The sequence below is a fragment of the Podarcis liolepis genome (genome assembly GCF_965112155.1).
Source record: "Podarcis liolepis genome assembly, chromosome: 4".
NCBI classification, from domain to species: domain Eukaryota; kingdom Metazoa; phylum Chordata; class Lepidosauria; order Squamata; family Lacertidae; genus Podarcis; species Podarcis liolepis.
Window position 1 is genome coordinate 15,071,755 of NC_139558.1, and position 144,179 is coordinate 15,215,933.

At 42.4% G+C, this 144,179-nt stretch overlaps 2 long non-coding RNA genes across 2 annotated transcripts; one reads left to right on the forward strand and one right to left on the reverse strand.

The window, feature by feature from the left end:
- The first annotated feature begins 59,257 nt into the window (after positions 1 to 59,257).
- Positions 59,258 to 60,976, forward strand: LOC310706141. The gene is made up of 2 exons (XR_014525721.1): positions 59,258 to 60,331; positions 60,705 to 60,976. It is a non-coding gene; the product is annotated as an uncharacterized lncRNA (long non-coding RNA).
- Positions 60,977 to 79,076: 18,100 nt separating this feature from the next.
- Positions 79,077 to 86,036, reverse strand: LOC310706054. Its single transcript, XR_014525599.1, has 3 exons — positions 85,798 to 86,036; positions 84,023 to 84,126; positions 79,077 to 81,281 (listed from the first exon to the last, which is right to left on the reverse strand). It is a non-coding gene; the product is annotated as an uncharacterized lncRNA (long non-coding RNA).
- Positions 86,037 to 144,179: the final 58,143 nt, after the last annotated feature.

A 144,179-nucleotide genomic window follows, 5' to 3' on the forward strand; every position in this document is an offset into this window, starting at 1 on the left:
GCACAGAAAGAAATGATTAAATGGCCCTAAGTGAAAGGCTAAAAAGTGAAGACCTCTTTCAAGTAATAAGACCTTCCCGAAGTTAAACCATCTGTTGTCTCAATTTAACCTAAATACAAGCTTGGAGTCACCCAAGAAGTCTATAAGGATTTCAGCTGTGATTGATGGTTACATGCATTGTTGAAAGAATTTTCAAAAGCAAATTGCAAGGATTTGTCAAAAGATATGACTCAGCTATTTGGATTGCAGCTGCAAGTGGTTCAGCAATATATAAAAGCTGTTCTTTTGTGTGCTTTAGCAAATAATGCCCAAGTAGGATTTGGCAACTATAGGCTGGAATCTACGCTTAGTTATGGCTGTCTTTGGTAACCTTGGGCAAGTCAACACACTCCCCTTTCACTCTGAATCATAGTGATCTACTTTAAAAGTACTACTGTTAGATCCATCTTACTCAGAAGTGAATTCTGTTAAGTTCAGTGGGTCTTCGAGCAAGATAAGTGAGTCTACGATCGCCGCCTTACTTAGAGCCCTAAAACCTATTTTCAGTTCCTCAGACCTGGAAACTGAAGCAGTTTGTGAATGTATTTGCTTCCTTTTGCTAAAGAATATCAATCTTCCAGTCCCAGCTTTCTCAGAAATCACTAGGAATATAGAATAAAATATGCTAGCCACTCCAATCCCATCTTGGTTTAAGTGATCGCATGAGGATTGTTAGCTTAACTCAAATATGCCTCACTTTTCAGCTACAGCATCAGCCAACAAGCAGTTGCCTATCTAACACCACAAATAGATAACTGCAGTTGTTACCAGGAAATTTAGAAGAATCTGGATTCAGTTCACCTTTGAGGGGTTTTGACAGCATTCATTCTTAAATCCTCTGCTAAGTGAGAGCCATTTCTGAATGTGGAAAGAAAGGTATGCATGGATCCCTATTAGTGCTGAAAGTGCAACAACAGGATCACCATTTGTGCAATTTAAGGGTTAATTGTGTTAGTTCTAAAGTCATCTAGCTGAGAGAGATAGGTGGAGGTGTTGCTTAGCAGCCAGGCAAAATAATATGTTCTTTGCTGACATAGCATGTGCCCTGATTGGCTGTGTAGCTAGGAGGAGTTTTCCTCTGTTTAATTGAATGTCTTCCACTTCTGTACAAGGCCTGGGCTAGGAAAATCATGGTTTCTCTGTACCTTTCTCCTCAAACATTCTGGTGTTGGTCTCCCCACCCCCACCCCCGTTTCCTTAGTAAGGTGTTACCAAGATTTCTTTCCTCTCTGGACTCAGCCTGCATTACTTAAGTGAATTTGCTAACAATTAGCTCATTTCTAATATGGGAACTCCAGGAATCAATACTCAGCAAAGATAATAAAAGTGTGTTGGTACTCAGTATTGAGTCATATTGTTCCTGTTAGCTAAAAAGAGTTACCAGAGCAGTTATGAGAATAGCAAATACAATTGTGTTTTCCAGAATTTTGTAATCGTGCAGGCATGCTTCAGCAATTTCTTTGTGGCCTCTTAAATGTGATTACATTTAGTGGTCACACTCTTTAGGGGAAACCAAAGCATTGTTTTTCCAGAGCTGTGATGAATCAGCATGTGGAGGAAGGCACAAGTCATATGACAACATTCCTCAATCTCATTAAACACCTTCTGGGAAAGAAACCATAGATCAATATGAAATCATCTTAGCTGACATCATAGAGCTACTTATAGAATAAGTAGCTGGTCCAGGAAGCAGATTACTCTCCAGGAAAGACTCCGTGAGTTCTTAACTTTCTCAAGAGCCAGCAGAAGAAGCTGGGAAAACTACCCCTAGAGAGAGGGGACTCCAGGGGCAGGATAATTTAGAGGGAAATCTTGCCATACCATGGAGGAGCAAGCTGAAATCCTGACCTTGCAGCCATTTGAGAGCTCCAGATTGCAAACCCAAGCTGTGTGTTCAATCACAGGGCCAGTTCACCATCACTACATGAGATATACACAACCGTGCATTTAGCAAAACCCTAAAAACTCATTGAATTTCAGCCTAGATGAAATCCAGTGGCAACTCTACCCAGGGTTCTCTCCTTCATATTGAGTTATTTTGGCTTAACTGACTGATAATAGTCCTCATCTTAACAGACAGTGCAGGAAGCCTTGGGCTCAGATTATAGGCTGGGTCTTGTTTTCAATGACCTCTGCATGAGATCGAATCTGATGAACCATTTTGTTCCCGCTGCTTAATTTGCTCGGATCACTTTCTCCTTCAGACATTCCGTAGTGACCTCCATGACTCCCAGAGGTTAATGTTTCTAAAAACACTATCAAGATGAAAAATGCTGTATGTGTTATTGTTGTTGTCAGCAATAAAAATAAGTAATGGCTGTTCCAAATTTTGCTTAGCTCAGGAAATCTTGCATAATCATAGCTCAAGGTTGTATAGCTGTGGGCAAGCTTTTGTTTCCAAGTCCATGGCACTCATCACAAATGGCTTCATAGAGTGGTTAACTATCGGAAAGGGTGTGGAATAACTTCTGTTGCAGGTAATTCATTGTCCAACTGTCACAGGAAATGGGACAATGCATTCGCTTTTCCAAATGTGGGGACAAAATGTCTTATGGCTAAATAACTTTTTCCCAAACAGTTCAGAAAGTATAGTTACCCAAACCTTGCTTAAATGCTTTTTTTTAAAGCATTGTTTTAGAAGCAAAATACTATTACACCAATGCTCTGATTTTTTAAAAAGCAGTGCTATTTTTGGCAATCTTTTAAATCTATATCTTTTTGTCATAGGCAGTGTGTCCTTTTTTTCTAGCTATAAAGGACTTGCTCTTTTTTCTTTCTGTTTTTTGGTAACAAGAGTTTATTCTGATTAGCTTTCAGCAGTCCCCACCCCCCATGTAACATCGTACAAGTGAGTTATTATTTTCAATATACTTAGCTGAGTTAAAAGCCTAATATAAATTAACAGTTTATTCCACCTTGCCATTAACGGCTTTGTTGAACTAATGTTGTGGAATCCTTGTTTTCTAACAAGGATTGTCCATTTCTCTTTTAAAACTGGGGCTCTTTATCAGAAATTTGAGGGGAACAATATCTTAAGGTAAACTTCTGATAGCTAAAACGGTCTGATTTCTATCTTACATTTTAAACATTTGTCATACACAGTCATATATTCAAACTAATCAATGATTGTTATTGTTTCAAGGCTTTGTTTACTTGTACAAAAGATTATTTCAAAAAGGACTAAGCTGAGAAGAGTTCATTGTCTTTTGTCAGTTTTACTTACTATGCTTTCAAGGAGAAGTCAGTAACTGCAGACAGTATTTTTAGCTTTCTGACATTTGTCTATGTGTAAAAAAATAAATGCATCATATGTAAGTATTGATACTTAATCTTTATTCTTGTGTTTTTAAAAATTGTATTTTTATGTTGTGAGCCGCCCTGAGATATACAGATAAAGGGTGGTATACAAATTTAATAAACAACAACAACAGAGCAATCTAAACCTAAGTTTGACATGCCAGAGGGGCTTTGAAGGAGGCTCCACCATCAAAGGACAAATCCTGCTGGTGAGAAGTGCCTAGATGTTTATTGTCAACTGCCCTGAGACCTCATGGTAAAGGGCAGTATATCAATTCAAGAAATGAAATGTCCCATCCAAATGGCAGGCAGAAACTAGCTGCATCTGCATCCCATCTGATGGTACCCAGTGAAAGGTCCAGAAGTGGGGCATTTCAGGAGTGTGGAATAACAAGGGCTGAGCTACTATGGATCTACTGTGAGGGCAACGGACTATTCTGGGTCATTTTCTAGTACAGTGGTACCTCGGGTTACATACGCTTCAGGTTACAGACTCTGCTAACCCAGAAATAGTACCTCGGGTTAAGAACTTTGCTTCAGGATGAGAACAGAAATTGTGCTCCGGTGGTGCGGTGGCAGCAGGAGGCCCCATTAGCTAAAGTGGTGCTTCAGGTTAAGAACAGTTTCAGGTTAAGAACGGACCTCCAAAATGAATTAAGTACTTAACCTGAGGTACCACTGTATTAGTCTTGGAGCTGGTACCTCAGTTTGTGAATCAAACCCTACCATCAGAAGTCAGGGGTTAGGACTTCACAAACGTTTTGAGCTTGGTCAATATACTGTATGATTTATTTCATTTCATTTTTAGAAGGCAGTGGTGTATGGCTAACATCTAAGAATATCAATTTATTTAAAGACAATTATATAAATACCTGGAAAGAAATAAAGAGGATTTTAGAGATTTGGAGTAGGGTGAATTTATCTTTTGGGGGAAGAATATCAGTGATAAAAATGAATGTATTGCCAAGAATGCTATTTTTATTTCAGTCAATACTGGTGATAGGCAGTGCAGGACACTTCAAGAAATGGAAAAAAAGATATTTCAAGATTTATCTGACAGGGGAAGAAACCCAGAATCAAATATAAATATTTATTTCAAAACTGATCTGTGAAATTTGTTGCTAATATTCTCCTTCTGGGATCTTGGAGAAATATTATAACCTTAATTCTTAAATAGATAAAGGTGTTCTTTTTCTTAAAATCCTGAAACAGAAAAGGCCATGTTAAATCAACTTACAGCATCCTGATGGTTCACATATTGGTTTTTGCACATAATAGCCAAACCTCAACTCTATATAACTATCCAGCAAGTGGCCAAAGTCATCCATCATTTATATCAACTCAGTGATGGGTTGTGGCTGCTGAATTTGACATCTCTGCTTCATATGAGGGGCTATTTATGTGAAATGGCACATACAGTGGTACCTTGGGTTACATATGCTTCAGGTTACATACGCTTCAGGTTACAGACTCTGCTAACCCAGAAATAGTACCTCAGGTTAAGAACTTTGCTTCAGGATGAGAACAGAAATTGTGTGGTGGCAGCAGCGGGAGTCCCCATTAGCTAAAGCTAAAGGGAATCAGGCACAGGGACTGCTTCACTGTGGCCCCACTACTGTGGCACATACAGTGGTACCTCAGGTTAGTCACTTCAGGTTATAGACTCAGCTAACCCAGAAATAGTACCTTGAGTTAAGAACTTTGCTTCAGGGTGAGAACAGAAATCGTGTTCCGGCAGTGCAGCAGCAGCGGGAGGCCCCATTAGCTAAAGTGGTGCTTCAGGTTAAGAACAGTTTCAGGTTAAGAATGGACCTCCGGAACGAATTAAGTACTTAACCTGAGATACCACTGTATGAATATATGCACTCACACACACACACACACACATATACATATACATATACATATACATATACATATACATATACATATACGTGACATAACCCAGCAAGGACTACCACTATGATGTCTGATTTGTTTGAATAAGAGAGTTGTTGTGCATGCCCTTAAATCTCTTCCATTGAAATGAATAAACTTTTGCTCACTTCTGGCTGTGACTGTACTGATTGTTACCACATTAGAGAAAATCAGAGAGGATTTCAAGGAGCAATCATGCAGATGTCAGATGCAAAATGTTAGCTGGTGCAAAATGCGGTGACCTGCCTGTTCACTAGGTTATGCATCATGCATGCAACACATGAGTTGCACTGGGGTCTGATAGAATTCAATTCCGTTTTTAAGACTGCATATTTGTATTCAGTACACGCTACAGGTTTGAGATAAGCACAGTACAGCAACGTCAACCATTGACACTAGAGAGTTAAACTATATCAAGTAGCATAGTAAGAATTGTGGGATATTGTTTTATTCATTTGTGGGCAGTCCCAAGGGAGTGAGCGGGGCCTTTAAGGTTTATAGATTTCACTAATAAAGCCAGGATCGTTATTGATTCTGGCAACGCATTACCCTCTGCAATTAAATTACCAATGACATCTTGGTTAAAATTGCTTGGAGAGGTTCAGGTACCATTACAATCATTTTAAAAATAGTTACCATTGATTTTGATTCTCACCCAGCTAATTATTATCTTGTTGATTTTCACCAAGCGCCACTTAAAAAATGTCAGCCTTTACTTTGATATTTACCAAAAGTTGTGTTGCTGGTTTGCTTTAAAAACAAAAAACACAAAAACACCTATTTTAAGCACTTTTCCCAATGCACTATTTTAAAAATATATTTTAAAAACATTGCTTGATGCCTAATAGACCAGGCTCCACTTATGCCCATCATATGACAAAAACATTGAAATATTGTGAGGTGAAGTTGCTTTCGTCTTCAGTTCTAGTTTGCAGAGTTGGAGTCTGAACTTTAGGTTATAGTGAGAAGATGAACTTTCACAAGATAGTACAATAAATGTGGCTTCTTGACTTCCCGAGGTTCGCCATCAACTTAAATATCACATTTTAGCCTGAGCATTCTCTACCTGCTGTTGCTACAGCTAACACCTAAGATTACTGAAACTGAAAGAGGTCAATAAAAGAAATGTACTTCATTTCCTTCACTTTGTACATAAGGCAACACTTTTTCTATAGACCGTTCCATACATAGACATTTACCCTTTTGGATTTGCTATCTTTCACACAATAACAGGTGAAAGAAAAATATAAAAAAAGGTCATAGATAAACCATTATCAAAGAGAGCCAGAAGAGGCTAGGGTATCTGAAATTGCTTTCATCTGTTCAGATGAAACTGAACAAATGTTCATTCCGTAGCGTCAATTTAGTTATCTACTAGAAAGCGAGGGCTGTGAATGGGATCCGTTTCTCCAAATATAATTTTGGTAACCAGCCCTCAGCCTTTGAGAAATGATGAAGCATACTCTCCCCCGCCCCCGCTTTTCCTTTCTTTTTACAATCCAAAGTGCTGTGATGATGTACAGGGTTGGTTTCAATATCTGGGAGGCTCTTTGGCAAGACATCCACTTGGGAAGAAAAGCGAACTAATGCCAGTATACTGGAAGAAGCAAAGATCACCAGTGTTGGACCGGTCATGTGGTGCAGATGCCTGATTGTCGTCTTCCAAAGCAACTACAGTCATACCTCTTGTTACGTTCGGTTCAGGTTATGTCTTTTCAGGTTGCGTCCCACGGCGACATGGAAGTAACGGAATGGTTACTTCCGGGTTTCACAGCTCGCGCATGCGCAGACACTCAGAATGACGTTATACGCATGTGCAGAAGTGGTGAATTGCAAAGACGCGGGTTGCGTTCTGCTCATGATGTGAATGGGGCTCTAGAATGGATCCCGTTCACAACCAGAGGTGCCACTGTACTCTATTCCAAAATTAAAAATGGAAAGCGTAATGCTGGTGGTCAACAAAAGAGGTTTAAAGACTGTCTCAAGGCAAATCTTTAAAAATGCAGTATAAACACTGACAACTGGGGAACACTGGCCTGCGAGTGCTCCAATTGGAGGACAGACTTTACCAAAAGTGTCATGGGCTTTGAAGACACTCAAACTCAGGACACAAGGGAGAAACGTGCTAGGAGGAAGGCACGCTTGGCAAATCCACACCGTGATCAACTCCCGCCCAGAAACCAATGTCTCCACTGTGGAAGGATGTGTGGATCCAGAATTGTCCTCCACAGTCACTTACAGACTCATTGTTAAAGCCGTGTTTATGGAAGACAATCTTACTCGGCTACGAGTGATCACCAAGATAGCTGTGCTTGCTCAGTCAAGAATATGTTTCATGAATTAGCCTCATTTATTTAACCACCAAACTAGCATGGTAGCAGCCAGTATTAGTTTGTTGCTGAAGACACTTAAGAAAATAAAGTTGCTTCCCTGTCACATAGCCGAGTAATATTTAGGAACAATTTTAATTATTTTTCCAGGACTGTAACAGTTCTATTTGTAGTAAATCATTTTGTACAAGTGATGCAATTATGATATGCTGCTTTTTTGTTTTTGAGCTGATACTGCTTAATGCTGCCTGTTTGATTACCACAGAGACAAGTCTATTAAAAACTGTCATTCTGTCACTTTGTGGGGAGAGAGAGAGAGGGAGAAAGGGAGGGAGGGAGAGAGAAAAGGATGGAGCAAGGAAGGAAGGAAGGAGGGAGGGAGGGAAGGAATTGACACTAGTGCCTAGCCAAGTGTGAAAAAATGTAAGGATAAAATGAGGCTGGTGCCCACAAACATTCATTAAAGCAGCTGACACAAATAACACTCCACCTGTGTTGTTTGGGGTGCCTAGGGATAGGAATTGCAGGTGGCGCTGTGGGTTAAACCACAGAGCCTAGGGCTTGCCGATCAGAACGTCGGCGGTTCGAATCCCCGGGACGGTGTGAGCTCCCATTGCTCAGTCCCTGCTCCTGCCAACCTAGCAGTTCGAAAGCACGTCAAAGTGCAAGTAGCTAAATAGGCATCGCTCCGGCGGGAAGGTAAACAGGACCGAGCAACGGGAGCTCACCCCGTTGCGGGGATTAGAACCGCCGACCTTCTGATCAGCAAGCCCTAGGCTCTGTGGTTTAGACCACAGCGCCACCCGCGCCCCCTGTCTCCAAATAAGTGACTGGCTAATCCCATGCTGTTAAAAGGAGAGTGGGATGCATACTGTGCTGGCTGATAGAGGCTAAAGATGGGGTTGTGCAGAGATTGACCGCATTGCAGCTGGGTAAAGACTCCCCTCCACAAAGAAAAAAGATCTCAGGGGGAAACCTCTTTTGTTTCTTCCATATGGTGCAAAGCAAACATACCCCACCCTGACCATATGGGAGTGCATTAAGAATGGCTCTAAAAAAGATGTGGTGACTATTTTACCGTGAAAATAACGATTCCAAATAGCGTACCCGGGTTATTTTCTTACAACAGACACAAGAAGAGTCTTGTGGCACCTTAAGAACCAACACATCAATTGTGATGGAAGCTTTCTTGGGATTCAGCCCAATTACGTTTTAAAAAATAAGTCAGACAAAGACAAGACATGGCGAAAGGGAACGTATTTTGGATATGAATTCTTTTCTAGAATTACACTTGATTATGCATACTCAATATTATTATTCACAAAAGAATATAGCCTTATCTTTTTCCGCGGGGAGAGGGCACAGAGAACAGCCCCCAGAATGTACTTCTTAATCAGTCTTTCAGTTTGCCTTCTGCTGATTCATGGGCAATTTTGATAACTGAAAACATAAATGGGGGGGGGGGAAAGCTGTTCACAATGTGACTGAGAAAGCAGAATCCTAATGGAACTGCATGATGGACAGTGGAGACTGTGAGTCTCTCTCTCTCCCTCTCTCTCTCTCCCTCTCCCTGTGTGTGTGTGTGTGTGTGTGTATGATAGCTGAGAAAGGGCTAGAGAGATATGTCATTTCTGTAAAGAAGCATCACATGGCAGAACCACAAAAGCAGAAATGTTGCAAAGAATTAAGGTCTCCTCCTTTAAATCACACTTTTTTATTCCACTCAAAAATAAGCCAGCATAGGGATAAACAACTAGATCTTTGTAAAAAGAAGCAGTGTAAAAATGAACAATACAACCATCATTTTAGGGTTGCAAAAACAAACAAACAAATAAACCCATGCCCATGCTAGTAATGTATTTTTTTTATATAAAACAAAAAGCAAAGGAAATTGCTCTTGTGAAAATATCTGTGTAAGATCGTCAGTCTACTGGCATATATGTTTTTTATGAAGAACTATAAAGGAGAGTGTTCCTTGATAGCAATTTGCCCCATAATGATCCTTTGTGTATCCGGGCAAGAAAGGGAAGCAATATGCTTGTTTTATAGGACAAAACTTTGCGCTGTTGTGGCAAGAGAAAAGAAGATGATCCAAAATGTTAAAATTGCAAACATAAGCATAAAAGGGGAATAAAAGTGAGAAAGTTCATAGGATGTTGCTGTCAGCTCACATTATTCAAACCCTGCCTAAGAGAGCACATTACTGCTCTTGGTCATAATATAATCTTACAAAAAAAGTACAATGATACTTTGAAATATCCTAATCAGTGTATTTTATTTTGAACTTGACATTGCCATGAAGATATGTGTTAAGTTGTGGGCGAACATAGCAGATGACACAGTGATTTCTCCAGAGGAGCTCTTTATTGTAAGCTGGATAGAACAGAACAGCAAACAGCTCAGCCGGCCTGCTTTTATAGGCAGCCGGCTATCAACATTGTAGCAACAACAACCCAGGGTTTCCCGCCTAAAATAACTGACGTGGACCTGAGTGAAAACTATCCACACTATCCCCCTGCTGGCCCAGGGTGAGAACTTTAGTACATAACAATATGTTTCTATTTTTTAAAAAAAATATGTAAACATGCTCCTTTTATGCACTACAAATTACAGTGAGATAACACTGGAATAGTCTTCATTATAAAGAAGGCGCCTTCATTGTACACCTTTAGGCACCAGGCAAAAGGGACGTGGGTGGCGCTGTGGTCTAAACCACTGAGCCTCTTGGGCTTGCCAATCAGAAGGTCTGCAGTTCAAATCCCCACGACGGAGTGATCTCCAGTTGCTCTGTCCCAGCTCCTGCCAACCTAGCAGTTTGAAAGCACGTCAAAGTGCAAGTAGCTAAATAGGTGGGAAGGTAAACGGCATTTCTGTGCTCTGGTTTCGCTAGAAGCAGCTTAGTCATGCTGGCCACATGACCCGGAAGCTGTCTGCGGACAAACGCCGGGTCCCTCGGCCTATAGAGTGAGATGAGTGCCGCAACCCCAGAGTCGTTGCTTTGGAAGACGATCATCAGGCATCCGCACAACATGACCAGTTCAATGAAGTTGATGTTGAAGAAGTATATAGGGGATGATTTAATCTGTAAAATTATATTTTGCAAACTAGGAAGATTCTGGTTCTTAACCATTTCAGTCCAGCAAAACAAACCCGGCACCAAAGGATGTATTGGAGCTACAATCTAAACATAATTACTTTTGTTTAACAACCCTCCAGTTCTCCTTTTTATTGTCCATGCTCGAGATGGTATCTGGATGGTTATATGCAATCCCCTTTTTTCAATACTCTTTGCAAAATTGTTTGGATGGGCTTACCATTTCACTTCCAATCAGTGCATCTCTCTTGGCCACCTTTAGAAATCTTGTAGCTGTTTCTACCTCAAATGTTCTGGTGCATTTATTATTTGGTTATAATTTATTAAATTGGTATCCTACCCTTCTCAAAGGAGCCCACTGTTTTTGTAAATAATTTTTATTAATTTTCCATTAAAAGCATTCCAACTGATCAGAAATCAAATCAAATTTTGTTGTGCAAATGTGCCCCTTCAGACAGAAATAATGAAATAACATTTGGGAATATCGTAGAACTGCTAATAAATAGAATGATGTGTGAAAATAAACATACTATTATTGTGGGGGCTATTGAGTTGTTTTTTATTTTTATTATGTATTTTGTAGTTTTATATCTTGATTTTATTCTAACACACACACACCGGGTATAGGACGGTATATAAATTCTTTTATTAATAATAAACACATCATTTACATTATTATTATTATTATTATTATTATTATTATTATTATTATTATTTGTGTTGCAGAAGATATCCACACAAAAAATCATCAGTGTTAGTCATCTCTATTATTAAAGATGGAGCTGAGAAACCGGCACTTCCTGTTTTGACAACCAAAATAATATTCTACATTACATTTCTACAAAATAGCTTCCAGATTCCTATGATTTTGGAAATCATACTTATTATCTTGCTCTCTGCTGCCTCCAAAAGTATTTTTTTCTATACGTACCGAAGGCAGAGCTGGTATAAATTGGCTCAATATGTTTCCAGAACAAACTCCATCAATCATAAGTTTATACTTGTTAAGTGGGGTCCAGAAATATGAATAGCATATGAAAATTATGAACAGGTGCCAGCCCCGAGGCCACAACACAGACCGGGGGCCTAACAGATGCTTCGGGCTCATGCAGTGACATTTTTACCTCGGCTGCCTCCTTCGAGAAAGTCTCCCTCAAGCATCTCACCCCGCAACTCATATCTCCAGTCCCATCCATGTCCTGCAATTCCCAACAAGGCAAGCAAGGTAAAGGAAAGAGTTAGCGCTCCTTGGATTCTCCCATTTGGCATTGCTTTTTCTCCACAAACCTTTAGCACATCATCCCTTATTTAATGCTCTACCTAAGAGACTAGAATTATTCCCTTGTCCTGCTGGCAAGCTTCTACATTGTAGGGCTGTTGTTGTTGTTGTTGTTGTTGCTGCTGCTACTTTTTGCATGTTCAGACCCAGAGACCTCCCCCCTAAATAAAGACACATTTGACTCAAATTTTAGTTTTGGTTTTTGGCAGAATTTAGGCCACAACTTTATTGATTACAGAAAAGTGAGTGGTTGCATAGACTCTGGTTCGATTAGCTCCCTACACCCTTGCAGGTAGCGCTGACCGAGAGCTCTGTCATAGGTCAGCCAAGGGTGAACACCTGAGGCAGGTGAAAAACCTGGGAACAGACTCTGTTCACTCCCCAGATGCTCCCCTGGACTCAGGCATGGGCACAACCCCCTTTTGGGGGTTGGCCAATCCAAGTTGAGTCCCTGGATTCCTTTAATGGAATACCCTTCACATTGGGATGGCAAGACCGTTCTCCCATCCCTATCACCTAAACCAGTGCCTATCCGCAACCTTACAAGCTGTGATGATTTGCTACATGGCAGGTGAAACCCAAATGGCTACAGCCCATCAGCCAAGTGGGGAAAATTCCTGCCGTGCCCCTGTCCCAATGACAGACGACACACAACGGCATAGCAAGGTCAATCGCAAAAATACCCTAAATATAGGGAGAGGTGAGCGGGTGTTCCATTGCACGAACCGAAAGAGAAAGTCTCTCAGCCCCACTCACCTCACAGAGTGTTTGTTCTGGGGGAGGAAGGGAAAGGAGAACATTAGCCGCTTTGAGACTCCTTCGGGTAGTGATAAAGCGGGATATCAAATCCAAACTCCTCCTCCTCCTCCTCCTCCTCCTCTTCCTCCTCCTCCTCCTCCTCCTCCTTCTTCTTAGCTGAAGGCCAGGCGGAACAACTCCATCTTGCAGGCCCTGCAGAAAGATGTCAAATCCCGCAGGGCCCTGGTCTCTTGTGACAGAGCATTCCACCATTTCGGGGCCAATGTTGAAAAGGCCCTGGCCCTAGTTGAGACCAATCTCATCTCCTTGAGGCTTGGGACCTCCAAAGTGTTGTTATTTATGGACCTTAAGGTCCTCCGCGGGGCATACCAGGAGAGGCGGTCCCATACATATGAGGGTCCTGTATGGGATACAATGCTTAGTGGCACCAGTCCTGCAAACAGACAGAAAATGTTATCATGTTTCCTGTGGCACAATTATCTGATAAAATGGGGCAAGATTTTCTAAAACGGCCCAGGAGTATTGATTTGTGCAGTTTTCTAAACTGGGCAATGATTTATGAGGCAGAAGCAAAAAGGGAAACAGGAAGGAAATCCAAGTTAAAGTATGCAGTGGTGTTATTTATAGTTACTAAATGGAAGCTGGTTGGTTAAAATAAACTATTTTGCAAATAAGGTTAGTATAGTGTAGATTGGCTAGCAAAGAAATTTGAAACTGCCCAAGTCAAATAGCCCTTGCTAGTGTTCATAGTTGCAAAGCAGAATGTATAAAGCATTTACACTGCCGTTGTTTTAACTGTTGTGGGTGAAGCATATGCCTGACTTGCCTCACTTTGGATCTGACCTGGTTTCCAACTAGAAAATTATCTCCATTTAAGTTCAGGCTTCCTGGTGCACATTCTCAGTCCTCAGCCCCCATTCTGTTTTAAAGATGATTTATTCCACCCAAATACATTATGAGCCAGAAAACAAATAGTGCATAGTATAATTGATTTGTGCTGGGAATAAGAGGCGAACTGTTTGTTTTTTCTTGAAATTTCCTTTTGAAGGTATCTGCTGAGAGACAGGCATGTACTTCCACTAAATCTTCAGCTAGTTTGATGCAAATGTCAGCAACTAATGTGGCAGGACATTTTGCCTAGTGAACTGTAAACTGCCTAAGATATCTCGATAAGATACTTTGATGCACCAGGCAGTGGGAAGCGCTTTGAAATGTAAGCCTTGGAATCTGTGCATGGGGTAGTAAGTAAAAGAGTATGTGAGAACTGGCCAATACTGGCCATGCATGCATGAAGAAATGGTAAAATCGCAATGCATCCGCACAAAAATGTGCAACTGAACTTAAACAAATTAGAGAAGCCAGTTACATTATTAATATCGGTCCAAAATGTAGATTAAGGTAAAGGTAAAGGGACCCCTGACCGTTAGGTCCAGTTGTGACCGACTCTGGGGTTGCGGTGCTCATCTCGCTTTACTGGCTGAGGGAGCCGGCGTACAGCTTCTGGATCATGACTAAGCCACTTCTGGCGAACCAGAGCAGCGCACGGAAACGCCGTTTACCTTCCCGCCTGAGCAGTACCTATTTATCTACTTGCACTTTGACGTGCTTTCGAACTGCTAGGTTGACAGGAGCAGGGACTGAGCTCACGCCATCGAGGGGATTCGAACTGCCGACCTTCTGATCGGCAAGTCCTAGGCTCAGTGGTTTAACCTACAACGCCACCCACGTTCCAATATGTATATTACAGTATGGTAAATGCGCAGGAAATAAAATGCATATTTCCCGCAAACACTCAGTACAGACGTACCTTAGAAGTCAAATGGAATGCATTCTGGAAGTCTGTTTGACTTCCAAAACATTCAGGAAGCTCCTGCAGCCAATCGAAAGCTCTGGAAGTCCCGGATGTTCAGCTTCCAAACGAAGGTTTGGAAGAACCGGAACATACACTTCCCGTTTTTGATCATTGGAAGTGAGGTGCTATTTTGAATCAAGATGGTGTACTAAAATATGACTTCGATATGATTTCACCTGATTTTTTAAAAATCACATTTTGTTGTTTCCAAAAATTCCTGAGTACTCATCGCTACTATCAGACAGTTGGCAAATATCAACAATGACAACACAGAAATACACTGGAATGCTTTTTATATACTTCAAGGACCGTCTCTTTCCATATGAACCTACCCAGACCCTGAGATAATCTTCTGTGGACCTCCTTCCTGTGCCTCCTCCTCGAGAGGTCTGGAGGGTGGCAACACGAGAACGGGGCCTTCTCTGCAGTGGCTCCCCGCCTGTGGAATGCTCTCCCCAGGGAAGTTTGCCTGGTGCCTTCATTACACACATTTAGGCATCAGGCAAAAACGTTCCTTTTTAACCAGACCTTTGGTTGATCTGATTGACATCATATACCCTTTTAAAATTTGGTTCTTGTTTTTTGGGGGGTGTTATTGGGTCGTTGTTTTTATTTTGATTGTATATATTGTGGTTTTTATGTTGATCATTTTGTGAACTGACCTTAGACCTCTGGGTATGGGGTGTAATAATAATAATAATAATAATAATAATAATAATAATAATAATAATATAGGGAAACATCAGACACTACGAGGAAAAGTGTCCTAGCACGCCTGCCCTGCCTCTATCATTCCTGTGGAGTTAGAATACCCAACTACAGCACATTTTGATATGAGTATATAATCTAACATGTTGTTGTTGTTGTTTAGTCGTGTCCGACTCTTCGTGACCCCATGAGCCCAAATCTTACTTTGATATGAAACTGCATGTGGTAAATGAGATGGATGGAGATAGCTGTATAGTGTCAGCATTGTGTGTGCTACACGGTTAACACCAATCATTCTGTGATTTAAATGCAGAGAGCAAACTCCATGGATTACCCTCCAGATTTTGGGGGCGCATGGTGGAGGTTATGGTGGGACAAGAAAGAGAAGAAGTCCCACTGCAGACTCCTGCTCATCCTATGTTGGATCTCACCCCATAGTTTAATTACATACATATCTTTTGCTTTACTAGTTTTAGTGCCGCCCACTATTGTGTGAGCAGGTCGATCCCTCCCCTTACCTGGCGGTCATCGTGCAAATATTTATTCTCATTAAAAATATTTAATTAATTTGTCTATTGAGACTTCTGCATGGTATACAACGTTTCCTCTTATTGGCTATCAGTTTCATCCAAAATATGAATACAATGTCTTGAACAATGTCTGGATTTCACCACCTATACAGGAGGCGGGGACTTCAGATTCCATGGAGGTATCTCTTAGCTTGAAAAAATACTGCTTAGATTTCACACCTAGGAAGGGGGAAAAAAGAGACAAATTTCCTCCTAAAGGAGGAGCAGATTCGCCATCTGTGTTCATTACCTCTGCTCAAGCAAGGTGATGTATCACATCATTTTAATAGCCTGCTTGGTCCCAAAGTACTATCCATTTTCATCAGCAATGGAGAAAAAATGGCAAGCATGGATATTCTATTTTAAAAAATGTTTTAAATTGATGATTAACCCATTTCTGGTTAAATACACGGAGATTCATTTCTATACAGCTGTTTGCATTGCATCATATTGTAGTTATAGGAGGCATTACTTAACTTTAATAATTAGAAATGTGAAACCCTATTAGCTGTCACTAGGGAAATATTCCAATAAGCTTTCCCCCAACTTTAAGGCAAGGTGTGGAAGAGGCCTATAGGTCTCTTTACACAGGTATTCCCTTGATATCCCTACCTGTTTTAGTTGCTGTGGCATTGTAATGGGATTATTTTATTGCACATTTCAATTATGAATGTTTATATTTTAATGTCGTGCAATTGGTTTTTATACAATGCCATTGATCGCTATATTGTGGATATTGGCTGATATTTAATTTTACGGTTTACTATTATATTCTAATGGATTGTTGAATATTGCTTTACGTGATTTAAATTGTTTTATTTTAAAGTTATTGTGACTTTTTGTATTGGATCAGAGCATTATTGTTACAGTGGTACCTCGGTTTACGAACTTAATCCGTTCCAAAAGTCCGTTCTTAAACCAAAACCGTTCTTAGACCAGAGACTCCCTTTCCCTAATGAGGCCTCCCGCTGCCAGTGCCCTTCCACCGTTCGGATTCCGTTCTTAGACCGAGGTAAAGTTCTCAAACCAATACATTATTTCCGGTTTTGCAGAGTTTGTAAACCAAATCATTCTTAAACTGGACTGTTCTTAAACAGAGATACCACTGTATATTGTTTGACGTTTTATGGTGTCATGGTTTGGAAGCCACCCAGAGTGGTTTGGGCAACCCAGCTGTTGTAAAAGGTGGTTATAAAGATATTGCTATGGGTGATTATGTTCTCTTCATCCAGCCACAACACAATAGAAATGGACTTGCCCATCTAGAATGGGAATCAGAGGCACCATGTTTTGATATTTTGAGACGTCTGCATGCAATTCCAGTTCTAGTGGGAAGATTCCAGAAAATGGTGCCCTTCTCTGTAGCATTAATGCTATGTGGTGTTGCAAGTGTCTTTCTGTCATGCTGTATAATGTTCATGCAAAATAACTGGGTGAGATCATTTGGAGATATGGGAAGAGGTGCTTGTTGCATGCTGACACCTCTATTTCCTTTTCCTTTTCATCTAATCTAGGTGTGGTAATGTATGACCAACACAGGTGCCAGGACACAATGATGGGCAGAATGAAGGTTCTTTAACTAAACTCAATACATGAAACACACAGTGATGGTATGTGGTTTAGTTCCAGAGCTGGTGTTGCTTGAGGAATTTGATTTCTGTCAAATCTGATGCAAATGGACCTGTTCCTCTACTCCCAGAATAATGTGTGACATAGAATATAGTCATCATTCAATCTTCAAAAGTCTCTGAATTTTGTGATACAGTTCTCGGCTATAAAACTGTATCGAAATGCATTTAAAATATGTATTTTAGAATATAGTTGGAAATGTGTCCGTTGAGGTGAAATCGTACTTAAATATATATATTTTATAATAAAATGAGTCAAAAAACCATAAATATGGATTTCTGCATGAATTTTCGCAGATAAATGTAGAAATGGACCAGAATGAATTTATGAAGACATGCAAAATTGATATGGACTAGAAATAAGCTGTTCTACCTATCCCTCAGAGCATTCAGTCTCTTCTTGATGTGGCTGGGTCCTCCCAGAGAAATCACCATCTGTAGCTTGGGAATTCTATTAGATCTAGCCCTGCATATGAAAGCGGCTCAGGAAACCATGAATGCATAGAATATAAATATGTAAATACATAAAGGATCATACAAATGCATTTACTAATTAACACCATCTCTGCCATATCCATCGGCAGACTACATTTACAAATGTTGAGTTGGAACCAGCCAGAGCTTTAATACATACATTCAAGTTGTTGTTGTCTTAAAAGGGAATCACAACAAGCGATATGTATATAATATAACCTTTATAGATTTTTTTCAGCAGAACTGTGGCAAAGCATCAGAGTGCAATAAAATTAAAATATCTACAGAACCTGAGTTGCACTTGTTAAGGGACCACAGGCACACAACTCTTTAACCTTGTCAACTGCATCAACAGGTAGATTAAAGATGACATTTGAGACTCTCTAGGTCTAAAATAAAACATCTCTTTGTTTATGAACATGATAAAGGAGAGCAAAACGCCTGTGAACTGAATGTATTTAGTCACTCCCCTTAAAAAAGGCCACAATGATGGGTTAATGTTTCTGACTAGTTATCATGGGAATTGGGGTTGCTTGTGTGTAAACCTCCAGCCGTTCCATTCCAAACTGCTTGGGGTGGTTGCGTCTTTCCCTGGCTGAGCAGCCCTTTTGCGCTGCTGCTCAGTTGCTGGCAGAGTCCGTCAGTGGGTGTCTCCTAAATTTCCTCCAGCATAAGAATTCCTTAACGGACAACCTTCGCCTCGCCTCTCTGCGCGGAAGCCTTCTGCGCAGAGTGGGCGTGCCAAGCGGTGGTCCTCCACTCTCCTCACTGACTTCACTGGAAGAGTCTCGGAGCCTCCCCTCCGAAGTGCTCTCTGCCTCTCCCTTCTTCCTGGTGTCACCTGGACTTCTTTCCCCAGAGGACGTTCTCTCTCTTCCCTTACTAGTTCCCTCTCCTGCAGAATCTGGGAGCCTAGCCTCTCCACTCTGCTCCGATGTCAGTTCCCTGACACTAGTCTATATGGAAGACTAGCTATGGGCTGTGAAACTTGCCACAGGTTTCCACTAGTGACCATCTCTATGGGGGATTGCCACATGAGGAAGCATAGCCGTATCATTAAAAAAAAGACTTGAATAATATTTTGAGAAAAATAGCTTGGTGCTGAAAATTAATTCTTTGCGGTTCTGTGACTAAATTATAAATATAAAGTACATTTGCTGCCATCCAATGGTAGCTTTATCTAACACCCATAGTTTGGATGAATTTCATAATTTGGTAATTGAAGGACTGGTATTAGTAATTGTATTATAATTTGGTATTGTTATAATGAGGCTATCATTGTGTTCTAACTGAAAATTATTTTTTTTAAAAAATATTGAATTTCATTAGTCCAGCTTAAAATGTATATATATTTTTGTAAAATGCATAGGAAGAAAATATATACATCTTCCATTGCAAAGAATTCCTAAATGTGACAAAGCTCATGAATTCAGAAAGGTGCTTAAAAGGCTTTTCACACTTCCGTCGACGTGTGAAAAACTTTCTCTCTATCACAGCAAGTTTAAACACAAGAGTGGCTTCAGATTCCGGCAAACATTACAAGCTTGAGCCTAAACACAAGATGAGAACTAAAGTATGGACTCAGTTGAACCCTGCGGACTTGTAAACAGGATTGATGTGAAGTGACAGTACAAGATAATACAGAGTCAGGGTCAAGGCAAACTTTCTGAAGGAGAGAAAAAAGATCAGATGATGCGCTGAGCCCACCAACAAACACAAACAAGTGTGTGTCCAGTTCATCACACTGCACATCGATTTTTTACTGCATTTTTGCTCTCAAGGTGGTCATTCAGCGCACTTTGTTAAAATGTGTGCCCTGTTAAAGGAACTGGAAATGACAATCTCCCTCTCTAAGCCGGCCAAGGATAAAACCAAGCACATATATTCTATTTCTTTATCTAACCAGCCATCGGCAGGCCTCGGTCTTGTGGTGGCGGCTGAAGAGGAGGTGCAGGCCTTGCCACCATCACCACAGAAGTGGGGCATCCGGGGTTTAAAATAGAAGCTCAATCCAGATAAGGCTTATTGGCTTAGTGGGTGGTTCCCTATAAATGGATGGGAAGTTACCTGCTCTCGATGGGGTTACACCAGGGTTAACAGAAGTCCCTGTTTCCCAGGGACAGTCCCCGGATTTGCAAATAAGTCCCCAAACAAATTCCATCCCCGGAATGTCCCTGGATTTCATCTAACGTCCCCGGGAAACACAGCAGTGGCAATCTCAGCAGCCCGAAGCAGTTGGCTCTGGCTGGCTTCAGGAGCTGCTAGGAAGTCCCCATATGATGGTGGTGCAGGGGCTCAAAGATGCAGCTTCCGGGCTGCCTCCACCTTCCCTGACCCCAGCAACTAAGCTGTGAAGGGAGGCTTCATGCTGCCTATCGGAGCAGCCTCCCAACTCCTACCTGCGTGCAAGCAGGAAGGGGCAGGGATCTCTCAGTTAGGCAACAGGAAGCCTCCCTTCCCAGCTGAGGGATCCCTGCCCCCTCCTGTTTGCACGCAAATAGGAATGGGATTTGGGCTGCTCTGATGAGAAGGGAGGCATCACCCTGCCTGAGCCTCACCGCCACCGCTCTCAGCCCTCCTTCTTCGCCTTCCTGACCCATGCCTGACCCACCGTGCACCGCTTCCCCACCACCACCACCGAAGAATGAACAACTCAGGGGCTGCCCAGGATGTCCAGGATGATGGAGAAAGGAGATAGAAGCCTCAGAGGAAGGGTAAACATGGCAGTTGAGGTCAAGGTGGCGGTTGCCCCTCTGCCACCACTATCGGTGCAGCATCAATGTCCTGAACATGTACTATTTACTTACTGACTTATTTACTTACTTAATGTGTCCCCAGATTCATTGAAGAAATCTGGTAACCTTAGTTGCACTCCCTCTGGAGGAACATCGATGCAGTTGGGGGATGCTTCGGGATCCTTTGCTGTCACTTGAGGCTCAAGTGGTCTCAGTGGCACAGAGCGCCTTCCAGAGTGCACCCCTATCTGGACAGGGATGGACTAACATCTGTCATCTATGCGCTGGTAACCTCTAGGTTAGATGACAGCAACATGTTATATGTTGGGCTGCCTCTGAAGATGGTTCAGAAACTTCAGGTGGTGCAGAATTCAGTGGCCAGGTTGCTCACTGGGTCAAGATGGTTTATGCATATTAAAGGTAAAGGTAAAGATAAAGGAGACCTGGATGGTTAAGTCCAGTCAAAGGTGACTATGGGGTTGCAGTGCTCATCTCACTTTCAGGCCAAGAGAGCTGGCGTTTGTCCATAGACAGCTTTCCGGGTCATGTGGCCAGCAGGACTAAGCTGCTTCTGGTACAACGGGACACTGTGATGGAAACCAGAGTGCACGGAAACGCCGTTTACCTTCCTGCCACAACGGCTCGCCCAGGATTCTTTGGGGGGCAGCCATGTGCTTGAAACATGTGGCATCAATGTGAACTGAGGACAAACTACAAATTGATTTGGGTGCTGGTCTGGCTGGGATAATTTATTTTTAGGTCATTGGCCACCTTTGGTTGGCTGGCTAATGGGATTACCAAGAACTTGATGTCATTGGAGGATTCCTCCCCAACTACTGTTTGCTATTCATATCTGGGCCAACGTTTGGAAAAATAAAACAGTAAGATTTCCATGCAGCAACCAGAAAACTGCATGAGCCATTCATTCTTTGTCATCCAAGTTATCTCATGTCTATGAAGCTGCCTGTGAATTTTTTTCTTTTTCAGCACCCTGTGAGTTTTGAAGGTGAAGCTCTGAAGCAGGAAGCCTCCTCTGTTCACGAGGGCTCCCCGTGTAACTTATTATGCGAGCTTCTAAATTGTGCAGGGAGCCTCCATGAGTTTCAGAACTTGGCCCTTGAACTCCTGGAGGGCTGGATCAAGGAAGGCGCATGATGCGCTGCTGGGCTCCCACCCTCTATCTTGCAACTGTTACTCTGCATGGAAAGTGAAACACCTGAGTAGGGGGGAAAGCATTTCGCTTCTTGGCTGAAGCCAAAAGAAATATAAGGAAAGCATCAGAATAAAAGGGAGCCTATATCACAGCTGAAAGAGACTGAGAATGAACAAAAACAACTGCCTGAATGCTTTAAAATTTCTAAACGGAAAAGAACATTTTGTACAAGTGGTGCATGGGTGGTTGGAACGATGAAAGAATGGAATACATATCGGAAACTGGAGAGATTGCTGAGAGAGAGAGAACATCCTGGTAATTCACTTACATCTGGGATAAAATGCATACCATCCCCAGCTCCCTGGAGCTGCTGGGATTTTTTTTAAGATATCGAAAACTAGGCTCAAAACATTAGTAAGCATTAAGCCCAGCCTGGCTAACCTGTGGACTTTCTTATATTGCTGCGCTTCCATTATTGCTGGCTACTGAACATGCTGGCTGGGACTGATGGGATTTGAAGTCCAACAACCTCTTGAGGACCATAAATTTCCCACCACTGCATTAAACAGTACATTTAAGATTGTCATATAAAAGGCACTATCTGTTTTTTCAGCTTTCTTGTGAATGCCTGTCCCATCCCACTAATTCCTCAGCCTCCTAAAGGATCAATTAGATTTCCTAGAGCCAAGGAGATGAGTGAAATGCCTTGATTTTTTAAAAAAGTAAAGTCTATTACATATACCACCTTCTATTAAATGATACCACTGCAGACAGTGTACAATAAAACAGTTCAGTACAAAAGAACAATTAAAAAGCAATTGGATGTGGAATAAAAAGAACCTAATAAAAACATTTCACAATGTTTTTATAACCAGGAATCGTGCAACTACTATCACAGGCCAGGGGAATTTTGAGTAAATAGATATATATTTCTTTTGTTGGCATCTGTCTGTCTCGATTAACAATGGAAGAGTGTGCCGTCAGGGGCAAAGCTAAACCATTGGAGAGTTACAGTGCTGGTGTGACTGCAGAGACCAATAAAGGAGAGACTTGTTTTATTGCAGCTGGAGCAGATGAAGGCATCTGTTTTTGCTGTTGCAGATGCACCATGGCATTTCTTCCCTCTGCACTCCTCCCGGTGCTCATTCTTCCTCTGGTCGCTGCTGTGGATACACGACGTGACCGTCTGTCTCCAGGCATTCTGGTTGTCTGCAAGGGATTCCCACAAGGCGGGGTTGATGTTACCAGCCTTCGTGTCACATTTGCAGACATCTTTGTGACACAGAGTTAGTCTGCCAATGGACCTGATGCCCGAAACCAGCTCCCCGTAGAGCACATCCATGGGGATCCTGCCATCTTCCATTCTGTGTACACGACCAAGCCAGCATTGACGTCACTGAGACAGGACTGTGAACATGCTGGGAATTTAAGGTTGGCCAAAGCTCAACAGGAGGGACACGGGTGGTGCTGTGGGTTAAACCACAGAGCTTAGGACTTGCCGATCAGAAGGTAGGCAGCTCGAATCCCCGCGACGAAGTGAGCTCCCATTGCTCGGTCCCTGCTCCTGCCAACCTAGCAGTTCAAAAGCATGTCAAAGTGCAAGTAGATAAATAGGTACCACTTCGGTGGGAAGGTAAACGGCGTTTCCGTGCACTGCTCTGGTTTGCCAGAAGCAGCTTAGTCATGCTGGACACATGACCCGGAAGTTGCACGCCAGCTCCCTCGGCCAATAAAGCGAGATGAACACCGCAACCCCAGAGTCAGTCACAACTTGACTTAATGGTCTGGGGTCCCCTTTACCTTTACCTTTAAAGCTCAACAGATCATGGGTGGGGGATCTTTATGAGCCTGACGGCTACATTCTCTGATGGGTAACATTTCAGGTGCCACATGCCAGCAGTGGGCAAGGCAAATGCAACTCTTATGTTGTGCCAGGCTTGGGGAATTCTCTCCTCCCCTAGTAGCATCAAGGAAGAAACAAGAAAGTTCTTATTTATGGTTTTATTCAGTCCTTGTGTTGCAAGACAAAGAATCCAGTCCTTAACTCCATAGTGACGTTGCTCACTCTGAGCTCCTCCTCTTCTTTCCCCAGCAACAGCCCTTGGCTCTAAGGGGGGGGGGGTCATAGGAGACAAATGTTGTCGAGCCCTTTGCTCTTGAATTCTAATTGAGCAGTGAGTCCATGGGGATGGTGGCACTTCAATGCTCTCCAAGACATCTCTGTTGGCAATTCTCCTCCTCCAACTCCTTCTCCTAACACCTCATAATTTGGCAGCTCTGGGTTCTGCTGTAATTCAATCCTGTCTCTCTCTTCTCTTGAAACTGCTGGAGAAGGAGGGGGTAATCCCCAGTTCTCCTCTTCAGTACAGTCCCTGACATGTTGGTACAGTAGTTGGCAAGCAAAAGCTGTAGGGTTTTTTAATAATAATAATAATAATAATAATAATAATAATAATAATAATAATAATAATAATAATAATAATATTTATTAGATTTCCATTTTAACAATCCAATCAAACCATATTATATATTCCAAATTATACAAATTATTCAATAATCAAACAATCCAAATATTATGGCCTAACTATAAATTTTTAACTGACTTCCCATGCTTCGAGAACTGTAGGTTTTTAACTTGTGTATAAAGGGACCCCTGACAATTAAATCCAGTCGTGAATGACTCTTGGGTTGCGGCTCTCATCTTACTTTACAAGCCGAGGGAGCCAACATTTGTCCGCTTCCACAGACAAATTTTCTGGGTCATGTGGTCAGCATGACTAAGCCGCTTCTGGCGAAACCAGAGCAGCACCCAGAAATGCTGTTTACCTTCCTTCCAGAGTGGTACCTATTTATCTGCTTGCACTTTGACGTGCTTTCGAACTGCTAGGTTGGCAGGAGCAGGGACCGAGCAATGGGAGCTCACCCCGCCACGGGGATTCGAACTGCCGTCCTTCTGATCGACCTTCTGATCGGCAAGTCCTAGGATCTGTGGTTTAACCTTTCAATCAGCAAGCCCAAGTGGCACAGTGGTTTAACCCACAGCGCCACCCATGTCCCTCTCAATTACCCCCTTTCAATCTCTCAATTCTCCATCGGACATATTCCATCCAGGCCAAGTCCTTAAGGAGGATGTGGAGGAGGTCTGGTGTGGCCTAGGGAGGGCATGTGTCATGGAGAGAACCCCAATGGCCTGAGGTTTTTTTATTCTCGGTATCTTCTTGGAAGCTCATTCCATAGGAGAGGATTTTCAAGAGATGAACCTCTGCAGGCTACAGGATAATGAACAGAGCTTCCTTTGATGATCAGAGTGGGCAGGTCTGAATATGAGAAAAGGCTTTTAAAAAAATCTCCAGTCCAAAGTTGTCCAGGAATGAGTTGTCCAGGGCTCAGGTCCTCCAGCTGCCAAGATCCAAAAGAGAAAGAACTGTATGGTTGACATGTGAGTCCCATACACTGCCACATTTAATTTTTCTTTCCACAAAATGACAGTGGAGAGGATAACACTCAGGGGCTGTGCTGGGTGGATGAGCACAAGATGGAAAAGTACCGGTTTCAGCAAAAAAAAAGAACCCACAAAAAATGTTATTGTTTTCTATTGAAATAGCTTAGAGAGGCAGAGTGACAGGGTTTAGTCAAAGGGGAACTGTGAATCTGTCTCGAAAGATTTAGTTCAAATCCATGGTCGTAAACAATGTAGCTGATGAAAAGGAAGCAAGCCTTCCTTTGTCCCTAATCAGGCTCACGGTATAGTATTTACTGAAATATTTATGGAGATTATAATGGACTTCAGCAAACCAAAGCCCTTAATAATAAAAGAAAGCTTTGGACTATAGCCTATGGGTACACAAAAGAAGGGGGGATCCATTGCCTCTTGTAATAGTGCCTTGAGTGGAGCTCTTTGTGAATGCTTAGTAAAAAAACCAAAATAGAATCTATCCGTAGGTACTATCCTTATAGTTTTCATTTGAACTGCCTTTGTAATATTATCCCTTATAACAAAGGAAGGGTTCTTTTCCCTCCAAGGAAGTCCCTCAGCATTAAAACCTTAGAAGGAAAGGTTACTTCTCATGAGGTTTCCTAGGGGTCACATCAACACCCTATACTCGTAAACAGTCTTGAAGCATCCTGGGAATGATGATGATGATGATGATGATAATATTTGTACCCTAGCCATCTGACAGGGCAGCTTCCAGCATATATAAAAACATAATAAAACATTACACATTAAACGCTTCAGATGTCTTCTAAAGGTTATACAGTGGTACCTTGGGTTAAGTACTTAATTCATTCTGGAGGTCCGTACTTAACCTGAAACTGTACTTAACCTGAAGCACCACTTTAGCTAATGGGGCCTTCTGCTGCTGCCACACCGCCGGAGCATGATTTCTGTTCTCATCCTGAAGCAAAGTTCTTAACCTGAAGCACTATTTCTGGATTAGAGGAGGCTGTAACCTGAAGCGTATGTAACCCGAGGTACCACTGTACAGTCGTACCTCGGGTTGAAGTAGCTTCAGGATGAATATTTTTGGGTTGCGCTCCACAGCGACTCGGAAGTAACGGAGCGCATTACTTCCGGATTTCGCTGCTCACGCATGGGCAGATGCTCAAAATGATGTCACACGCATGCGCGGAAGTGCCGAATCGCGACCCACTCATGTGCAGATGCGCGGATGCGGATTGCATTCACTTCTGGATGTGAACGGGGCTCCGGAACGGATTCCATTCACATCCAGAGGTACCACTGTATGGTTATTCCTCTGCCTGACATCTGCTGAGAGGGCATTCCACAGGGTAGGTGTCACTACCAAGAAGGCCCTCTGTCTGCTTCCCTGTAGCTTCACTTCTCACAGTGAGGGAACTGCCAGAAGGCTCCCAGCCCCTGGCCCTGAATGGGCACTGCCTGCCCACACCTGGTTGTCTGATGTGGCCGGAAGTGGCTGGCTCCAGGTGACCGGCTCCAGGTGACCATCCCCTCCCCCAACCGCACTGAAGATGGCAGCCTCCCCAGACCAACTACAGTCACGCCATTTGGCAGAGGCCACCCACTCGGAGCCCCAGGTGAGCAGATATTTTTCACAGCTTATGCACACTGGGTTGGCATCTTTGCGACCCCAAGGTCTCCTTCCTTATCAGTCACTTCCAGTTCTGACCCCATGATCATATATGTGGAATTTAGATAACTTGCTTGTGCCCCGATGAGCCTCATTTTACACTTGCTTACACGGAATTGCATTTGCTATTTTACTGCCCATTCACATAGTTTTGGGATAACATTTTGCGGGGCTTTTCCTTTTTGTTTTAACCACCCCTCGTATCTTCAGCCCACTTGGCTATCTCACTAGTCGCTCCTAACTCAAGTTCATCTGTGAGCAAGCTAAAAGCAAAGGTATTGATACTTTGAGACAACCTTGTTCCACAGAATTAGGGTTGATTCTTTCAATTAATTAATTTTGATAGCATATGGGGCAAATAGATCGGTAAAACGGGCTGACCTTGTTGCACAACAATACTTTGATGGGTTCCACTTTAAATATCTAAGCATCAATAAAGTGAAATGTCAAATTGTTATGGCTCTCAAAATGCACATATAAAAACCATAGAAGCTAACTGATGACAGTCTCTCTCTCTCTCTCCTCTGTTTTTATTACAACATTCCGAAGCAAGTAAATCGATGTCTTGGAATCCACTAAACTAAGCATAACCTCTAATGAAGACTTTTGGCTTTAAAGGTAATTCACTAAAACAGTTATGCAGGTATCATATTGCTTAGAACTGTCAAGATTTTGCGTTGGTTTGGATTTACACCAATTTTTTTATGATGAAAAGGATGGATCTGGATTAGGTCTGTCTCTCGAGTGTAATTCCACTGAAGCGGATGAGTCTACTCCAGTGCAAACATTCAGTGAACAGTGCCCACACCAGCTGCAGTCATCAGGAATGCTCAGCACCATATTATCCTTCATAAATGCTAACATGTCTCTCGTTAATAGCCATTTAACGAAACATGAAATTGATGAAGTAACAAGCAGCAAGCTTGTTTCTAATTTTAATAATTCATTATATGAATTAATTTACATAATATTGTCTACATAAACAGTTAGTCGGATATTTGTTATTTCAAGGAGAGTCTATTAACTACCACTTCTCTCATCATGACTAAATATTAAGGTGGTGGAATGTATAGATTCAGAGAGAGAGAGAGAGAGAGAGAGAGAGAGAGAGAGCTATTCCTGAGTTCCTAAGAATTCACACCCTGCAAAGTGTTTAGATGGAGAGGATGCACTCAACAATATGCTCAAACCATTTTATGGTTTGTTATAGTTTTACTTTCTTGGGCTCCATGATCACTGCAGATGGTGACAGCAGCCACAAAATTAAAAGTCGCCTGCTTCTTGGGAGAAAAGCAATGACAAACCTAGACAGTATCTTAAAAAGTAGAGACATCACCTTGCCGACAAAGGTCCGTATAGTAAAAGCTATGGTTTTCCCAGTAGTGATGTATGGAAGTGAGAGCTGGACCATAAAGAAGGCTGATCGCCAAAGAATTGATGGTTTGAATTATGGTGCTGGAGGAGACTCTTGAGAGCCCCATGGACTGCAAGAAGATCAAACCTCTCCATACTTAAGGAAATCAGCTCTGAGTGCTCACTGGAAGGACAGATCATGAAGCTGAGGCTCCAATGCTTTGGCCACCTCATGAGAAGAGAAGCCTCCCTGGAAAAGACCCTGATGTTGGGAAAGATTGAGGGCACAAGGAGAAGGGGACGACAGAGGACGAGATGGTTGGATAGTGTTCGCGAAGCTACCAGCATGAATTTGACCAAACTGCGGGAGGCAGTGGAAGACAGGAGTGCCTGGCGTGCTCTGGTCCATGGGGTCACGCAGAGTCGGACAAGACTAAACGACTAAACAACAACAGTTTTACGCTTGATGTGACCAAGTCACAGAATCATAGAATTGTAGAGTTGGATGGGACGCCACGGGTCATCAAGTCAAACCTGCTGCAATTCAGGAATCTGACCCAAAGCACCTATTACAGATGGCCATCCAGTCTCTACTTACAAACCTCCAAGGAAGGAGAGCCCACCACCTCTCAAAGGAGTCCGTTCCACTGCTGAGCAGCTCTTACTTTCAGAAAGTTCTTCCTTTCTTTTTTTAAAATCATTTTTATTGATTTTCCAATAAAAAAACATCAAATTAATATATCCAATCATAACACTCCAATTAAAATTAAAAAACTAAAATAAAAAAGACCAAATTATAATTATTATTTTTTCGGAGCTCCCCATGATCTAGATCTCTGAAGCATATCTCCACATCAGTCCGGCCTCTCCTCGTTGTTTCCATATTTTCCACATCTCGATTTTGACGCTTTATAATTCGCCGTCCCTGAGTCCACAATTCTCAATCATGTCAAACATCATGTACTTACATCTGTTGAATACAGCTTTGTTAGTGTGTGTGTGTGTGTGTGTGTGTATACACACACACACACAGTGGTACCTTGGGTTACATACGCTACAGGTTACATATGCTTCAGGTTACAGACTCTGCTAACCCAGAAATATTACCTCGGGTTAAGAACTTTGCTTCAGGATGAGAACAGAAATCTTTCGGTGGCAGCAGGAGGCCCCATTAGCTAAAGTGGTGCTTCAGGTTAAGAACAGTTTCAGGTTAATAATTTCAAAATGAAAAAATTTAAAGATGTTAATGCTTAAGTTAAATTTTATAAGAACTGTGATTTGGAAAACCATTAAATGGATATACATGGAAATTCAACCAAGGGGAAATGAGGAAGTCACTTAACAATGTTAATAAGTATAATTTTTAATAAGATTGTGATTTATGTTTGTTTGTTTTGTTTGTTTATAATTATGTGAAAATTAATTTTAAAAATTTGGGGGGAAAGAACAGTTTCAGTTTAAGAACAGGCCTCCAGAATGAATTAAGTTCTTAACCTGAGGTACCACTGTATAATTCTTCCTGATGTTCAGTCAGAATCTCCCTTCTTGTAACTTGAAGCCACGGGTTTGAGTCCTACCCTCCAGAGCAGGAGAAAACAAGCTCCCTCCCCAGTGGTGTAGCGTGGGTTGTCAGCACCCGGGGCAAGGCAAGTAATTTGCGCCCCCTAACCTGTGGATTTGTGCCCTCTAACCCTAACCCCCAGATGTTGCGCCTGGTGCGGCCGGCCCCCCCCTGCACCCCCCACGCTACGCCACTGTCCCTCCCTCCTCTATGTGACAGCCCTTGAGATAGTTGAAGGTGGCTATCATAGCTCCTCTCAATCTCATCTTTCCCTGGCTAAGTCACGCCATATCCAACCCCAACAAACATGGTATCAAGCTTGGTCTAGAGCAGGGGTCTGCAACCCGCGGCTCCGGAGCCGCATGTGGCTCTTTTACACCTTTGCCGCGGCTCCGGGGCGGATACTCGCGAGGGGAGGAGGCGCATTGTGCGCCCCGACACTCCCCACTGTGGCGGGCGCTGTACTGGCTGTGACGTCGCGTGGGGGCGGTGCGTGCGTTAGTCACGCACCATCCTGACGTCACCTTTCCGCCCGCTGTCAGATCGCGGCTCCAGAGATATATTTGTTTTAAATGTCGCAATGGTTTTGCGGCTCCCAGGTTTTTTTCCTTTGGAAACGGGTCCAAGTGGCTCTTTTTGTCTTAAAGGTTGCAGACCCCTGGTCTAGAGATTGGGAAGCAACAGTCTGTGGGCTTAAGCACGTGTATGGAAAACATACCTCACAAAGCAATGGGAGGGAGCGATATGTAACTTAGCCTTAATATGATGAAAAGAGATAGATTAGCAATTCAAGGCAACTTTGAAGAAGGTGTAGTTAAATTGTGGTGGTCCAGAAATTGCTCTTATCATTCCTGACCTGGCCATGATGGTTAGGTCTGATGGCAAGGGTATTGTGAGATAATGTAAAATATTCAAGCAACAGATCCATGACACAAATTTGCATGACATTTGCATATGCTAATTTTTCTGTTTAGATGCAAATTTAAGCTGACCTGAATGGGGGGAAATCTGGCTGTCAGGAATTCCTCTTGAATTATGGGGCACCAATAGGAATTTCTGGACTGCACTGTAGGTCGATTAAAATTGTATACTGCAATATCATTTTAAAAATTCAAAGCATTGTACATCAATTATATCTAAAATAAAAAGCAAGCAAAAAATGAAAATCACAGATCACCTGCTAACTGGAAAAGACCCCCATTTCATTATCTGCATAAACCTGCATAAGCAAACATTTAAAAATTAATACTGAGGAAGCCTGCTGAAAGCTGAAAGTTTAAAATAATCACATCATGTCAGCAAATTTAATGGGGAAATAAAAGGGAGGCAGCTAAATCACAACAAGAGAAATTATTCTAATTAGATTCAGGATGGAGAAGAATTAAAATAAGATCCTCGAATTTCTCAGATTGTTTTTCATTCAAATCTCTTTCTGACATCCTCCAGTTTAGGTCTCCTGAGATTCCTAGATATTGGTGGTAAAAGACTCTAGATCTGCTAGCCTGTGCCTGAAAGGTCTAAACCAGGGGTCTGCAACCTTTAAGACAAAAAGAGCCACTTGGACCCGTTTCCGAAGAAAAAACAACAACTGGGAGCCGCAAAACCATTGCGACATTTAAAACAAATATAACACTGTGAACGGCTTACTGTGCTTGACTATTTCCTGAGCGGCTACAAAACTAGCATATGTTGTGGAATTTGCAGACTTCACCCAATTCTTGAAATTATTTTTGCTCCTATCAACCTTCCTCATAAGTTCTGCAATGGCTTTTCGTCTCTCATCTCCATCTGGATATTTTTCAGCAAAGGCTGTGTGTTTATTGTGGAAATGTCTTGCAATATTTGACTTTTTGTTGTTTGCAAATTTCTCACCACATATTAAGCATACTGGTAAACCAGTCTTGTCAGTAGAGAAGGCAAATGATTCTGTCCATGTATCATTAAACATTCTGTTTTCTTCAGAAATTTTTCTTTTCTTGCCTTTATCCATGGCTGGCCTACTGGGGGTCCAAAAGAGGGACGTAACTAGAAATCAGAGGGCCCCATAGCAAAATTTGCTATGTCCAATAATCAATGCCCCAAAATGCCATAGAAAATTAATCAGGGCCCCAGTGTACCATAAATCATAATCAGTGCCTGATGTAAATAATAATTAATAATGAGGGCCCAATGTCATCCTCGTCATTTTAAAATAACTTTTTTGACACTTTTTATTATTTTTTTGTTTGACCCCTCAGAATTACTCCTCCTCATAGAAATAAACATTAAATTAACAAGTTACCTTTTTTTGAGTGTGTTTTCTTCACTCCCCTTCAAAACAGTGACCAGCTTACATGCCCCCTTTCAATGCAGCCCGCTTACAGCCCTCAACCAAAATGGCCGCTCCCGCGACTCCCACGTGCGCCCACAAAGATGGCGCCGACGATTTTCCCTTATCGGTGCCCTTTAAAGAAATGGCCGTCGCAGCTTCAACCCACGCCTAGAGGAGGCTAGAGAGGGAGAAAAGCGGGGGGGGGAGGAAAGCAGCGAGGACGGCAGAGAAGGACTGCCGGGAGTGGAATCCCACACACCGCGAGGGGAAGGAAGGGAGAGGGTGCGAGCTGGAACGGGGCAAAGAGGGCGGTCCCCGGTCGTGCCTGGCCTTAAATGGGCTAGGCCACGCCTCCCCGGCCCCGCCGATTGGCGGGCAGGGTTGCAGGCACGCCCGGGGATTCCCCTGTTCTCACGGGGGCAAAAGGCCAGCCCCCGCGAATGGAGTGTGGGAGGGGTTAGCTCACAACCCCGTCTCCTCTCTAGCTCGGAAATGGCTTTGCGAAAAATGCGCCTCCTCCCCTCGCCTCCGCCCCGGAGCCGCGGCAAAGGCGTTAAAGAGCCGCATGCGGCTCCGGAGCCGCAGGTTGCCGACCCCTGGTCTAAACAGTGGAGTAAGACAGAAGAGAGAGAGAGAGTTGTCATTTAATTTCTGTTATTTATTTATTCCCCAAGAAATGCTAATTCCTTTTAACAGATTCATATAATTAAAACTACCTTTTCAATCTGTTCACATTCTGTAAAATATATTTTATACTTGATTTTGAAGATGAAAGCCATGCCTGTTAAATGCTTACCTTTTTTTCTGAATGACTACTTCCATGTATCTAGGAAATGGATTGTTTTTAATTGTACTTTGATTTACGGATGGAATCTAGAATTCATTCCATTCCCCCCAAAAAATTTTTTTAAGGAATTTTGCATTTTACATGTAGGTTGTGAAATATGAGATTTATAGTGATCAGAATACCCAAATCACATGTAGGTACATTAGCTATTTTGAAACAAATCAGCATTTCAAATCACTACAGCGCCAATTCTGGATCTTTCAAAGTGGAATACAGTGGTGCCTCGCAAGACGAAATTAATCCGTTCCGCGAGTCTCTTCGTCTAGCGGTTTTTTCGTCTTGCGAAGCAACCCTATTAGCAGCTTAGCGGCTTAGCGCTATTAGCGGCTTAGCGCTATTAGCGGCTTAGCGCTATTAAAGGTTTAGCGGCTATTAAAGGCTTAGCGGATTAGCGGCTAAAAGGCTATTAGCGGCTTAGCGGCTTAGAAAAAGGGGGGGAGCGGGGAAAAATCGGAACACTTGCAAGACGTTTTCGTCTTGCGAAGCAAGCCCATAGGGAAAATCGTCTTGCGAAGCAGCTCAAAAACGGAAAACCCTTTCGTCTAGCGGGTTTTCCGTCTTGCGAGGCATTCGTCTTGCGGGGCACCACTGTAAAAATAATAATATTGGGCATAGTGTGGACTGTAGGCAAATTATGCAGTAGCTTTGCTGAACAAAGCAGATCTGAGTCAGTCAGTGTCTGGACTGGAGTTCAGAGGGAAGTCCTTATTCTTGGTCAATATCTCCACCTCATCCCCATGAAATTGAGGACTTAAAACATTACTGAAGAGGTAATGTGGGGACTTTACATATCCAAAACTCCACCAGGCCTATGACCCTAGAATTAAGACTCTCATTATCACAAATGTGACATGAAGTGAAGAAATCTGATTCAGTTGTTTGATAAGAACTTGGTCTTGCAAAAATAGCCTGATATTATGGGGAGGATGTGAATTTTAGCAGAACAGGACAAATCAGAAGAGAGGGAGGCAAACTCATTACCATGGTTTCTTCTTTAAAAAGTGTTGTAAGCGTTGCACAGATAACACAAATAAATGTCATTCTTCAGCCATTTCCTCCCCAGAAAAATAAATCATGATAGTGAAATTGGAAGACTTAAGGAAGGCTGTTTAAGTTTCGCAAGGGAATACAAATCAATAAAAGTTCATGGCTGAAAGGTTCTCATTGATTGGAACATACTAGTAGCACAGTAATTTCAGAAACCAATGTAGGGTTTTCTGGCCACACCACCTTTCCTGATTGCACACAATAAAATGTTATGACCTAGAAACAGCTCTCTACAGTGGAAGCCTTTTGAATGTCTTTATGTGTTTGACTCTACCATGACTATGCAGAATATCAACTCTTGGGGAAATATAATTGCAAAGAATGATATGAGCCAAAGGTTAAAGACTTAAAGACCTATAAGTACAGAAGTATCTTTTTTGCAAAGAGGGAAATGCCACCATTTTATACATTTATTTACATTTTATACATTCTTTTTTTAAAAAATTGACAAAGCAATAATCATATAAAAAAGCATAATAAAAAAATTAAAAAATTGACAAAGCAATAAAATAATCATAAAAAAGCATAATAATCACCACCATGACCATTCCATTGTAACTATCCAACCTCCCAAAATTTCAACACCTCTTGCGATGGTTTGACTCCTTTCCATTTTAACAGTACAAATTCTACAACCACCCTCCATATCTCCTCAGAATCATTTCTCCTGCTTATTCCCCGTCTTTCCTTAATGACACATGTTAATTTATCATTAATAGCTATATCCCACACTTCTTTATACCATTCTTCCATTTTATATTCTGCTTGCCCCTTCCACTTCCCCAAGTGGCACTTTCGAAGTAAAATGTGTATAGGCCACACGATTTGATTAGACCAATGGGAGAAATTATGGAAATATGATATCAAATTCACAGTCTGCATCACAATCAGAGGAAAATATAATGAAAATGATATATCAATGGTATTTAACCCCGGTCAAATTGGTGAAAATTTATAAATCAAAATCTAATTTGTGCTGGAGATGCAAAACAATCTTCTTTAAAAGTAAGAGTAAAGTTTACTTACATTCAGTTCACAGCAGTAATCTGAAGGCAGGCTTCCCCCCCCCCCCTTGTGGTTGCAGTTACATTTATAGAGAAAAGAGCTAGGCCTCAACCTTTCTACCTTGTGGCCTCCATCCTCTGTAAGGATGAAACATGTGCTGGCTAAGAGCCAGAAGAGGAGGTCCAAGAGAGAAGTCCGAAAAGAGAAAATGGGCAAAGGGAAGATGGCTGCGTGGCGAGCCCTTTTACAGGGTCTGCTAGAGTCACTAGAGTGCCTGGTGTGCTCTGGTCCATGGGGTCACGAAGAGTCGGACACGACTAAACGACTAAACAACTAGAGTCACACCCATCTACCTGGTCACACACAGGGGGAGGAGTTCTCCAAGCAGGTATGACAGGAAGTCCTCCCTGTCTGGAGCAACATTCCTCTGTGTGTCCACTCTAGGCAACATGAAATGTTGTGTTTGACTGCTTCAGTGATGATACATCCCACATCAAGGAGGGGGCTGGGCCCCCTCAAAATTCTGTGACGGCCATGCACGCACACTGCACGGCATGCTTGCATCACTCACACAAGCTACATGGCATGTGCACAACGTGTTAGGACATCGTATGGCATGCATGAGTGACGTGTGCCCATCATGTGGCCTCGGCCCCAGCCCCCTCAATCATGGGGTAAGCCAGTGTGCTTGGTGGAGAGGAATTGGGAGAGGTGATTTCATTGCACAAACATAACATTCCACTTGTACAATGACTTTGTCAGCTGCAACCCAATATTCCTCTTCACTGTAATTTTTAAAAAAGCACACAAAAATGTTATCCTGTATAAATAGCTACTTCTTATTGGCATATGATTGCTATGTAATATACCTGAATTCTACCCAACTTCCAGATAAGCTAGAAAGGGAAAACATGACACAATGGGGCACAAAGTGATGTTACAGCAGAGGGATTACTCTGAGGCTTGTATGCGATCTTGGTGATGTGACAAGGCCTTAGCTATAATTAGATATAAAACTCTGCTTCCATTTAAAATCTTGTCATGTACAAACTTCATACATATTAGATAAAATCAAAAGGAACGGTTACTCCAGCGCATAGCAGATATTGTGATAATCTTCTTTTCATCACCTAACGATCCCGCATGGAGGCATTTCAGAAAGGCAGTAGCGTTTTTAAAAAGCTACTTTTCTTAAAAAAAGTTTTTAGGGGGGTTGCATTTTTTTTAAAAAAAGAACAATGGAAGAAATGTATCCTCATGCAACTTACTAGTTTTGTGCCAAATATTTCTTTTGCATTTTCAAATCATTCGCCATCAGCTAATGGGGAAAGAAATTGCATTTGAAAATTAGTGAACGGCATTTTTTTACTGAAATTCTCATGTTATTGTTGTTGTTGCATTTATCTTCCTTTTGACATGACCAAGAGGTGTTGGTGTCCTTTATTTTATTTTGCAAATTGTCTTTCTGGGGGGTTTCCTGGGGGGGGGGTTCAATTTCCTGAAAACCTCATAGCATTTTCAGTTGGGCATTTCTGTAAGCACGGGAAAGGGGGGAGCTTGCCTACCTCACATATCGGCAGGTTTTTGTTCTTTTGTTCTCTAAAGAAAACAGTGCAAAAATTGTTTAAAATCTAAAACAAATCCAGGAAGAAGAAGAAGAAGAAGAAGAAGAAGAAGAAGAAGAAGAGGAGGAGGAGGAGGAGGAGGAGGAGGAGGAGGAGGAGTTTGGATTTGATATCCCGCCTTTCACTCCCTTTAAGGAGTCTCAAAGCGGCTAACATTCTCCTTTCCCTTCCACCCCCACAACAATCACTCTGTGAGGTGAGTGTGGCTGAGAGACTTCAGAGAAGTGTGACTGGCCCAAGGTCACCCAGCAGCTGCAGGTGGAGGAGCGGAGACGCGAACCCAGTTCCCCAGATTACGAGACTACCGCTCTTAACCACTACACCACACTGGCTCTAGCACTAGCAAGTGCACTGATCGCACATAACTACCCCCAATTAAAGCGCAGGGAACGACATAAAGATATGGTAACTTAGGAAGCAGTCTTTTGCTGAGTCAGATCCACCTAGCTCAGTCCTGTCTACACTGACTGTCAGTAGCTCTCTAGGATTTCAGACAGGAAGTCTCTCTCAGCCCTACCCAAAAATGCTGGGGATTTGAAACTCCTCTTATGGTCCTTTTTCAGCACAGGGAGTCTTCAGAATCATAGAATCTCATACTTTAGAGATGGAAGGGACCCCCCCCCCCTCCCAAGGATCATATGTCCAACCCCATGAGATGCAGGAAACTCAATTGAATCATAAATGACATATGGTCATCCAACCACTGCTTAAAAACCTCCAAGGGTCCATCACCCCTTGTGGAAGTTTGTTCCACTGTTGAACAGCTCCTACTGTCAGAAAGTCTAGTCAAAATCTCCTTTCTTGAAACTTGAATCCATTCATTCAGGTCCTAGCTTATGGAGCAGGAGAAAACAAGCTTGCTTTATCTTCCATGTGACAGCCCTTTGGATATTTGAAGATGTTTATCATATATCCTCTCAGTCTCCTCTTTACCAGGCTAAACATACCCAACTTTCTTATAAGGTTTCCAGAGCCTTGATCATTTTGGTTGTCCTCCTCTAAACAAATTCAGCTTGTCAATATCCTTCTTAAATTGTGGCACCCAGAACTAGACTCAGGACTCCAGGTGTGGACCTCCAGGTGTGGCAGATAGAGTAGGGTGATGACTTCCTTTGATCAGGATGCCATTCTTCTGTTGATGCAGCCTCAAATAGCATTAACCCACCACCCTCAGTCACCTCACAAGTAAGCTGCTGGATAAGTGTCATTCAGAAAAAAGAAAATTAAATAATTAACCCAGCCAAACAAGTCCTCACATTAAAAAAAAAAAATTGTGTAAAAAGTTGTGATATCTGTATCTACATATAGTTTACCTATAAAACAGAAGAGTCAGTCAGGGAAGAGGCCCATGACCACTTAGAATCATAGAATGTCAGAATTTGTTTTCTGAATGTTTAGTCAGAATCCCCCTTCTTGTAACTTGAAGCCATTGCCCCGAGTCCTGCCCTCCAGAGCAGGAGAAAACAAGCAAGCTCCCTCTTCCATGTGCCAGACCTTAAGATATTAGAAGATGGCTATCATATTTCCTCTCAATCTCCTCTTTTCCAGGCTAAACATATCCAGCTCCTTCAAGTGTTCTTTGTAAGGCTTAGTTTCCAGACCCTTGATCATCTTGGTTGCTCTTCTCAGCACACATTCCAGCTTGTCAACATCCTTCTTAAATTGTGGTGCCCAGAATTGGACACAGTATTCCAGGTGTGGTCTGACCAAGGCAGAATAGAGTGGGACTATGACTTCCCTTGGTCTGGACACTGTACTTCTATTGATTTAAGTCCATTGCCTTTGTTCCATCTCGTAGCTGCATGTTTCAAGTGGAGATGGTCCTGAGATTTCCAACCTCTATACACGGAAGCCTGTGCTTTGCATTCAAGCTGCAAAAGAGAGATCTGGTTCAAGGAAGGGGGAAAGTAATGGGTTTTAGATTAGAAAGAAGTGGCTGTTGCCTTGACACTCCAAATGGACAACCCCTCTAGGAACAACTGTAAAGAGAAGGCTCTCTCGTTGCAGAGTTAAGGATGTTGTCACATCAGCAGGCAGCAGACTAATCATTTCATTCTGCCCTTTTCCAATCAGGGCTTCACATTCTAAGCGCTAAATGGCAAGCTGGGCTGTGTTGCGCATTTCAAACATTCCCCTTTATTTGGCGGACATCTCAGCTATACTGTTGCGGGAGGTGGGGAATGCACAAATTCATCAAAGAGAAGCACTTTAAGGAATATTCGTCGTAGCCATATGTCCAATGGTGTTTTAGTAGTAGTAGTAGTAGTAGTAGTAGTAGTAGTAGTAGTAGTAATAATAATAATAATAATAATAATAATAATAACAATAATAATAATAATAATAATTTATTTGTACCCCGCCCATCTGGCTGGGCTTCCACAGCCACTCTGGGCAGCTTCCACAAAGACCAAAAATACACTAAAATGTCACACATTAAAATCTTCCCTGAACAGGGCTGCCTTAAGATGTCTTCTGAATGTCAGGTAGTTGTTTATCTCTTTGACATCTGATAGGAGGGCGTTCCACAGGGAGGCGCCACTACCGAGAAGGCCCTCTGCCTGGTTCCCTGTAGCTTTGCTTCTCACAATGAGGGAACTGCCAGAAGGCCCTCGGCGCTGGACCTTAGCATCCGGGCAGAACGATGGGGGTGGAGATGCTCCTTCAGGTTCTTTTAGATGCATTCAGGGGTAAGGATCTCTTTCCTGATGTAAACCAGGGCTGTGTCAAATTAAATTAGAAATGATATGGAGACAGGCTAAAGCAGCCATAATTCTTTGTGAACAAGTTGTCATTTCTGAGCACCCCTTACATATGGTGGTGGTTTTATGCTTTCCACTGCACTTCTGATTCCCCGTTTGCCTTTCAGATCCTCTTCTTAGTTGCTAATCAGTTGGAGCCAGCACTCAGGAAGTAAATCTCCCACTGCCTAGGGTTTTTTATGATCTCTCCTGCTGTTGTACCTCCTCCTGCAGATGCTTTCCCCTTCTGTTTTCTTATCAAACAAAGGTAATGGCCTGAATATTGCAGATTCATTGGCTGGTGAATTTTCCTCTCCTTAAAAAGTAGGAGACAATCGTGCCTCGCGTCTTAATTCTTCGCAAATTAATTTCTCATTTTCTTAGTAGCTACCAACTTGATAGCCAATAGTATAGCTATATAACACTCCATGCTGTCACATTTCTGGAAGTTAATATCGCAGTATAAAACTGGAGTCCTGTTTGTATGAACTGTTGCCTCCGATTATAACATTTATATCCCACTTTTCTTCCAAGGAGTTCAAGGTGGCATATATAGTTAGACTGAAAGACTGTGACTGGCCCAAGGTCACCCATGGATATATGGATAGAATATGGAGGGTGGTCAATGGAATGAGGTTGAATCCTGGAAAGACAGAGGTACTGTTTCTGGGGAACAGGAGGTGGGCAGATGTGGGGGACTCCCTCATTAGGGTAACTGTGCCCCTGAAGGACCAGGTGCACAGCCTGGAAGTCATTTGGGACTCACAGCTGTCCATGGAGGCACAGGTCAATTCTGTGTCCAGGGGAGCTGTCTACCAGCTCCATCTGATATACCTGCCTGCACACTGTTTCACCAGAATGGTAAATGCTCTGGTTATCTCCCACTTGGACTACTGCAATGCACTCTACATGGGGCCACTTTTGAAGGTGACTTGGAAACAGCAACCAATCCAGAATGTGGCTGCTAGACTGGTGACAGGGAGTAGCCACCAGGACCATATAACACTAAAAGGTTATATGGCTTCCAAAATATTTTCAAGTGTTGGTGCTGACCCTTAAAGGCCTTGGCCCCATATACCTGAAGGAGCATCTCCACCCCTATCACTCAGCCTGGACACTGAGGTCCAGCTCCAAGGGCCTCACTGCAAGAACTGAAGTTACAGGGAACCAAGCAGAGGGCCTTCTTGGCAGTCCAGCCCGCCCTGTGGAATGCCCTCCCACCAGATGCCAAGGAGATAAACAACTATATGACTTTTAGAAGACATCTGAAGGCAGCCCTGCTTAGGGAAGTTTTAAATGTTTGATGACTTCCTATGTTTTTATATTTTGTTGGAAGCTGCTCAGAGTGGCTGGGGCAACCCAGTCAGATGGACGTGGTACAAATAATAAAATTATGATGGTGGTGATGTGGGGAATAGAAATCTAGTCTCCTAGTCTGACACTCCAACCACTCCACCACATTGTCTTACTCAACAAAAACTTCTAAGTGGTTTACACTATAGATAGGGCTGTGCACAATACAGAAGTGTTTTATTTGGGCAAATATGTATTTTATTTGATTGGGGATAGCCCTGTCTGGGATCTCCAAACAGGGACTGCAGCAAATTTGACTGGCTGCCATTGCAAGAGCTGACAGGCAAACTATTCCTCAAAGCTTCTACTCAATATTTCCTCCAACTTCTTATTGAGCATCATGGTGGCCGGAGCTGATCTAGGCTTTCTATGGTGATACGTAGCAATGGAGAGTACAAGCAGAGATTCCTTCAATTATTAAATATACAAAGAATCTCTAGAGAAAGCTGAGCAGCATGGCTATATCATAACTTGCTTGTACTTGGCTAAATCTGTCTATATAGATTAGCCTTTCTGAATAGATTGCAGTGTACTAGAAACTGACATAACATGCCTGGTCTCTTTCCCAGTCTGCTCTGGGCCATCATTCAGCTGGGAGCCTTCACCTGTATATGGTTAGTCCCTGAGAAACCCTCACAATTCCTCCTTGCCCATCAGCCTTCCATATTGTCCGGCCTCATTCCCAGCAGAAGCTGTTAGGTGTTAGCTCAAAAGAGATCTTTATTCAGAAGGGAAATGGTACAGGCTTGGCATTGGACTCAGATTTCAGGAGTTCAGGAATCAGGAAAGATGTTCAGGACTGGACAGAGGCAATGAAGATGTCCCAGAAGCTTCCACACCCCACCTGCCAAACTTTTAAAGATATTTGCCATTCACCCCATTCATTATAGCTACAACTTTATTTACTCAAGTTTTCACTTTTACAGTGCTCAGTTAAGTGAACCACTGGACCATGTGTGTTTAGATAATAATGGTATCTCACTGGTGAGTTTTCATTTGCATTTTTTGCTTCTTTGATAACTTTCCAAACCTCACAATATGTTCCATCGACCCTACAATGTTTGAAGTTAATGTAGGTAAAACCAAATTGAGAGGAAAATATTTATAAATGGGGAAATGGCGTCCTATCCCATGTCTATTTCCCCCGCTTCATTTAGCTTGTGCACAGCATTCCCTAAGGCATCAGAGAACATTTCAGCCAGGGAACTGAAATTTGGTTCAGTTCATGAACCTACCTAATTTTCACTTTGCAGAACAATACACAAAGCAAAACACAACCAGCTTTTGAAATTCACACTTCTCTGAATTTTGCAATGCAGTTAATCGGTCACGTGTACAAAAATGCATGTAGCAGGGCGAAGTGAGCATAAAATTGCATATATTGGTGAAAATAACATTTGTTATTTTGAAGAAAACTGATTGCAAAATTGGGTATTATAGGAAAAATACACATGAAAATGATGGTGAAATATTCATGAAGACCCATTTGGGCCGGGATATCTAAAAATGACAGACTGATGTGGAGATGTATATAACTAAAGACTAGGAAATTGAGAAAGTAAGAAAAACTGAAATGGGTGGATTATCCCATCCCTAGTTCCAAACTGGGCGTGGCAATATTTGCTTACATTTCTGAAATATTTACTAAAATAGTTGGTTAAAGAGGTACAGTGGTACCTCGGGTTAAGTACTTAATTCGTTCCAGAGGTCCATACTTAACCTGAAACTGTTCCTAACCTGAAGCACCACTTTAGCTAATGGGGCCTCCTGCTGCTGCCGCGTCACCGGAGTACAATTTCTGTTCTCATCCTGAGGTAAAGTTTTTAACCTGAAGCACTATTTCTGGGTTAGTGGAGTCTGTAACCTGAAGTGTATGTAACCCAAGGTACCACTGTATAGCATTATATAGGTGCCATCTATCGTTTAAACAAAATAAATTTATTTATTTAGTTTTTCAGATTAAAATTTTACAGTCACATGTCCAATATACAACATCAAAATGAAATTCCAAGGACTTCCCTCCTCCCCTTTGTGGGTCCTATTGTTAATCATTTCCACTTGCATCTTTTATAATAATCCAAATCTTTTACCTCTCCATTGTGTCCAAAATTCACCATTAAACTACAAGTGATATTCCAGTCCTACTAACAATTTTAACTGTTTTCAATTATCTTTAGGATAAGTTATAAATTTCCACCATTCCTTATTAAAATTTTGGTCTTCCTGATTTCTGATTCTTCCGGTCATTTCAGCCCTTTCGGCATAATCCATCAACTTGATCCGCCGTTCTTCTCCAGTAGGGACTTTATCTTCTTTCCATCTCTGGGCCAATAACATCCGCTCAGCTGTGGTCGCTTACATAGTCTTATCAGTTTTCTTGGGATTTTGGCACCTAGGTGCCATTTATCCTAACTTGACTTATGCACAACTTCCTAGAATTGTAAAGCTGGAAGAGATCCTAAGGATCATCTAGTCAAACTCCCCTCAACGCAGGAATGTGCAGCTGTCCCGTACGGGGATTGAACCTGCAACCCTGGTTGTTATCAGCACCACGCTATAACCAGCTGAGCTATTTATCGTACAAAGTTTCACAAAGCATCTTTAAACAGCTGGAAAACATCAGGGAAAGAGGGAAGGGTGTGACCTTTCCAGCCACCACATGTTTGCGCTAAATCAATACTCACCCAGGCAGCTATCCATTCTCATGCCTGCTCCACCATCTAAACCATGTGCTTGTGGCAGCCACTTCCTGGAAACAGTGGTGTCGCAACAGGGAGTGAGGGGGTGGTTCGCCCCGGGTGCCATGTCTGGGGGGTGACAAGAAGGCACCCTATGGGGGCTCGCAGCAGCTCAAGCAGCCATCACGCAGCCGTAGTCACATGCAGAGGATCTTTTGTTTGTGGCTACAGCCGCGGGCAGAGGATCCTGGCACCGGCAGCAAACCGCTATGTACATCGCATGTATGGCGTTGCATATGCCCTATACATAGCGGTTTGCCACCAGCACCACTCCAGCGCCGTACGGACGGTGCTGGGATCCCTCTGTCGCCGCTACAGCCGCGAACGGAGGATCCGCTACATGCAGTTGTAGTGGCGATGGAGGGAGCGCTGGCAGCGGCAAACTGCTATGTACATTGCATGTGTGGCGTTGCTACATACGGCCCATGCGTCATACGTAGCGACGCTGCACATGCACCCTACGTAGCGACGACCTGCCCCAGGTGTCACAACGCCTTCGTTCGCCTCTGCCTGGAAATGCCAATGAGGGGAAAGTAGCTGAGTGTGCATGATTTGAAATGGTGAAATGGCAGGTGCAGAAAGGGAAAACCATTCTTTTTCTGCCGCTCCTCCACTTTAGACCATTTTTGCAAAGCCCTTGGCTGTTTCCAAGTGTTTGCATGTAATGTGAGTAAAAGAAAAATTACAAAAGGAAAACATCCAGAGGTAAAGAAAAGTAAGTTCTTTCCCTCCTCCCCAGAACACTGAGTTTAAAATTCCTGCATTCATATATGATTGCCCTTTCGCTTTCAAACTTTAAAAAAATAGTCTACATTACTTTCAACTGAAGGATTGTAACATGACTGTTTTGACACCTCTCTGTTGATTTCGACAGGGTTTGGACCTTCTCCCACAATTATCAGGCATTAAGGCATTTTAGCATCAGCAGATGTGCACTTCACTGTCATGATGTTCCCAACTGCACCACATCTCCTCTTGCCAAACTTGTTAATTTGTTTGTACTTTTAACTGCATCTGCATCATAATATAAAGCACATTGTTGCTTTCCAAGTATTGCCTTGCTTACACTTCTGGTTTGTATCTGAGAAATAAAAGGGAAATTTGTCATAAGCTCTCTTTGCTCCTAGAATATTTTTTATTCTACTACTCTTGGACTTTTTTGGGTTTTCTTGATCTAAAAAGCATAGTATCTGTGGTCACATATATACCACTTTAAATAGCCATGAATTTCCCCAGAAAATCCTGGGAACTGTAGTTTGTCAAGGGTGCTGAACATTCTTAGGAATTGCCTATTACCTTTAGAGAGCTACAATTCCCAGAGTGGTGTAACAATCGAACCCTCTTTTGGGGGAACTCTGGGAATTGTAACTCTGTAACAGGAATAAGGGCCTCCTAACAACTCTCAGGACCCTAAACAAAAGCCAGTTTCAGGGATTCTTTAGAGCAGAGGTTTTTCAACCATTTTTTAGTCAACAGCTCTCTTAACCATGGGTAGGCAAACTAAGGCCCAGGGGCCAGATCCGGCCCAATCGCCTTCTTAATCTGGCCCACAGACGGTCTGGGAATCAGCATGTTTTTACATGAGTAGAATGTGTCCTTTTATTTAAAACGCATCTCTGGGTTATTTGTGGGGCATAGGAATCCGTTCATTTCCCCTTCCCCAACAAAAAATATAGTCCAGCCCCCCACAAGGTCTGAGGGACAGTGGACTGGCCCCCTGCTGAAAAAGTTTGCTGACCCCTGCTCTTAATCAACTACATTCTTTCTGTGGCCCCCCCTGTGGGGCTCAGAAGCCCAGTTATATCACCACTTGCCTGCAGAGCTGGCAGCCTCTCACCTTTTCTCGAACACCATCCCCTTCTGGAGTGTTCCCTCAACCTTTTCTCCTCTCCTCTGGGAGTCCTCTGGGCAGCCGCTGCTGCCACCCCTCATCTCTGAGATGTCCCCCTCCCCAAGGAGAGGTGGCTGGGACTTATCTGTCCATTCCCAACAGCAAGAACTGGTGGACTAGCTGGCTGGGCCCCCTCACCCCCTTGCTTGCTTACTCTGAGGCCATCTCAGCTCCTGGCAACCAGCACCCCCTGACCAACCCCAGAGGTACCATTCGCCTACGGAGCTTGTAGCCAGGGCTGCTGCAACAAACAGCAGTGCAAGCTTTTGGGGGGCAGGGATGCAAGAGGGCATCAGGAAGGAGGGAAGGAAAGAGGGGCAGAGGCCAGTGTTGCCCATGGCTCCCCTGACCATCATTCAAGGCACTTCAGGGTGCCATGGCACACTGGTTTGAAGCCACTGCTTTAGAGGTAGACTCTTTAAAGTGGCATGATAGTGCTTCAAATATATAATGCACATAGGAATTTGTTTCCACTTCATATTCAGCTGGGTATTTTAGTTTTGCTTCCTATTCTCATTCTGATGATTTATCAGAGACCAGGAACTTCATTGAGACTTAAAAAAAATATCCAGCTGTGCAACAGAAATTAGTTTTGTTTCTGGTTTTACAAAAGCATGTAGTGATGACAGCTAAACATCCTAATTTGTTTTTCTGTTTGAAGAATCCTACCTATAGGTCCTTTATCAAATCAGGAGTGCTTGTTTTGCATATATTATCAAGGATGAAGAATGTAGCTTTGGCAATGTGCTAAAAATAAACAATATTTTTTGCAGTTCTACTGGTGTGGGTGCTAAGTTCAAAAGACCGTATTAAAATTTTTATTATAATTGTGTTTACATTGTGCAATATGAGAGAAATTGTGATGCACTCTTCTTTTTGACAGACTTATCTTTCTAAATCCTTTTTCTACCCAGGCAAGCACAAAATAAAAGCACACAAATCTTTGCTATATGCTGTCTGAGGGAACAAATTGCTAATGGGGGAGATGGAGTTCATTTTTCTTTTCTCGACACAGAAATAAAAGATCAGATAGAGTTGGGCTAGCTTCTGCTTCTGTTGATTTTGAACGTACAAGTCCAGCCAAGTGACAGAGGTTTCCATAATGCTGTCTCAGGTGTTTATAAGCAACAGCAGGAATAGAGAGCTAGACACTGCAGAGGTGCCAACTCCTCTAAAAGATTGTGGGGGCCCAACATGGCATCCTGATGTCACATGAGCAACGTCGCCAGGAGCCAAGGGGAAGAGCTGAACATGGCAGCTAGTGGTCCCTGTCTTCCCCTCCCCCTGCCATGCAAGGAAAAGGTGGGGAGGGGAAGCTGCCGACCACTGAGCAGCACTGCTTCCAGCTCCACATTCACCTTCCTCTTCCCTCTGAACAAAGGGTGGTGGCCCCTCAAATAAAACATTGGGGGGCCAAAGTGCCTTGGCCCCTAGGAGTTGGCACTTATGATACAACATTCCAGACCACTGTCACCCATTCACATCCCAAAAATTCAGAATAATAGCTGGTATGTTGGAAAATGTGTGCAATTATTCTAGCCTGAGAAGGCATGGGTGAGCACCATTCAGAATGCCTGTACAGTGGTGCCTCGCAAGATGAAAAGAATCCATTCTGTGATTCTCTTTGTCTAGCGGTTTTTTTGTCTTGCGAAGCAAGCCCATTGACGAATTAGCGGATTAGCACTATTAGCGGCTTTTAGCGGCTTTTAGTGGCTTTTAGCAGCTTATCAGCTTATCGGATCAGCTGATAAGTGGCTTAGGGGCTTAGAAAAGGGGGGGAGGAAAAAAACCAGGAGGAACTCGCAAGACATTTTCGTCTTGCGAAGCAAGCCCATAGGAAATTCGTTTTGCGAAGCACCTCCAAAACGGAAAACTCTTTCGTCTAGCGAGTTTTCCGTCTTGCGAGGCATTCGTCTTGCGGGGCACCACTGTACATGTTTTATAAGTACTCATAAAGTAATAACCCTTCACCCCAGATAGAAACAAGATCGTCACATTTCTATGAATCACAGGCAGGATTTTAAGAACTATGTGGGACGGAGTATAACAGGAAAGAAGACTGGAGAACGGTGAGAAAAGAGGAAATTTTTTATGACGTCTGCCGGAGGAAGAAGGACTGGGGGAGGAGAATCAGGATTGTTTGATGAGAAGGAATGCTGGAATGTAAGTTTGACCTGACAGAACCCCCAGACTCGTTTGATTTATTCGGTAAGCCTGAGAAAAATAAAGGACAGATCGGAGATTAATTTTGTTTATGGAAGCGTTGTACGGAGGCTGTCCCGGATCGATATGATTTTTGGAAGAGTACAAAACCCACATAGAATGCCAGCTTTCAACCTGCTTGTGAAAATCATCAGAGATCGCAAAGAAAGGAATATATGATAACAACAAGAAGAGAAAGGAAGTAAAAAAGGTCTATCCGGATCAAACTGGACAGAACTGTCTAATTAATGCCGTAAGATAAGTGATGCTGTTTTGGACTCGAGCCGAGATTGATGTATGGATACCCCCAACAAAATTTAAAATTTGGCTGTATAATTTGGAATCAATGTGATACGGATAATGTGATGTGATTGGCCTGTTAATAAAAATTATTTATATATATATATGTACTTATAAAGCAATCTGGCAAAAACCAAAATTCCAGCCAGTTCACTGCAAGCAATAAACAGCAGCCCCTTCTGTCTACCTCGTCCCACTTCCCCAAATGTGGGTATAAAGCATATAAGGACTGACTTGCATTCTGCCCAATGTTGGAGCTGTCCAAGGTCTTGTAATCTGTTTCTGTTTCTGACTCTGCACTTTGCTCTGCTTGCTGCCTCATATCTGCTGCCTGTTGGGTTCCTATGGAACGGGTGGCTAACCTGAGAGCCCTGTTACAAACTCACTAGGGCAGACGCATGTAGCCAAAAAAGGGCAAAATAGCTATCCTCATACTCTTGCATATGCACACACACAAACACAATCAAGATTCAAAGAGGTACGTATCTCCCTAATTTGCTTCTCAGTGGGGGCATGTTCCTATTCATCACGGCACTAGAGTTTGTAGGAATGATCACTGGGTTGCGGAGCACACTCCCGCCCGCGGGCAGCCTCAGCTGCCTGCACGCATGACCTTGGGGTGCGGAGCACACTCCCCCTCACAGATAAATTCACAGCTGTCTGAACATCTTGCCCTCTGTCTAATCTTTTGCAGTCTCAGTAGTCTGCCATGTCCTGTCTGTGACCTTTGTCTCTGAGACCTTTGTCTCTTTCGCCATACATTGTGCAAGGGGGAAATGACGCGGTGGAAACAGGTGCCAAAATAACTTTGTACCACCCCACTATCTCGGGACTGGAAGATATGTAAAGGTCACAGCCCAAAATGTATCTGCCTGGGCTTGCATATTGTGTCAATAAAAGGAACCTCCACAGAGCTGGCCGGCAGCTTGCTTGCAGCTCACCTGTGCGCAGCTCACCTGCATTATCAACTCCTGCCTCATGACCTTCACTTCAGAGTTGGCATTTCTGCAGTTGGCAGGGAAATAAATATTGTGACCCCCAAATTAAAATAATATATGTATGTGACATTTGCACACAACTCAACAGCCTGCCTGTCTTCCTCCTCACAACGCTTTGGACCAGATTTGGGGTGTGGGGGCTGCAATGTAAGAAGTGGAAGTCTCATTTGTGTGAGTGGAAGCCCACAAGTGGACAAACAGCCTGAAACCATTGAATGTTGCCCATTAAGATGACAATTTCAGCTAGCACCATCCTTGAAAGCGGCAACACGGAATACTAAAGATATATGCAGAATATGCAGCAATTCGTCATGTGATTTTCTCAATCAGATCACATAAACACTGTGGGCTTGAACTCACCTATACTGCTAATAGTATACTAAAAAAAAACTACTACCGGTAAATAAATATTCCTGACTTCAAAGTCAAATTAGTAGTTTTATAGTTATAAACAGTATGATGGCCAGAATTTAAGAGGACTCTAAATAGGTTTCTTGAAATGATGCCTGGTTCAGCGTTAATTAGCCACCAGCAAAATTACCAAGCATTAGCTCAAGAAATAATTTATGTGCTGCTGGCAAAACACCACAAATAAAGTATGCATTGTATCTACCTATTAGTTTGAGACAGTGTTGCTTTGTAAAATATTGTTGTATGTCTTATAGCTTTTCAGATCATAACTTAAATCTTCTTAAATATCTGAGTGGAAGGGAAATGGTCATGCTCAGGCCTTCCTGGAGGAACCACTTTAAATCATCTAAAAGGTGTTACATCTGACTCCGAGTGAACAATTTTGAAATTCCTGGTCTTTTCCTCAGTGAATACATTTGTGTTATTATGGCATGCAATCAGCAATTAGTAAGATGAATTCCCCTTGTCTTGTCAGCTGCCTGGCCCACTGAGATAACATTTCTGGTGGATTTATAAACCAGAAGGTATCATTAGCAATGTTTGTATTGAACTCAAAATCATTTTTTAAAATAAAAAACAACAAAGCATACACTTACATTGGTTTAGTAGGTTATCGGTTTGAAAATTCAAACAGCAGCAGGGATTTTACAGCAGGAACCTGGAATTACTATAAATATTTTATACCAATAACCAGTAATGTCTGGATGCTGTACTAACAAAATTATGAAACCAAAAATATTGAACGAATGCAATTGATATAATGTAAATTAAGATATGTCTGCAAATGCCAGCCATGGACCAGTTAAAGTTAACCACTTTATGTTCCTATTCATTCCAACAGAACCATGAGATACGCATTTCAATCTCTCCCCATTAGAATCAATAAGACCTAAAGGTGTTCAGCTTTCCTTAGAAAATGTCCACTGTATTTTGACGGGTCCCAAGTGGGCTTAGACAATATGCTAACAACAATGAGGCACGGGTGAGCTAAGGAAATGGGAATATGCTGGAGACTGTTAACTGGGGGAAAGCAAAATTACTTATTCTAAATCTAATCTGGATGGTTTTATTATGTTTTAAGATTGTGGTTAGCGGGCTCTCTTGGGTGGAAAGAAAGCATATGTGCAATGAATTAATGAATAAACTAATAGTAAACTGACTGAGCCACCAGTGAGCTGGGTTAAAAGTGATTAATGGGTCGCCGTGGTGTTGCAACTTTCAGGGGTGACCACCAAATCTAAGCATTTATCACCAGTTTATTAGCACAACTTTAGGAGCATGTTGGCTAAATTGTTTGGGCAGCTTAGTCAGCAGCATTGCATCCTTTGTTGGCACCTGTGGGCCCTAGGGCATGTGCACTCAGGTATGCACCAGGTGGGACCAAGGGCTGAGTGCAGAGGGTAAACAAACAAAAAAAGGTTGCAGTGCTCATCTCGTTCTCAGGGCAAGAGAGCCTACATTTGTCCACAGACAGCTTTCTGGGTCATGTGGCCAGCAGGACTAAACCGCTTCTGGCGTAACAGGACACCATGATGGAAACCAGAGCGCACTGAAACGCTGTTTACCATCCCACCACAGTGGTACCTATATATCTACTTGCACTAGTGTGCTTTCAAACTGCTAGGTTGGCAGGAGCTGGGACAGAGCAATGGGAGCTCACCCCATTGCGGGGATTCGAACCGCCAACCTTCTGATTGGCAAGCACAAGAGGCTCAGTGGTTTAGACCACAGTGCCGCCCACGTCCCTTTACCTTTACCCCCATGTGGGAGTTACCTGTATGCACCTCATGATGTTGCTTGATAGGTCAGCGCTTGATGACTTGCAGATATAAATTGCCTACAGTGGTGATGTTAGGTGATATGAGAAAATGGTCTTTGGCAAAGTTGTACAACTTGTGGCCCACCAGTTCTTGTCAGGGAATGGGCAGAGGAGGAATGGTGGAGACAACTATGGGGTTGCAGTGCTCATCTTGCTCTCAGGCCAAGGGAGCTGGCATTTGTCCACAGACAGCTTTCTGGGTCATGTGGCCAGCATGACTAAACCACTTCTGGACACCATGACGGAAACCAGACTGCACTGAAATGCCATTTACCATCCCGCCACAGTGGTACCTATATATCTACTTGCACTGGTGTGCTTTCAAACGGCTAGGTTGGCAGGAGCTGGGACAGAGCAATGGGAGCTCACCTCATTGTGGGGATGTGAACCACCGACCATCTGATCAGCAAGCCCAAGAGGCTCAGTGGTTTAGACCACAGCGCCACCCACTGTGCCAGCCTAACCCTCACTGGTGCGGGAAATGGAGGACTCATGGGGCCGTGCTGCACCACCTGCCCACCTCTCTGGGCAGGTGAGGCCCCAGCTGGCTGATGTGGCCCTTGGCATCCCCTCTGCAGCAGACAAGGTGGGGATCCCTCCATGGGGGTGCCTAGCTCACGGCCCCTCAAAATCATGTACCCGGAGGGTCATGGGGGGCCCTGGCCCTCCCCACACCACGTCCCTGAATTCAGATGCTTATACTTTCTGTTAAGGCTTCTTTGAAGAACTTTTGGAAGAGCAAAGGTGGATTTAAATTAGCATTAATGTCATTTACATGGAGCTAAATTGAAGAGCTTTCCATGTCTCTTATTCAATTTATATTGTAATGAATGATTTATACACAGCTGAGACATTAATGTCAGATGAAATTTCTTTTTCAAACTCCTATCTAAACTCTTGGTATAGATTCATTTTTTCCCAGGTTGATAGTTAGCCTTTGATTTCCTGATGTACTATAACCTTTGTCATCACTGAATCTGTAGTTTGAATATGTTCAATTAAATTAAGAAGCTTCTTGATGTCAGCCTGATGTTCGGAGGAAGCATATCTCCCTGACAGAAATATCTCTGGATGATCATTTTCAAATGTAATGAAACACAGTAGCATTCATTAGCCTCTTTCATTAATGGGAAGCAGTAAGGGGAATGAGTAAGACTTTTTAAAAGTAAAGAAGAAGTAAAGAATGAATGGGTTGCTTAGTATGTAAATTTTGTAGCAGATTTTTGTAACATTCTATTACTACTATTATTTTAAAAATTATTCAAACTTTTTAAAAAGCACAATTGAACAGGACACATTTATTCTGAAGAGTAAACAGCTGTGTGGTCCCAGTTAGGAAGTTGCTCAGTTTAGATCACTGCAAAAGTTTCCTACCCAAAGTGTTGTTTTTCTGCTATTTGTTCCCCAAAGGTTCTGTTTCCAGTAAGTAGCACCTTGAAGAGCAAATGGCAACCAGAGAGGGGGAGATTTTCAGATGGGTTCTAATTTAGGGCCCCAATCCGGAGAGTTACGTAACACAAAGCCCTCCAACACACTGCAGATTCAGCTGTCAAAGCAATGTGCTAATGGTGATAGAGAAAATATTGCCACATTTCTTGAAGCCTAAGAAAGATGGCATTTTACTACTCTGCAGATATATACATTGAGAATTCAGCCTTGAAAATGCTTTGGAACTATCTCATAGTTGAGCCTCAAACTGCCCACTATGGAAGCTCTATTCAATAAAAGGTAGGCAGAGATATAGTGATGAGTCACTAGGTTATTTATGCACGGGGAAGCATATTTGTCATTTCTTTTGCTAAACCATTAGGACCCAGAAACCCATGTTGTTAGGTATTTTTGCTCGCACACCCAATCTCCACAGCCGTGCAAGATTCCAGGGGTTCCAGGCGCTCAATGTGGGGCCATGTTTCCTTTTGGGACTGAAGCACAGAGTAGACTGTGATGTCTTTATGATATATGGACTTATTTACATGTATATACAACCTGAGCCTACAACAGAGGAGTTCACAGCATTAACACCCCAAGAGGATCTTGATTCCTCTATAGGTGCAGCCTAGGTCCCACACAGAGATCCAACATCACACTCTGCCTGCTACTTTGCACCTCAGTCAGACTGGTTTTATCTGTTGATGGAAAGGCCCTAATCATCTGCCATCTCACATTGAGTCTCTTTTGATCCTCTGTTACTTAATGGCCCATCAACTGGGCTATCACTCAAGTTTTTGGATATGCTGTAAGCCGCCCAGAGTAGCTTGGGAAACCCAGCCAGATGGGCGGGGTATAAATAATAAAATTATTATTATTAGATTGGCTTGATTAGCTTTTGACACTTGCTAATTCCAGGGGATTAGAAGTTCTGATACACAGGGGTCTTGCCCCACTTTTAGAACCCCGAGCCTTGATTCAATTCTAACACTTACTGGTTCCAGGAATTTAGAAGTGTCTAGGCCCTACAAACTCAGAACATTATTAAATTTGCTATTGAAATTTTACTGCCTGAGATGGGGGAGATGTGCCAGAAAAACATGGCTCGCCTTTGGTGCTCTGTACCATTACAAGAGTTTGGGAGCACCATCTACACTCCTCAAACTCTTGAGCCAACACTTTGTGGATCAACAGTCTGACACAATAGCACTCCTGAGAGAGAACATTGTGACCATGCACATTCAGGGTGAATTCCTGAAAAGACTAGCGTAAGACAACTTCAAAAGTTCATAAGGGTCAACATAAATTTATAGCGGATAGGGAATGTGTGTCTAAATGTACACAGACACACATCAGGTTGTATATTGATTAAAATGGCTGAATGCACCTACTATCACAAACCACTTTAACAAACACAAAGCACCATCACTAGCAAGCGGCTGAAACAAATCCCAAATTTAGAACACAACGATGTTCTCATCCTATTGTCTAATAGCTTATGTATTCACATTGGAGCGCAGAATGAAGTCATTTACCTTTTGCAGATAGGTCAGTAGGGAGTTGCTTGTTTGTTTCTACAAAGACTGCTGCAACCTTGGTGTCAAAATTGCCTGCTACAAATTTATATGGCACAGCTGGTGTTTGGTATCATTCACTGGGGATTTAAGTTCACTGCACTGAGTCCGCAGTTCTCAGGAGTGAGTAGCACTGCACTTACTTTCAAAAAAAAAAACATTAACTGGGGGGGGGGGAGTGTAAGACACATCTATTCAATCAGTAAATGACCACTATTAAGAATTAATTTTCTGTCTTGTGTGCCCTTGCCAGAATATAGTCATTTTTCTTAACTGGCAGGTAAGGGAACAACCAGATTAGATTAAAGCTGACCTAATAATTCAGATGTCTTAAGAGTATAAAATATTTCTAGTTTTTAAAAGCTACCTAACAGCACAAATTGGAAATTCTTCCACCAGGCTATACCGATCAACAGCAAGAGGTAGAAAGCAAAATAATTCATCCCAGGTAAGACCAAATAACTGACAGTTTAATACGTGAAAAGATGAGAATTGTGCAGATATGTTGTCTTCAGAGCCAGTAGCTAAACTTCAATTGCCTTCAAACAGCCTTGGTGCCAAGATTCTTTTCGGAGGAGATGGAAGATTTTCTTCCCAAAAAGTTTTTCTGAAGTAAAAATTTAAGTGCATTCCGTAATACGTAATATTAAATCTTATGTCCAAAAGAGCTAAATCAAGGTTACTGCAGTGAAGTCATGGGTCATAGTAGGAGATGTGAATAAAACACTTCTCTGCAGTTTGTCTTAAGACATGCAGATGGTCTATCTCAGCAGCTTAACATAGCCAGAATGAGGGCCAGCAGCTGATTTTAGGAGGTGCTCAATGCTATCCAACCAAGAGCCCACCCTACCACTGATGTCACCGGATGCCACTACCCCCTCATCCCCCTCTTCCCCCCCAATCCCCCCCCCCGCTCTCTCTCTTTTATAAGAAGTGCTGACAGCCTCTCCACCACCACCTGATCACTGAGAAAGGGTGAAAAAATGGCCGGGAGAATTTCTGTGTCGACACAATGGTTTGCTTAAACAAAAATGCATTTAACTGAGAATTATTTAACACAAAAGCTATGTTTTATAGGCTTTCCTGGTGTCTGCTGTTAACTGCAACCAGTGACAGTGTCAGATTTTTTTGTGCCCTAGGCGGGTCTAACTACTTGAAAACACCCCACCAAAAATAAATAAATTGCCAACTTCAATTTTCAAAAACTGTGTAGGAAAAAAATTGAAAAGCACAAAACTGTATGTAGAACAGGGAAGATATTGTGTGTTCATGGGTGGCCTTTGCATGGTGCAGAGTGAAGAGCACTGCTTTGGCCCCACAGCTCTCCTGCACTGCACACACCTCTGACTTTCGTGTAGCTGAGCAGGCTTGCAAAGAACTGTATTATCCTACCTGGGTTTTCACTGTTCAAGCTAGCAGTCATTGGTTGACTAACCTTAACCACTATACTGCATAGATCTGGAAAAGTACTTCTTCTTGTTTCATATGAACTGAACTTGGGGGGAATTAAGTAGAGTTGCATTTGGGAGTGCAAGGAACTGGAAGTCTAAGTCAACATGGAATGGATAATGGCATGAAGCAAATTATAAAATTGCAGCACAGCTAGTATTTATTTGGGAAGCAATGGAATTAATGTGGGTTTATGGCAAAGACACAGTCCTGGTCTTTAAAATCATGATGTGTAAAAAGTCACAGGACCAATGTGAGAGAGCTGACAATAGCTGCCCGGAATAGCAACTAATTAAATTTTATCTCTATCGAGCCGCTAATATGAGCACATTTAATATTGGAAAAATGTACTCCATTCCATTTTTGCAGAGGCAGCTGTTTAATGATTTGATACATCAAAGTGGTGGTTGGGCAAAATGAGAGAAGTGGGAATTTCCATAAACTGAGAGGAAAGCAATTCTTAGAATCAGATTGGATGGTTCAAAGCTGTAGGATGACTGTACTTACATAGGCATGGATTCCAACAAACAGGTTTCTTTCAAAGGAAAAGATTTCACAGATCATCATTAGTATCTTTATATTTGATTGCTAAAAGCCTGCAGGATAAGGATTACATAATGCAGCAATTTACTTTGTAATAATTAGTATGAATGTAGGAATGCTCAAAACATTGGTGCATGCATGCAGTTAAAAGCTTTTATAGCCATATCATTTACCATAAATAGCCACTATTAAAATCACAGTCTATACTATCTACTTAAAAATGGGAGAATTTAATATTACAGGCCCTGTTCCAATGGCAAACTTCCACATTTGCTTTTGCCACTAAGAATGTAAGAAGGTATAAATTTCCATCCATCCCCATATTTGTCACATACAGGGCTGTTTCCATTCTGCTGCAGTTCGGCTTCAGACAAAAATTACATTATTCATCTCGCTGTCCACTTGGGTGAATTTTACATAAATAATTGCACAATTAATTATGTGATCATTACATTATTCCAAACCATTCATTTCGATGCAAGGGGAATGCAATACAAATGAAGCGGTGGAGTCATCAATTATGTCATTTGCAGGCGGAAAACAACAACAGCGAATACTGATCATATCTGCTGGTGGGATTTCCATTCTGGGCATTGGACAAATAAGTCAACATCAGCAACTTCTACTCCTGTTTCTGTGAACCTTATTCACCACAGTTATCATAGCGACCAATGCTTCTCTCAACGAAGCTGAAGTGATGGTGGGGATAGCCCGGGTGTTATACAGCAATCCCCAATTCCTCCCCAGTTCCAGGTTTGAGAGGAGGGGAGCTGTGGATTGTTTGGCAGTCACATGACAAATCTAGAATCGTCCCTGAGCATCCTTTTTGCTTGAGAGCAGGGAAGGCTGGCAGAACTTCATTGGTTGCTCTGTGGTGACACTTCAAGCACTGCTAATTTATTATTACTTCACAACACTGGCGAAGCTGCCAGGCTCTCCCTGCCTGTCTTTCCTGCAAGATAATTTGGGCTCCTGATGGGCAGATCTTGACTCTGCCAAGCTATCAGGGAACATGGGGGACAGAGGCTGGAACCTAGCACCCATAATGCAAAAGGTTAAGGCCCCTATCCAGAGGGTGTCTGGTGACCTCAGCGACCAAGGCTTTCAGGTCTCATCCACCAAGTGCCTCCTGTTCTATTTAAAAAGAGGCACCCCAAATTCAGGGAGATATCAGAGCTGCTTCCAGCACAGAACTGGGCTAGTAACAGCTAACATCTGTCTCGTGCTTGCTTAAAACAGCTTCTGTGAATCACACAAAGTGCCTGATATAAACTGGAGTACAAGTTGATTGGTCTTATTTTTATTGATTTCAGAACTCACGTAGACCCAACATTATTAAGTTCACTTGTGGTGTCTCAGTCGTGGGTCCGGAATGGGTTGCAGTCTCCCCTTTCTCCACGGCTGGCCTGAGACATTTTGCTACATTGGGGCAGAGCAGAAAATGCCCTCCGGTTAAGACCCTACCTGCCTGCTCATTGTCTCATCAGGGTACTACAAGCTGGGGTTATCTCACTCTTAGACTACTGCAATACATTCTACATGGGGCTACCTTTGAAGGTGACTTGGAAACTACATGTGGCAGCTAAACTGGTGACTGGTAGTGGCCGTGAAACCATATAACACTGGTCCTGAAAGATCTACATTGGCTCCCAGTACATTTCCGAGCACAGTTCAAAGTGTTGGTGCTGACCTTTAAAGCCCTAAGTGGCTTCGGCCCAGTATACTTGAAGGAGCGTCTCCACCCCATCATTCAGCCCGGACACTGAGGTCCAGCTCCGAGGACTTTCTGGTGGTTCCCTCACTGCAAGAAGTGAGGTTACAGGGAACCAGGCAGGGGGTCTTTTCAGCCCATCAGATGTCAAGGAAATAAGTCACTATGCAACCTTTAGAAGACATCTGAAGGCAGCCCTGTGTAGAGAAGTTTTTAATGCTTAATGTTCTATTATGTTCTTGTATATGTTGGAAGCCGCCCAGAGTGACTGGGGCAACCCAGTCAGATGGGTGCGGTATAATAAGAGTAATAATAATAATAATAATTGCAATGGTGCAATTCAAGATGTGTGATTTGTGTCTGAGCGGCTGCTTGCTTTACTTGCTGACACTTTTGTAGCCACATCCTATCCACTGGCCATTCCTGATTTGCAAAGTGCAATAAGCGGCGTTAAATGCTGGGAATGTTTAACCTGAAGCAAGCCAGAGCCTAGCAGCGGAAAGGAGGGCTCTTTGAACAGCAGTTTGCTTCAAGTAAATAAGGCTCTTGTTTGCCAACCTAAAGGTTGCTTGTGAATAATTAATGTGCTGAGAAACCAAGGTTTGTAAATAGAAGCTTGCAAGGTGGAAAGGTTTTGCTGAAATACGAAACTGAGCAACTGAACTATTCCCTTAAATGCTATTATTAAAGATATTTCTCGGCCTTTGAGCTGTCCCATGGTTTTCTCAGGTTAGCTGGAAATCTGTTTGTTTGTTTGTTTGTCTGTCTGACAGTTGTTGAGTGTGCTTTCTCCCCCCAGTTAGGCTGCAATCCTCCAAGGCACAGTTTCTTGCAAGTAAGCCCCTCGGAACTCATTGAGCCTCCTATGCAAACATGGTTTAGGACTGTGCTGCCACACACAGACAGACACACAAATATTTTGGTTCTTTCTGCTTTGCAACAGTTTCACAGAAACACATCACATGCAGATAGACTGAGGCTCGAGTCCTAGCTTTTCTTTTGTGAAAGTTGCAAACAAGTTAAAACATAATGGAGCTTCTGCTATCTCCTTGCTTCCCTGTACAACCCCCAACCCCCACTGAAAATCTGCTTTTGGGGGATGGGGGATCCTTGGGAATCAGTTTGCATTTAAAAATGAAACTAGCCAATTTGGAGTCTCCAAACTATGTAAAGTGTGTATAGAAATTAGGGCTGTACACAAGCCCACCCTCCATGGACCTGATTTGTGGACCCTGGATCTCAAATCCCACAAGTGTGCAGGGGGAAAAAGACATCCTGTTTTTTTCACTCAAGAGCAGGGTGGCCATTTTGGGTGCCACAATTTTGTGCCAAGATTTTACCCCCCCCCCAAAAAAAGCACTTTTTTCAGCACCCCAAATGCACCTTTCTTGTGCAAGAGCACGCCCCCCCCCGAAAAACACATCTATTAGGCTCCTTGATATCACACTGGTCACATGATGCGCACAGGAGCATGACTGGGAAGACACACACCCCAGTTTTTGGAGTCCAGATGTTGGAAGATATGGGTTCTGCGCAGTACTGATTCAGGGGTGGTTCACCCCACTTTGGTAAGTGGAGCTAAGGGTTATTAAACCCCTATCTTCAGATACACACTCATGACCCCAGACAAAAAAGCATGCACACACACACGTTCTCAAACCTCTTTCTGCTCTGCACAGGCAGTTTCCATAGCTGTAGCTGCAAATCTTTATCCAGCATTTAGGAAATCAAAGTGCATAGAGAATATACCATAGTAAACAAATATACATAATCAATAGGTTGTTAAAACTCCCCTCTTTTTGCATAGTGCTGGATGAAAACTGCTGATATGACTGATAAGGAATAGGTTACAGTTTATTTCAAAAGAGAGAAAAAAGATATACAAGCAGTATTTCCTTTCTCATGATGACCTGCTGTCCTGTTTCAGAAAACTGATACCAAAGATGGGGAAGCAGATTCTTAATACACAGGATTGATTATTAAAGGAAGTAAATCTTACCAGCATAACTAATCGCTCTCTCCTCATGTACGGAACACTGATGCCATCTACAGATAGCATACAAGCATTTTAAAGCATAGATTAAATGTTATGTATTCTTACCGTGTGGTTCCACCAACTGTGTTTGTGCTTTAAAAGGAAAGAATTAGATGCAAATAACATTTTACAGTACTTGCAAATGGCCCATTTTGTATGTATACTGAGGAGCTGATCCAACCCTTAGTGAAATTAGTAGACAGGGATTAATGTTGGGTGTATTTATGCAAATCTTGTAGTCCACTTAGTTGATTGTGTGCTTTTGGATTAAGCTTTACTAACAGATTAGTGGATGACTAAAATACATATTAAACATTTGCAATACAAACAGTCACATCCAATACAGCAAAAAGCTTCATCTTCCCATGAGATTTCAACAAATAAGGAATAAATGCATGCAACTTATGAGAAATGCTTTTGTAACCAAAGTAATATGCATCATAAAAGGTAAAGGTACCCCTGCCCGTACGGGCCAGTCTTGACAGACTCTAGGGTTGTGCGCTCATCTCACTCTATAGGCCGGGAGCCAGCGCTGTCCGGAGACACTTCCGGGTCACGTGGCCAGCATGACGAAGCTGCTCTGGCAAGCCAGAGCCACACACGGAAACGCCGTTTACCTTCCCGCTAGTAAGCGGTCCCTATTTATCTACTTGCACCTGGGGGTGCTTTCGAACTGCTAGGTTGGCAGGTGCTGGGACCGAGCAACGGGAACACACCCCACCGCGGGGATTCGAACCGCCGACCATGCGATCGACAAGTCCTAGGCACTGAGGTTTTACCCACAGCGCCACCCGCGTCCCTGTAATATGTATCATACTAGTGGTTAAAATCTTTTGGTTAATCAATAAACTGAACTGAACAAGGGTTTCCACACCCCATTTTTTCAAGACTGTGCCCAAATTTCAGACATGCCACTCAGCCCTGGTTTGAGACATTAGCTGGCCTAGATTTTCAGCTATCCTTGGACAAAAAGAAGTCTGAGGTCCTTACAAAATCAGTATTTGTTTAGCTTTCAGTAGCTTGACAACGTATTTACTGAGAAAGAAGCCTAACCTTCCACTATTCTAGCCCATGTTTATTACAAAAAAATAATGTGGGGTATTTGATCAAAGATTTCTTGTTATTATGCCTTGTTTAGCCCTAAGGCACACTGCAGAGATACATTTTGAACTCTACCTAACATATTGTTATGAGCTTGTGGGTACCAGACTCCCCTAAATTTCTGGGTCCAGAAAATGTTGGTTTCTCTCACCTTCGATTCCATGTCATAATTGTAGAGCCCCTCTAAGAAGCTCAAATCCTATATATGACTGACAAAGCGTGTTCTCCCTCATGGAGAGCACGTGTTGCATGGGGGCTGATAAGACACCTCACTGTTGCTGGACAAAAGAGTTTGGCCATCTTTAAGCAGGGGTGGGCTGTTACTGGGGAGATTTATATGTTGCCTTTTATTGATTGACAGCCCTGTTTGTTAAATACACTGCACGCAGTGACGAGCTTCCTCTTTCACTGCATGCTTCGGATCATTCGCCTTACCTCCCTCCCTAATGTTAGGCTATTTGCTTGACCTTGCTATGCCTGTCATGGGGTCGTCTGCTTTGGGATAGGGGCCCAGTAGGAATTTTGTCCATTAGGCTGATTGGCTGGTTCCATTTGGTTTTTGCCTACTGCGTAGCAAATCATCACAACTTGTAAGGTTGTGGTTAGGCATTGGTTTGGGAATTGGTTGGTGGAGGGGTATGGATTTGGCCATGCCTGCCCCTCCAAAATGCTGCTGCTGCAAGGGTTTTCCGTTAAAGGAACCCAGGGGCTCACCATGCTTTTGTCCGAAACCCCCTGGCAAGGGGCTAGGGCCACGCAAGCCCCTGGGAGCATTCTGGGGAGAGGTGAGGCATGGTTCCCAGTCCTGTCTCTCTCCCCAGGTGACTTACCCTTTCTGACTTCGCGGGGGTGCGAATGTCAGAGCTGTCCCCGTGCGGGGTCAGTTAGTCGCTACCAATGCCTAAGCAATCACTCACATTGCTGTATTTTAAATAAATTTGTGGCCAAAATTATGCCAAAAACCTTAAACAAAAATCAAGTGTCATTGTGTTCTTATTTGGGGTGTCTTGGGGACCTCGACATGCAACCTTCTTTGGAAATTAAACCCATGTTCAGACATTTACTTGCAGAAACTTATAGATGAATTAAAACATAATATTTACAGTCACTTTCTTCTCCAAGCATGGGTTTGCAGTCTCTGCTTCTAACTTCCAAACAACTGTATTTTCCTTTCCTTCCAGAGCTCGGCACTCAGCCTTCTGTATTTCAGTAGGCTATGCCTTGCAACTCCTATGGGAGATTTCTACTTTTACCTTCTCATGCATTCTTGCTCTCTTTCAAGCAGAGAAGAAGACCTCCAACACTCTATTCACTGTGTTCACAGTGGATTCTAAAACACATAAAATGGAATCTCTCCTTCACTAGACACCTCCCATGTGACCAGTGGTAGCCGATTACAACAACTAGAAAGCTCTTTAGAATTCAGATCCCAACGAATCATATTTAAACACGTAGCAATGCATACATACAATCAATTACAATTTCAGTGAATTAAATGACTATACCTAACAAAGCCAGCATAGCCAATGGTCAGGAATGATGGGAGTTGTACTCCAGCTACATCTGTAGGACAACAGGTTCTCTACCCTGGTCTAAAGCTTCACAACTTGACATGCTGGCCAATGTGGAGTTATGCTTTTATGTCATCATGCATGCTTCTGGTACTCTAATATAAAAAACATTTCCCAACAAATGAGACCTTGCATTTAAGGTGTGCATAAATGTGGGATGTAGTTTTATATTTTAAAAATTTCAACCATTTACTATGCATTATTATTTTCAAAACTCATCTGTAATTTACATTCTTTCCTCCGAGATGCTGCAAATGATAATAATTTAGCAGTTGATTTGAGATTTTATACATATATTCATACAGGGAAGTACACTCATTTTTAATCAGCTTTGTACTTAACGACACACTTCGCTCCAAGGACATTTGTTAAGTCTATTTAGCATGGGTGACAACATACAGGCTGCAGGTACCATCTGCAGCTTTCACTGCTGCAAAGAAAATCTTGCAAACCTGATTAATGAACATTTGACAGAAGAAGCATGCACTGAAACAGACACGCAATTTCTCTGCAGCCTTATGGTTCTTCCAGGTGGCACATGAGCATCATCTTACCTGTGGGAACTTAGCATGCATCTGTGTTGCCCACACTACAAGTGATATGAAGATTTACAATCAGGATGGTGCAGGTTTAAGGCCTTCCAGAAGCTGAGTAACAAGATTAGGCAAGCTCCAGTTTCCTTCTTCTTAGTAAATGATATTTAAGTTTGGAAAAGAAGGAGAGTCTTGAGACTCTTTGAAAAACCATCTTATATTCCCCTTAAAATACTAACTTTCCTAATACAAGATGAGCACGGCTTTGGACTAGAGCTATAGTCCTTTTCAGCTTATCCCATTGTGTCCCTAACAAGAGGTTCAAACACAGAAATTGAGCACATTGAGCTTTTCTCATCACTTTCTCATTTGTAGGAAAAGCTTCAGATTTTAATTTTTTAATTTCTGCATGTCGGGTTGTTGGGAAAGGCAGGATTTTTCTCTGTGAAAATGAGAGATATTGGTCCCCATTTTAAGTACTAGCCCTTTTCAGGTGTTCAGTGAAGATAATGGAAGCTTCTAGGACATAACAGATGACTTGTATCTTAAAGTTTTAAGTGTCTATACACTTATCACATGTATAAATTTTAAATTTACTGTTGTACATTGTTTGAAATGTTTGTTTTCCTTCTGGGATTGTACCCCCAAGTGTGTTTTATAAGCTGGTCTCCAACCGTAATAAATTATCTATCTATCTAGATGACTTGTAGCCTTTTTATCCTCTTATAACTATTTAAATTTGGCAATCGCCCCCCCCCCAAAAAAAAATAAGTTCCAAGAGAGAAATCTTAAGGATGTTTGTTCAGCTGTAAATAACACTGAATTCAATAGAACTTGCATGCAGGCAAGTATACATGAAATCGCAGCTTCAGTTTTCCATTGGTCCTGCACTTGAGACGGATCTTGTGATCCCATTGAAGTCAGAGTAGATAAAGAAATGATTCAAGTAAATGGGATACAAGTTATACAGATTCCAGCTGAGTGGCTCCCTGCAAGGATTAATGAGAAGCTTTTAAAAAGTACTTTATAGTATACCATCAAAAAGCTAGGAATTGTGGAGGAAAAATTGGGTAGGAAAAAAATGTATAAATTCCAGGTGGTATTCAACTTACTCATCGGCATGATTTCTGTTTGTACCATGGAATTTCCCCCTCTCCTCCCTGTGTGCACCCCTTAAATCAGTTCTGGGGGTTCCCCTCAACCATACAGAACAGAACTGAGGAGAGTGCAAGGTAACTGTAGTTTGTTAAGGGTCCTGAGAGTTATTGGAAAACTAGACCCTCCAAGTGCCCCTATTTTCCAGGGACAGTCCTGGATTTACAGAAGCCATCCCAGTTTCTGATTTGATCCCAGAATGTCCCATCTTTTCTTAGTCCCTATTTTCATCGGAGAAATGTTGGTGGGCATGGGAGACCCTACTGTATTTCCCTCACAGAGCTTCAGTTATCAGAGTGTTTAAACAGTCAATCTCCTCTTCCCAGTTCCCTGGATTCTTCGGAGGAAGCCAAGACTGTTTAAAGCAGTGTTTCCCAAACGTTTTTGGGCAACGGCACACCTGCTTACCGGAAAAAAATCTCGCGGCACACCACCATTAAAGCCCCGCCCCGTGACGTCAGCGCGCAGCGTCACGCGGGGGGGGGGACGCACAAAAGTGAACGTTTTTTCCCTTCCCCTTGCCGGGGTGGGAGGAGGCAGCAGAGCGAGGGCAGCTGAGGCGGCGGCGGCGATAGCGGGCGGAGGAGGAGCCGTCGCCGGGAGTTGCTGCTGCTGCTGTTGCTGCTGCTGCCCGGACATGCCGGCCTCCTCCTCCTCCGCTGTCTCGCGCTCCTCCCTTTTGCGCGAGCTGCCCCGCCGCTCGGCACCACCACCGCGGAGCCGCCCCGGCTCGACGCGGATCCTCGCCGCCGCCGCCGCCGCCTCTCGCCGCCCGACTCGCCCGCCTCCCTCCCACGGCACACCAGCCGGTGTCTCACGGCACAGTAGTGTGCCGCGGCACACCGGTTGGGAAACACTGGTTTAAAGTACTATGATTCAGCTTTAAATGTATAGTACAGGCGAGACCAAAAATGCACAGATAACATGTTTTATTATTAGCACCAGGAGATATTCTGCTTTCAGTCTTCAACCATAGGGCAATGTGCAGCACTGTCACTTCTGTATGGCTACAGCGGCAAAGCCCCTGGCGCCCTGACGAAAGCTAATGAAAATTTCAAGCTACAAAGCTCTTCTTTAGGCCTTGTGGAAAGTGATGGGCCTGTCAGAAACAGGATCATAAACAGGTGTAGCTAAGTAAACCCAGAGAGGGGAAATGAAAGATGCTCCCTCCGCAGCTGAAATAAACTAGCTTAAAAGCCAAGCTTTAGAAAATAAAAGAAAACCTCTGTTTATTTAAAATGAAGCCATCTTCTCCCGCACTCAGAACGTTTCTTCCCTGTGAAAGAAACGGCGAACGGCAGCATAGTGAAAAACTTTCTGAAGGTCGGAAGGAAAGCCTTTCACATTAAACATTTAAAAGTCTGTCAGGCTTGAAGAGAAAACATACACAAATATAGATGGCATCCTGTGTCATGCAGCATAAATGCCTCCAAACCTGAGACATTTAGTCATACCAATTGGCCTCAAAAAGAAAGGGAAAAAGAAACCAGAGGTATAAGGAAGGAGAAGGGTTTAATTTTCATTCTGCTGATATGAAAAGGTTTAAATCTGAAATCCACATTAACAAGAAGAGTTAGGAATTTGAATTCCTAAGGCAGTGCTTTGAAATACTATCACACACACAAAATGTCAGGGAGTCCGGTAGCTCCAGTAATTGATTTCGACTATTGGGGCTCATGTCTTTAATATATCACACTCAAAGGCCTAGTCTTGGTTTTGCTTGAGAAAAAGAAAAACAATCACTGTGTTATATAGTACAGGACAGTTGCAAGGAAGGTTTATCACTGCACAAATTAAATCATGGATTATTGCACTACAAAACATTACTCTGCATACTCTGGATGTACAATGAAGATATAACAGTAGTGATAATGCCAGCCAAAGCAAGCGAAGGTGTTTGCTTCTCTTGTCTCCTTAAGAGATTAAAACAGAGGATAAGTTGTTTCCAAACCTCATGTGGCAGCATATGCAATAGGAAAGCAACATTTATTTATAAATGTTTATTTAAAATTGGAAATGTTCATTGAAGAAGAAAAAAATTACACAATTTAAAAGGGTCTTCCAAAATATATCTAGAATGTCCACTCAGTATCATACTTCAAATTACTTCTCACTGAAACAAAGGAATAATAAACTTGAAAAATATGTATCTATGGGTTTGATATACCATTTGCAATATGAATCAGCTCCCAACATCTTCAAATTCTAGCATCTTTACAAATATACAAGAAATTTGGAGAGCAAACAGACACATGAAGAATGTATGCTTTTGCACCAAAAGAAACAACACACCCCAGTTCCTCCTAAAGCCAAATTTTTTGCTAGCCAGCTGCAAAAATATAGTACCTCGGGTTACATACGCTTCAGCTTACATACGCTTCAGGTTACAGACTCCGCTAACCCAGAAATAGTGCTTCAGGTTAATAAACATTGCTTCAGGATGAGAACAGAAATTGTGCTCCGGCGGTGCAGCAGCAGCAGCAGCAGCAGCAGGAGGCCCCATTAGCTAAAGTGGTGCTTCAGGTTGAGAACAGTTTCAGGTTAAGTACGGACCTCCAGAACGAATTAAGTACTTAACACTGTAAAATGGTTTATGTTGTTGTGCAGAACAGTCACCTCCACCCTTCATTCGGATCAAGTCCAAAGCTCTTTCGGCTTCTTTCCTTCCATCCATCCAGGCAGGTGAGTATGCCATCCCCAACTAGCCTTGATTGTAATTGATTATTGACTGTTTGTGAACATATGCAATTCAAGTGCTTCATCACTTAAATGCTGGCGCTTTCCATAAATAAGAGCCGTGTGTCACAAAATATGGATTAGCATAGCCATGCCAAATTAAGGAGAGAGGCTAAACGACAGAAATCTGGGATTAGGTGAAACTAGAAACACTGTTGTCTTTGAATGTGATTTTAAGTAAATGTTGCCCTTTGGTCATTCATCAAAGATGATTAACTTCAGAGTCACTGGCCCATGAAAATACAGGCAATTTAATAGTTTAAATTGATAGTTTAAGAACAAGATTTTTCCCCCTTCCAACCTTCTTTGTTGTTTACTCATCAGTGGCAATCACTGGTTCCATGGTGGAAAGGGATGCTAATCTTTTCTCTATGCTGCACAGCCTTCATCATCATCATCAACAACAACAACAATTTATTATTTATACCCCGCCTATCTGGCTGGGTTTCCCCAGTCACTCTGGGCGGCTCCCAACAGAATATTAAAAACATGATAAAACATCAAACATTAAAAACTTCCCTAAACAGGGTTGCCTTCAGGTGTCTTCTAAAAGTCAGATAGTTGTTTATTGCGTGGACAGGCGGAGTCCCCAGATCCTGCACGGTCCCCCCGTCATGTGGAATAACGACTCAAGACAACGTGCTATGGGATTAAATTGGCCACAACTTTATTAAATTTCAAATGTGGGTAGACCTTGGCTCAGGCATTGGGCGTTCTCCCTCCCTGGTCCCCAGCCAGGGACCTAGGGAGCATCAGGGTTATCCAGTGGGGGGGGGGGATGGGCCGACTCTGGAGAACATATGTTCAAGCAGAGATGGCTGCCCCCGTAACGCCGCCGCCGCAGGAGAGAGCAATGACAACCTTTCGGTGTACGGCCAAAGCCTCCCTTCAGAAAACCCCTTTAACGGGGAACCCTGGTATCGCCGCCGCAAGAGGAAGATGGACAAAAGGATTCCGCCCAAGGCCTGATACCACCAAAGTTGTGACGTTTTGCTACGGGAAAGGCGAAACCTGCCAATGCAGGGAAATTCCTTTCCGGCCCTTTAACAGCGACCTTAACGTAGCAGCGCCCGCATACCTGTGAAGAAAAGTTAACCTGCAAAACCTGTGAAGAAAAGTTAACCTGCAAAATAAGACATTAACTGAGGGTGGGTAGGGTGGGAGAAGCTCTGGAGCCAAGTGAGGATTCCTAGGTAAGATCCTCCCTCTATTGTGTGGGCAGGTAATCCCTCCCCTACCTGGCCTGGTCTCCTTGGCAACGCTTCCCCCAGGTGGGATTGGACAACTGACTGAGGTAGGTGGAGACCTCCAGGTATCACACCTGAGGGAAGGCAAAGCCAAGCCTATGCTGTTGGGGCCGCTCCAGATCTAGGGGCTGCGCACGTCCACGCAAAAGGCGCCCCCCGTTTTAAGCGGGGAGCGGTCATTTCCTTGACATTTGATGGGAGGGCATTTCACAGGGCGGGTACCACTACCGAGAAGGCCCTCTACCTGGTTAAATAAATCAGATCCCTTGTAACCAGAATGTTCTAATATACATTTTGTATCAGTCTTCATGACCTGGTAATCATTCCTAATTCTCTTTTATTGGATTCTTAATATGTACAGCCCTTCCAAAGAGCTCGATACACCATACAGATTCCCTCCACATATCGTTTTATCTTACAAGGAACCCTGTGAGGTAGGATGGGTTGACAGATGATGGTGGTCAGATCATCTTCATAAGTGTGTATGGATATTAACCTAGCCAGGCTAAAGATCATTCAGGACTTATGTGTGTACTCGCTTTGGTATTTTAATCTTGCCATGTCCTGAGAAGACTCTTAACTTGAAAATTTAAAAGGGTAAACACAAGATAGTTTAAACGTAATGCAGATATAGATAGTCCACTTTGCAGAATAGATAGATAGTCCATCTATGGCTATGGATTGTCCACTTTGCAGAAATAACGCTCAAAAACCAGCTGAAAGATTGGTGAGAATGTGTGTCTCATTTAACAACAGCCCCACTGTGTGGCCTATGTGAGGAAATGCTTCAGAAAATATAATAAATAAGGTATGATACAACAGCCTGTAATGTTTTCAGACCCAGCTTTTAACCTCAACCCCAATCTAAGGCCCATTTTCACTATTTTACTCTGTAAAATTTTCACTATTTCATTTTCACAATTTCACTTTCTCCATCGCTGTCTAGAATGATCAGATGCAAAGACAAATAGGCCTCCTCCTGTATCTTTAGCAGTTGAGTGAAAAAAGGGATTTTGGCAGGTCCTTATACCTGAAATTTCTATTGAAAGTAACAGAACTTTGTCTATTGAAAGTAACATAACTGCATATATCATTTTCATCTATTTACCATTTCTATTTGTCTCTCTCTTTCTAAAAAGTATCTTTTGGTGGGGGCAGTTCTCCAGCATATCTATGTGTACTAAAATATATGTGCAAGGTAGAGTGTGCATTAAAATGCATATTTTTGAGAAAACAAGATACAGAATTGTATTACATTAAGGAAAATATAAATACTGAGGAAAATATGCCTTTAAAAATGTGTAAGGCAAAATTTCATCCACAGATACATGTCTCAGGAGAAATTCACACTAAAATGACTATGAATTTTCATGATGGCTCGGAAATGTGGAGAATTTAAGATTGGAAAACTGGGAAGCTGAAATTGACAGTCACCCATCTTCATGTCTTACACCATGTATTTTACACTGAGTTCCTGTTCTTTTCACACATCTGCAAACCTATTTATAAGCCTGTTGCTTCAAGGGAAGCAGTAGTATTATTAGCATTAGTTTATTCATTAACATGGAGGCAGACATGTTTTTATTTGCACGTCTCTCTGAAAGCAGCAGTACATCACGTCCATTTGCTCTCAGTGAACATTGCTGTGTTGTTTTTCAATATGCACCACTAGCCAGCCACTCACCTATGGTGGCTGTAATTACTTGGGGGGGGGGGCAGCCTTAGCACCACCTCGTAAATAGTTAATTAATAATAATCCATTCCACCCTATTTGTTTCTGTGTGGATTTTTCAACGACGACAAAAATCCACACAGAAAATGGAAGAGAGTAAGCTTCACTTCAGTCCCATCCAAAACAGGGAGAGAACGGGTTATTATGTGCTCATCCCTAGCTGAGGGTAAGAGAAAATACTGTAGTCTGCATGTGGCCACCTAATGAACTGATGGGGACATTAAATGAGCTCTCATTACATATGTAATGTGTAGCACAAGTGACCTCTAGCAACCTGTAGAGTTGAGAATGCAATGAACATATGAAGCGATAGTTTAAATCCAGGACAGGAAAAAAGGTGCCCAGGGCACATAACCCTTGAATATGTGCAAATATAATTCACCTGCTAGCATGACAAAATTGGACCTAGAAGGTCAATAATAATACTTTGTGTTTTGGAATCTCGCCAAGGAGCCTTTGATGCTGTTTGATAAAAGTAACAACAAAACATAACACTAGCAATGGGGGGGGAGTGGTGTGCCAAGTTTAAATACAGAAATGTCCCAGCTTCAACTATAGCAGGTCACAAAAATAAGTTGCGATGTTCCCGTGTGAAAAACAGCAGTGTCGGGAATCTAGACAGGAGCAAGCATATCAACAAGAGAGCTTGTTTCTCCTTCTCTCCTTTCTCAAGAAGCAGAAATCAACCAAGGGTTGAAACAACAAATAACCTGGAGCCACTTCACACTTATATTACAACTGGCAGTGCAATTAAATCTGTGCAATTAACTGCACAATTGAAAAGCCAATTAAAGCTGATTTTCTTTATAGGAAAAAAAATCCAAACCACAAACATCCTGTTCTGTTACGAGACAAATCACTTAAAATTCCTTTGTTAGTATCCTGCAAAAGAGGATCTCTTTTTACTATGCAATCAACTTGAGTGCCAGTCCAGAAATCAGAGCAATAAGGTGAAGGCTTTGTGATTTCAGCAATAGCATCCATTTCTCCACACAGTTCACCAAAATCATGTGTAGGCCCAGTATACCTGAAGGAGCATCTCCACCCCCATCACTATACCCAGACACTGAGGTCCAGCGCCAAGGGCCTTCTGGTTGGTTCCCTCACTGCGAGAAGCCAAGTTACAGGGAACCAGGCAGAGGGCCTTCTCGGTAGTGGCACCCACCCTGTGGAATGCTCTCCCACCAGATGTCAAAGAGAACAACAACTACCAGACTTTTAGAAGACATCTGAAGGCAGCCCTGTTTAGGGAAGCTTTTAATATTTCATGAATTAGTGTATTTTAATGTTTTGTGGGAAGCTGCCCAGAGTGGCTGGGGAAGCCCAGCCAGATGGGTGGGGCATAAATAAATTTATTATTATTATTATTATTATTATTATTATTATTATTATTATTATTATTATCAGCAACAGTGGCGGCTGGTCCCCATTCTGACAGGTAGGGTGGGGGCAGGGAGTCCAAACAGTAGGTGGAATCAGGGGCAATGACAGGGAGAGCCAACTAATTCTACCCTCCTCCGTGCTGAGCTCTACAAGGGCAACACTGATACTAAAGAATAAACTGTCCCAGACACTGCATTCATCATCTGAGATTCTTCTCCACATGCCACCTCCGTGTGAGGTCTGGAGGGTGGCAACACGAGAATGTGCCTTTTCTGTAGTGGCTCCGTTTGTGGGATGCTCCCCCCAGGAAGGTTCCTTCATTATGTATCTTTAGTCGCCAGGCAAAAATGTTCCTCTTCAACCAGGCCTTGGGCTGATTAATATTCTACAGCCTTTTAAATGTATCTGTGGGAAGGGGGGGAATTATTGTTTCAGTTTAATTATTTGCTTGTGTTTTATCTTGTTTATTTTATTCTGGGATCTCTTGATGAAGGGTGGTATATAAAGTTAATAAATAGATAAATAAATAGAGGGAGGGAGGAGGCAGGCAGGCAAGGTCTGTCTGAGGACCGACGGAGGCTAGGGCGACAGTGTCCCATTTCACTGAAGGACCATCCACCACTGGTAAATAACTTCCCGTGGTAAACAATGGGATTGTAGAATTGACACACTATGCATTCTGTCAAAGTGCATTCTTGAAATGTGTGTTAAGCAAGAGAGATCAAATGTCACTACTCGCGATAATTGGATAGGATATCACTCAAGGCCTCAGGGAACTGTAGAGTTGGAAGGGGCCCTAGAGGGTCATCTCAACTGGAGCATCCATGGCGTAAGATAAATTCAAAAGATCCTCAAAAGATTGAGTTAAAGCACTGTCGCCTATCATTCAGGAAGAAGCCTTTTTATGCTGTGCTGTACACCAAAGTGTGTTGCCTAGGTTCTTTTAACAACTTCCTATTCCGAGTACTGAATGGTTTTGCTTTGTAGTTCCTTCCCAGGTGTTTTACAACGGGACATTTTCACAATGGTTTAGTCTAAACCAGGAAAGGGGAACCTCAGGTTGATGTGTGTGCAGGGCTGTCTTAAGGATATGCAGCGCCGGGGTGCAAATATCTGCCCGGCGGGCCCCACCCCAGCTGTCTCAGCATCTCGCTGGTTCTATCACCCCTGAACTCGCGGTGCAGAGCCGCCTGTAGCAGAAGAGCTCACCACAGCGCTCTAACCGACAGATGGGCTCTTCTCCGGACTCAAATCTCAGGCCCTAGACTCTCAGCCTGGTGCCCCTGAGAGCCCAGCGCCCGGGTGTCCCGCACCCCTAGTGCCTAGGGGTAAGACGGACCTATGTGTGTGTCAATTTGAACCTCAAAACTCTTCTCATGCCACACATCCTCCTGAGTCACACCCCTCACCACCAGCCCTGTTCATCACCCTCCCTGAGGGGCTTTTGTCCAACTGGAATGTGCCCTTGAACTCTTTCCCTCAGCGGAGGTAGAACAGGTACAAAAGTGCAAAGAAACTAGACTATTGCTCTTCTCACTTTGCCTCTGGCCTCGGCCCCACTGACCCATGGCCCTCAAAAGGTTGTCCATAAAGGACTGTGACCACTGGACTGAAAACTTTTCCCCGCCCCTGGCCTAAACCTCTAATCAGGGCGGAACTAGTGGAAACTTTCCCAGAATGCCTTGCTCTGAGGAAGAACCCCCACCCATTTTAAACCAAGGAGGGCTGAGAGGATGAAGTGTGAGAACTGTGGTGGGACCTATGCAGTGTGCACTCTGGGGAGTTCTGCAGTAAGGTATGCAGATGAGTGGCCGGTGAGTGCAATTGACCCCAGGCCCTGCATTGCCATGCTAATCCCCTGCACACAGATATGCAACGTACGTGCTCCAACTTAAATCTAAACCAATTCCTTCCACTCAAAATATACTGCATTTCACAAGATGACTGCGCTTTTCATTTTCAAGGGGCAGCATTGCAAAGCCAAAGAATTACAGTTAGCAGTGATCCTCTTAAAACAAACAAACAAACCTATCTGGTTTCCCCACTATCACTAGCAAAAAAAACCCAGCTTTGTTTTCAACGCACAAGTCAAAAGCACATCGGGGAGTCATTTGTGTGGTTTGGGTTCACACATTTCCCATGTTTCAGGAACTAAACCTCTGAAGGAGAAATGCATATTTGGGTCTTGAGCCAAGAGTCTCTGCATAAACAGCCAGACCTTGCTAGCATGGGGAATTAGCAGCAAGATGAGGAGTAATCAAATAACTTGTTTGTGACAGAAATAGAAAAATCAATTGATTGCACAGAGTATGCTCTGATTGGGCTGACAACAATTTGGTTGAATCTATAGAGGGGATCAGGACAGATAGGACAAGAAGGACTAGAGGATGGAGAAGTGGTGGCAGTGTTCAGACTGAAGTGAATCACAGCAATGACAAGAAAATGCCTACTAGGGGTGGTGAAGGTTGCAAGATATGCTTCCAGATCCTAACACTTAACAGACCATGCTAATTTAGTCATTATAAATATATATTATATATCCACATTTTATGGGGCTAAACCCAGGGCAGCTTCCAACAATCAACTCAGGGTAGACATTACCAATGCACAACATGGTCCGCTATCTAGCCAAACCCAATAAATGCACAGCTGGCTATGAGACATGACATTAACTCAGTATGCGTGAAACAAGACAAACTAATTCGAAACTAGTTTCAAAGTGTTGGTGCTGACCTTTAAAGCCCTAAACAGCCTTGGCCCAGTATACCTGAAGGAGAGTTTTCCACCCTCCATCGTTCAGCCCAGACACTGAGGTCCTCCTCAGAGGGTCTTCTGCTGATTCCCTCACTGCGAGAAGCTAAGTTACAGGGCACCAGACAGAGAGCTTTCTCGGCAGTGGCCCACTCCCTATGGAACACCCTCCTTTCAGATGTCAATGATATAAAAAACTATACAACTTTTAGAAGACATCTGAAGGCAGCCCTGTTTCAGGAAGTTTTTACGGTTTTATGTTTTTATATACAGTATGCTGTAAGCTGCCCAGAGTGCCTGGGGAAACTCTGCCAGATGGGCAAGTTAAGGAGGAGGAGGAGGAGGAGGAGGAAGAGGAGAAGTCAGTCATGAGCTTGGCTTGGCAAAGTTGACAAACTGGACTGTAGAATGGATAAACATTTAAATTCCACTTAATCATATGAAAGGATCTGAATAAAAAAATGCCAATTTTGTCCATTAGGTGGCAGCCTAATTCCATTTTCAGGCACCTCTAAATCAGCCGGGTACAGTTTTAGGTTTGTTCCGATCTGCTTTTATAGCACCTGTTCCTTGGCAAATACTCAGCCGATGACGACCGCTCAGTCCAGTAAAAAACATTGCATGAGCCTCCGGCCTTCAAGTGGTGCTTCAAAGAATAAACTGTTACAGGGGAACTACATGTTTTCAGCTGCTTTGTTACACAAGGGAGTAACACTTTGCTCTATCAATGGGTGGCCAGATACAAAGTAAAAAACAAAGCAAAGCATAACAAAACAAAACAAAACAAAACAAAACAAAACAAAGCACCATACAGGGCTCCTGGACATTTAACAGTTGTGTAAAAAGAGGGGACTTCAGCCTGCGTAGCCAAAATGCTGCTGCAATTTCATGGCTACATAATGGTGGTCACTACCAATGAAGTTTCAAAATAATAATCATTTGTTCTATTCTTATTATTCTTGAGGCATTAATCACCTTACAAGCCACAATCTCAAGGTGATGTATGAGAAAGCTAACTACAGGAAGGCTTAATTTGCTGGTCATCAGAGGTGAATGAAAGCTTTGCAATTGGTTGATCATTCAGCAAACCAGATTTTCAACACCATCCTGGGACGGTGGCCGCAGAGCTCTGGGACATCCTAAAGTGTACAGTGGTACCTCTAGATGCGAGCGGGATCCGTTCCGGAGCCCCGTTTGCATCTAGAAGCAAATGTAACCTGTGTCCGCGAGTCTGCACGTGCACGGGTCACATTTCGGCGCTTCTGCGCATGACGTCATTTTGCGCGTCTGCACATGCGTAAGCGGCAAAACCCGGAAGTAACACACTCTATTACTCCTGGGGTGCCACAGAGTGCAACTCAAACACGCTCATCCCGAAGCATATTCAACCCGAGGTATGACTGTACATGAACTTGGACAAAGATACCAAAATGGGAACATGTGGCTACTGTGGACTCCAGTTTAAGCCCAGCACTCTCTTTATAACACCTTTCGATACCCTAAATAGAAGCCTTTTTCATAGGGGAAAGGGGGGACTTTTGATATATTGGATGCAAAATTTTGGCACAGCCCTAACTACTAATTGCAACTACGGCTTGTGCTGGAACAAAGCTGTGTTAAGCAGCATTACCTTGTTAGAGCATGGCTAGAACTAGAAAACTATTAGTTGTGTAATCATCTGATTACTTTGTCCAGATGAGCCTCTAATCATTGTCATAATGAGGTTTTCAGTATGCAGGTTTTTCTAATGGGCTCTGTGTCACATTTTATGACTCAAAGAAGGTGGAATTTGCATACCCCAAGCCAAGTTTGGAAAGAGAAAAAAGAAACTTGGAGGTAAGAGTGTTGCAGTGATTCCAATATGCCCAGGTAAGGAGAAATGTTAGTAACAACTCACATGAGATGGGCTGGTTACAATTTCTGAATTGACTGCATTTGAAAGTGTAGCTTACCTCAAGTCTAGCTATAATTGTTATCATCAGATATGTGAAAGTAAGCATTTTAAGTAGAGCTGTGAAATTATACTTCTGTTCCTAACCGTGTCTAGTGAACAATTTGAATCAAAGATCCTGCATTCGATTGTGCATAATCAATATACAATGTTTTATCGTCAAGGTTTTGACACTTCTATAACACCTTGTGAATTAAGTGTGTAATTCTAGAAAGGGAGGATCTGTTACTTCCAAACCCCTACCAGAGCAAAAGGTAAGATTGCCTCTCTCTCTCACACACACACATACCCAACGGGGTGCCAACTTCAATAAAATATTGGCGGGCCCAAGTAAACCCCACCCTACATAATCAATCATACAATGTGTTGCACACACACAATTTCAATGGCAATGATAAGGAATTTGGGAGGGTCAAATATTTTATTGGGGGAGCAAAGGGACCTAAGGAGCTGGCTCCTATGCACCCCATTTTGGTTATTTTTTGAAAACGACCAAAAACCCTAAATTTGTTCCAATGGAAATTAGTTGTGCCAGCTCCAGACTGGTATGGATGACACCCCCGCCCCCAAATTCTTGGTCCCCCAAGAGCTGAATCTGGTGGGTATCCTTCACTTGTCATGCTGCACTACCACTTGACAGGGATAGCCTAGCTTCTGTTGTTTATGCTCTGGTTGTTGGCATCGGTCCATCTGGAGAGACGATGGAGTGTGCCTCCAGGGGAGAAGTCAAACTGCGTAGTGACCTCCTTAAGACACAAGCCAGGGCAGTGTGTATGGAGTTCTGAAGATCTCACAAAAACCAACAGGACAAGAATAGCTAGCATTTCCACCTTAGCAGTCCTGTTGCTTTTAGTATCTATGTAGGAGATGGAAATTCACCAAGTGCAGATTGTCATGCCGAGGTTCAGTGGTTTGAGAAACTGCACATACCAAAATTCTCACTGCTACACAATGTTAAAAGTTGAGTGCATGTTGGAAAGCTGCCAATTCTACCAGAGAGAATACGTTTAAATCAAGACTTACGATAGGAGAAAAATATATCAAAAGAAGCCAGCTGGCTGAAAAATGGCAGCAAAACAATGCATACAAGTTTTATCTCTGCTAAAGTGACTCCAGTAATTTTCCAGTAATACTTATTTTCATATATACAGTATCATAGCTATATAGATATGCACAATATTCATTTTGTCCCTTATGTCATTTAGTCATTCTATCCAACTTTATTCTGTGTAAATTCTTCAACCCAAGCACACCCAAACATAGGAATTTTTTTAAGTCCCATTAATCTCACTGAAAGGGACTTGAGTGCATGCTTGACACACCCACTAAAATCAATGGAACCCAAAAGTCCTTAACTTGGGTTGTCTCAAGGTAGCCGAAACAGTTTGCTTATATGTTCATCCTCAAGTCATCAACACTGATTAACTTCTTCATTGGGATTTGGGCCTGAATGTTCAAGGAAAAGTGCAGGTGCCTGGAAGGTTTCTTTTAATCAAGCACAATTTGTAACAATCACCACAACTTCACAGAGCACATCTGTTAAAACATCATCCTTCTGATTTCACTTTCCTGGGATTGTGGAGCCAACATGAGACAGCCTCAACTTTGATCTTAAAATGACAGCATGAACTTGAAGTTTGGCCTGAAGCCTAATAATAATTGTCAGAGCTGCTTCCAGATCCTAGCTCACAGAGGATCACGCTAGCCAGCGGTCACTTGTAAAAGTCTTTTATTGAGTTACAGTTTCCATTCTCAAGCTGCTGCGCGCAACTCTACGTCTTAAGGGTTAGACCGGCGAAGCTCCGTCTGAGTCTCCGCCCCCTGTGCACCAGCTTACTAACCTAGCCTTACTCCACCTTTTCCGCCTGACCATTCTTCTCTGGGTTCCTCTGCCCCCCGGGGTCTCTTCCTTCCGGGATTCTTCTGACGCTGACCCCCCGGGCACTCCTGTCTCCTTGCGCCGGGCTTTAGGACCTGGCTCCCTTTCCGGGCTACTTACTGCGCCACCTTCCTGTGCATTTGAACTTGGCGCGCGCGCCCAACCTTCCACTTTCCGCTTAACCGTTTCTTCGCTCCCCGATGGAGGTGTGGCCACTCCTGACTCGTGCCCTCCCTCCTGTTGTGAGCTGCCAGCGCTTGATACCTGGCGCCCTTCCTCTCCCCTGCTCTCTGGCGGTGACGCTGGTCCCGATTTCCAACTGCTCCCCTCTGAGTCCCCTCTGGCCCTTTCTTCCTGGGGTGTCCCCCTAGGCTCCCCCCTTGCCCTGGCCACTGGTGCTCCTTCCTGTGAATCTTCCGATTCACTGGAAAGACTCGGAGATCTCGGGTCGTCGTCATCACTCATCTTTTCTTCTGCCTCCTCCCCCTCGCTCTCTGTTTCCTCCCTTGCCCTTGCCTCTGCTCCTGAACCCCTGACAATAATGTTCATATTAAACTATTAGCCATAGTGGCATCTCATTGCTGGCAGTAAAGAGAGAGAGGGAGAGACTTTAAATCCCATGCTTTGGTCAAGATCTGGGAGCCACCTCCAAAACCTAGGAGCTAGGACCAATAATTGACAAGAGGTATATTGCCTCCAATATAATCCATTCTCTCTCTCAATCGGTTAAAAAATCAATATCTCATACCTCTATTTTACACACACACACACACACGCATGCACACACCACTTTCTTTGGCACCATTACTATATTACACTTTTCACAACTTTCCCTTACCACCACCACCCCTTTTTTTCCATCCAAGCAAACAATACAGCATCAGAGAAAATGATAATCTGATCTCATCCACCATTTAAGATTGTCACCACCATGGGGTTTCTTGAAGTCCTTAACAATCCCTGATGCCATCAGCACACTTACGCTCAGCAGAAGGAGGTTTGCAGCACTGGGGGCCTCATTCAGAAGGCCCCAGAGCAGAATTGGAAATGTCTCTTCAGTTCATGTTAGTGACATCCATTTTAAAACCAGAAGATCCACAGAGTGCAACGAAGGAAGAGATTTTAAGTCATAGGTAAAATTCTTGGAAGTGTGTTAATAATAATAATAATAATAATTTATTATTTATACCCCGCCCATCTGGCTGGGTTTCCCCAGCCACTCTGGGCGGCTTCCAACACAATATTAAAATGAAGTAATGCATCAAACATTAAAAGCTTACCTAAACAATAGAAGAATAAAAAAAGAGCCATGTAAAGAGAAGTGAAGGCTAACAACACAAGTCCTTATCCTCATTTTCTTCCAGGGCTGCCTGAAAAGTTGTATGGACGATCATGCTGCAGAAGTCTGAGCCAAATTCTGGCTTAACGAAGCTGGAGAGGACAGTGTTAGACTCTGCCTCCTCTGAGTCTTCCTTGTCCCATTATCCCTCCTGTCTGCAATTCCCCACACTGAGCTTATCCCGGAGTTCTTCCCCCAACACCACAACCCCATCCGTTAAAAAGACACAATTCACCTCAACTGCAGAAGGGCTTCCAGGGCCAAGACAAGGATCATGGGGTACTCTCCAAATTGGCCCAGTTTCCCCAGGAGAACAGAGGAGAAATGTTCTCTAGGACAGAAAATGGGAATGCAGGGAGTGTGGAGAAACTGAGCTCTTCAGGAGTGAAATGACTTGCCAAGATGATTTCAAGGGAGCCAAGGCTGTGAAGGAGACCCTCACCCCAGGAGACAAAGAGAAGGGGAAGAAATCCAACTGACAGTCTGAACATGCTGTCCAGAGAAGTCCCCCCTCCTATCTATACTACCTAGCTAAAATGCCCACCCAAGCCTAACTTCAATCGCAGCCCTAAGCCTACACCTAACCCTAACTATCCCTCTATATATAAAATATATACAAAATGAATATATACAAAGTATATAAAATATGCACAATTATGCACAAAAATAAAAACGTAAAAATAAAAATATTAAAGAATAAAAATTTACAATATTAAAGTAAAGGGCAACAGATATTAAAACAAAATAAAGCATATTTAAAAATTAAAATAAAAAATCAAATAAAAGTCAAAGTAATCAAAAAGTAAAAAAGCAAATAATAATCAAAAGCATCTCCTGAACCTCCTTTCATGAACTCCAACCATCCCTCTGCTCACTAACCCACAATGGACCCTTGCACTTGGTAGCTTTTAAGAGAGAAGCAAGAGATGTCACAAAGGAGGGCAAGTCTTTGCTACCATAGTAACCCACCCACCTTGACCCTGGGCCTACCTTGCTCCTCCTGAGCTGTGATGCTTCTTCAGAACTTTGAGGCACTTTCCGTTCTATCTGCAGGTTTGCTGAATCTTCTCTTACCTCCATTCCCCAACTCTAACCACGCCTCTCTCCTCTGACCTCCCCTGACTAACCCACAATGATCTCCTGCAGCTGGTGGCTTTTAAGAGGGAAGCAAGAGATGTCACAAAGGAGGGCAAGTCTTTGCTACCATAGTAACCCACCCACCTTGACCCTGGGCCTACCTTGCTCCTCCTGAGCTGTGATGCTTCTTCAGAACTTTGAGGCACTTTCCGTTCTATCTGCGGGTTTGCTGAATCTTCTCTTACCTCCATTCCCCAACTCTAACCACGCCTCTCTCCTCTGACCTCCCCTGACTAACCCACAATGATCTCCTGCAGCTGGTGGCTTTTAAGAGGGAAGCAAGAGATGTCACAAAGGAGGGCAAGTCTCTGCTACCATAGTAACCCACCCACTTTGATCTTAGGCCTACCTTGCCCCTCCAGAGCTGCGATGTTTCTTCAGAACTTGGGGGCACCTGCTGTTCCATCTGCAGGTTTGCTGAATCTTCTCAAACCTCCTTTCACCAACTCTAACCACTCCTCTCTCCTCTGACCTCTCCTCCCTAACCCACAGTGGGCCCCTGCACTTGGTGGCTTTTAAGAGAGAAGCAAGAGATGTCACAAAGGAGGGCAAGTCTTTGCTACCGTGGCAACCCACCCACTTTGACCCTGGGCCAACCTTGCCCCTCCTGAGTTGTGATGTTTCTTCAGAACTTGGAGGCACATTGCTGTTCCATCTTCAGGTTTGCTGAATCTTCTCTCTTGAGGTTCCCGTCTTCATTTCAGCTCATTCTTCATTCAGCCACTTTTCTAAAGGGAAGCCATTCTCATGTCCTTTGAAATATAGTAGAAGACTCCCAGGTCTAGGGGTGTTCATAGCACAGGATTTGACAATCTGCTATGCATGCAGCGTTCAACCTTGGGCAGCAACTCCAGGTAGCACTGGTGATGTCCACTCCCCCATCTGAAAATGCAAAGGAAAACTGTTTATGCATGTGACTTCTTCAATGAGAGTATTATACACCCCAATATGGTGTGAGGAGGCAGTACCCACGAAGGAGGAGTGGCAGTTGAGATTGATGGAACATGCAGAATTAGCAAGTTTAACTAGTAAAATTGGAGAACAAAATGAAATAGTTTTCAAGGAGGAATGGAAAATGTTTCTGGACTATTTAAAAAATGATTGTAAATATGTAAGCACACTCAGAGGTTTGGACTAAGTTCATAAGTAAAAGTTATTGTGAGAATAAAATTGAGATAAGAAGGCATAGATTAGTTATAATATGCAGCAGTAAAAGATAATCATGAGAAAACTATGGAAGGGTGGCAGGGAAGTCAACTTTTTAAATGAACATGTACTGGGAAATGTTGGATCAATTGTATTTTATTTGTGAAATTTTATGAGTATTTTTTTTAAAAAAAGGGAAAGAGCTACTGCCGGTCATTTTAGATGGTGCTGAGATAGATGGGTCAATGGTCTGACTCTGTCCAAGGCAGCTTCCTATGAATATTCCCCTTAAGTAATTTAGCTGAAGACGAGGAAGTTAACCACAAGACTGACAGTTCCTTTTTTTAAGAGACAATATGAAAAAGTTTCTGTTCTATATACAACAATGCAAGTACAAAAATCCTGAATAGGAGGCGGCGGCAAAATTCCTACCTCTGTAATAAAGCCATATAGGCAAAGTGACCTGTCCTGATGGACTAGATGTCACTTGAGGTCCCTTCCAACGGTACAGTTCTATGATGTCAACTGCAACAGATGCTCCAAAATTACAAAAGGGGAAATTTGAGCATCTGAATGCAGCTGCACCTTATTCTGAGTTCCTGCACAAGCCTCTGTAGCCCCTATCCTGTTGTCACACACACACAGCAAGGGGTATTCAGAGGTACACCCCCCACAAACACCAAATATGGAAGCTCTCAATTTATTTTATTTATTTATTTATTTTTATTACATGCATATATCACCTTTATCTTTCAAGGATCTCGAGGTGGCTGACATAGTTCTCCTCCTCCCCAATTACATCATCACAACAGCACTGTGAGGGAGGTTAGGTTAAGAGATGGCGACTGGCCAGCAGCATAGCTAGGAAGAAGTGGAGGGAGTGGGCCATTTCAGGTGGCACTTTGTTGTGTGTGGCATCACCTCCACAGCAGATTTGGAAGTGAGCAATAAGCACCCATTCCATTCAAATGAAATGGGCGAGCCCTGAACATCACCACAGGAAAGGAGATCCCATCCCCACCCTCCACAGCTTCCTCTTTCCGCCCCATTTCAGAGGCAAAACAGTTGGTGGGTGCAGTGGATGTGCACCTAGGGAGTAGGGAGGGAGAGGGAGAGAGGGAGAGGGAGGAAGGGGAGAGAGAGAGAGAGAGAGAGAGAGAGAGAGAGAGAACCTTGAGCGCAAACTTGGACACGAGGGCTTGGGGGGGGGGACTCGCAGAGGGGAGACTGTTCTCCCAGAAAGTGGGGTTGTGGGTGCTGTTATGGAAAGGCAGACTAGCAGGGGCGCCAACTTGGGCCCCAGACTGTAAGATATTGTTTTTCCCTTTATGTTATGAATGGACAATCATTAGCAAAAAAGTGTCTGGCTGGTTTCAGATCTTGTGTCTGTCATTCACCACAGCCAAGACAGATTCTGTGTAAAAGGTGTGAAATTCAGCCTTCAGGGTTTAAAATATAGTTTCTTACTTTACGGTACTGTTGTTGAGTGGGCAAATTTAAATTGTATGTCTTTCTAGTGCCTTACTCCATTATTGTTAATTGGGCAATCCCATAGAATACAGTAAATCACTATTGTTTCTCTTCAGCGCCATGTAGTGGTAATAAGTCAGTGACCTGTAGTTGCAAGTCATAGACCTTGCCCCCTCCCAAAAACCTATTCCTGTGGACTATCATAGTCTAGGAGAGCAACAGTGGACTGTGTTGGTGGAGCTATAGTAAAGGAGGAAATAAATCTCTTTCACAGGGACAGAGAACCTGTGACCCTTTTTATGCTTTAAGCATAAACCCTTTAAGCAACTTCCAACTGCTTTGTTCCCAATCAGTAGATAACCCACAAACTTCTGCTGGAATCCCACAACTTTTTACACCACAAATGTTCTGGTTTATGTTTGACCCACTTCTGTTGTGCTATAATCCCTCCAGAGAGCAATATAGTGTCATAGCATTGGGGAAGCTTTGCAGAACAAACTAAAGCAATTCACCATTCACAAATGATCATTGTGTCCAGAGCATATTGCAAAATACACCTGCAAAAAACACAGCAGTCTATAGTGCCCTTTCTATCAGTTCAGGTATGACTGCTATGTAAAGCCATCTGTCCAACTCATGCACCCTTTGCAAGAAGATTGGATTGAAAATATGGGTGAAATAATTTTTCAGAAGTTAATCCTTTTGAATTCAGTGAGGCTTGCTCCTAGATAAATGGGTCAGGATTGCTGCCTTTACCTCTTCACTGCACTACAGCAATGTTCCTCCAAGGCATACAAACTTCTCCCACAACAACCCTGTGAGGTTGGTTAGGCTAAGTAAGAGACAGTAACTGGCCCAAGGTCACCCAGTGACCATCTTGGTGGAGATTTTAATCCTGGTCTCTCAGGCCCAAGGCCAACGCTCTAACCGCTACACCACACTGGCTACTAAAACTCCATGCCCTCACCCCACATCCAGTTAGGAAAAGGGCAAGCAGAAGAACTTACTCAGTTTTAGTGACCTGGGAAAAGACAGAGCAGATTCTTGGCCAGGATGGTTCAGTCCATGGAGGGCATCTGGCATGGGTATTTTTCTCAATGGACTGCATGATCTGCAATGTGGAGGAGAAGAGTTCAGAACAGGTCATCCCTCCAAAAAAAGGGGGGAGGGGGGAAATAGTAACCGGGTCCAACTGTACAAAGGAGGATTGGCTCCTAGAACTTCCGTGCACTTTTGAAATAGACTACTTGTTCATTTTCCATTAAATAAGCATTAAATAAGGCTGACTGAAAAATAATAATTAAAAAAGGCTGAAGCAGCATCAAGAGTTTTGCTCTCCAGACTGAAGGGAGCTTGGCATAGCTTGGTCAGAACAAGACACAGCCTTAGGAGGGCATACCTTCTGGAAGATCTCCAGGCTGCAGTTGGGGGCATGTTTCTTGATATCTCTGATCAGCTGGTGGAGATGGAGCCATTTCAAGAGCTTCTCCAGAATACATTATCTAGCAAGGCATCGTGGACATATGGCATTTAGAGGTAGGTGAATCTCTGAAGTGTTGGTTTCTCTCGGTTCCTCATTTTTCTAAGAATTGTCAGCTAGCAACTCTGGACAGCTAATGCTAAAGCAGCATCTGAAGCTGCCTGGGGAGCTTATCCACTGGCCAATGAACAGGGCTAGATGATAATTTGAGACCAGTTTACCTACAAAATCATCTTACCCCATATCTGCCCACTCCACTGCTTTGATCGATGGAACTGGCACTGTTATAAGTGCTACATAATACTTGTTTGGCACATACACACCATGTGCATTTACGTGTGCACACACACAGGCTGGCACCCATCTGAAGACTTCACCCAGAGCAAAAATAGTGGCTAGCCCCCACGCCACTTTGTAGCTATGGCTCTGCTCTAAACCTCTTGTTGACTAGCTGAACATGCATGGATCTGTGTATATTAAAATAAATCACTTCATTTACGATGGGGGGGGGAAGTCCCCCTTCTTTATCCCAGGCCTCTGTTCTGTGCCATTAAGAAGTGTGTGACAAGCAGAAACTCAGTAGATCAGGGGTAGCCAAAGAAGTGCTCACCCCCCATGCTTTGGACTAAAATGCTCATCTTCCCTGATTATTTATCATGCTACTTAAGGCTGATGGGAGTTGTAGTACACAACACCTGGACGGCACCACCTCTGTGGTGGAGCTCGGTTGGTATTGTTGTTGTTGTTTACTAAATTTATATACTGTCCTACATCAAAAAATCACAGGGCAGTTTACAGATTAAGAACATGAGACTCTTAATCTCAGGTAGTGGGTTCGAGCCACAGGTTGGGCCAAAGATTCCTGCATTGAAGGTTGGACTAGATGACCCTGGCCCCTTGTGAGGCTTTCAAGGCATAGGAGCTGCGGAAAGAGGGTGGTTCGGGAAGGGCTCTGCATCTCACGCTTTAATGGCAGCTTCGCAACGCCCCTTTCCTTTGCAGCATCTCCACCAGATGGCAGCGTTTTCCCCACCAACTCCTCCTCCCTGTAAACCGGAGATCACCCGGCAGCAGCTGCAGTTGGGGAGAGAGCTGCAGTTGCCTCCGAGGATACTTCCATCTCCTTGCTGGAACTGAGCAACACAGAGGGTGGAGAGGAAACAATGAAACAGGGCAGCAGAAGGAAGCCACAGCGAGCGCTGCCGGGGAAACAGCTGCGCCTCTGCTCGTGCAGGAGGAAAGGAAGCCAAGTGCGCGCAAAGCTTAAAGGAAACGAACAATGGACAGGACGTGGCGACCTACCCTTCTCCATCTCTCCAACGACAGCCGGCAGAATTCCTGGCGCTTTACGCTGCAACCCTCATAAACACTTTTCTCTGGGAGTGAATCCTGCTGAACCAGTCAGGCTTTACTGCAAAGCAGACTTGTGGAGGATTGCATTGCAAATACCAACAAAAAAAAGTGCACGCACCGCTGTAGGTACCTTGCAGCTCCAATGCAAAGTGAAGTTTGCTTTTCTTAAGAGTTTCTTTTGCTTTCTCCACCCCAGGCAGGGCAAAGACAGATAGTGAGATGCAGATGGAGCAGAGGGATGCTTTTGCTTTTTGTCCTCTCTGCATGGCCGGTGTATTGCTGTTGAAAAACTTTCTGAACTTTTCCTCAGCTTTGCAGGGCGTTTCCTGTCTTTCAGTGTTTTCATTGCTATTCCCAACAGGCGCCCGTTTTTCAAACTGTCTTGACTGCTTGTTCCAGATTTCTCTCTCTCTTCTTCTGTCTGCAAGGAGAAAGATTAGCTCACCATTTGAATCTCCACACCTCTATTTTCGTTGCTGCCAAGGCAGAGCTGATCCTAACAAGACAAGCAGGTCTGGGAGTTTTGTTTTCTGCAAGCTATGCTTAATGCTCCTTATTACCTCCAGCACCCTTTCCAAAGGGATCATCAGCTGCAAGAACCGGGAGAAATATTCTTACCTGAACACCACATCCAGACCTGCCTCCGTAGCTTCTGAACACTTCACTTTCTAACCCCCCTCTGCAAAACTCCTCCCTCCAAACAGATTGAAAAGTAACTTTAGAGTGACTCAAACCCCATGCTTTTAAGTGGAAGTTTTACACCCATTTCCAAATAAAAGTAGCCTCACACCTTTTGAATATCTACATAGCCTCTGCCTTTCTTTCATTTATTTATCTGAAAGTTTTAAGCAGCCTTTCAAGACAAGATAGTCCTCTTGAGACAGATGGCATAAAATGAATTATATATATTATATACATAATTTAGTGAAAGGTTTTCACAGGAGCTTGAAAAGAACTGATTATCTTTTCATGGTAAAAACTGGTGTTCTGCACAAAATATTAAATAGCCTCAATCCCACACTTAAAAAAACAACACCTTAAGATATAATTCTGGAGAAATAGCTGTTGGCTTGTCCTTGGATATGCATCATTAACTATAATTGGATTGTAGAAATATACTTTGGTTTTCAACTAAGGCTGAATCATGGGCATAGCTAAGATTTATTTTAGGGGGCGGGCTTTAGGTTAGGGAGGGCAGAACTGAGTTATCTGCAATATAATTGGTCAGTTAGTTAAGCTCAACAACTTTTTGCGGCAATCTCCCCTAAAAGCAACTTTTTGGGCCCTACTGATAGCACTACAATGTCAAAACTGGCAAAAGAGGTTTCTTGCCATTGAGCATGTCTTTATTTTTAATAAATAATAAAAACAAATGTTGCCAATTTGTCATAGTGAGAATAGACTCATTGAAGTCCATTTATTTCAGTGGGTCTACACCTAATATGACTAACAATTAATATCACCCATACTGGCTATTTATGTTATCAGTGTCTCTCTACATATGCCCAGATCATGAGGCCAGCCTTTTAGGAAGGTGAAATCCCTTTAAAAAGGTTGACTATTCTAACAATTACAGTATCAATATGTTACCCTGCTTTCACAATATATGTTCCTCTAAATATGCCTAGAAACAATTTCTCTGTGTTCAAGAACTAAGCCATTCTATAACACGTTTGGGGAAATTTAACACAAATGGGATGATAGGAGAAAATTGCAACCCTGACCCTAAACCACCAGAGGACAGCCTGGTATCACTATGGTGAAGTCTTGACTTTCTAGTACTGTATATGAACCAAAATACATAGTGTGGATAGGCATTGTTTTGTATGGGTGTTTTGGAATGACCTTACACAGGGAGCAATGGAGGTAAGTCACAGTGTTTCTAGAATGGCACTCCCTGAAATAGGATAGCAAGTAACTGTTCAATGAGGCGGCTTTTCTAGAACAGTCACTTGCTTTTTAACTCCTAATCTGAAAAAACCTATACCTACCTTTCATCCCAATGTTTTTTTTTTATCCCACGAGTCTTACATCCAAGTATGTCTTCCACTGGATTATTATGAATACACATGACCTATGCACAAGACTTATGCCAAAATATGCAGCAGTTCTCGTGTCTTAAAACAAATGTTGGGAATATATTTCAATTTAACATTCGGATTTAAATATAGATTTTGCAAAATTGCCATGAAAATAAGTAGTTTTCACCAAGTCTTATTTCACATCATAATTAATCTTTAGACCTTCAGCTTTTGCAGCCTTCAAATCAATTTAAGTAAATCTGTACTTGCAGCAAATTCATTAATTTTCAATCCTGTGCAAGTTTCATTTCCGCACTACTTAGACTGACAAATTCAGATATAATGCCAAAGTGGAAGTGTTATATTAAATCTGTATCGCTGACTGAATAATAATCATGTTTAGCAGAGAAAAGCAACATCTGTGAAACTCTGGAGCCACCAACTGTTCATATTCTGCAACAGCTAGTCTGCTTTCCCACTCAATAGTAGTAGATACAGCAAACATTTAGACGTTAAGGCTGATGCCTTAACAGAGGTGCCTTGCGATCAGCAACCATGTCACAAACTGCTTTCTTAGAACTTACCCACTATGTGCCCACACTTTTCCTTGATCTTTCAGGTCAGGCCCAAATGCAGATGGAGAGGATTGGTCTGTGACCAGAGAGGATGTCCTATATTGCCCTGGTTCTCTGTGGCCTCTGACACATCTGGGCCTTTCCAAAGAAATCCTCTTGACCCATGCTTGTTTGTTGCTTACATCGGTAGCTGGAAGAATAGATCAAGGAGTGGAAGAGAGCCGTTTTCTATTACTCACTATCCTTATGCAGAACCAAAGCTAACGGGGGGGGGGGGGGCGTAGCCAAGCTTTTTGCCCCAGGTGAAGCATCTAGAGGGGTGCCATTAAAGCTCCCAGCCTGTGTGTGTCTGCAAATGTGCATGGGGGGGGGGAGAGCAAAATGGGTCTTTGATGCGGGTAAAATAAAGCCTTATGCCAGTTCACCACAGAGGTGGCTTCTGTGTGAGCACTATAGTAAGACTGAATCACATCATCACTTCATCTGTAAAGCCGCCTTTCCATAGTTCAAATCATGGTCAAGGTGGCTTACAACACTGAGATCATAAGCGATAAATAAAACACATCAAAAAATACACAGCTATAATTGATCTAGTTTCACATAAATCATTATAAGATACAAAAATAAAGATACAAATATCAATAACAGCAACAAAAAAATTCCCAGCAAACCCCTGTAAAAACCCCAGCCAACATGTTTTTCAGCAGTGTCAGCTTTTGCAGCCGGAGTCACTCAGGGACCCACCCTTTCAGGACGGGTGGGAGAAAGTCAGCAAAGCAGGGAACAGGTATTCCACAACTCACAGCCAAATGGTCTCTGACTTCTTTAGCAGCCTCTGCTTTTGTAGCTAGAGTGAGTTCAAATGTCTTATTCTAGACTTAGAACCGCTACCTGAAAACAAGAGAAAAATAATTTTTCACTACCATGTTGAATTTTCCACTGATCGGCATCTACAAAACATCTAGGGTTGTTTTGTAGAGTCAGGTGACATGAGCGAATGTGCCCACTGTCACCTGCTTTTTCATTCGTTTGGTGGTCTGGAGGAAGACTTCAAGTTGATAGGCATTATAGTATTATCCAGTCCTGGAGTTTACATTAAGACAGCCCTAACCCTTTAAGGGGAGGCGGATGGCGCTGTGGGTAAAACCTCAGCGCCTAGGGCTTGCCGATCACATGGTCGGCAGTTCGAATCCCTGCGGCGGGGTGAGCTCCCGTCTTTCGGTCTCAGCTCCTGCCCACCTAGCAGTTTGAAAGCACCCCTAAAGTGCAAGTAGATAAATAGGTACCGCTTTCTAGCGGGAAGGTAAACAGCGTTTCCGTGTGCTGTGCTGGTGCCGGCTCGCCAGAGCAGCTTCGTCACGCTGGCCACGTGACCCGGAAGTGTCTCCGGACAGCGCTGGCCCCCGGCCTCTTAAGTGAGATGGGCGCACAACCCTAGAGTCGGACACGACTGGCCCGTACGGGCAGGGGTACCTTTACCTTTAACCCTTTAAGAGCCACCACCAGATGGCCAAGGAAATGGAAATGTATTATCAATGGGGATTCAAAAGGACCCAGTCACATGTGTCACGAAGGCCTGTGTATTCACTCAGTGAGGCACAATTGTCTTGTTAGAGGCATGTGATGTTTCAGATTGCAATTTATTTGGCTGAGGCTTCCAACATAACAATTGCAGGTGACTTCTGGACCAGCACAAACAAGAGATCACAGTATATTCTCATTTTTAGAGATAGAACTGTAGAATTGCAGCTCAGCCACTCTTCCCTTTGGATCCTGACACCTTCTCCTGCTGCAGGAGCAGAGGTAGGGGAATATTTATCAAGTAAGGCCCTAAGTATATTCACAGCTCTAACAGTCCCCCACTCCCCTGTAAGACTAAATTATCTGTAACAGTTGAAGTGGATCGTAAGAGAATACTGGGAAGACACAAATTATTCTCATTACTGTCTGTATGTTGCATTTCTACAGTGAAAATGTAGTTAGCTTGAGATTTAGACATGCCTTGATGCCAACAGTTCATGCACACATTGAATCCCAAAGTATTCTTCTATGGTACCAATTGCTATGTGACACACACAGGAAAGGAGGGGGTACAGCAAAACTTCAGCCTTCCTGTGCATCATTTACTAGAGCAGCAATTTATAAACACTCTGTGACATCAAGGCCACTCACCCAATGGCTAGGGAGGATTCAGATTTCACCACTTTCTTCAGGTTTTGTCCTCTCCGGTTTACTGCATTTATTGGCAAAAAAGAAAATATATATGAAAAGGTGTATTTTAAATTTTGTACTTCATGCATATACCAGCTTTCTGAATCACACTGACTGAATCCAGAAATAGAGGTAATCCAATAGCATGTCTTGTACTCATCTTACAATTACAGTGGTACCTTGGATTAAGAACTTAATTCGTTCTGGAGGTCCGTTCTTAACCTGAGGTACCACTTTAGCTAATGGGGCCTCTGGCTGCTTCCGCCGCACAATTTCTGTTCTCATCCTGAAGCAAAGTTCTTAACCCAAGGTACTATTTTTGGGTTAGTGGAGTCTGTAACCTGGAGCATCTGTAACCTGAGGTACCACTGTACAGCTATTCACATAATGGTATTACAATCTGTGGCTGTGTTCAGTTTGTGATGTTACTGCCACAACCCAATTCTCTGAGATCAGTTTGCCCTTGCTGCTTTCTGTGCATGTGTGACTACAGGCAGAGATTAAAGGGCCCTAAAAAAAAATCTAGGCGCTAATGACTAGCGTATTCCAAGTTGTTTTGCTTATTATACAAGTGCTTTAAACTCAGTTTATTCTATGCCAGGACACAACACACCATTAGCATGAGTTACAGATAGGTAGCCGTGTTGGTCTGCCATAGTCAAAATAAAAAAATTCCTTCCAGTAGCACCTTAAAGACCAACTAAGTTAGTTCTTGGTATGAGCTTTCGTGTGCATGCACACTTCTTCAGATACGTATCTGAAGAAGTGTGTGGCATCTGTGGTATCTGAAGAAGTGTGCATGCACACGAAAGCTCATACAAAGAACTTAATTGGTGTTTAAGGTGCTACTGGAAGTATTTTTTTTGTTTTGACATTAGCATGAGGTGATGGTAGTTTTTGCCCCCTCCTCTTTCCTCCCGAGTTCTAAGAAGACAAAACTGACACTGTGGAGTAGGAAACTGAATGACAATGCCATGCCCAAACTTAAATAAGGAGGCAGTCCGGTGGGAGCTGGCTGAGGGAAAACTGGTGATAGTGGGACAGCACCCTATTTGCCTTCAGGGACCACCTCCGTTGTTTGCTTATGTATGTTAATGTAATCAGTTTCAGCATCTTTATCAAGACAATATTGCATGTCTTTTTTAAATGCAGTCTACTATTTACATAGTTAAAGCCTTTAATAAAATTGCTTTAAATCAGAAGCCTAAGGTTGGCGATTATTCTGTTTAGTCACTGAACTGAGGTAGAACGTACTGATTTGGCTTGAAGGGCCGGACTAGAACGCTCGCTAATGGTACTTCCCTATTCTCAAATAAATATCTGAAGCTCTTAAAGACCTTCTGGCTTTGGAGCAATTTAGCAAAACCTGGGGGGGGGGCAACAGCCATATCTGGTTAATTCCTTTGAGAAGGGTACATTTCCCAACCAGCTTCCCTTGCAAGGAAGATAACGTGTCTTTTTTTGTTACAGGTCTTGCACGAGATGATTTTTCAGCTGCACTTTCAATTCTCTCCGTACCCCAGCAAGGCAAGTTTGATTTTGTGGTTAAGAACTACAGGTTGGAATCTAAACTAAAAGCGATCTTCCTTGTTTTTATGTGTATTCTCACAAGTAGGCTTTATGTAATTAGACAATTTAGAAATGTGGCACTATCCAAAAAAAAGTCACTAGCTCCACATATTCAATGGGATATTGGCACAGAATTCTTACTTAAGAAGAAGAATTGAATTTGGAATGCTTTGTTGTAAACTTATTGTATGCTTGTACAGTATAGCAAGTCTTAGGAGTGCAGATTCCCTCTGAGTGTTAACAGACTGGTCTGCAAAATCTATGTGCCCCATTTCAAAGAATAGTATTTGCAAAATGGCCTTCAGCTCCAGGCAGTTATACTATGGAGTGTTGCAAGGCACAATTTTATCTCCATTGGTGTTTTTTTACATGCTGCTGCTAGCAGCATTCATTAGATTTAGGGCAGGGTGTCAACAGCATTCTCTGCTCTTTTCCCCCACAACATCTGAATCTGGAGAAACCCTTGAAAGTAATGGCGAGATGGATGAGGGAAAACAAGCTGAACTAAAGTCCTTGGAAGCCAAGTGTTGTAGGTTTCCATGTCTGGTATTTTGGCAAATTGCCGGCCACGGATATTTAAATTCCCCTGAAGGAGCAGGCTTATAGACTGTAGTAGGACACTCCTGTTTCGTTTTGGGACTGGAAGACTAGGTCGCCTTGCTGGTTACGAGTGCCTTTCACCAGCTTTGGCTGGTACAACAGTTGTAGCCATTCCTGGACTGGGATAACTCGGATCATAGTAGCCCAGGCAATAATTGCAAGAGTGGATTACTGAGATGCACTCTACTAGTTAGTGTAGAATGCTGCAGCATGATTGCTGACAGAGTAAGACCGTCACAATCTTAACACCCCTGCTCAGAGGTGTGCACTGGCTGCCAGTTTGTCACTGGGCCAAATTCAACAGCTTGAGACCATTTACCTAGCAAGACTCTCTGGGGTTCAGTGTGGAAGATACATGATTAAAGACTGCAACTGAAATGTGATTCCAATGTTTCAGTAGGTGGTACTAATAGGGCCTTTCCTTACCCAAATGATCCACTCAAACACTTGAATCTGCAGAACTAAGTGTTTTTCAAGTGCCACATTTCTGCATTGCTTTTGGAAGGAACTGAGCTTGACAGCACCTAGTCTGGAATTCCTTGCCTATTAACATGAAAGTTTTTGCTACCTACTTTTAAAAAAAATCTTAAGCAAGCCCTACTCAATATACAAAGTGGGCATGCATTTTATTATGTAATTTTAAAATATATTTTAATTTTTTAGGCTTTTTTCTATTCACTTAATTGATTAGTAGTAGCGGCAAACATTTACCACACTTGACTGGTCACCAGAAGGCACCTGCCTCCTGTTAAGCCATGGCATAATTGGCTGGATTATAACCTGCTAGAAGGCAAAGTCAGTTAACTCAAATTTTCTCTAAGAGGGATCATTTTTTGCCACTTCCTCAGTGTATCAAAATCTGCTCTGGGCAGGATCCAGCACCCTCCAGAACAATGCAGGAATAAGGTTGGAGGGCCAAAATCAGCAGCAATTGCCTTGTTTTCTCCGCTGTATGCCGCTAGCATTTTTGCATCGCAAAGTGTGGGTACAACCAATTAAATATTACCTACCATTGTTTTGATGAATTATGCAAGAAGTTTATTTCTATTAGTTGATTTACTTTTACCCTATAGCTTCCTTACTAAGAGATGTGTGCTTTCGGAGTCTTGCTACAATCTAAGATCGCAATGAGCCTGAGCTATTCAATGTACATTAAGCCTGAACAATATTCAGCTACATTGGCACTTCTTAAATAAGTATTTCATATTTAACGTAAAGATTTGCAAGCATTCAACCCAAGTTGCCACAACAGAAGCAATGCTGTAGCTTGAACAGAAGGAACCAAAGCAATTGCCGTGATTTCAAGCCAATGGCTGGAGCCCCAAGTAAAGCTCACATCCCATCACAAATAGCCTCTCCTAAGGGCTTGCTGAATGGGGTGGCTGTTGCAGAATTCCCCAAAATTGTGCAGAGCATTCCTGCTTTCCCCATCCAGCAGGATCCCACTGACGATCAGAAAATGGCTTTTCCCCAACCCTATACCTGTATCTCTCTTAACTGGTATACTATAATAGTTTGGTCTAAAGCACAGCACGCATCTTCTTAGGATGCTGGACACTGATGTGGTGTCAAAATACTTATAGCTGGGTATAAATTTAACTATTTTAGTAAATGTTTTTTCTTCAGTAAAAACCTTTGACTTCAGTGTACTGCATAAATTGTAGCAATAATTTGATGGCAACAGAACGATTTGCAAATTTGTCTTTTCTTTAGTAGCACGTTTTCCAGCAGCAAAATGGCATGGCAGTGAGATTGTCAAAATACAAGTGGCATAGCAGATGCTGAATCTGAGCATAGCCTGAGAAAAAGCTTTATGTGCATGAGGTTCCAGATTTAATTCCTGTTATCTCCCGTTTAAGAAGCATCTTAGAGCTGGAGAACACTTCTCTGCTTGAGACTAGAGCGCTGCTACAGTGGAGTAAAAAGTACGGTTAGGTGAACCAATTGTCTTAATGTAACACAACTGTTTACAGTGGTACTTTGGGTTAAGAACTTAATTCGATCTGGAGGTCTGTTCTTAACCTGAAACTCTTCTTAACCTGAGGTACCACTTCAGTTAATGGGGCCTCCAGCTGCTGCCGCCGCACAATTTCTGTTCTCATCTGAAGCAAAGTTCTTAATCAGAAGTACTATTTCTGGGTTAGCAGAGTCTGTAACCTGAAGCGTTCTGCTAACCCGAAGTACCACTGTAGTTTAAAAATACCTACCTACAAATCCCTTAAACTGTACCCATTACTATCATACATGACATTATGCTTTTTTTTTTACACAACACAAATAGGGATGGAGGAAATGCAACTCGAAGACATATATATTTTAAGTTTCTATTGAATAAGCATTATTTTGTTAGCAAATATAGCCCTCAACTCTGAATTTTTTTTGGGACATTTAACGTTCAATAAAGTGAACTTGCATAGTTCCTTTGCCTGACTGAAAGTAGCATGAAGGCTATTTATCTGCAACTAGAGTGCTTGGTTGGTTACTTGTAGCAACCAGTTAGAATGCCCACTTGTTCAAGTTTTTTTCCTTATGGTTTAGAATCAACATCTTATTAATTAACAACTTCCCTTTGATTTTTTTGAGGGGGATATGCTAGCAGTTAAAAGTACAGCGGTACCTAGGTTTAAGAGCAGCTTATTTTATGAACTTGGATTAAAAACACTGCAAACCCAGAAGTGGGTATTATGGTTTGCAAACTTTGCCTTGGAAGCAGAACATGTTATGCTTCCTGTTGAGTGTGTTCCATTTGTAAACTGAGTAGCCCGCAATGGGATGCATGCCTCGGTTTAAGAACGCACTTCTGAAATGGATTAAGTTCATAAACCAAGGTATCACTGTATACTGTTTCACTTGTCATAGCATTGCCAAGATAATCTAACAGACATGCGGACAATAAGGGACAGAGCAGTGTCATACTGTTTCAATGCCACTTTCAAATCCCGTTTTTACCAGAACCTTAAGTAATCTAGGATTGCTCATACATAAACCCATTTGGTAAAAACATAAAATGTTTACTTTTTAATCTTCTATAACTTAAGCATGCAATCACAACAGATTTTCTATTAAAGTTTATTTCCCCTCAATTTAAATACCATATAATAACTATTAGAATGTTATAACGCTAACAAATGCAGTTGTTTCAATTAAATTCAACAAAGATACTTTGCTGAAGTATGTTACGTACAGCAAGTGATAGTATTTCATATTTTCTTACAGAGAAGGAATTACTTTATGTATTCCGTATTAGAGAATACCCTTAATCCAGTGTCAGGTTGACTACCACCAAGCTAGTAATACATTGCATCTGCTTCACTTGCTCCCAGATTGAACAGCAAAGAAAAGCACCTATCCAAGTACTGTAAATTTTTCGTCCTTAAGTTTACCAACTACCTTAAATAATTAGTGAGCTACACTTTCAAAGTATGCTGCCATTTAATAATCCTAAACCTAGTATACTCAAATGATTTATGGTTTATTTCATTCAGAGCGATTTATTCACATCACTACTCATCCAACATCCCATTTCACACTTTTGAGCTTTGCCACACACCCTGCATTTTTTTCTTGAAAAAGCAAAGCTCCGAACCACGAATGACCTTAAGTCAAGTTGCAATTAAGGGTGTGTAATATAAATTTGAGTATTAGCAGCAAGGTCAAATTATAGTTGGACTGTTTTAGTAATGCTCCCAAACCTATCAAAGAACTTGCAGTCAATACATACACACATTCCGCATGACTAGAAAATTTTGAGCAGCAATCCAATCCTAAATAATTACCTTAGAATCATGTGTTGTATTACAAGATCAGGGGGGCAATCCTGATTCAAGATTTGGTGGGATGATTTTAGGATGAAGTGGATTTCAAGAGCTGGAATGCTTCTCACTCAACTAGCATCAAGTCTCCAACCCTGGATTAGTGGAAGATACATGGGTGAAACTTGCTTGATCTGGCACAGCAGAGCCTAGTTTAAGCCCCTAAAAGGGGACATTCCAGGCGAGACAGGCTGGATCCTAGGTTTGTTCAACTCTGTTAACGTGACACTGCAACTCAGCATTAAACACTATGCTAAAATCTAGTTTTCCTTCTGCAAGGTTTAGGTGGAGCTGCAGCAAGCAACGCCACTGCCGAGCAGGGTTTTGATCTGGTGCAAGTTTAAGTAGCTTTACACAAGCTCGCTTTATGCCAGTTTCTTGTGCGTTAGTTTGCACTCACAGTAGCCTAATACGTATCTAAGCATACTTTATTTCAGTGTTTTTTATCGCAAAGGAAAATGTACTTTTAGTAATTAAGGAAAGTCTTAATTAAGAGTAATTAAAATATTCATTGTAGCATTTAAAACTACTTTCGACATGGCTCCATCTTTTAGTGTAGTTATAAAATCAAGCTTACATACATGGTAAATTTCATTATTTGAGGTACTCTCCATAGTCTAAATTGTGACTGCAACAATTTAAATTTTGGCTGATGGTAACTATGGTTTTGAGTTAAATTTACAAAGTTCCACAAAAGTACAGTGGGGCCTCTGGCTGCTGCCACGCCGCCGGAGAACAATTTCTGTTCTCATCCTGAAGCAAGGTTCTTAACCTGAGGTACTATTTCTGGGTTAGTGGAGTCTGTAACCTGAAGCGTATGTAACCCGAGGTACCACTGTAAAGGTCTCTTACAGTTTAGGACAATACAGTATCAAACACAACAAAATATATAAAGGATGACCATTATTTGCAAGTTACTATTTTTTCATGAAGCTCGTAACAGCACTTTTTCTGCATATATTATGGGATGAATATATTATGGAATTTAATTATATCCATGCAAATATCACACAGCATGTAATTATTGACTAACTCTTATGAACCCATGTGCTGAGGCAGTGGCTTCTAACAGCCATATAAAAGAACGAGAGGATATTTCATACCCCCATCCTGACATTCTCTCCTCACTCTTGACATAGGAAGGCTGCCAAGCATGTGCCACTGCTCCCATGTAATGTGTTTTGGTAGGTGCTTTGAAAAACTGGACTGGAAAACGTCCGATTGTTTCAGCTGCTGTGGCACAATATCTATGGTAGATAATACATCAATTAAATTTCAGTAACAAATAAAAAAAACACTTGTTTTGATTTTCAAGTACAAAGTTGGTGATTTATTTAACACTATAATTTACAGGTTATGCAAGTTGCTTTGTGTGACAAAACTTTAATAATTTTACAAGGAGAATTTTGAAAACAGTAATTGGTATATCACAAACACAGAACAGTACAACCATGTTACCCCACTCAAACACAGCAAGCAATGGGAAACTATTCCATTGCTAACTGTTCTGTGTTGCTCCAGGACCATCAGCTGAGAAGGAAAGTTGTTCCAGGCTCTAGCCCCACCAACCTCAACAGGCCGGGACAAGTGCAATACCACTGACACACACAGCATTGCAACTTATCCCAACCTGTGTAGAAAGGGGTACAACCTATCGCTTATTCATTGATTTTTCACTGCCACAGTCAGTTTTGCATGGATTTGCACAGCAGAGTATCATACAGCTGGATGCAAACCTGCAAAACTAACCAGAGTACAGTGTTCAACAGACACATAGAAAAGCAGAACACAGGAAAAATCTGGGTGAAACTGAGGTTCTACAGCTAGTAGAACTTCAAGTGCTCCTAATGCAGTAGATTATGAATCACTACCTGCACTATAAGCACTTTAGCGCTACATAAGCTGTTTTGACTGCTCTTCTGGAGACCTATGTTAACTTAAAAGTGAAATCATTAAAATGTTGATATGTAGACAATAACAGGCCACAATCAGTTTTGCATAGATTTGCACAACTACATTCTTCTTGTAGTGCAACTATGCAAAACTAACAGAGGACTGCAAAACATTACTAGATTTTTTATTCAGTGTGAATGACTAGGTGAAAATACAACTTCTTATGCCAGAAGGAGCACTTAGGGCAGTAGATGCTAATCTACTTCACTATCTGCACTAGATGCACCTTAGAACAAAAAGCAGTCACCATGTGGCGGCCATTACAGAGTAACTTTCCAAAACCTTTGCTGCAGTTGCCACCATAATGCTACAAGTGCCTTCACTGCAGTAGGTTCTATATATCACTACCTGCACTGTAAGCACTTTGACATTACTCTGGCATGAAGAGGATGTTCTCATTTCCAAAGCTTCACCTGGCAAAAAAAGAAAAAAAGTTCTATTAATACCCAGTATTAGCAGGTTTTTCAATGGTAACAAATCTGCGCCAGAGGCCTACTTCTGTTGGTTTTTCATCTATCACTCTCTAAACTACTAAATTATCATGAAGAACAGTAACTCAGTTGCCAAGATTAGAACTATGGCCAGCATTATATGTAAGTAAAGTGAAAGGCAATTTTATTATAGTGGGATGCTGTTGATTTGTTTTGGAAAACAGGAGATTAAATAACCATGCATAAGCATGTTCTTACCAATGTGTATCGAGGCATTATTAAATAGCAATTGTTGTGAAACAGTGCTTAAAGACTTCAAAATCTCATAGCTAAAAAAGTCACTATCGACTTCCTGCTCCAATTGATATGAAATTATTTACACCTTACCATTTGAATTAACCTGAAGCTTTCTTAAAGCAGCTGGAAGTCTGTAAGCTATAGTTTTCTACTCTGGCCTTTTTATAAAGTGTATCTCTGAGGATCAGCACATCTCTGTCTTTCGATAGCACAATGAAACCAATTCCCTCTTTCTTGGATATGTGCATGTTCCATTTCTCCAAGTAACCAAGAAAGATGCAGTGAGTCGAAAGTTACCCCCTTAGACAAAGGGAAACTTTCCTCTTGGGGGGTGGGAAATAAAATAAAAGGAAAATCTACGCCCCAAACTCCTCCACGGGCCCGCTACCGCGAAGAGAGCGCAAACAAAGCAGCCTTGAGCACCCAAAGAAAACAAAACCAAGGCTCACTTTCCCCGTCGCGTGTTTCCCCTCCCCCGCGCCACCGAGCCACAATGCGCACACGAGAGAGCCCGGGTCCTTTCTCCGAGAACTACCTGTTGGTAAAAAGGCGCGGGAGCCGCCGAAGGAGCGCGGCGGAGGCAGCAGCGGCGCGGGGTCCGCGAGGGTAAAGGTGGCGGGAAGCAGATGGGGAGCACAATGGCGCCCCCGAGCCGGGCCCGCGGCTTCTCCGGAGCTTGCACGTGCTGAGCCCGCGAGGTGCCTGGGCCCAGCAGGGGCGCCAGGGGGCGCTGTGGCGGCGGGTCAGGGCTCGGCTACTGGAGCGGCGTATTTTCCCTTTTCTCGCGCGCCCCCTCCTCCTCCCCCCCCCCCGCGAGCCGGCCAGGCCCGCCGTCCTTTTACTTCCTTTATGCCCCAGGCCTGGGCCGCCCTCGCGCTGCTCTCCTCCGCCCCCTGCTCCCGAAGGGGAAACCAGCACGGCCCCCTTACCGCGCTTCTCTTCCCCCCCTCCCCGCCTCTTGGTCTCTCCCTCTTTCCCCTCGCGGGTGGTGGCGGCGGCAACGGCGGCTCCCACATGGCCGCGGCCTAACTGGGAACAATCGGCCTCAGCACGCGCAGCCGCCGCCATGTCCCGGCCCCGCCCCCCTCGGCAACATGGCGCCGCCGCCGCGGCCCCGCAACAACCGCCACCACCGCAGGGCGACTTCGCAGCGGGGGAGGGAAGCCGTCCGCTCCCTACATCCCCCGCAGCGACCCTCACCTCAAACACGCGCTACTTCTCCGCCCCCCCCTTTTCGGCGGGAACCGAAGGGAGAAAAGAAATAGCGCGAGAGGGAAAGCGGGCGAGGAGGGGGATTAAGCCGCCTCGCACGCAGCCCCGGCCAGGGCCCCGCGGAGGCAACGGCGCCGCCCCCGCCCCTCCCACAGAACAAAAGCCCACGCGGGGAAGCGCCCCCCACCCCACCCCCAAACTTTTGAACCGCGCTTGAGGCGGCTAACGGCCGCGTGGTGAGCTCGGCCGCTCCCCCTCCTCTCTCCCCCATGTGCCCGCTTTTGTTCCGAGGAGTTGCTCGGCCCGAGCCGGCCGGCCCGCCTCCTGCTTCTCCTCCTCTTCCCCAGCCACTACCTCCATACGCACCTTCCCCGCTCGAGGTCCTTCCTCCACCGCCGGACGCCCTAAGCGAACGGCGAGGAAGAGAGGCGGCGGCGGCGGCAGTTGCGAGCGGCCGCCGCGCGGCCTTTTCAAATCTCCCTCATTCCGGCCCCGCCCGCCCCCGTGCGCGCGAGCGAGGAGCCGTCGTCGCGCGGGAGGCGCCGCCGTTACGCACGCAGAGAGTGAGTGGGGCGCGCGCGCGCCGCCTCGCCATGCGCTGCTGCTTCTCCCATCTCCGTCGCCGCCCCCGCCCCCCCTCGTGCGTTCCCTCACGGCTGCTTCCCCGGGCCGAACCCACCTCTTTCCAGTCACGGCCAAGGAGGCCGAGAGAGCGCGCTTTCTCTCTCTCTCTTTCCCTCACGAAGCCGAAGAAGCGGCCGCCGCAGTAGCCGCCGCGCGGGCTGTGGCGCGTGAGGGGGCTCTCGCGTAAAAGGTGGTGGTGGGTGGAGTGGGGAGGGGGAGGAACACCTCACGGCCAACCGACCAACCAACCGCCGCTCCCGTCTTCCCCGCCCCACCCCCTCTCCCCTCACAGAAGTGGCGGGAAGGAGGAGGAGGGCGGCGGCATCAGGCGAGCTGAGGAGGGGGGGGGAGAGAGAGAGAGAGAGAGAGAGAGGAGAGAACCATGTGGATAAAAGCGGAGGGGGGGTGGAGAAATGAAGGGCGGCGGCTCCCGCCTCAACGTAAATATCCACAAGCCTCCGCTCCGCCCTCATTAGCATAGAAAACAAAGTGCTTCCGAGCGCCGCGGCGGCCAATCGGGAGAGGCCGCCTCGCCCACGCCCGGCGAGGCCACGCCCCTCCCCTCCCTCCTGTTACTACTTGCTACTATTATCGCCGCTGCGCCCGCCCTTCCCACGCTAAGGCGGGAGAGGCGATTCAGTGGCAGAAGAAGGCTATTGACTGCGCTCAAATAGCAGCAGCATCTTTTTTTCCCCTTTTTTGCTCCAGTGCAACATTCCCCAAGAAACGTGCCGGTTCCATGAATGAACGCAGATGCGAAAAATAAAATAAAGCCTAGGCACATTCCGATCAAGAGTTGGCATCTGGAAATCGCAAACCCCTCCAGTTTTGTTTCCGCCTTAGATTTCGTGGGTTTTATTTAATAATAAAGATGCTCGTGCTCCCAACTGCCAGCGATGCTCGAGCTTGGAAGCGTGGGAAACGCTTGCGAGGGGAAGGGCGAACTCCTGGCTTGGCTGCAGCATCTTTTGCAAGAACTAAGTGCCTTGCCCCGAATCAGGCCCTCCTGGGTTAACTTCTCGAAGGCTTTAGAAAGGCTTGCCACTGACCCGCAAAACTTGCGAAGCTGCTGTGCTGTTGCTTGAGGGAAAAAGGTCCTTCGGCGCACAACGGCCTTGCAAGCACGATCCTAACTATAACGCTACCTTAACTCCCCGGAAAGTGCATGAGGTTAGAGAGAGGGGTAGAGGTGGCTAAACCCATTTATCCCAATGGCGCTGGGGAATCGGCCTGCACGGCATGGCTTCCTTTTTAGAGTACGCTTTGTGTCAGAAGTTTCTTTTAAAACACACACCCATCGAAGTCACCAAAGGCCCATTTTGCAAAAGCGTGGGTGGCTACAGCGCGTAACGACGCAGCGCCAGGAGGAGAAACGAGGTTACTCCGGAGTAAGCTCCCTTCTGGGGTGGGGTGGGGGGGGAGAAGAGGCGGGTGGTGGCTCTTTATTTGGTGAATGGAGGGGAGGCTTGCTAAGCTCCTGCAAGAGGAAGGCAGGGAAGCGGGGGGAGGGGATGCTGAGCGGTGCTGGCTCTTTAGCATCGAGCTCCCACCCCCTTCCTGTTGTGTTTGCTCACTCCCGTTAGTGGCCCATTCACTCTTTCACGGTTGTTTTTGTTAGATTGGCCAGGGCGAGGAGGAGCCTGGTTTGGGGAAGGGGGGGAGCTCGGCCCTCCCCCACCTCGCTACGAACTCACACCCTCTCTCTCTCTGCTCGGCTGCTTACACGCACGGTTAGCGTTTCATTGTAAGGCATTGCTTACCTCCCCTGACTGCAGCAATTCGGTGCCTTCATTAGATCACGCAGAAAGTGACTCTGCGCGAGCGTTACAAAGAGGAGCCGGAGCGCACAAACAGATGCGAGCGCGGGGGGCTCGCTCGCTCTCCCCCATCCCCCATCCCTCTCCAAAACAAAGTGATTGTTTTCCCGATCGCATCAGCTTCCCATTCTCACTTTAAAACACACACACACCCCCGAAAGGTTTCATAGTTTGCAGCTTGCAGGAAACTCGAGTCAACTGTTAACCTTACATTAACACTTAATCCAGGGAAATCCTCCTTCTGTGGACGCGCATTTCCAACTTCCAATGTCATGCCGGAGAGCTGGAAAGAATTACGCCAGTCTCGTGTTTTGTACCATTAAAAGAGTTTTAAAACATCCCGCTGGCTTGAAACGGTCCATTTTGATTGTTCGTGTACAACTTTCAAAGGCCACCGAAGTTTTACCATTTAACAACAAATCTGATGGGTTTTTTTTTAACCGAGCATTTACATCTCTTTTAATACTATAAACTGCTAGAAACGTGTGTCCAAACTAAAGCGGATTGTTAAAAGTTAACACGATGTTGTAGTTGCTTTTGACTTTTGAATGGTTACCAAAATAATCACTAGCCACGCATTTTTCATTGTACTTTTAGCACTGACTCCAAAGCAGGGAGGAAGATGGCCACCAACATTATACACACTAAAGCAAACTGTTGATCTGGGCTCAAGTGCCAGGATTACCTTTGAGTCTGTATAGAAAACGTCTTTTTAAAAAATACCAAAAGGAAATAATGGTAGCTAGCAAAAGCTGACCATTTTTGTTGGGAAAAATGGAGAAAATGTTAGCATTCCAAACATTGCTAAGGTATTTTTGCTTAGCATTCTTTTTTGTGCTGATGTCATCTCAGTCACTTAAACCCGATGAATAAATAAGATGACTTAATTTATTTTGTGCCATTTTATACATAACAAAAAGCTTATGTGCAAAGTAAGTGTAAATGTTGCCTTGTATCTTGATGAGCATTTCTGCTTTCTATATCCTAAATATCTTAACATGACTTCATGCAGTTCAAAGAAATTCCTGAGGAATATTGTTTCTAAAAATAGTTTCCATAACTTTAAATGGTACTTTTAATTTGTCTGGTAGGAAAGATATGTAAAGCAGTGTGTGTTTAAGATGCAACCATGATAAACTTTCCTGGGAAGACACAAACTTACTTCCAAGTCATCATGCATCAAATTACACTGCACCATAATATTACTAGCCTGGAATTTTTTCTTCTAACTAAGTGGAAAAGAAAGTTGAGGAATACTTTTAAACTGCTTTCCATGGTGTCCCAGTATAACATTTTTTTTTTACATGTGAGCTTTGAACCAGATTTTAGAAGAGGGCAGGATGGTGTGCAACTTTAGAATTTAATAAATAGCATCCATTAGCAAGGGAAAATCAAGTTTATACACACACACACACACACACACACACACACACACACACAAACACACATATATTTAACTGATGATGAAACCAATCCAAGTGTCCACAACTCATGTCACTCTAACTTTAAAATGAAAGTAAAAAAATTAGGTTGACCACCAGAATATTTGCTCACTTTCCAAATAATCATTGGTCCAAAAACACATCAAGGCTGAGATCTTCCAGGCAGTAAGTCCCATTGAAACCTGAAATGATGCAACTGTTAGTTTTTGCTCCTAAGGATATATATGGACCGAAGCTAGCCGTATTTACTCATAAGTAAATCCAACTGATTTCAACAGATCCTACTCTCAAGTAAGGCTACAATTCAATACACATTTATCTGAGAGTTATCTCAGGATACTCTCCTATAAGTGCCACTTAACTCAGTGGGGCTCACCTCAGAGTAAACATAGGAATAATTGGATTGTAAAACTTGTGGATGCAGAGTTGAGTAAGTAGTGATTGCAAACACACAGGTAGACCTGTGGTTGGCAACTGAATTTTAAGAGAGGACCTCTTTTAAGTGGAGCAACAAGTGACATAAGATCAGTAAAATTGGCTCTTCCACACGTGTTCAAACGGCTCTTTAATACCTTCTTTTTAAAAGACTTTGGCAAACCTGTCTCTTCACTTGCTGTTCAGTATTATTTCCCCATTTCCTGGCCCAAACCAGTGTCTGAACAGTATATATCTGACTGCATGAATTCTTTTCCATTTAAAAAAATACAAGTCCTGGTACATGCAGCTAGCCTAGCCTAGACAGCCCAATTCTCTTCAAGTGGATTAAAAAAAAATAATGATATGGAAAATCCATGTGAATCGAGATCGGAACCAGTCTGAAGTAGTTCAGTAAATCCATTTTTGCCACCTCAGCTGTTGTTTGTACAAAAAGGTGTTCTTTACGTGGGCTTTTCTTTGTAGAAATCTGAGGGGTGTTCTAACTCTAGAGTAATTATATTTACTTGTTTATTCCGGAAGAAAGCTACCCAAAGTACCAGAAACACTGGAATTAAATATATTTAAGTTTGTGAATCCAAGCACACATGATGGTAAGGTTCTTCTGCTGGAACCATTATGATGTGTCATTGATACATTTAAATGCTCCTTAAATTCTTATTTCTATTTTCCATGGGCAATGCCTTCCAAAAGAATGTTAGAATACAATAAAGACTATATGGGTGACAGTTATTTTGTATATGTGTCAGAGTTGCTTACCTCCAAGGAAGTCGGAGTGAGGTGTATGGGATCGATCCTCACACATCTTAAACTGAAATAGTGATTTGCCTAGTACATCCATGCACCTTTGCTGCTGAGTGAGTGTTTAATCCAAACATTTCTCATTTTAAATCGAACACAAGCCCACTATGCAGCACATGCAGGCAAAGAGAAGAACCATTGCAAAGAGTTGTGTGGATGTTGAAAGCTTATTTATTTTTCAAGTATCCTCTGAAAAGTATACTTTGGGGAGATTATATATATATATATATATATATATATATATATATATATATATATATATTTGGGGGGCATGTCAACAATTCTTTCAGCTATAAACATACTCTTGTGTACCTCTTGAGCTGGGCTTGGTAATCTGTGTCCCTCCAGATGTTATTCTAGAAGCTGTTTAACTACAACGCCCAACATCCCTCACCACAAAGCCATGTTGGCTAGGACAATGGAAGGTGGGAGTCCAAGATCACTGGAGGGACACACGTTGCCTCCTGCTGCAAGAAAACTCACAATTAGTCAAACTTACCACAGTGCTTCTTATTAGTAAACAAAATTAATACAATTTCAAAAATTAACAACCATGGCCAACAGTGGTACACAGGATACATTTCACCAATGAAAATAGGGATGTCCTATTCCATAATAATAGTAATAATTTTATTATTTATACTGCAACCGTCTGACTGGGTTGCCCCAGTCACTCAGGACAGCTTTCAACATATATAAAAACATAATAAAACATTAAACATTTTTTTAAAAAAACCCTACTCTGCCTTCACGTGTCTTCTAAACGTTGTCTCTCCTTGGATCAGGGGTCACATAACTCCTTACCCCTCAACATTTCTCCGATGAAAATAAGGACGTCCTAAGGAAAAGGTTCAAATTAGAAACCAGGAGAAGCTTCTGCAAATCTGGGGCTGTCCCTGGAAAATTGGGACACCAAGAGGGTCTGAGGTTATCCCATATTTTACAAAGATGTGATATTCTCCATTTCCTTGGAAAAACAATCAGTTCCAAGAGTTCTCTGAGGGGAAATTTCTACCCACAACGCAGGAGGGCTGAGGCAGCCTGATAAAGGAAGCTAAGTGAAGGCTGCAAAGCCAGAGACCACCACCACCATGATGGAAATAGTCTCTCTGCTCCAATACAATCTCATGAGCTTCTATAAAGCAACTTGAAGAATGGCTTGGGCAATAGGAGGAAAGTTGTAAGCTGTAGAAACCCTCTTTCCATCTCATCTTCATCCGGTCATTGAAGGGAGTTCCTTCCTGCCTTCCTTCCTCACACTTGCCCCTTTGACCCTCTGCTAGTTCCCCTCCATTTTCTTGTTCCAACTCTACCTTCAAATGAGGGCATGATGCAGTTTAGAAATCACCGTCTTCTTCAGCTAGTTGCATGACACAGCATTCTTTATCTTTCAGCTGCAGAAGAAAATCCCGCTTCTCTTATCTTCACCGCCTTTTGACAGGGCGGACAAATATGGGCAAATGAAGTCAACAGCTTCTGACAATCTAACCACCTTTTTCCTTGCCTCTTCTCACATGTTAGGAATAAAGGAGAAATGAAGGGATGCAGCCAGATTCTTTTTTTGTTTTATTTATTTTGCTTGTTTAAGATGACCAGAAATAATAATAATAATAATAATAATAATAATAATAATAATAATAATTGAAGAATCTTTAAAAAGAAGAATTGTCCCTGCAGAACAGAGTAATACCTTGAAGACCACTGCAGTTCTTCAGGGAGTCTTGTCCAGAAATGCAAGAGGTAAATGAGTTCACAGTCTTGTTGCCACAGTCAAGTGTCAATATTTTTGAATGCAATTAGCACATTTAACCTTGTAGATTGTTTTGCCATTTGCTGCATCAATTCAGCAAAATGCATAAAACATCAAGGGGCTTACTGTGGCCACATTTTAATCCCGGGTATCTAGTGACATAGTTGTAATGACTAAATACTGTATTGCAGAAAAGGTCAGGAATAGCACTTTCGTTTTTAGAGCGGGATGATAAAAATCACACTGCGTATTGTGTTTCTGCAAAACAATCTGCCCCTTTTAGAAGGTCTCGAAATCCATGTATAAATTTATAGCCTCAATGCTGCGAATTCTACATGTATCCAGGAGTAATCCCATTGAAATGAAGTAAACAGTTAGTCCGCAATCCTCAACACACTTGTCTGGGAATAAGACCCATTGAACTATTGCTGAGTAGATATGAAGAGGATTCTACCTTTGCGCAATTGGATTTCTTGAGCAAAAACATTTTTTATTGACAAAAAAGATGCTGCTAATCGGGCAGAATACTTAATTTAAATATCAGTTTTCATACAAATACTTCGGTAGCACAATTCTCAAGAATGCCAGGGTTTTTATTTGTGTAAAGAGAATATTGATAGTGAAATCCTATTCGTGTCTTCTCGGAAGTGAACTTCATTGAGTACAATAGTACTTGAACTCAATGAAAAGGTAAGTTTAATTAAATTGCCCCTTTTGCAACTAGCCTGCGGGAAGATATCGCGGCAAGAAATTACGAGACCTGACAGCAATTTTCTTCTGTATGATTAAAGGTTGGCAGTATAGATTTTAAATATCTAAAATGATTAGTTTAACACTATTCTTTCACGTTGGAAATCAAGTCATAGTTTGCACTTATAAATACTACTTTTTAAACTCCATTGCTGCAATCAGATCTAAAATTACCTGCAGCAGAGTGTCTCTTGGTGAAGTCATACAGGAAACACCAATGTAATATCACGGTGAGAAAAAACTGTACTGTATCCTAAGCATCCTAAGCATATATTCACTGGAGAGAAAAAGCTCATAGCCAAACTACTGATCAAAGCATTCAAAAAGTTGTTCTTTAAGTGGGCAATGTAGTCAGAACTACATTGGTTTAAATTGGTGAATTGGTTAGCAGTAAAGCATGTGGTCAAATGTGGTGGACTTGTAGTAAGGTTAAAGTTTACTGGGAAATGATATAGAATGAATTGAAAAGGATGTTTAAAATAAACTTTGCAAAAAAACCCAAACACCTAGAAGCTTTTTGTTTGGGAATTATAGGGACAGAACTGCCTAAATTGTGTAAAAAATGATTTATGTATGCTGCTACAGCAGCAAGAAGGCTACTCGCCCCAAAATGGAAAGAAGCAGAAGTCCCAGCAAAGGAAGAATGGATACAAAAACGTACGGAATATGCAGAAATGTCAAAACTTACTGGAAGAATTAGAAATCAAGATAACAATTTTTTAATAAAAGAATGGAAATGGTTTATTGAATATTTACAGATAAATTGCAAACAGATAAAAACATTGGCAGGATTACTGTAGCGACCTGCAGTTTCATAAGAGTGTAGATTTAAAGAAGATGAATAAATGAGTAAATTAAGTGAATTTGGATATGCAGAAGATATTAAAAAATAACTTTAAGGAACTGCAGAAAGAGGGGGAAGGAAGTCAAGTTTTGAAACGTTAAAATGATTGTAAAATTAATGTAACCTATAAACCTGAATAGTATAAATATACAGTGGTGCCTCGCAAGACGAAATTAATTCGTTCTGCGAGTTTTTTCGTCTTGCGAATTTTTCGTCTTGCGAAGCACGGTTTCCCATAGGAACCCTGGGTATTAACGGTTTTAAGAAAAAGGAAACAAACTTGCAAGACGTTTTCGTCTTGCGAAGCAAGCCCACAGGGAAATTCGTCTTGCGAAGCAACTCAAAAAACGAAAAACTCTTTCGTCTTGCGAGTTTTTCGTCTTGCGAGGCATTCGTCTTGCGAGGCACCACTGTATACAGGGTGAGTCCTTTAAAATAGGCCCCATGGATACAGAGTATCCATGTTCCATGGGGCCTCTTTTAAAAGACTCACTGTGTGTGTGTGTGTGTGTGTGTGTGTGTGTGTGTGTGTATGGATGTAGTTCTTATGCTGATATATTCTACTATTTCAGAGTGAAGGATGTAACTTTTGTCATTATTCTACTTTTTTGCACTGAATCTCTCCTCTGCCACATCTGCCATGTGGGAGATTCATTCCGTTAGCGCTGAATGAAGTTGTGTTATTGAAGTGGGCAAGGCCACAGATGGAACGATACAGGATTTGGTGCAAGTATCCTTCTCCCCTATTCGTACTGAATGCGCTGCTAGACTTCTGCCGTGTGTGGAGGCACATCTATTTTGATTTTTTTTGTCGCATTCATCTCCCACCTTTTTCTCCGACGCACTCAAGGTGGCATAACAAGTTTTCTCTCCCCCCCCCCCCCATTTCATCCTCACAACAACCCTGTGAGGTAGATTAGGCTGAGAGGCAGTGACTAGCCCAAGGTCACCCACAAGATTCATGGCTGAGTGGGGATCCTAGTCTGACACTCTAACCATTACACACACTGCCTCATTAAACTGCATCTGGTAGCTGGGTGTAGCTGCTGTAGCTGGGCTACAAAATCCTATATCCCCAGAAAATCCTATATCCCAACAGCCATGAGCTGCATTTTATCCTTAGTAGAATATATTCCGTGCGTGGATAAAGCAATGGTACAGTCATGCTACCGGCTGCTAGTCAATGGGAGCCAGTGTAGCTATTTTTGCTAGCCTAGCAGCTCATAGGATCTACATGTAACAGTGCAACTAAGGAAACTAATACTGTCTAAGGCAAAGCAATTTTGAACGCCGCTGTTTTTGCATTTCCCGCATCTGCAGTTTTAATGAAATCTATCTGCATTGCCTATAAATCAGTGGTGCTCAATTTACAAACAAGCAAACAAACAAACAGCTTCTTCTCCTTTCTATCCCCCATTTACAGCATTCACAAGTAAAACGATCTGTACTTAAAAAAACACCCACACACCCAAATCCTAGTAAATTCCTTTCAAGTGTTGAATTACGCATTTAAATCCCACGGAAAGGAGTCATGGGCTAGGGATTCAGCTCTGTGAATGTTGGTTTCTCTCAGTTTCTCATTTTTCTAGTCTTCCGTTTGGTTCTGCACTTTTGCACATCAGTTACAGCGGAACCTCGGTTGCTGGATATGTCCGTTGACACACATTTTGGCCTTTGAACGTTGAAAACCCAGAAGTAACTGCTTCGGTTTTCGAATGATTTTCAGAAGCCGAATGTGCCATGCGGCTTCCGTACTGAGTTTTCTTATTGTATTGACGTTTCCGCTTTCAGTTTTCGAACGTTTCAAAAGTAAAACTGTCTTCTGGAAAGGATTATGTTCGAAAACCGAGGTTCCACTGTGTTTATTTTTAAAAGTCTGCATGGACTGCATTTAATGGATTGGGCTGATTAACTTTTTGCATACTGAAGGAACAAAGCCGACGTTGATCACTGATACTCCTTTGCTCCCATCCATTATCTATAGTAAAATCAGTAATGCAAATGGAGCTATTTTAAAGCTACCTTGGTTGATTTATTCATTCAGAAATAAGCCATCCTGTTTTTGTGTTTATGTACATCACTACAGATTGAAAGACTCCCAAGAAGGACTTGGTAAAATGCACTCTGAAGTTGTTATGGATTTGTTCTGAATTTGGTGTGGGACTAGGACAAATTTAAAAAGTTAAGCTTCTATGTTGGGTTAAGCGTCATTACACCTTTATGCTTAAGTATTGTGATGAGAGAGACAAAAAGGTGATGTGAGCAGCAGTGTTTATCTTTTCCTCTGCTGGTTTTCTAAAAAACTTTTGCTGCTTCTCTATTATAACTGGAAAAAATGCCCTTTTCAGTTAAAGAAAACTCCAAAAGAAATTCCAGAATATACTTATGACTTTAAACTACTGTCAGTTTTTTTTAAAAAACTCTCAGTGAAATTGAAAGAATATATTGAATGCCCAACTATAGTCTAAGAACTTTTTTTTAATGTATGAATATATATGTATATCTCTTATCTAAATTATGTTTCTATTTATTGGACATTACATTAAAGAACAAGAAATGAAAAGAAAGAAAAAGTCTACATGAAAATTCTTCAACATTTTACTATGCTAATGTACACAGTTCTGTAGACAATTTTGCTCAATCAATCAATCAATCAGTTTATTGTATATAGCCAAAGGCCTTTATAATCCATAGCAGGGGATAAGAAAAAGGCTGAAATCACCCAAGTTTTAGCAATAACAGGTCTGTGATGTCCTTAGATGTCTGGGGCTGCATGGATGTTACACTGACTGGTTCAGTGTGTGTTTATTGAACCCCATTCATGAGGGGGATCGGGGATTGCAATTTTGCTCAATATGCACATTTTAAAGAGCAATGCTCCCAAATATAAGGAATTTTTGCATATTATTTTTATGCTCATATTCACCATGCATTTTCTTTTCTCTTTTTATTAGGAGGGGCTGCTTCACAAAATTCAGAGATGCACGAACTTCAAAGGAAAGCTGTGTTTTGATTTGTGCGTTGCTTCAGAAAGCACAAATTAATGCGGTTCATTTTTAAATGCGAACTTCATAGAGAATTTCCCTCCCCTCCCTTGCCTGAACAACTCTAGAAGTCTTCCAGTCCAATCCCGCTTCCCTGAAGATCGCTTCTTGCTGCGTACTCAAGTACAAAATACATTTGCAATGTGTCAGTTTTGACAGGTGCAGGCGGGGAGAAATCTCCCACTTTCCCTTTTAAAATATAGTGATCAGGGAATCATGTTGCCACCAGCAGCTATTTCGACACGATGACACCTTTCATCTGTTGACGTGCCCAAGGTGTATTTCGTATTTAGGTATCTGAAAGCACAAAATGTAAACGTTAGAACAGACGTTTATGGAACGGGTGGAATGACTCTCTTGAAACAAAATCGGATGCTTGCCATGTATTAAACGGGAGTTAGAACAGCCTATTAGTTTGATTGGGATGGGGAAAGGTTTCATGACCAACCACAACACGGCGATTGGGACATGGAAGCAAAACCTATCAAGCTAGTTTTTCCTTCAGAGTATATTTTCATATGGTGTCAGTGTACAGAAGTGTGTTGTGGAGGGAACAAAATATACAATCCTCCTTCCTCTACAACACACTACTGTGTTTTTTTAAATCATATATTTTGATTAAAGATTTCTTGGTTTGCAAAAGTATGTGCCATGTCTCTTTTTTCAAGCTACATTTTCTACAGATCAGTTTCATTTGTTGGGACATTAGTGTTACATTACGAAGAAAAGGGAGAAAGAGGTGATGGGTTGAAATTGATGGCTGTTAAGCATGTGTATTGTGCGAGGGCTTACAGAACTGCACCCTTAAAATGCATCTTTAAAATTATATTTTGTTTGTACGCCAAGAAGAGGAGCACAAAATGAAGTTTGCGACGTGATTCGCATTCTGCTCCTCCCCACCCGTGACCCTATTTGCACAACCAAATTGTGTATAACCAGTGTCAATTATAACTGATAACACAGATTACTCAACCTTCTTAAATGGAGGCATGCGATATTCCATCTTTCCCTTTCTCCCCAAATCAATAATTTCTGTCTTCCTCACGCATTTGATTCCTTTCTGGTGATGCATTGCAGGAAATGGAAGCCAGGTGCATGATGGGATGGAACCCCATATATGGGCAGGAGGACAATGCTATCATTTGTCTCCAGAAAGGTGATGGATGTTGGAGTGATTTCTGGGTGATATGGGCAACTTCAGTGTGCGCAGACAGTGACAAATGGCACACATTAGATAATAAATGCCACCTGCTTATTCTCTCAACTTGCACACTCTGAATGCCGTAATTAGAGCCGGTGGTGATATAATGAAAAGTAAATTATTATCAGTAGACTATTAAACTTAATTGCAGAACATTTTAAGGTGAGCATATTCTCAGCTTTAGTGCAAATTTAAGAGCCTGGGAACGCTTATTAGAAATGTTTTACTACATAGCACCGCTTCCTCTCCCCAAACCGTCAGTTATCCATTAGCACTACAGTACTCATAATTCTTCATCTTACAGTCATGTCTAAAAGTATGTGACGTTATAAGGAATTTAAGCATTGAAGGATAACAGTAGTTCATGAAAAGGTTGTGCTGTGCGGGGGGTATTATTTGGTTTGTTACTATATTGGTGTTTTATATTGTAAACCACTCAGATGAAGGGCAGTACCGAAAGTTAATAAATTAACAGGAGACTTTGCAGGTTTTTAAAGTCATAACTAGGAAAAAATGTAATAATCACATATAAAAGAAACAATATACAAGAAGTAAATAAGGAGGCCCTTTACAGGATAAAGGAAGTCTTTTATTTTTATGTTATGCTTTCTTTATGAAAGGGGATAGGAGTTTAATTTTGAAAATTAAATTGTCAATGGTGGTGAGTTTGTTTGTATGTATGAGTTGTTGTGGACTACGTTGTAAATAAATTAATATTTTTTTTTAAAAAAAATCAACTTAATTAATAAATAGCAAAAAATGGTCTGGAGTCTTTTCTTCCCCAGCTGTATTAAAGTCCATTTCCAAACCCTTGTGAATGTTTTCTCAGAAGTAGGTTTCAATAGTGTTCACGGGTCAGTGTTTGTAGGATCACACCTCAAAGCTCATAACTTTGATGTTACAACCGAATAATTAGTTTGGGGAGATGCCAATGAGAAGAAATGAAATGAAAAGAAAAGTGAGCTCTTTTTGGTTTAATGCACTAAAGGAGGTACAAACTGAAGAGTGAGAATTTTAATATATGAAATTACTTGATCAATAAAGATTATGTAATCCTTCAATGCTAGCTCTACACAATCTCTCTCCAGCACAGATGTTGGTGGGGAAAACAGTGTTCAGTTTTGGAAAATAATATTTGAGCTAAGATGTCTTGACTATTCTTGAGGGCTTGGGTTTTTGTCTACTGATACTGATCAGTCTCTTTGAGCTGAGTTAATTTATGTTTGGCAAGCTGATGTGTGCTAGAAAAGTTTAAGGTTTACACAACATTTGTTTTCTGCAGTTATTACCCCATCCCACAATAATTTACTTGGACCTTATCTCAGAAATTTAAACTAAAACCAATTGTGTATGGTAAGTTAGAAACAGGTGTTTTCAAAATGTAAATATCCAGATGTCTCTGTTTAGAAGCTACAACACCTGTACAACTGCACACTATATAAATCACCTAAAAAGTGGTATTTATCAATCTCCTGTATGATAAAATATTTAATAATATAAACTATAAAGGCTTATTTTCATACTGTGCCAGAGATACTAATTTCCTTGTTATGATGTTGATCTGGTGTGTGTCAAATTGCACTCACACATGTATTCTTGAAATACATGTGCAGTCCTGGGTGCACATATAAAAAGGAATTATATATTATTATTTATGAGATGCATATTTACACTTACTTTACAATCGCTGTGAACTGATGATGTGTCCTATAGCACCTGAAAGCAACTACTTTTCTCAATTTTATTTATTTATTGATACTTTTTAAGTTTATACATTTCACAAATTTTATACATGTCACTAATTTTACATTCATTTTGACATTTCAAAACTTGACTTCCATCTCCTTCTTTCTGCTGTTCCTTAAATTTGTTTTTAACATCTTCTGCATATCCGAATTAATTTATTCATTTATTCATCTTCTTTGAATCTATACTCTTCTAGAACTGCGGGTTGTTACAATAATCCCGCCAATGTTTTTATCTGTTTACAATTTATCTGTAAATATTCAATAAACCATTTCCATTCTTTTATTTTTTAAAAAATTGTTATCTTGATTTCTTATTCTTCGGGTAAGTTTTGCCATTTCTGCATATTCCATAAGTTTTTGTATCCATTCTTCCTTTACTGGAACTGTGGGAATGTTCACGGAGGCAGGAGAGGATACATTGTTTAATTGTATCCTTCCCAACTTGTGTTAATAAGTTCTATAATTTAGCAGAGTAACATTCCCCTTTTTAAAATTCTACAGCGGATAATGTTTTTGCTAGGCTTGTTTAAGCCTCTAAAATAGGTTTCCTGGTAATTCCCCTTTTATTCCCTCCTAAAATGATAGACACAACACAGTCTTGTATAAAAGGTATAAAATGGTTTACTCACAGGTTCATTCGGTTCACAAAAGGATCCCTGAAGGCAGACTTGAGTTACAAAGTATATACATGTGGAATCTATCCCATAAGGAGATAGTTCCTTTGTCCTCTCTTGGCTGGAAGAAATGTAGTGGCCAGTCCTGTGCTTTTATTACCTGCACAGGTAAAGTCACGCCCACCTCTGGTCACATGTAGAGGAAGTTTGTCCCAGCACAGGAGGAAACAGGAAGTTTATCTACTGGCTGGACAAACATCCCTCTTCATGTCTAAACATGTCCACTCTAGGAATGTTGTATTTGACTGCTCTGTGTTTCGCACCCCACAGGGACTTCTACTTATTTCCATTTTGGGTCAAGTAACATTCTTGCCGTGGCTGAAAGCAACTGCTAATGTAGACGTGGCACATTCCCCCTTTCAGTATGGCAGCCTTGAAACAGGTAGAAAAGACCTTGTGAACAAAGATTTTGGTAGAAGCCTATCTTCTATTGCTGTTAACCCAGACCTCCACTGTGCCGCTAGAACTGGGGGGGGGGGGGGGAGATCGGTAAAAAGAGTAAACATGAGGAAATAATGGGTTGAATTGAAGACAATATGCAAATGAACACAAAGAGTTCCATTGCACTGTATGTTCTTATTGCCAAATTATTCTGCAGTACTCTGTATATCAGTTGATCTTTTTAAAAGCATATTGGTTCTCCTTCCTCAGAGGTTTTTAAGCAGAGGTTAGTTCGCCATCTGTAATGGATGCTGTAGTTGAGATTCCTGCATTGCAGGGGCTTGGACTAAATGATTCTCAGGGTCCCTTCCAACTCTGAATAGTCACTGAATATTCTTTGTATCATTACTGCAGATTGTTGCTAAAGTTCACATGTCAATAAGTGCCTACCATTTATGGGGATGCCTTTAAACCTAATCCACTATAAAATTCAAACAAATTTCAAGGAAAACTATTATTTATTTTAAAAAATACGTTATGTCTTTTATCACAGTACATTCCATCTTGAGGCTGTTTGGGAAGCTGTAGGGTATCTGATGTTTTTTTTTTTGGTGATAAAATGTAAAGTGGAAAGGCAGTTTCCCCAAATATGCAACCGGTTACATACAGTGGTGCCCCGCAAGACGAATGCCTCGCAAGACGGAAAACCCGCTAGACGAAAGGGTTTTCCGTTTTTGAGCTGCTTCGCAAGACGAATTTCCCTATGGGCATGCTTCGCAAGACGAAAACGTCTTGCGAGTGTTCCGATTTTTTTCCGCTTTCCCCCCCTTTTTCTAAGCTGCTAAGCCGCTAATAGCCTTTTAGCCGCTAAGCCGCTAAGCCTTTAATAGCCGCTAATCCACTAAACCGCTAATAGCGCTAAGCCGCTAAGCCGCTAATAGGGTTGCTTCGCAAGACAAAAAAACTGCTAGACGAAGAGACTCGTGGAACGGATTATTTTCGTCTTGCGAGGCACCACTGTATTTGTCCTCTTGTTTTAGAAGCCGAAATTACTTAGTTTTGTTTTAGGATACAAAAAGATGAGAGTTGCAAAAGATGTCTTTTTTAAAAAAAGCTGAGAATCAACTCTGACTAACAAGACTTCATGAATGCTGTTAAACATTAGGCAAGATGTTAAATTGTTTTTATATGCAACAACTGCGGCAAGAGTATTATTAGCCCAGAAATGGAAACAAGAAGAAATGCCGACGAAAGAAGAATGGCAGACGAAATTTATGAACTATGCAGAATTGGACAAAATGTCAGGAAGGATTCGAAACCTGCGGGACCAGAGATTTACAGAAGATTGGAAGAAGTATATGAATTATTTGAAGAGCAACTGTAATCAACAAATTATGCTAGTAGGATTACAAGAAGTTTTGTAAGGAGAAATATACAAAGTGTTACAAAGTATAAAAAGATATTGGTTATGAGTTTGAAATGTAATAGGGAGGATAAGAAATACATACTGAGAGATTAGATTGGAAAATTTTCAGACAGGATTGATGGAAGTCAAAAATTTGAATAAGATGTAAACGTATGTTTAATTATTGTTGAAAATGATACGTTAAAAAAACTACGGTAATAAAAAATTATATTTTTTAAAAAAGACTTATTGAATGCTACAAAAAATGTTTCTGTAGCCATTCCATCAGGTTGCAGTATAGATGGAGAAAAGTATTGGAACTGCTAGGATACCAGGTCCATTTGGCACTTCCTCTCTCTTAACTGCTTCAATTTATGGTGGTGGTGATAAAATCACAAAAATGTAGAGTTTGAAGGGACCCTAAGGATCATCTAGTCCAGGGGTCAGCAACCTTTTTCAGCCATGGGCTAGTCCACCATCCCTCAGACCATGTGGTGGGCTGGAATATATTTTGGAGGGGGAAATGAACGAATTCCTATGCCCCACAAAAAACTCAGAGATGCATTTTAAATAAAAGGACACATTCTACTCATGTAAAAACACACTGATTCCCGGACCATCCGTGGGCCGGATTGAGAAGGCAATTGGGCCAGATCTGGCCCCCGGGCCTTAGGTTGCTACCCCTGATCTAGTCCAACCCCCTGTAGTTCCCTCTGCATGATCCAATGGCCCATGATCCCACCATTATGATTATTATGACAGAAACTACGTTTGCTTCCCAATGACCTGTTTACTGAACATTCACCTTGATTTGCAGGGAAATTTGATGGTATTATTTATTGAGTATTCCTTCCAATCTGTTGTGAGGAGTTTAGACAATGCTGTGCTGTGTTATCCTGCCCCATTCCGGTGCATTCTTCTGTCATTTTCCTGAACACAAAAGACTGATGGGGTTGGACAAGTTTGTTGTGCAAGAGTTCCAAATTAATTCTGCAGTCTGAATTTTCCAATATGTGACTGAGTCCCCTTCCCCGTCTCCCGCCCACAAAAATCAAAAGTTTAAAAGCACCAGTAAAAAGAAAATGTTATCATTTATGACCTGTTTAGGTACATACATGTTCCACATACACCTTAAGTGCAATCAGCACAATCATTTGATATTCAATAATAGCAATAGTCAAAATTCGGATCCACAAAAGTACACTTTTTGTTGAGAATCTGTGTCCTCTGTTTTGGACATAATTTGAGTGTGTGAAGTGCTAGACAGGCTTTTTGTGGATTTAGAAGAGAGCCAAGTGTTTGATATCTTTCAAAATCAAGATGAAAAATATTACAACTTGAAAGCCAAATTCCAGCTTTAGAGGGTATTTTGTACACATAATACATTTCAATTTCTCTTTCTCTAAAATGAACATTTTTTTGTTGGAACTTGATGTTTTAGTCTGATATCTTGGACGAAAATTGAAAATCCATTGACACTAAACTAAGATTATCAGTCAGTGCAAGAACAGGACTTGCATTGACTGCTGCTCTTTGTGTTTATTCAGAAGTCCTGTTGAGTCAAATAAGGATTATTCCCCTAGCTAGCCTAAATGTGTGTGTGTGTGTGTGTGTGTGTGTGTATATATATATATATATATATATTTGCTTTCGTAGATTTTCACGGGTACAGGAATGCAGGTTTTGGTGTCTTCGGGTGTCTTCCCGTGTAAGAGTTGGGGTGTCTAGGCGACGTTTCGACGAGGTCTCACTGTTCCACAGTCGAACGCGGTGCCGGATTAACAAGAAGCCGAAAGCACCAGCCTGAAGATGACGAGTGAGACCTCGTCGAAACGTCGCCTAGACACCCCAACTCTTACACGGGAAGACACCCGAAGACACCAAAACCTGCATATATATATATATATATATATATATATATATATATATATATATATTGCCTATTTCTTCCAGCATGAAAGTGGCATGTGGTTGTGGTTCCTAGGTGGTGTAACCAGGAATACTATGTTCTGTTAATTTTAAATATCAGTAGCAACTTGTACTATCTAAACCTCAGCCCTATAATGGAAGCATTGGAAGGAAAGCAATATTCACATTTTGTGACTCAAACATATACCCTTGGGATAACATTGATACATTTCTGGAGTTGCCCACTTTAAAATAATTTCTAACAACTACAGCAATACACACCCTCTAACACCTCACAGATGAAAACAGGGAGACAGTTGTGTGTACTTGTGTAACACACCCCTAACCAAATCTTAAAAAATGTAGTATAAACTCAGACACCTGGGAAACACTGGCCTGCGAGTGCTCCAATTGGAGAACAGCCTTTACCAAAGGAATCATGGGCTTTGAAGACGCTTGAATTCAGGACAAAATGGAGAAACGTGCTAAGAGGAAGGCATGCTTGGCAAACCCTCACTGTCATCAACTCCCACCTGGAAACCTATGTCCCCACTGTGGAAGGACGTGTGGATCCAGAATTGGCCTCCACAGTCACTTACGGACTCATTGATAAAACCGTGTTCATGGAAGACAATCTTATTTGGCTACAAGTGATTCCCCAAAAAGGAGATGCTCATACCATGGATTATTGCTCAGATCTTCTACTATGGATCTCCTTGAACCACACATTTCTCATCTACTGCATTTTGTATTCATGTTTATGGAAGACAGTCTTACTCGGCTACGAGGTATCGCCAAAGAAAGAAGAAAGGTGAGTCTCTACACAAAGGTTGAGATCTAAAGTTTCTTGTGTGGCAGCAATTCTTCACATGCTCCTCTCCTGCTCCCCCCCCCCCCGCCAGCATCAGGAAAAACTCAAAGGAGGAATAACAAAATCTAACACATACCCTAATTTCATACAACTCTGTCAATGTCCAGAAGGAAAACTTTAATGTGGGACAGGAGTAGACTTGACCTACAAAGGAGGAACGGCAGATGAAATTAATGGAATATGCAGAATTAGCAGGTCTAAACAAGTAAAATGAGAGAACAGGACGAGACATTTTAAAGAGGATTGGAAACTATTTGTAGACTATTTAAAGTGTCATTGTAAGTATGTTAAGATGCTAAAACGGTTTGGAGTAAGCCCAGCAGTTAAAAATGTTACGAGAAAGATTTGGATGGAAGAATGATTAGAGAAATTAGAATATGCACCAATAGTAGATAATTTGAGGAAACCATGGAAGGATGCAAGGGAAGTCAGCTAAAATTGGTTGATTAAGTGTACTGTATTTTTTTTCCTTTTCTTTCTTTCCGTTTGTGTGTATTTGAAAATCTATAAATTAAGCTATAAAAAGTAGACTTAACAGAGCTTCTCATCATAAGATAGCACAGTTTTGGTGCACTATAAAGTTTCCTGCTTTTTTATATATATATTTTACGACAGCTATTCTCTAGAGCGAGCCGGTGCCTTGTTCCTGTTCGTGGAAGAGGATTGTGGTTTTCCTGTTTCTGGAAGAGGAGCCACAATCTTGCACAAATTCCTTCCTTCTGCATTTATTTATTACATTTGTATCCCATACCCCCTCCAAGGAGCAATGCACTTTGGGCTCCACGCAATAATCCTATGAGTTGGACTAGACTGGGGTGGGGTGCAGGATGCAAGGGATTCCTAACTAGTAAGAGCAGCTCTTGGAGCGGAAGTGCAATTGTCACTGAGGAACTGAAATGGGGGGAATTCCTTCCCTCCTCCCTTCACAGCTGCAATCCAAATCGCTCACTGCACACTGCCATTGCAGAGCTTTCAGGAAAAGCAAAATGTCAGACGCTTTCTCAAACAAATTAAAAAATAAATTGGCACATGACATACTGATGCAATAGTTAATTCCAGCTATAACACTGCACCATATCTCATGAATGTCTTCATAGAATCATGGAATTGCAGAGTTGGAAGGGACCCCAAGAGTCATCTAATCTAACCCCTTGCAATTCAGGAATCCTGCCCGCAGCTGTCCCTGGGTGGGCATCTTTCTTCTGGTTAACAGCCAGACCCACTGATACATATAATTTTATTATTTCAAAAAGAGTTCTTCATAAAAAAATACCATGCATGTAAATATAAACACCTGCTGTATGACTACACAGAAGCATTTAATCAGATTTATTAATTATGTGAGATCATCAGCCCCAAAGAAATCAGTTTGCAAAGGTCAATTTGTAACTAACCAGAAACATAGTATTTGCTTTGCTAAATAGTTAAGATCCCAGAAAACCTTACTCCAAAAATCTTACTATGAGAAATAGTTATAAAGAAGTTTTCTTTGATACTTTGAAATGAGGGTAAGACTTTTCAGATTGTTTTGAAAGGAGAGGAGGAGGGGGTGACAATTTTTATTAGAATTACCCCGAACGTAACACTCGCAAACTAGGTAAAAGAACCAAAAACTACATCTTTGGAATGGGTACAATAAATAGCAAGCCCTTCTTACTGGGTTGCATATAAACACCTTAAAAAAAGAAAATAATATCATAGAAATGAATTTAGACAATGAACTATTATTTCAGCAGGATTTCCTCACCTAGGATGGAAAAGATAATCACCAAAAATATTATTAGGAAATATTTCTTGGGGTTTTCTCTGGGATTTTTGATAGACACCTGGAGGACACTATCAACCTAAGGAAAAATAATGTCAGGAGATCGAACCACAGTTTCTCTCACTTCACTTGTTGTTTGGGGGGGGGAGGGAGGGAGAGAGAGAGAGAGAGAGAGAGAGAGAGAGAGAGAGAGAGAGAAGCCATCACTTTGTGGCCAAGCAGTGATTTAAAACTCAAGTCTTCCTGACCCAAACATGCCGCTCTCTTGACTTTTCCATTGTGGCTCTTAGCTCATGTTACACAGATCACACGAGGAGATGGCTTCGGACTCTGATAAAATGCTCTTTCTCACCCAGTTTCTCTGCTAGGCCTTTTTCTGTTCAGTCTTCAAGTTGCTTTGGGGCTTCTGCTGTGACTTCAGCTGTGACAAGCATGATACTCAGTCAGGATTTTGATTCACAACTCCACCACTTGTGAGGATGGAGTCTGCCCTTGATACTTCATGACTTTATTCAGAGATCGTGGCACATTTTTCCTTTTTCCTCTCCAGCCTTCTGTTTCCTTTAACAATTGCTCCCCTTTCCATCTTTCTTCAATCCCACGAAAGCTTCATTCTCACTGCATGTAGCTCACTCGCAACCACACATCCCAGTAGGACTTTAAATGAATGGATTCAGGGTCCCTGTGCTGTCTTATACAGTGGTACCTCGGGTTACATACGCTTCAGGTTACATACGCTTCAGGTTACAGACTCCGCTAACCCAGAAATAGTGCTTCAGGTTAAGAACTTTGCTTCATGATAAGAACAGAAATTGTGCTCCGGCAGCGCGGCGGCAGCAGGAGGCCCCATTAGCTAAAGTGGTGCTTCAGGTTAAGAACAGTTTCAGGTTAAGTATGGACCTCCAGAACGAATTAAGTACTTAACCTGAGGTACCACTGTAATTTCTCTGAGGTCTGCAGGGATGGGCGTTTACCCCAGTTCCGGTCCTACACTAACATTGCCATCAAATTTTGGCCAAAATAATAATTAAAAAATAAAGAATGAGGAAACCCCGACAAAAGAACAGTGGCAAGAGAAATTGCTGAACTATTTAGAACTGGCCAAATTGACATACAAATTGTGTGTCTTCACAACTGTGACTTCAAGGAGGAATGGGAACTTTGCACAAATTATTTAAAAACACAACAAAATGAACTGGACTCCTTGGCAGGCTTTGAATAAACATACACAAATTTATTGTTGATAACATGATGGACAGATATGCAAGGATATACACAATTTTATAATATGCAGAGAAAATCTGTGCAGCGAAATCAGGGAGAGGAGCTTAGGGAAGTCTTTGGTGGGGCGGAAGGGGCTGAAATTATATAGGTGATTATATGGTTTGATAATTTGTTATGTGGAAATTGAGCAATAAAAAATATTTTAAAAAACAAAACAAAATAATAATTAAAAAAACATTCACAATAACGGAGAATTGACGACGTAGCAATGTTTGCCAGGCTGCATGGAGAGGAATTTTTGAAACACAGAAGACTCCAATTCAGAAAAATTCAGTCCGAAATTGCACATTTGAAACCAGAACTTTACAGAGTTGAGCTAAAACTACCTGTGAGGCTCCAGGAAAACAGCACGATTAAACAGTGTGCAGTTGATAAAAGCAGAGCGTGTAACATCATGAGCGCTTCCAAGAAACTGCAGCTCTGTTAACTTATACTCCTCATGCAATGCTGTTATATTGATGCTGCCCTCTAGTGACTATTTGAAGCTGTTAGTCAAACAGAATGGCATTTATATGCTGGAGTTAGCCACATGAAGTCCTTAATGCCGCTCTTCCCAATATTTCACAGAAGAAAATACAGGCATTCTTGAATTACCAGCACAGCCAATCACTGCTTGAGCATCACCGACTGTTACACATTGCTAAAGTCTCTTCTGTGTCTACTGTATTCATTAATGCGGCAATAATCTATTTTGCAATGATTTAGAAGCACAGATGGGAGTTAAACATACATGAATGTGCAATGGCGTTTGGCAGTTGGTAACATTTTGGTTTGGTTAGGGCTGCAATTTGCTGTTTTAATCACAATAGGACTTGTACGGCACTTATTTAATAAAGCGTGTCGTTGCCCATGTGCAGAGTGCCATTGCCTCTGAAACAAAACAAAACAACCCTCCATCAATGATCCTCTGCACATTTATGCACAGGGAAAGAGCTTCCACAAAAGAGGCTCTAATTATGGTTTTCAGACAAGATTGACTCCACACCTCTTATTTAGAAATGAAGCCATATCAAATGATGCTGTAATAATAATAATATTAATAGTAGTTTTATTATTTATACCCTGCCCATCTGGCTGAGTTTCCCCAGCCACTCTGGGTGGCTTCCAGCATATGTAAAAACATAGTAAAACATGTTAGATTTTGGCTACACGTATTGTTAAAACCTACACATTTGTTGCCAGAAAACTAAACACACACAAACTTTTAAAATGTGAGGAAAACGTGTGTCCAGTTGCATGCAGTTTTCCTCCCCACCAAAAAAAAGCAAGTTTAACTCTTCAGTATCCGAAAAAAAACACCACATTTTCCTCTACATTAAAAGAACAAAGTATTCCAATCAGTAGACGCACAAAGAAAAGTTTCGTTTGAGCCAGGGCACATCAGAACATATTTGCAATTGATGGTTCAGTCCTGAAAATGTGAAGTAATAATCTCTGCTCATGCGTAGAGCTCATAATACAGTGGTACCCTGGGTTACAAACGCTTCGGGTTACAAACGCTTCAGGTTACAGACGCCGCTAACTCGAAAGTAGTACCTCGGGTTAAGAACTTTGCTTCAGGATGAGAACAGAAATCACGCGGCAGCGGTGCAGCGGCAGCAGGAGACCCCATTAGCTAAAGTGGTTCCTAAGGTTAAGAACAGTTTCAGGTTAAGAACGGACCTCCGGAACAAATTAAGTTCTTAACCAGAGGTACCACTGTACCAGGCAAATCACAACCAACCTCTCTTATGTCTAGAATCTAGGAGAATGTCTTCCAGGCTTGTTGAAGGCATGGAGTCATATCCAGACAGACATAGAACCCAAACTCTTATTTTTAGAAATTATCTAACACACCAACAATGAGCAATGTAGAAATTACAGTGACAGCTTTTCCTCCATTGTTGCGCATTCTTGTGCTAACAGAGGGGCTTGCTGGAAGCAGATCCACACACCTTTTCCTGGAAAATATGCTCTGGAAATGTCCATGATCCCAGATCTGCTTAATCTGCCCTTTCCCGTCCAGCTGCTGCTGCAGTTTTTAATGACCAATTGGAGGGAAATATCCTCATTCAGAAATTAAATGCAAAAGAAGAATATATATCTATTGAAGAAAGCGACTTCTGTTGTTGCTTGCTAGCTCTCTCCATAGCAAAGTCACAAAACAAATACTAAACGAAACAAGCAAGCAGGCAAACAAACAAACAAACAAACAAAGCTCCTCAAAATAAGAATCCTTTCCTGCTGCTTCTCTGGCCTTCAGGGAAACAGCGTGGGAGGTCCTCTGTACCCAGGTCAATGGGGCTTACTCCCAGGTAAGTATGTACAGGATAACAACCTGGGAAGAACACAGTCTTTTTCACAACTTTTGTGACACTTCACAGATCAACAAATGGTTTTGAAATGGTATTGTATATGTTTATTCAGCTACTCAGGGCTCACACTGGGACAATCTGTTGAGGGTAGGAGGCACCTAACTGATGCAACAACCACAACAACATTCTAAACTATTTAAAAACTCACTTAATATTTGTCTGCATTATTTACATTGTTTATGCATTGAATTTTCTTGGGGGAGTATATGGGGATTATTTGTTATATGTATTTTTAGAAACTGAAAAATAAAGTGAAGGGGGGAAATGAATTTTTGCAAAAGCATGTATATATGCAGGAAATCCCTACGACAGGCATCCCTTGCTGAACATCGTTAGCCCCCTGAATTCATTCCATTTTTACGTGCATATGTACATCATGTGATATAAAAAGCAGTCCCAAGAGGGAGATTAAATGTGTGAACAAACCATGCTTATTAATTGTAGCATATAGTAAATATGTATATATTAATAATGCCATAACTTTGAATGTATTTATTGTTGTACATAAAGCCTTTTTTTAAAAAAATACATTTTTATTAGTTTTAACATGTAAATTATAAAACATATCACACAATTTATTACAAATACAATCTTATTGGACTTCCATCAGCACTTCTGATGATCTTCTGTCTTAACCACTTCTTATGCATTTCTTTACTTTATATTGTCTTTACATCTCTTAACATACCATCACCCCTTTTCCATTTTTACAATACTTCCAATTATACTCCTCACAGAACTTCTTGCAAACCTACAAACGTCGTCTGGTCATCACAAATACTTTTCAAATAGTTCGTAAATTTACTCCAGTCTTCGGTAAATTTCTGGTCTCACTGGTTTCGAATCCTTCCTGTTAATTTGTCTAATTCTGCATAGTCCATTAACTTCATCCTCCATTCTTCAATCGTCGGGAATTCTTCTTGTTTCCATTTTTGGGCCAGTAGTATTCTAGCTGTTGTTACTGCATATAAAAAAAGCTTACAATCCTTTCTATTTATATCACTTCCAACAATACCCAGTAGAAATGCTTCTGGTTTCTTAATAAAAGTATATTTCAACATTTTTTTCAACTCATTATATATCATCTCCCAGAAGCATTTCACCTTTTTATAATCCCACCACATATGATAGAATGTTCCCTCTTTTTCTTTACATTTCCAACATTTATTACCAGTTTTATACATTTTTGCTAATTTAACAGGGGTCATATACCATGTGTACATCATTTTCATCACATTTTCGCATAAAGCCTTTTTTTGGGGGGGGCAGAATCCTGTATTCAAAGTAGTCTTGGAAAGGTCTTGTCTGGAATCCCTCTGCAGAAAATTCCCATGAAATCATAAAAAAATGACACTGGAATCCAAAATCTATAATTAACTGATTGTCAGGCTTCAGGGAATCTGATCCCCCTCCCTCACAGTATTTTATTCAATGTTCACAGAGAGAGACGCAGGATGTCGCCTCGGGTAATGGCTTTGCTCCCAATAAAGTCCCAACCCTCCATCTCTCCTATTAGACATCATTCCTATGTCGGCTAATCTGTGCTTTTTGCCCCTGAGCTTTCTGTTCTCCTATTCTCAAAGCCCACCGGGTCTTTGGTGGGGCAGGAATGCTTTCTAAAGACACCGAGTCTGTCAGCTGTCTCTCCCCTGGTGCTTATTCTTCTTCCAGTGTGGTGTAGTGGTTAAGAGCAGTAGATTCGTAATCTGGTGAATCGGGTTCGCGTCCCCGCTCCTCCACATGCAGCTGCTAGGTGACCTTGGGCTAGTCACACTTCTCTGAAGTCTCTCAGCCCCACTCACCTCACAGAGTGTTTGTTGTGGGGGAGGAAGGGAAAGGAGAATGTTAGCTGCTTTGAGACTCCTTCGGGTAGTGATAAAGCGGGATATCAAATCCAAACTCTTCTTCTTCTTCTTCCTGCTGCTGCTCTCCCAATATTTCCCAGCTTCTCCCCTCTGCCGCCTCTGTGACCTTCTGCAAACCACTGTTCTAAATCTATGCTATCCCCCTCTTCTCTGGGAAGAGCAGGAGGAGGGGGGCGGTGGTCTCCACCATTCCTCCACTGACAGTCACATGATTTGAGCAAGAGATCAGGTCAAATCTGATTGCAGACTGTTCACCTATTTCCTTTGCAGTCCATCGTCAGAAGGGTTGCCTCTGGAGACAGTTCGGAAACTTCAGCTGGTCAGGTTGCTACCTGGGCAAGACGGTTTGAGCATATACTGTAACACCAATCCTGGCTCAACTGCACTGGGTGCCAATGAATTTCCAGGCCTAATTCAAAGTGCTGGTTTTGACCTATAAAGCCTTAAATGGATCAGGACTGCAATATCTCAAGGGACTGCCTCTGCCCATATAAACCACCCCGGACCCCGCGATCATCATCAAAGGCCCTTCTTTGTTGTGCTACCTCCATGAGAGGTCCAGAGGCCGGCATCCAAGACCTGCAGATATAGGGAGGTATATAAATTCAATAAATAAAATAAAATAAATAATAAAACTCACTGGGGCTTTGTTCTGCTAAGGCATGCATTGGATTGCACTGATAATCATTTGTGGCTAATCCAGAATTTCAAAGTCCCACAATAATTTCAGTGGGAAAATTAAGCATGTTCTTAATTATTTCCTGTGGGATTTAATAGTGCTTAGCTGTGGCTCTTTTTCACGGCCCTTTCCCCGCGTTCAAATGTGAGCTTCCTTATCATAACAATGAGGTCGACAGCAGCCTGTGTCTTACCATGTTCATAGACTAGGAAATCAAATGACACAGATGGATGCAGAGCATTGAATAACTCTTTTTTTTTTGTCTTGCCAAACAATCAGACAGAATGCAGTTTCTGAAACCTCACAACCAACTTTCTCCGGCTCTGGTTTCAAGAAATTAGCTGTTTCCACAATAGTGAGGATGTCATGGAACGCTCAGGAGTATTCTAAGTGCTCAAGGCGGCAGCACATAGACTTAGGAAAAGATAGAGCTGTGATATGTCATTGGGCAGGGCAAAGCTGTAGCACATGATCCCAGCGCCTGGGGCAAGGCAAGGACTGCACCCCCTAACCTCATTGTTTTTAAATTTTATTTATACTTTTCAGGTTTATACATTTCACTAATTTAACAATCATTTTGACATTTCAAAACTCGACTTCCTTCCCCCTCTTTCTGCGGCTCCTTAAAGTTATTTTTTATATCTTCTGCATATCCAAATTAACTTAATTTGCTCCTTTATTCATCTACTTTAAATATATACTCTTATGAAACTACAGGTTATTACAATAATCCTGCCAATGTTCTTATCTGTTTAAAATTTATCTGTAAATATTTAATAAACTATTTCCAATTGTTTATAAAAAGTTTGTTATCTTGATTTCTTATTCGTCCAGCCAGTTTTGCCATGTCTGCATATTCCACAAGTTTTTGTATCCATTCTTCCTTTGTTGGGACTTCTGCTTCTTTCCATTTTGAGGCGAATAACATTCTTGCCGCTGTAGTAGCGTACATAAATAAGTTTCTATACAATTTAGGTAGTTCTGTCCCTATAATTCCCCCCCCCCCAAAGCTTCTTGGTTTGTTTGTTTTTTTGCAAATGTTATTTTAAACATCCTTTTCAATTCATTATGTATCATTTCCCAGTAAGCTTTAAACTTACTACAAGACCACCACATATTATAAAAAGAACATTCTTTCTCTTTCATTTCCAACACTTATTTGATTTAGATTTATAAATTTTTGCCAATTTACTTGGTGTTAGATACCACCGATATACCATTTTCATATAATTTCTCTTAAACCATAACATTCTGTAAATTTTATATCCATATTCCAGAATCGTTCCCATGCTTCCATGTCTATATTATGACCAATATCTATTGCCCAATGTATCCTTGAGGATTTTACTTGCTCATCCTTCGTCTCCCATTCCAATAATATTTTATACATTTTAGCAGCACTTTTACATTACATTCCAACAGGTCTCTCTCCAGTTGTGATATTTGTTCCCCAAACCCTCGTATCCTATCTTTCTTACATACTTCATTCAAATGATGATATTGTATCCATGTTTCAGGTGCTGGCACTCCTTGGCAGGCTTGGCAGTGTCCTAGCAGTGAATCCGGAGCTGGTTGAAGGTTTATCAACCACCATCCATTCTTCCTTCATCTCAGGCGGGCATCCCTGTACTGGCTGCAAGGAGAAGGAGGCACTGCCACAGCCCCTAAGGCCCAGAGCAGCTGTGGCTCACCTCTCCATGGGTATAATAGGCAGCAGCCATGCAGCCTTGGTGAGGGAGCCTGTTGCTGGGGCGCCGGGTTGCACCTCTTCAGAATTCTGTGCCCCGGGCCATGGCCCTCCATGCTATGCCACTGGGGATGGGATGAAGAGGGCCAAGGAGGCATCATTTTTGCAGCACAAAAGGGATTCCTTTTCTTCCCGTGTAACTGATTTTCCTCCTAGCAACCTGAAATATACTCGGAGTTGCATAGCGATTTCATGCTCTTTATTGCAGCTTGTAAAACAGTGAATGAATTTCCCCCCAAACCTCAGACTTTATATACATTATTTACACAATGGGTCCCGTCTGATTGGCTGATTCTGCTTCCCTCCTGGAGCCTGATTGGGCTGCTCCTGCAGGCCAATCAGGTTGTTGCATTCTAGAATCCTACCTGCCTATTGTTCTAGGATCCAAGCTTAGTACATAACAGAACCAAAGAGCAAGATTGGCTGCCTAAATTGCATCTTGTCCTCCCTAAATCCTGCTCTGAGATGAAGGAATAATGGATGGTGGTTGATAAACCTTCAACCGGCTCTGGATTCAAAAGGATTTTATTTATTTCTCTTAGTTTATGTACCACTTAGTATAAGCAATCTCTAAGCAATGTATAAAGGAAACAACCCCCCCCCCCATCCACAAACATTCTCATAAAAGTACCACTTTTTTCCCCCTAAGGAATGAAAATTTCAAAGTAAAATGCTAATACTGTATAATATGAAGCAAAAACTGAGCAGTGATGTGAACTAAGTAAGCCATTAAGTTTCCCAATTTCATACTTGAAAAGCAACATAGATGGCTACCTCTAGATGGCATTGTATTACAAGAAAAACTGCTAACATTTTGGGATAGTCTTAAAAATCTGGATTGTGATGGTTTGTGAAATAGTTTTTACCCCTCCATTTGTGCACAATAAATGTAGAGAAATTAACTGGCCCTCAGAACGTTCTGTCAAAAATTCCAGTTACAGATAGGAAGCCGTGTTGGTCTGCCATAGTCAAAATAAAAAAAAAATCCTTCCAGTAGCACCTTAAAGACCAACTAAGTTAGTTCTTGGTATGAGCTTTCGTGTGCATGCACACTTCTTCAGATACACTGAAACAGAAGTAGCCAGATCCTTCTATATAGTGAGGTGTGTGTGTGGGGGGGGGGGGTATTATTCAGAAGGGTGGTGGGAATGGGTGATTGGCAGATAGCTGAGATGAGCCTGTTGACGACTCTTAACAACTGCAATAGGTCTTACAGGAAAAGGCAAGGGGTGAGAAGGTGAAAAATGGCTTAGTCATGTATAATGAGATAAGAATCCAATGTCTTTGTTCAGACCAGGTCTCTCCATGGTTTTAAGTTTGGTAATGAGTTGCAATTCAGCAGCTTCTCTTTCCAGTCTGTTTCTGAAATTCCTTTGTAGTAAAACAGCTACTTTGAGATCTTGTATAGAATGTCCTGGGAGATTGAAGTGTTCTCCTACTGGTTTCTCTGTTTTGTGATTCTTGATGTCAGATTTATGTCCGTTTATTCTTTGGTGTAAGCCATTTTTCACCTTCTCACCCCTTGCCTTTTCCTGTAAGACCTATTGCAGTCGTTAAGAGTCGTATTCTGAGTAATACCCCCCCACCTTCTCACTATATAGAAGGATCTGGCTACTTCTGTTTCAGTGTATCTGAAGAAGTGTGCATGCACACGAAAGCTCATACCAAGAACTAAGTTGGTCTTTAAGGTGCTACTGGAAGGAATTTTTTTATTCTGTCAAAAATGTTTGATCAAGGCTAGATATCAGAAGTGTAGTTATATGAACACTTCAGTACACATCAGGACATTCACAGGGAAACCAAAATGCTTGTTTACAAAGCTTGCTGTATGTTTGTGAAACATGGACCACTTATCAATGCCATCTTCAACTCCTTGAAAGATTCCATCAGTGGTGACTTCCGAAAAATGTTACACATCACTTGGGAAGACAGGCGAACTAATGCCAATGTACTGGAAGAAGCAAAGATCGCCAGTGTCAAAGCAATGATTCTTCAACATTCACTTCGTTGGACTGGTCATGTTGTTCGGATGCCTGATTATCATCTTCCAAAGCAAGTATTCTATTCCCAACTTAAGAATGGTAAGCATAATGCTGGTGGTCAACAAAAGAAGGTTAAAGACTCTCTCAAGGCAAATCTTTAAAAATGTAGTATAAACACCAACAACTGGGAAACACTGGCCTGCGAGTGCTCCAACTGGAGAACAGCATTTACCAAAGGTGTCTTGGACTTTGAAGACACTCGAACTCAGGACGAAAGGGAGAAACGTGCTAAGAGGAAGGCACACTTGGCAAACCCTCTCTGTGATCAACTCCTACCTGGAAACCTATGTCCCCACTTGTGGAAGGACACGTGGATCCAGAATTGGCCTCCACAGTCACTTACAGACTCACATAATGCGTAATTTGGTCCTTAATGTGGAGGCTCTCATAAAGTCAAGGCATGTAGCGAGTCTGGTTTTTATGCTGTACAAGTTAAAGATAGCAGACATAGGATCAGGAACAGGCAGGAGGTCACATAACACAGAAGACCAACAGAATCTGCAAATGTTACTCAGCAAGATGCACCATGGATCTGTCAATGGATCTACAGAACAAGGTAGCAGCAAGGGAATGACATTCCATATGACAGGGACTTTGAAAAGAACAGTTTCTTAATGCTTTGATGCTAAAATGCTCAAAATCCTTTTAACTATTCTCTGCCTTTGATAATTGGCATAAACTAATTCTCTAGCAGCAATTCAAAAAACACTTCACCTTAAAAGATACGACAGAATTAATTGGGCTTGTAATGAGGGGTCTCATAAATACACTTGTTCACATCTCTTTTGTTTTTTGTTTTTTTATATATATAGTTTTTGTAATTAAATTTTCTGTTTTACAATTTAGAATATTCATTTGAACAACCTTAAAATATCAAAAACTTCCCTTTTTATCTTTCCATGGTTCATTTTGCACAACATAAATCCCTGCATGTTTTATATAAACTAAACCACTCAGTATTCCATTATTACATCCATCAAAACATTTACACTGTTGAATTTATCTTAACGCTGCCAACATTTTCAAGTGTACACAATCTTCTAAAACGTATGTTCTTGTTCTCTTATTCTGTGTGTTAGGTCCGCAAGCTGCGCATATTCTATCAGCTTAAATTGCCATTCTTCTTTAGTTACGACCTCACTCATTTGCCATTTTTGGGCTAACAAAACACAGGCCGCAGTAGTGGCATACATAAATAACCTTTTTTGACACCTGGGAATTTCAGTCTGAATTATCCCCAACAAAAAGGACTCTGAGTTTTTTGGAAAAGTACTTTTAAACATTATTTTTTCAATTCATTAATTAATTCATCTCTTTTGTGCCAACAATTGCCAGGATAAGTGGTGACAGACTTTGGGGGTACCACCACATACCTTGGGTTGGGTTTCTTGAGAATGCAGGTCACTGGAGACCGTTGTGTCTTTGTGATACAGATGTTTTTGCTTTACACATATATACAAGCTGAGCGTAAGATGGAAGGGCTCACAAGATCAACGCTTAGGCAGAGCTTGGTCCCTGCTTTGTGCTCAGCACAATGAAGAAGTCAAGTCTCTGTCATTTTCCAGACCAGTTCACGACATATTGTCCTATATTGTTCTCCTATGCTCACCATTGACGTCGCCTGCACCCAGGGGAGGGAGAAAGGCCTGCTGCCTTAAGAAGACCCTTTATCTAGTAACTTCTGTGGCAGCCAGTCACCTGTGCACTTTAGTAATGCAAAGTAATATTCAACAGAGTGAGCCAGAACCATTAACAAAGGGATTGATCTGATAGCCCCCTTTTCTACAAAATCCCATTTTACAGATATAAAACCACAGCTTTGGAGGGGATCGCAAAGACGACATCCAGACTAATCCTAGCAATACAGTGGTACCTCTCGTTATGTACTTAATTCATTCCAGAGGTCCGTTCTTAACCTGAAACTGTTCTTAACCTGAGGTACCACTTTAGCTAATGGGGCCTCCTGCTGCCACCATCACACGATTTCTGTTCTCATCCTGAAGCAAAGTTCTTAACCTAAGGTACTATTTCTGGTTTAGTGGAGTCTGTAACCTGAAGCCCCTGTAACCTGATGCGTCTGTAACCCGAGGTACCACTGTATCTAAAAAGTCCAGCTTCTGACTTTTTTTTAACTCAGAGATGAGAGGGGCCTCTTACTTCCTGCTGGCCGGGAGGGACAGAGCTTGCTTCCTTTCACAAGGTGTCCATCATGAAGGGATGAGTCACGTCATGCCAGGCATCTGAGCAGTGAGAAGGGCAGGAAGAGGTATTTCCACTGCATTAGAGTGTCTCCAGTGCCCTGAATAAAGTTGCATACATACAAACACATACTCTCCGATGAAAATAGGGACATCCTATTCAACAACAACAACGTTTATACCCCACCCATCTGGCTGGGTTGCCCCACCCACTCTGGGCCACTTCCAACATATATAAAAACATAATAAAACAATAAACATTAAAAAACTTCCTTACACAGGGCTGCCATCAGATGGGTCAGGAGTTGGGTAGCTCCATACCCTCCAACATTTCTCCAATGAAAATAGGGACATCCTAAGGAAAAGTGGGACATTCTGGGATCAAATCAGAAATCGGGATGGCTTCTGTAAATCTGGGGCTGTCCCTGGAAAATAGGGACACTTGGAGGGTCTGCGCACACCTCTCCTGAGTTGTCTCCCCACGCCTAAAGTCTCAGGGGAGCTGAGGCGCCAGATAATGGCTGGTCACCAAGGTCAAAGGAGATTTATGGGGTCTTGCTTCAAATGATGAGGTGTACCAATTTGGTGACCAGGCTGGTCTGTGCCTCAGATTTCTTAGGCCCCAGAGACAGTACCCAAATCTCCATTTACTCAAGCACGCATAAAGGAACAATGCATCTTCTGTGTCCTTCTCAGCATGTCTTCACATTTTCTACAGCAATCGTGGCTTTTCTTCTTCTTCCGAGCACACAACTTACTCGCACCTGCTTCAGTATTTCCAGTGGCCTTTCTTCACTCCAGTATCCCAAAGTCCTTTTGAGTGAAATTATATTGCCAGTGCCCCATCCCAATGTTCTTCTCAGCGGACTCCTGAGGAGAGCCCCCTGCTTTTTTGAGTTCTCAAGTATTTAATGGTCCTCTTAACTAACTGAAAGTGCGAGGCTGATGAAAGCAAAGTCTTAACTGTACTCAGCAGTGTTTGGCTAATTGACTGGGTTTCATGCGGCTTCCACAGTGGTAAAAACTGAGCTTTTCTTTGACTCTGGGCAGTTCCCAAAGTTGCATTTCACCAACTGCACTTTTAAAATGTCAAAGGGCACTCAGAAGGGCCATTTTTTGACCTCTATATAGCCATTTCCTTACAAAGGAGTATAAAGATGTTTTATTTTCACAAAATTATTAAATTATTACAAGCAGGGCTTTCCCCCCCAGTCGGAACTCAGTTCCAGCACCTCTCAGGACGGCACCAATGCCATTCTAAGAGAATGAGGGTGGTGTTCTTGGTGAATTCTGGCACCTCTTTTTCTAGGAAAATAGCCCTGGTTATAAGTCATATTATCATCACATTTTTATTTACTTATATAATCTAGGCACATGTGAGGGTTGGCATTTGGATAAGCTAAAAAGGCTAATGAAAATCTAACCCAAGGAATATAGTGTCACAAGAAGTAATGATCCCATTCTATTCTACTTTTGTCAGATCTGGGGTAGTAAACACACCAATTTAAGGCTGTTGTGTACAGGAGAGTAACATAAATTGTGAGGGTCTGGAAACCAAGACTGCACACAAACACTATACATTTAAAGCACATCACTACTTCCTGGAAGAGTTGTGGGAACTATAATGTGTTAAGGGTGCTGGGAATTGTAGCTCTGTGAGGAATAAACTAAAATTCCTTGGATTCTTTGGAGGCAGTAGAGGCTATTCCACTAGGACTCTGCTGAATCACAAACACCCCAATGAGAATGTCAAGCAATTTTTAACAGAAATTTTCATTGGTGAAACAGGTGCACTCTGTGCATGCTTGTGCCGTTTATTTGTGAAGCTCATAATTCCTAATCAGGACTGCACATTTTCCTTCTCAGTGAGGCAATTGGCAAGAATCTTGCCTTCACACTTTCCCCCTTTCTTTTAAAAAGCCAATCCATCAGAACATCTAGAGACCTAATGTAAAATTCCTTCACTCTGCCACAGCCTCTTTGGATGATACTGAGTACAGTCAAACCTCTTCTTACGTCCGCCTCCACTCGCATCCATTTTGTCCAATGTCTGCGGCAAACCCGGAAGTAACCAGCAGGTTTGCCGCCGTTCGTGCATGCGCAGGAGCGACTATCGCTGTTCGTGTATGTGCAGAAGTGGGCAATCGCGCCTGCGCACAGCGGAGCCTCTCCCAGCTTCCCGTTTCGACTTCTGGACGGGCCTCCAGAATGGATTGTGGTCGTGAGTAAAGGTTCCACTGTATATTAGCCTGCTACACTTCTAATAATAATAATAATAATAATAATAATAATAATAATAATAATTTATTATTTATACCCCGCCCATCTGGCTGAGCTTTCCCAGCCACTCTGGGCAGCTTCCAACAAAATATTAAAATACAGTAATGCATCAAACATTAAAAGCTTCCCTGAACAGGGCGGCCTTCAGATGTCTTCTAAAAGTCTGGTAGTTGTTGTTCTCTTTGACATCTGGTGGGAGGGTGTTCCACAGGGCCACTACCGAGAAGGCCCTCTGCTTGGTTCCCTGTAACTTGGCTTCTCGCAGTGAGGGAACCGCCAGAAGGCTCTCGGCGCTGGACCTCAGTGTCCGGGCAGAATGATGGAGGTGGAGACGCTTCTTCAGATATAATGGACCAAGGCCATTTAGGGCTTTAAAGGCCAGCACCAACACTTTGAATTGTGCTCGGAGACATACTAGGACCTAACATACTGCATTCAATCAAATGCAGAACAGAAACCAAACAATAGTCTAGTAGTACTTTGAAGGCTAGCACATGTATTATTACATGAATTTTAATAGAACAAATGAGAAATTGGTGGCTCTTATTTCTACACGAGACCAGCCCATTTACAATAAGTACAAGTAGTTCCTCTTAATATATTTTACTTCGACTACTGGAAAAGAGAACACCACACTGACATGAGGTTCACATAGAACAAACACAAACTGGCAACATATGCTAGGAGCAGTTTTGTTCCAAACTGCTAGGAGCAGTTTTGTTCCAGATTATCGTGAGCTAGTATTGCTCCTTTGGAGCAATAAAAGGACCTCTGTTTCTGGTGTGTGTTCTGTCCTCATGCATAATATCCATATTCTGAGCCTCTCTGATACAGTAGATATTTTCTTACACTCTTCTTCTTTAGAAATCAGCAGATGAAATATTTCACTTGTACAGTGCTAAACATAGTCACCTCTTGATCCCTACAGAGTAAGCTGCTCTTTAAGCACAGCTGCAGAAGCCAGATTGAAAAGATGACAACCCTCACTGGAAGGAAAACGGGAAAATTGGGACGGGCTGTGGGGAAGGAGAGATGAGGTGCAAAGTCTCAACTCTAGCACGACAGACAGTACATTTAACAAAGTGTGATTAATGTATACATTCTTAAACCCAGATCTCTTTGTATTGCTTGATACATTGGGGCCTGGAAGGAAACATTGTAGGCAGCTTGTTAAAATCCAATTTCAGGATCAGCTCCACAAACTGCAGTCCTGCCCAAAGACGGGTGAAAGGCGGAACTCTCAAACCCAACAAGTTTTATAACCTGAAAGCATGAAGAGGATGTGGTAACTGGATGCATGCCAAGCAGAGCCATAGCAAGACCGCCAGGACCACTACATCCGAATACTAGCAGCCGTTATCATAAGTGAGACAGATGGTCACAGACCGGTGAGATAGCACATCAGTGGCATATAGTCAGGGGGAAATGCGAAGCATTCCTGGATTTAAAAAATAAGAAGAAAACTGCAACGTTTTCTGGTCTCCTGAAGTATTAGCAATACCACCAATGCTGCAGACAGTCATTAACATGATTTTTGCATGTAACAGTATTTGGTGCAATGAAAAACACTGTACAGTAGTACCTTGGGTTAAGTACTTAATTCGTTCTGGAGGTCCATACTTAACCTGAAACTGTTCTTAAGTGGTTCTGAAGCACCACTTTAGCTAATGGGGCCTCCTGCTGCCGCCGCGCCGTAGGGGCACAATTTCTGTTCTCATCTTGAAGCAAAGTTCTTAACCTGAAGCACTATTTCTGGGTTAGCGGAGTCTGTAACCTGAAGCGTATGTAACCTGAAGCGTATGTAACCCGAGGTACCACTGTATTTTGTTAAGCCACAGGGAACCTGTGTCCCTCCAGATGTTCCTGGACATTGGATGTGGGTGGCGCTGTGGGTCTTAAACCACCAAGCATCTTGGGCTTGCCGATCAGAAGGTCGGCAGTTTGAATCCCCATGATGGGGGGGGGGGAGGACCCCCGCAACCCATTGCTCTGTCCCAGCTCCTGCCAACCTAGCAGTTTGAAAGCACACCAGTGCAAGTAGATAGATAGGTACCACTGCAGCAGGAAGGTAAATGGTGTTCCCATGCGCTCTGGCATTCGTCACAGTGTCCCGTTGCTCCAGAAGCAGTTTGATCATGCTGGCCACATGACCCGGAAAGCTGTATGCGGACAAACGCCAGCTCCCTCGGCCTGAAAGTGAGATGAGCGCCACAACCCCATAGTTGCCTTTGACTGGACTTAACCATCTAGGGGTCCTTTACCTTTTTACCTCTTACCAAGTCTAGCCATGTACTTAGAAGCAAGTCCTATTTTCCACCCAATTTACCCCGGAGCCTGTAGGGAGAAGAGGTTCATTTGCATGAACTGCACATGTGCAACTCATGGTCTTCCAAGTTTCACCATGACCTGCAGGAGCGCTGTCACAGGTAGGTCCAGGGCATGTGCAAAGTTTCAGGTTGGTATCAACTTGGCCACCTCTGTTCATATAACAAGTAGTTTTGATGGCACCATGGAAAGAAGGAATCGAGAGAAAAGGAGCAGAGGCAACCTTATTTCCAACAAGATCAGGCCCAATATACTTTGGCAGCTATTTTTATCGGGGGAATCTAATTATATCAAGCCCGCACAACTTCTGAGCCATCAAGATGAACACAGTACAACAGCCATGTCTGGTGACGCACGAGGGAGCCATTTTAAATTTCAATAGTGTGGCACTGTGAGATTCACAACAAGACTCAGAGGCCCACTGCTGGATATAGTAGAGATTAAATTACAAAACAGCAGTGCTCTTTAAGAACATTTGTTGTATGCATACTGTTTTTAATAACTCAAAATAACGATGGAACATAAGACGAGTCCTGGTGGATCAGACCAAGTGCGCATGCATTATTCTGCTTCTCACGGTGATAGGTAAGATGTTTATGAGGCCCACAAACATGGTGCTGTGTACAGAAATTCAATCTTTTTCTGCGGGGAGGGGGCAGAATTTCATTGAGCGACTCTGAGTTCTTGTATTATGGGAGATGAAGAAAAAACCCTCTATCTGCTTCCATCAATCTATGCATCATTTTACAACCCACCGTCACGCCTCTTTAATAGTTCTTATTTCTAAATTTTAAAAAGACCCAAAACTTTCCATTTTCTGTAATGGTATTTCTAATCCTTGTGGTTAACAGGTTTTTCAACCTTTTTCAAGTGTCCAGTAACCTTTTAAAGGATAAATGAGTTCCTGCCTTCAGAGAAGGGTGCAGTTAAAATGATGGAGGATATACTTTGTATGCAGGGGGGTCTTAGTTCCAGTTCCCAGCACCTCCTTGTTGAGCTGGGAAAAGTCCTTGATTGTGTGGAAGTAATTCAATGCGTTTTGGATCCCCACCCCATGTCATGCCAATTCAATTTGTTACCCGGGTCCAAGTTGGTTCTCTTAAATATGAAGCTGTGTTGCCCCCACTGGCTATAACGAGGAACATAAACACAGATATTACTTTCCCCCCTTTTTACATAAGTAGATAAAATTTGCAGGCAAAAAGGCCCCTTCAGAGTGGATTAGGACTTCCAGTCAGGAGTCTGTTCTGGAGTTTTCCTTCAGTTAACCTTTAAACTTTAAAAGTATTTTTTCTTGCAAGAACTGGATGCAAATTATAGACATAATTATAGATCTAATTATAATTATAGATCTAATTGCTTACCCTATCTGATAGGCTGAAGCTTGCCAAATTTCAGAATGACAGGTTCATCTGCAAGGACAGACGTTACCAATTTTTTTGTGGTGGGGGAGAAGGGAAGAATAGAATTTATGTTTCTTCTATTTTTTTTCCCTGGGGGGAATTAGTTTGAAAACTGGAGGCATGGTTATTAGCCCAGAGATGGAAAAAAGACGAAAACCCTACCAGAGAAGAATGGCAAATTAAGCTGTTGGAATGTGCCAAAATGGCAAAATTGACCGGAAAGCTCAGGAACCAAGAAGACCAAAACTTTAATAAAGAATAGGGAAAATTTGTAACTTGTCTGGGAGATCACTATAAGCAGATGAAAACATTAGCAGGATTGCAATAACACTTGTAATGTAGCAGATATTATGGACAAAATGGAGCCATTTAAAATGTGGATTGCTGAATAATATGCAGTTGAAATGGTTGACAGTAGGACCCATGGAGGGGAAGGTGGGAAGTCCAGATATTCAGAGAAATCTCTAAATATGGGTATGTATTTTGTATTGTTATAATTCTATATTTGTAAAACCAAATAAAAATTATTTTGAAAAAAATAAAACAAGAAAACTGGGGGCATGAGGGAGGTGCAACCTGCCAAAGTTCAGGCCAAGGGTTTTATCATACTAGATGATTTTATCTTCAGTATATAAAAAAAGTTAATTCTTGGGCAGGGATGGATAATGTGTGACCTTCAGATGCTTTTGGACTTCACCAGGCTGGTGAAGGTTGATCTAATTGTCTGGGAAGGGCTGTGATTCATTGGTACCCAGGTTCTCTGGGTAGGCCTGAGAGTGATCCTTCTTTGATACCTCAGAGAGCCACTGCCTGTTGCTCTAGACCAGGGTTTCCAAACTTGGGTCTCAAGCTGTTTTGGGGCTAAAATTCCTATCATCCCTGGCTATTGGTCCTGTTACCTTGGGATGATGGGAGCTGTAGTCCAAAAATAGCTGGAGACCCAAGTTTGGGCAAGTCTGCTCTAGACAGTACTGAGCGAGATGAACCAATGATCTGACTCAGCCATGTTTGTTTGTCATACTAACCCAAGCCAAACCATGGCTTGGCACAACCATGCAAACTTGCTGGCGCCCAAGGAGGATATCACAACTGCTTTGCACCTCTCTGTCTATTTAGGTTGGTGTGGCACAGCAGCTAAGCCAAGGTTTGGTTTAGCAGCTTCTGTGAACCCAGGATAATAGTTCAGTTCTCTCTTCCTTAAGTGTAATGTGTAGCCAGGTTTGTTACACATCATGCTTAAGGAAGAGAGACGTTAACAATGATCCCAGATTCAGATGACCTGCTAAGCCAACCCTTGGCATAGCTGCCATGCTAAAGGTAAAGGGACCCCTGACCATTAGGTCCAGTCGTGACCGACTCTGGGGTTGCGGCGCTCATCTCGCTTTATTGGCTGAGGGAGCCGGCGTACAGCTTCCGGGTCATGTGACCAGCATGACTAAGCCACTTCTGGCGAACTAGAGCAGCACACAGAAATGCCGTTTACCTTCCCGCCGGAGCGGTACCTATTTATCTACTTGCACTTTGACGTGCTTTTGAACTGCTAGGTTGGCAGGAGCTGGGACCGAGCAATGGGAGCTCACCCCGTCGTGGGGATTCGAACCGCCGACCTTGTGATTGGCAAGTCCTAGGCTCTGTGGTTTAACCCACAGCACCACCTGCGTCCATGCTACACTGCCATGCTACACTGACCTAAAAGGCTCAGCATGGGAGCCAGCAATGGTCACAGTAAGCCATACTCTGGCTTCCTATGTCTTGCGAACCAGGTCAGTAAAAGGCAGCTTCCTCTGTTCCTATGTTCTGAGCTAATTAAAACAACTTGTTTCAAGAATGAATGAGGAAAAAGACAGAACCCTGAATGCAGGCAGAAAACAGAGCTCTGAGCTTCCTTTCAAAACAATTAGCGCCACTTGGCCAGAGTTGTTGTGTTTTCTGTTAGCCACCACTGAGATAAGTGCTTTCAATAATGTTTTTGTTTCTTTTAACTGAAATTAGGAATAGGGGCAGGCAGGAATGCTAGAGATCATGGTAGTAGCTCCCATTGTCAATAAAGGAAATTTAAACACTCTCCTAAAAGCCAGTTTATCAGATAATAGTTCCATCGACAGTCACACAGTGAGAAAGCATATACCTACTAAATGAGAACTCCTAGAATTTCTTTTAGAGGAAAATTTCATGAATGCTTCTTTGTTTTGTGCTTAAATTATTTCCTTTCAATTAGTCTTTAAATTGCAGCCTATTTTAGGCATGGAGCGAATCATTGTGGGCAGAGGAGAGCATCCAGCTTTCCTGTAGAGTAAATATGAACACGAGGACTTTGTTGAGATAATTATAAAGCACATATTCATAGAAGACAATTGGACAACAGTTTTCTGTTGAATACCATCCTGTGTTGTGTTTTTATGTTGTACATTGTCCCATACAACATAACATTGTTGACAAATTGTCTTCGCTGAAAGTCTACTCATAGTAGACTCACTGAAATTAATGGATGTAACTTAGGGAATGATACTATAGCAAGATGCACTGGGATGAGCAGTGTTAGGATGTGGGGGTCTCTGGCTGAGCTTGTAAGATCCTGGCGCAAGTGGGTTATGCCAAGCCAGAAAGATGCCAGCATAATTCATCCATCTATCCAAGCCACTGATCTGGCTCAATTTATTCCAGGCTGGCTTTATGCCAACTTCCTGTGTATAGGATTGCTCCCTTGGTCATGTCATTAATGATTTCAATGGGCCTACTCAATGTCAACTCAGTTCACCACCACCCACGATGCTACAATAATAACAAAGGAGGGTGGATCAATAATGTATCAATGAAAACTGATTAGTTAAAAAAACCCATCTACTCCACTTTCCAAAAGCTTGTCTGAGCAATACAGTTTTAGAAAGATGTCTGAAAGAAAACAAGGATGACTCCTGCCCAAATTCAATTGGCAAGGAGTTCCACAGGGCATGCCAAAACCCAGCGCCTCAAAATGGCTGACCTCAGGGGCCTTGGGCACTGCCAAAAGTGTCCCACTGGAAGATCTCAGTGATCAAGATGAAGCATAAGAAATTAGGCAGTCCTTGCCCACCTAGCAGTTCGAAAGCACCCTTAAGTGTAAGTAGATAAATAGGTACCGCTTTATAGTGGGAAGGTAAACGGCGTTTCCGTGTGCTGCGCTGGTGCTGGCTCGCCAGAGCAGCTTTGTCATGCTGGCCACGTGACCCAGAAGTGTCTCCGGACAGTGCTGGCCCCCGGCCTCTTAAGTGAGATAGGCGCACAACCCTAGAGTCGGACACGACTGACCCGTACGGGCAGGCGTACCTTTACCTTTACCTTTAAGCTCTGTTGGATACAAGTTGTTTAGGGCTTTGTGAATTAACTCAGGTAACTTGAAGCTGTCCCAGTAGCAAATTGGCAACCAGTGCAGCTGTCTCAGCAAAGTAGCAAAAGGCTGCCTGTAGCCTGCTTGTGTGAGCAATTTGGCTGCTGCATTCTGCACCAGTTGCAGCTTCCAGGCCAGTTATAGGGGCAACTTCACATAAAGCATATTCCATACCCTCCAACATTTCTCCGATGAAAATAGGGACGCCCCGTTCCATAATGATAATTGTACTATTTATACGCCACAAATCTTACTGGGTTGCCCCAGCCACTCTGGGCAGCTTCCAACATAAATAAAAATATAATGAAACATTAAACATTTAAAAAGAAACCTCCCTCTGCAGGATTGCCTTCAGAAGGCTTGGGGGTTGGATGACTCCATAACCTCCAACATTTCTCCAATGAAAATAGGGACATCCTAAGGAAAAGTGGGACATTCTGGGATCAAATCAGAAACTGGGGTGGATTCTCTAAATCAGGGACATCTCTGGAAAATAGGGACGCTTGGAGGGTGCGCACCGACCCCTCTCGCTCTCCAGGCTTCAGGTTCCTTTCGACCTGCTCTTTGGGGCTGGCGGGGGGAAGCCCACCACCAGCCCCAAAGAGCAGGTTGGGGAGCAGCGGAAAGGCGCAGCTGAGAGGCTGTT